Source organism: Dicentrarchus labrax, unplaced genomic scaffold (genome assembly GCF_905237075.1).
Source record: "Dicentrarchus labrax unplaced genomic scaffold, dlabrax2021, whole genome shotgun sequence".
Lineage (NCBI taxonomy): Eukaryota > Metazoa > Chordata > Actinopteri > Moronidae > Dicentrarchus > Dicentrarchus labrax.
In genome coordinates, this window is record NW_026136721.1 from 19,912,895 (window position 1) to 20,018,882 (window position 105,988).

Genomic DNA, 105,988 nt, shown 5'->3' on the forward strand with positions numbered 1-105,988 from the left:
GTGGTTTTTACACCTTCATAGTTTACCACTGACCCAAATAACATGGTGGAATTTTTGTGTGGGTTTTTTTATAATAACATTCTGAAAGAGAGTCACAGCTGAATCTGAGTTTACTTCCTGATCCATATAACTAACTATAACTTTCAAGCTTCAACCTGCCTGTTTTTTGATGACATTTTCCAAACTCTCTTCATATTATAAACCCGGCTACAAATCAATTTTTTTAAGGGCACATCAAAGCCAAACTGAAATAGTTGTGTCTTTAATTTGTTAAATTTAACATGTAGACATGGATGGAGCTTTAATATGACCCCACGTCAATGTGTTTTAAAGATTTAACCCCAAGTTAAACAGCTGACATAGTCCTACCAGGAGATGGCAGCAACAGTCAAATTAACTTTAACCTTTAAACAGACACTTTATTGTAACCCCTCACTGTGAGTTTATAAGGTGATCCAAGCAACATGTGAGCCTCAAAGTTTGGTTGTGTCCCATTTGTTCCCTCATCCTACATATATATAATCCTTCGTAAAAAATGTTATGCTACATTCTAATTTTAAAATAATTGTGTTTATTTTGACACATTCATATTTAACATATCCAGCACAAGATTCAGTTGCTGAATCTTGTGCTTGGATTATGTTTTTTTAATGCTGAATTCTAGTGTAGTACTGACCACTTGTCACATTCACCCATTCACCCATTCACACACGCACACACACACATTCATACTTGATAAGCAGTTGGCACCTTGAAACTGCTCCAGTAAACACACACACACACACACACACACACACACACACTGACGGCACAAGCTTTGGGGGCAATTTGGGGATCAGTATCTTGCCCAAGGACACTTTGACTGGACTGAGGGAACTGGGAATTGAACCAGAGACCCTCTGATTACTAGACGACCATGCTCTACCACCTGAGCCACAGCTGCTCCCAAGTTGTTGATGTGATGCTATTCAGTCCCTCCAGAAAAACGCGATTATGTGATCGCATAATTCAATGCATAATCAGCCAAAGTCCGCATTTTCATGCGGTGGCCGCATTTCTTCAAATACGCCGCACTTTTGCAAATTGCCGATTTCCGCGCAAAATATGCGGGGCTTGCATGGTTTCATAATCCCCGCATTTTCGTTGCAAAAAAGTCACATATATATTAGCAGAAAGTTGAAAAATGTTGCGTCTACTTCACACAAGAGCAGCCATTTTCCCCTGTTGCCATGGGAACGTTATGAGTGACGTAATTACGCGACGTGAGCGTCATCGAAAAGCTACAAACCTCGCGATGAAGCCACGATGAAGCCCGCAAATCAGTCTCATTTGCCAACAAAAATAATTATGAGTTATTTTAACAGAAGATGTCTGTTTTGTATAGCTTCCTCTGTAAAACAGGAAGCACACATTTTATTTTTTTTTATATTTTATTTATTCATTTTTACAGAAGTTGTAGCATATTCCTTTTGTAAACTACAGAACTTGTTTGACTCATCAATGTTTTGTAAGTTTGAGCCATGTGTTTATTAAGGTCTGAAATAAAACAAGATGAGAACTTAAATATTCCCAGCACTTTCTGTGATGTAGTATGCTTGCTTATCATAGGAAGTAATAAGAAATGACTCTTTACATTAAGGTAGTAGCCTAGTGAGAACAGGGTGTTGGGGGAATCACTTTTTCCCCCTCTTTTTCATCAAACTGCAGTTTTTGCAAGTTGCCGCAATTTTTGCAAGTTCCCGCAATTTCATCGCATAAAATTGCATAAATATGCCGCATATTTCATCGCATTTTTTAAGAAAACGTGCCGCATAATCAAGGATTTTTGCCCGCAACATTTTTCTGGAGGGACTGGCTATTACATCAAAACTGTAACAACTATTAATAATGAATGTAATGTAATACAACATACCATGCTTGTTCCACTGAAACTAAACAGACTTTTACTATGCCTGCTGCTAAACTCTTTACATCTTAATATCTGGAGGATCTGCCAATAATACACACACACACACACACACACACACACACACACACACACACACACACACACAAAGACATATTCACATGTCGTTATTGTATTGTTCTGAATATTATTTGCTTTATAAATGAATGTTATGTATATGAATGAACACTGTATAGGCCTATTAATGTATGCTGTTAATCCATTAAATGCTCCAGGTCCCTGCTGATGTGCATGCTGGCTCACTGGCAGTGCGGATTGCTTGGGTACCATCATTAGTGCTATTAGTTCCACCTGTGCTTTTCCTGCTATAACAAGTGAAATGGTCTGAGTCTAAGATCCTAATATTGCTGCAACATCCATGTTCCTTCCTCCAGAAGAGGGCAGCATCGGACAGTCATTTTACTGCAACTGACAGTAGACTATGTTTCTATCATACTGTCAATGGTTTTGGGGGGCGACAAGCAGTAAGTGCCACAGGTCTGACCTGAACCCCAGGTGAGCCACCAGAGCACCAGGGCAAGGTCAGGTGTGTATACTAAGAAAACAGGTTTCTCACATAAAGCAAAAGTAAATACTCCATGGCAGACTTCAACCATAACCTTAACATGTTACTAGCCACTGCATCCAATCACAGGTGTGCACATTTAGAATGATCACAAGGTTAACTTTGTTGTTGAACTGCATTGCAATGTGCATCAAGCATCAGAGCATCAGCACGTATATGCTGGTATGTCTGTATGAGCATACAATGAGACTGATTAGAGATGTATGCCAAAGGTATATGAAAGGTGATGATTAAGTTTCCATGACACAGCAAGTTGTCCATAACATAACGAGTGTATGTCTATAACATATACTGTCTGCTTAGCTGTAAGACGCTTTCCATCATTATTCGGTACTCAAGTCCACCCCCCACACCAGTCAGTCAATCTATCTATCAAAGTCGGTAGCTGACCTTTCTTCCATAACATCATGATACACATAAATTCAATTGAAGTTAAATATCCGTTGTTAACACTTTTTTAAATCCATGATAAACGCAAGATACATATATTTCATACATATATTTCATGAAACATATCAGAATAATGTGTTTATCTGATTAGACCACATATATTTTATGTCAGGCCGCACATATCCATTGCTGGGAATGAATAATAATAATAATAGCTTTTGTGTAAGGAGACCAACACTGGACGGATACTGTACAACCTAAATTGGGATCCGTGCGTAAAAGGCGTCCATCTGCGCGTAACCCCCCCCCTCGTGTGCTCACATCACGATTTCTTTTATCATGGTCGTGCGGTCTCGAGACTTTATCATCCCACTAAAGGGCACATCATCGAGCTCAGCGGATCGCACGGCACTTCTGCATCTCCTGCAGTCCTCAGAGTCATCACGCACTGGTGAGCGAGCTCCATAAGAACAAGTGCAGCGACGAAACCGACACAACAAAGTCAACTCCAGTTTTTTTAAACGTCCGGACCGCGTGAGACGGTCGCTTTCCTCTGAGGACCAAAGCGCTGCTTCTGTACCGAGGACTGAGAGAAGTGGACCAGCTTCAAACCCAGTATGAAGAAGACTCCAAATTCAGGTACAAATGTTTCAGAAAAGTATGCACTTAATATGGTGATAAAATAGATACTTTACCATTTTAACTTACTCAGTCAGATATCACAACAATAAGTGGAATAAGTAATATAAGTATGGATTATGCTTTAAAAAGTATGTGACCTATTGAAGTATGATCTATAAATCCTTCCGGTGTTTTTGCATGTCAAAGTCATATTACACAAGCTATATCTGAATATGACAAACAATTTATGTCACACAATATATTTTCAATATATTTCAGTATATAATGCCGTTATCCCACCAAATTGAAGAGGTTTTTGTCCCCTCTGAGTATTCTTTTAGTTTTAGGTTTAAAGAAGTTGGTTTGAAGTCTTCTAAGTCAATCAATAATCAAACTAGGATCACCACAAATAGTTACGATCAATCAAAACGGCAAACCCTTTTTCTTTTCTTGTTGTTTCAACTTCCAATAAATTTGATAAAAGTTCAAATATTCTATTCCTCCTTTTGCTTGGGACTCCATACAATCCACTCTCAGACCAATGTTAGTCCACGGACCACAGTTTGAGAACCATTGCATGGAAGACTCTTTCTTTTATAAAAAAAAACACTGCTGAATGTTCTCTTTAAACTTTATTTCTGTTTATCTTCAGTCTTTTTTTATTCATTTCCAACTTCTCAGACTCTTTCACTTTGCGTACGCCCTCCTCTGTTGCTTTGGGTGAGTTTGTGTCGTGGTTATGTGTACAGCACCCAGGGGAGCACCTTGGGGTCCCCTGGCTATTAAAGTCTGACGTGCATCATCATCTGTCCTTCCCAGCCTGACCTCATGTGCGGATGCACTGGCTCCTGCTGGCAGTGTTCTCTTCATTGGCTCATAAAGCTGCGCATGTGTTTGTGCTGGCTTTAACAAACATTTTAGACATTTTTGCTTGCTCGTGATGTCAGTGTACATTCTTTTGTGTATGCTGGCTCATGTTTGCATCTGCACTGTGCATTCTTGACACAATATAGTGTGTGAATGTGTGTATGTGTTATACAACACATGTCTGGCTTTTCTCCGGCCCCATCTGTGCGTTCGCCCTCTCTCAACATTTAGGAACACAGGATGGGCTCTGGGGAGAAAAATAAAGCACTCTAGATTAAACAGACTCAGAAATGTGGCACAATCTGATGCTGCAGAGACTTGTGTTGCAAACAGGACACACATTTAACACTGAGTTTGAAGAAAATGTGTCATGCTCATTATTTCGTTCATTCATGATATCTCCATGTGTTTTTAAGCCGTTGGAGAAATATCCAAGTTAAATCTTGATAAGCAAATTGCAAGTAGGTGGCAAGATTTGGGTTTTTTCTGAATGATGACCAATAACATGGCACGATACATTTTCAAAGTTGTGTCAACAATGTTTTTTACTTGATTCAATTCAATTCAATTCAATTTTATTTGTATAGCGCCAATTCATAACAGAAGTTATCTCAGGACACTTTTCAAATAGAGCAGGTCTAGACCGAACTCCTTGATGACTTCTCCCAGGTCAAAACCTGAGACTTGAATGCTTTTACCTTTAATTCACAAGTAAATTAAGTTTAAATCTCAAGCCTCTGTCTGTGCTATTACAGTACACATGGTCCACAGTGAATTTCTGTGACCGGACTGTACATTGTCAGAAAATCCAGATTATCAGTGTATTAACCAAGTGCATAGCAACTATCACAAACAGCAGTAGTCTGGAGCCTTGTGGAATCAGTGCTGAGGAATAGAAATGTGGGAAAGGTCATTAGAGGTTAGGGACTGGTCTGTTTAAGGAATCACTAACTGTCTCTGGAGATCCTCACCCCTGCACCTGCACCGACACAGCACTACTACACAAATGCCCTCTACTATTAGCTGTTGCGTTTTGCCAGAGGTGGATTGGTAGCTTAGTAGGTGGTCAGACTGCTCAGGAAGCTGGCAGTGTCCAGATGCAAGGTACTTTGCAGGAGGATTGGAAGAGCAAATCACTGTTTAGTGAGTATTTCAACCCTGAAGTCTTAATACGCTTTGATCATTAGGTTGACTGGTTCTCAGATCTTTAGGCAAAGACAAACCAGGAGACCGGGCATCCACACTCTGTCCTCCTCATCTTAAAGCTTGTAGAGGTTCCAGCAGTTTCTCCATGCAGCATCTTGACCAGAAGGTGTCAAATTATCTGTCAGGCTGGATGATTTCATAGCTGAACGGAGAGAGAACCCAATTAGCAGTTTCAAAAAGATGCTTTTAGTAGGGTGCCTTTTTAGTTCTTCTTTTCTTCTGAGTTTCTGAAGTTGTAGTTTCAGTAGGCTGTCTCATTGTGATAATGTCGGAGAAAGCAGATGTTTGAAATTGTTCAGATGTGTAATCAAGCAGCTATCATTTACTAAAATTGTCAGTACACAGAATTGCAGAACCTTGGTGTGAAATACTCTTTCATGTTGCTGTAACATATTTCATGTCCTCAATAACGGTGTCCAAAACCACATGCAATTACAACTTCAATGCTCTGTTTTTTATAAATGTTTTAAATCTCTTTTTGGGAAGAGCGAATTAGATCTATGTTTTCCCCAGTCGCTCTGGCAGCATTGTGTTGTCCCTTAGATCACTAGCAAAAGTATGTTGGCTCCCATTTAGGCAAGTCCAGTGAGACCCGGAGCTTGTTGAGCTTAATGAACTGGATGTACCCATGTTGTAATGTGACCCTGAATGAACAGAGAGATCAGCGGAGTAAATGCACTGTTTCTTTTTTCCTCCCCCGTTTTTTCTTTTCAATCTTCCTACGCATGAGAGATCCCAGTCAGCTGTGCTATATATTCTCATGGTTGGGTCATTTTTTTAAAAAACAGGCTCGTCCTCAGCTTGAATAAACTCATTTGTGTTGAACATTTGCTGGGGGCTGGATTTGTTGGACTTTTCATGTTTGATAGAAATTTTGATTAAAAACTCAGGGAAGTCTTGATATTCAATTGTGTGAATGGAATTGGCAGATGTGGTGCCAGTAAAGATGACTTTGGCTGTCGACATTTCATTAACAAACATCCTCACTCGAGTACTCTAGACTTAATATAGAACATACACTGACTACCACAATGCTGGATGTCTTGGGGAAACATTCTCATCTCTGACAATTTTACAAATAGATGACCTTAGTCACTAACTATTGCAATGACTCAACATCTCAATTCTGTGCACACTGGAGTGGGTGATGGCAAGGATTTAGCCTGCAGGATTAGCTGTAGTGGGTGACATGTGCAGACTAAATTTTGTTATGACACGTTGGACTAGGGATGGGATTTAGTCACTTTAATAACGCAGGTTCTATCTGCATCCAAACTCAAATGTCACTATAATCAATAAGGACTCTAGAAATCTAGAGGAAAATTTTAAAATATTTTTTTTCGAACTAAACTATACAAACTATTATATATTGATATAAATATGAGAAAGACAGAAACTTCCCACATTGGAGAAGTTTAGTGAGCACATTTTTGCCATTTATTCTTAATGAATTAAACTTGATAAGTCATTAATTGATCATTAAAATAGTAGTCAATCAATTTCTATCGCTGGAATAATTGTGTAATGGATTAAGCACTTAACTCACAAAGGTCATACACAGATTAGCATTGACATTCATTTGCTAGATTTAGTCTTTGTTATCCCAGAGAGAGATTTGTTTTCACAGCCAGCTCAACATAAAATTCAGTCCGTTGATGTACTGTGAAATTAAGCTTAGATGATTTTTGGGGACTGGCTACAGTGCCGTTGGGTCCACCTACTTTCTTAAAAATGCCATGACACTTTGAGGTGTAGCATCCATCATGTCATCCATCCTCCCACTACACCACACCAGTAGGTCCCATAGAGAACCAACAGATGAGGGGAGTCAATACAGCTCTTTATTTCACTCCAACAATGGCTCTTCAGTGACAGCTGAGCTAGATTCCCTTCAGTCTGAGTCATATATTGGCCCGGACTGCCACCACATTCACTACTAGTCCCTGTGATAATAAAGCTGTCTTTATTACTTTGCTATTCATCGGTGAGCATTAGTTTAATTCACTACCTAAGAGTCAAGCTGCCAAGCTCTCCGGTTCATATAATCCTTATCACATTAAAACCCTTGCCTGAAAGCCTCCATGAGTATTAAACTACCTTTATCAGTCTTCTATCCTAAGTGCCAAGTACAAAAGCTCACCATCTCAGTCCCCAAGGGCTGCCTCACATATCGGTTATTCAACAAAAGTTTCTCTCATCGAAAGAACTGAACTTTTTCCCCCTTATATAAACTTTCCCTCAGCTATTAGCCTAATCCTTTCCCTCCCACTGCAGGAAGTGACACGTGGGTTTTTCTTCTGTCTCTCATGGTTTTATCTCAATTCATCTTCACAGCTGTAATTCCTAACTGATTAAACTTAGCTTGGAGCTCGCTGACCCGCGCTTCAACAATGAATGTGTACATGCAGGAGACCTCTCTCCCTGCTGAATAGTCCTGTATAGCCTCGCGTTTGTGCACACACAAACGAAAGTATGACATCATCTGCCACGATGTCAGACTTTGGTTATAAATAGACATGGTAGATGGTGACGTTTCAGATTAACAAAGCCCCCCCTGTGAATAACATGAGGATGAAAAACGGGCCATGTCACTGCTGCTTATCGTGATGAGCAGCCAGTCAATCGTGAATGATTTTGCCGCATGTTCATTAAAGAAACACCTGATGTTACAAGCAGATGCCACGAGTAAAGCATGGGCTGATCATAATGAGAGCATCACTGTCACTTTGCATTTGTATGTTGAGATTATTTTATGTAGTCCAGGGAATGACATTAACATTTATATTTTCTGACTTATGTGTGCATGTGTGAAAGTGAAAAAAGCAAAAGAAATGGAGATTACCTTATCCCTATTAGTATTACAGTAAATCCGATGATGTTCACTAAAATCAAAACCACTCATACTTTTACAGAGATTTGAATTCTAGAGATCAGTTTACAGTGTTAATTCAGCCCTACCAAGATTTTTTTTTAAATTCTCATTAATCTAATTGGGAAATCAGAAAACTCAAATGCTAATGAGTTATACATGCCGATTGCGTAATGGCTCGGTGTAACACTCAGTCTCCTTGCATTTATTTGGGATGTGCTCCGTCGCCAAACTCCACATGAACAGAGATCTCTGCAGAGCTCATGTGTCAGGAGCCCGCTCTTTTTGTGTGTTTGTCTGCGTGCACGCCTATGAGTGTGTATAGAGTGTGTGTGTAGACTGTCTGGGTCCGAGTTGTGGATTTAGACATCAGGAGCTTGGCATGCTGATTACAGAGGTCTGAAGCCACAGGGAACCACAGGAACTCTCTTTTCGTTCTCCCTTCTCTTACTTTCTCCAGCATCATCCCTCCATCAGTTCAGGCTAATTTGCAGAGATGGAGGTGAAAGCAGCAGGCCTCGGGCTGATGTGACTGGGTTCTGTGCCTTATGATAATCAGCCAAATCACATAGCTTTGCTCCTCTCATCCATACTCTGTCTAAGCTTACCTTTACTCAATTACCTAATCTGCAGTGTGGAGTGTAATAGTACAAAGCACAATGAGGTATATTACACACTGTAGCAAACACTTGGCGCTGCTGACAGACAGTTATTGTTCCAGTTTAACTCATTTCATATGGATTTGTGAAGCCAGGCGTTTTTTATCCTTGCATCAGTGCCACTCAAAACCACAAATGGAGTTTTTGCAAAAATCCTGCAGAAAGGATGAAGGCTGCTGAGGCTTCCACAGTGGCTTCTACCCTATCTGCAATATCCACATAGTGTGCACTACTTATCAATTGCTACAACAGACCTCTTCTTTACTGCAAGGGATCTGGAACTTTGAGGATATCCCATTTTATGAAGCCTGCTGCCAGCTCCCTCTCACATCTAATGATTACCTTATGGTGAGGAGGAAATAGCCAGCAGTGTTACCACAGCCATGCTGGGACAGACAGACTGCACTACAAGCAGTTTTACAGCCTTTGACAGTCCAAATGACCTGAAAGTGGGATTCAAATTGTCAGAGAGCTGGAAGAGAGGAGCCTACATGAGTTATATATGTATATTATAAAGGGAGGGCTTTTTGGTGAGCTGGATTTGACTGGACATAATGTGTGAGCTTTTTTGCATATGTGTGCTCTGTGTGTGTCATGAGCAACAGGGTCATGTATTGGTTATTGTCATTATTTTTTCTGGTTCTTGCAGGCGATTGGTCGAGTGCATCTCAGGGCTGACTAGTCGTGCCAGTTGCTGAGTCAACATCAGTAATGACTTTGGCCATGAGATTTGTGCTTTGTTTTGACTACCAATTTTATGAACTGTGAAACATCTTCAGTGGTTGAGAATTTGTGATAGTCTGTTAGTAATTACGGAGGTCACTGTTTCTGTGTGGATTTTTCATTTTTCAGTGGATTATTCATAGTGCTGGAGGACATTTCGGTCCTGCCTCATTTTAGATGTTGTATTTTTAGCCATGCTGAAGGAATGGCGATATTGGTCTGTCGGTCCACCACTTTGGTCCAGACTATAATATCTGTAGGAGGGATTGCCATGAATTTTTCCAAAACTTTTCAGCAGGTCCGATTTTTGATTGACCTTCAAAACTGACATTCCCATCAGCTTCAGCTGATGGTGTTTATTACTAATTAGCAAATATTAGCATGCTAACTTGCTAAAATAAGGCGGTATTGTAAACATTATACCTACTAAACATTAGCATGTTAGCATTGTCATTAACATTTAGCTTAAAGCTGTGTTTAAGTAGTCCATGAATGTATTATAGGAACTGGATACAGTGCCACCTCTCAGCATTGCTTCCAATTGTCAAAGTAGCCACTTGCAATATGTGAAAAATAGCCCCTCTGGTCCCCATAGACCACCATTATAAATGAGACAACTGTTGACAGGACATCTCGAGCTGCAAACAAGGCCAAATATGCCTCTTTCTATTTTTATGACCCATGGTTTTATATTTGTAAAACTTTCCTTGGGCCGCGAAAAGCATTAAAAAAATGTGTGACTTCATCATAATGTCATCTAGTCTATGGGTCTTGTCCAATGGGATGAGTGGAACCTCGCAGTCAGGCCCAGTGGGAGAAACACTATATGTTCAGTGGGCAGCTTAGCCAGGAAGTAAACCCAGAAACTAGGAAATAAGAAATTGAATAGCCACCATTTTGGCATCCATCTCATCTCATCTTCATCCGCTTATCCAGGATCGGGTTGTGGGCGTAGCAAGTCCAGCAGAGGACCCCAAACTTCCCTTTCCCTGGCCACATCAGCAGTATCTACATATTTATTGCTATTTTATGATGTTTTTAAGATTTTACCAGAAACCAGATATATCCAGTGAGTACATGGGAATCTCCAAAGAGGGTCTCCTGGCATAGATTTATAAATTGCATATAAATGATATGTTTACAATTCTCAGACAATCACTCATACCTTTTATTGAATCCAGGCCCACTTTGTTCACTTAACCCAGCAGGTCAGCAGTTCTGAATCTGCACAGAAATACCATACTAGTGAATGACAAGCAGACTGAGCGATCTCAGTTAAACCTAATAACCTCAATACCCTGACCACCCTTCAGGACTGGCTAGCTTTTGTTACAACATGGATGTCTTTAAAATCTTATCTATCTCAACTCTTTTTTCTCTCGTTTTTCTTAGGCGGTCGCTCACTGTATAGGCCCCCTTGCACCCAACATTACGACTTCCACCAAGAATCTTGGTTATTTCTTTGACCAACAATTGACCATGTTCAGTCTTGTTTCTTTCAGCTGAGATATATACCCATATTATCAGCCAAAAACATCAGACTTTTAGTACATAACCTAATCTTTTCTCACTTTCTCACTCCTTCTACACTTTTCTTTACATTTTTCAGTCCTCTCTTGCCCTTCTTCAGTTAGTGCAGAATGTGGCAGCTAGGTTGTCAACTAACAGTAACTAACAATTAAATTGTATCAATCACAAACAAGGCCTTGCATGGCATATGAAGACTTATTGACCGCTTATTCCTGCTCCCGGCCACTCTGATCTTCTAACCAATACCTTCCATCTGTCCCACATACACATTTAAAATCTAGAGGCGACTGCTTTTTCAGCTGTAGCTCCTAAACTTTGGAATAGCCTTTCCCCATTCCATCAGATGTGCTGATGCTGTGATTTATTTTAAAGGATTGCTAAAAACTCACTTCTATAGGATAGCCTTTTTTTAAATAAACGCCCTGTTTGCCTTTATCTTTGTTTACATTGTATTATGCCTATGTGTCTGGAAGTGATTATTATTATTATTATTATTATGTATTTTTTTTCCTAAGATGCATTGCATGTTTGAATTTGCAATTCAATTTGCAATATAAAAAAGAAAAACACACTGAGTCATTCAGTATATATAAGTTTATATAAGTTATATAGTTTATAAGAACCACAGCAGACCAGCTCTCTCGTCCATTTCTCTTTTCTACACTCAGGTCAGATTCGCTAGGAATTCTTGGTGGGGCCATGTGGATGCCATCAAGCCAGGCTGAGAAGTCTGATTGGAAAATAGAAACACAGTCAGATCTTCTCATTCCCAGAGTGCTCTAATGATGTGTACTTACTGTCTTACAGTGTTTTGAATAACTGGGCTTAGTCTGGATGGTAAATTGTGTTTAGGAGGATTGCTTGTCAAAAATGAATTTGAAATGTAATCTCACAGCTGTTATTGTAGAAAAACACTGAGAACCATCATCATTGTAGCTCTTACAGATCACTCAGATGATAATTTTCAGATTTGCTCATAATTTGGTATTTCCCCTAATTAAGTAGAATAGCACTTAGAAAATGAAACGTGAAATCTTTTCCAAACAAGCGATGGGAGCTGTTTGTATTTATAAAAATATATTTCCTCATGGTTTGCATGAGAGCACAGGGTTTTAAATTTGGCTTGTGTAGATGAGTGATGTGAAGAGTTGTGTCGTTCCTGTACATGCCCCAGGTTGGTTGTGTAGGCTGAAACAGCAGCAGCAGCAGCAGCAGCAGCAGCAGCAGCAGGGGACACAAGTGAGGAGGACAGCTCCTCTTTCTCTCTCTCTCTCTCTCTCTCTGTGCTTGTGTGTGGGTATGATGGAGACGAGGCACAGGGAAGATCAGTGCCGCGTAGCACTCTGGTGAGGTCATCAGACTGTGGCTATCAGCACCACATCACACAGTTTTCTCTTTTTCGTTCTCTACCACCTCCTATTTGCAGACGTGATTCTTGGACCTCTTCTGTTATGACTGGAGAAAGGAGGTCTTTTGGAACTTGAGGGAATACAGAGAGTGTGCAGTGTGTGTGTATAGTTAAGCATGCTCTTTAAGAGTGTCACATATACATATGTTTGCATCTTAACTTTTTGTGTTTTGATAGGTGCATGTCTGTATACTTGAAGCCAGATTTTTAATAAGGAGTTATGAATGTAGAAACAGAGCTTTTGCATCTAGACCCCATAGCTATACAGAAGACTATGTTGAAGCTAATGTGCACTTCCTTTAAAAATGTAATACATCAGGGCTATGATGACAATAAGGACTGTGATTGGTCAGCTCGGGCTGCTTTTGTTTGTTAAAAGTAGGAGGCGGCACCAGAAAAAAAAAAAGACACACTTAAGGCACACGTATATAATTCCACATTAGTTTGTGTGTATAAGTATATCCCCCTCACATGTGTTTTTCACCCCTGAAGACACAAGCGGCTTCAGCTCCTCTTCCTCATCTCCTTCCTCACCTTCTCTCCTTTCTTCTTCCCCTTCATTTACCTCTTTCATTACTTTCCCTTGCTCGCTCCTCCTCTTCTCCTTTTATCTTTTATCTTCTCCCCACTGTTCTTTTTCCTTCATTGTGCATCGCTGCCCTGCAGGCATCCCTTTAGTGTTGGCTGCCATGCTGGTGAGGTTTTTGCTTGACTGTTATATAACTAAATTTAGCATGTTTGAGTCACGCGTTTGGCCATAGGTCGTGCTCTGAAGTGACGGCTTACATTAATGTGCACCCCAAGGCTCACCATCCACCCTTAGTCAATGTGTGATACACAGCTTTTTTTCTTTCTTTTTTTTTTGGATCTATGTGTGTGTGTGTGTGTGTGTGTGTGTGTGTGTGTTTGCCTCGCTTGAGTGAACGAGCGCACGTGCCCGTCTGTGCCTCATGACCATCTGCCTCATCGGGTGCAAATATAGGCTGTATGTTTGGTATATGTGTATGTATGTCAAAGAAAAAGAGAGACTGAGTGTATGTGTATGTGTGTGTGTGTGTGTGTGTGTGTGTGTGTGGGTGTATGTGTGTGTGAGAGAGAGTGTTGTGTGTTTACAGGGTGTACGGTCATGCGAGAGGAATCTGCTCGGATAACCCTTTACGTTTGTGTGTGTCTGGTTTTGAGTGGTTTTCAAGTGTTCATGCATTTGTGTGAGTTTGAGCGTGTGCTTGTTTGTGTGTGTGGTGGGAGGGTCAGGCTGTATCTTGCCAGCAGGTTGAGATGATGGAGAGGGAAGGTGGTGAAAGAGTGAGAGAGGCCCTCTCAGTCTTTGTCTGAATCGGTCTGTCTTTTTGGACCATAGAAAGCAAGTAAAGTTTTTGTGAAAAGTAGTCATTGAAAAAATGTTGGTACTTTGGGTGGGAAACAAATAAATAAAAAAAAAAATTGTTAGCAAGAAGCGTTATTTACACGTAGCAGCTGTAAGGTGATATGAGCATAATTCTCTTAGGTTTACTCACTGAATTGCAAACACAAAATAGTTGTAATAATAATATTTAACTGTATGAGCTACATTGAGGTGTATGTTCTAATTAAAAAATGTTTAAATAAATAAAATGAAAGGTCAGTGTCACTTTAAATAATGCTTCAGAGCACTGGAGCAAATGACCATCAAGGGACACATGGATGGTTTGTTTTCCCCCAAAGGGGGTGGTGTGATATTATTAGGAAAATTAATAATAATTAAGTAAATAAAATAATAAAATGTCACAGAATAAATACATGTGTTTTTATGTTGCTGGTAATAAACCTTGCCATACCACTTTGTAAGTATAATAAATTATATAAATTATATATAAGTAAGTATATAATAAATATAATAAATTGAATCTTGAATCTTGAATACCATTTTGTAAGTAGGTTCCCTATCCTCAATCCAAGTCATCAACATCATCCAAATTAATGGGTTTTTTTGGGGGTTTTTTTTTGTGTGTGTGTGTGTGTGTGTGTGTGTGTGTGTGTGTGCTTTGACTATGTGTTTGCATCCCATAAAAAAACAAAAAACAAAGGAAGAGAGGACAAACTTTACTATAACACATGTGTTCATGTGTCAGCTGGAACATCAGTTTGTGTATTATGCATATGAGAGTGAGTCAACAAATGCATAAGCACATGTGTGTTTTTCTGACCCTGACCCTGTGATTAACTGCAGCCTTTTAAGTCTGGAAAATGACCATGAGACAGCAAGAGCCAGCAGCCAAAAGAGACATGTCTCTTTTATTTTAAAACAACACTTTTGTCATAGCACCAACATTCTGCTTTCCATATGGATTCGGCCCCAAAAGGCTCATTTAGAATGTATCTGGTTTTGTTCTGATTTCTGGTTTAATTTATCACTTACACACATCAGAATCTAGGTTTTGGTCTGCACATGGTTATACTTCAGGTGCATTCTTGCACAAATGTAAAACAAGGCATCTGATTTTATTAAAGAAAAAAATAGAAAATATAGACAACAGACCATCACATGCAGAGGACTGACCAGACAAATGGAAAACACTCATGAGCAGTTTTGTTATCTCTCTTAGCCCATTAAAATAAATGACTATGAGGTGCCCTAACTCAAAGACTTCATAAATATATATTAATGTATACAAATGTAAATATAAACGGAACCATGATGGCAATTAACTTTACAATATGTAATTACACGTTTTTTAAATGGAATTACATCAATATAACTACATTTTGACCTGCACACTAAAATAGCAAAATGCCAACAAAAAACTTTAAATGGATATAGATAAATCACATATAAATACTGTTTTTACACTGATCTCTAGAATTAGTCACAGGGCCTTGCTGGGGCTAAATCTACTCACAGTGCAGTTACACTTGAATATCTCTAATCAGCCTCCTCTGCTCTGCTTCTCCTCACTTCTCTATTATGGATGTCAGAAAAGGCCCCAAGGACCGCAGGGGAGTGGGAGCTGTGTGTGTATGTCTTTGTGTGTATGTGTGTAAAGTGGCCCGGTATCACTCAAGATGCTCCACCCATCTACCATTTGTGTTCATATTATAAATATATATTGTAAAATGTTACAGAAGTAAGATTATTTCAGGATTTTTCCTCTTACAAGTTCTGAAACACACAAGCAGAAACAAACTATACATTACAATACAGAAATACTTAGAGTTCCCCTGAAGTACATGCATGTGGGTGTTTGTTTCAGGCCATATTTATACTTCCAGCTAAAGCAAGTGTTGTTGCCAAGTGTATGTCTAGAAGACATGGGTTGAGGGGGGATGTTCCCTGTAAGAAAAAGGAAGAGGAAGTGATCTGTTGAGCTGTGCCTTCTTCTTCTCTTCCTGACTCACAAAAAAAAGTTGGGTGTATGCATGTTGTATTTTATTGGGAGTTTGTCACCAAGACGACGGCTTGCTAAATGACCCCTTACCTTGTCGAGCTGCAAGCAAAGGAGCCAAATAATGACGTGTGTGTGTGCTTTTCCAGAAACGGCAGTGGTTTTTTGCCGCAGACATAAATTCCCACTGAATAATAATGCATTCAGACTGTGAGTAACACGATTTACAAGATATCAGGTGTCCAGTTATATGCTGAGGATGAGAGACACTCAGTTGATGCACAGAAGGTCAACAAGCTTTTTGGCGGCAATCTTGTAACACTGATTATAAGCTGGTTGTAAACAAGCCTCATTGAGGAGCACTTCATACATGAGGACCCTGGACTGAAGTTTCTTTAGACAAGCATTGTTGAGAGTACTTACAGTCCACTTAGAGCCCTTCATCAGTGGTTTGGATGATGGCTTTATGGTTTCTACATCCTGATAGTGCTATTAGAGTGGTGATGATGACATGTTAGGAGTGTGTGTTGTTGGTATAGTGCAGGATGTCCTAGTGGACTGCTGGAGTTTTTCTCTGTAATAAACGGACCAAGTTTATTTTCAGATTAGGACCTTTGGGTCAAAGGGCTACAGATCTGTTTCAAAGACACAATACAGCTTCAGTGTCAGGGCAGCATGTTTTTGTTCAAGGGAGAATAGAAAGAGAAAGAGATTTAGTATGAAGGGAATAATGGAAACCATTGGAGAAAAGGGATAAAAAATTAAAAAGTGTCAGCTTGTAAGTATCTGGGCTAAAAGCCTGCATCATATTGTGTGTGTGTGGGAGCCATGAGAGAGAAAGCAAAGAAAGCAAGAGAAAGAGAGAAAGAGGGACTCCATATGACTAGCACATGGCTGCGGACGTCTGCTCCGTTCACTTGTTATCCTGACAGACTGAAGACATTAAAATTTGGAGGAAGTAAGAGCAAGGGAGACAGAAGGGAGGAAAAGGAGGGAGGAGAGAGGGAGGGTTAAAAGAGGGGGACAGGGTGACTAAGTCAGGAGAAAGGGGAAGTCTTCATGAAGAAAAAAGGGAAGGGAAGGAGGGAGAGGAGAGAAAAAGGAGAGGTTACATGTGGCTATTTGAGGTAGCCGTTGAGTTATGGAGCGAGACAGAATAGCCGGTAAGTTGTGGCTTTTTCAAACTTATTTCAATACTTAAACACTCAGATGGTTTTTCTAAGGAGGGACTTTCTTCTCAGACGTTTCTTTGTTAGACTGCAAGGGAAGCAGCTTCTTAGCAGTGGCAGCAATCAGCTAGAAGCCACACTGGCTGTGATTGCTTTACTTTGGAGCAGTCGTTTAGAGTCCTCTGTCTGTCTGTGTGTCTGCATGTCAACTTTACCTCCCTGATTCGTTTCTCTTATATGTTGTCTTAGCCACGAACCGACTTTTCAGACATTAATTCTCTTATCCTCATCAAATGGACAGCCACAGCTAAGCTCACTGTGAAGTGTACACACTATTTCTGAATAGCTACCATATGCAGAGCAACAGAGTGTAAACCTTGCGTGATGGGCTGTCAAAGATGACCAGATTCATGAAACGTAATCTTCCAGTGCAAAGAGGCTGCTGTGCTGTAATTGGCAACATTGGGGTTGGATACTGACTTCCAGCTGACCCACATACACAACTGATATTCGACAATAAAGAGATGGAGTTAAACCTTCATGCCATCACCACATGATTTGGACTTTAAGCTTAAGAAGTTGTCAGATTAATTCTGACTGACACAGATGGTTAATTTTAAGTTACCGGGGAGTGGAAGCAGAGCTATTATCAGCTAATATGATTTGGTATTCGACAGACAGCAGACTCTTTTGAGGAATGTTTAGCATGTGTTAGAGTCTGTATACTGTCCTGCTTCTGTGGTGTTATAGCTCTGTCCTACTCAGTAGCTTCTGGCACGGTTACGTCTCAACAGATATCCTTCTTGTTTCCTTTAATCAATTATTCTTTATTGATGTTAATGTGTGGTTTGTTTAGCGCTAATGGAGATTCAGTGGAACTTCTGTTCAGACCCATATGTGTTCAGTCTGCACTGAGAGGATGAGACTAATCTAGCATCTTTGAGTGATTAAGGCTGGACATCAAGCTGAGCGACACTCTCCAAATTAGCCTTTAATTCGGCCGTTAATAAGGTGGCTGAGCTCAGCGAGCCGTATGATGCATACAGAACCACCAGGCACTCATTTATATTACCACTTGGTGGCAGTGTTGCAGTGTCATCTTGTCTTCTTTAGTGCAGCCACCATTTCCCTAAGTTCTGTGAAATGTTCCATGTGGATGATTCATATTTTGCAGACGGAGGATTTTTTTTTCTTGGGAGGTGGAGGAAATTAGTAAAGACTGACTCCAGTGGGGGCGAGGACCGTGTAGTGGAGAGCTGAGGTGGCGAAGCATTTCTTTTCCACCAAGAAAACGCCACTGTTAGGCATCACTTCCCTTCCTCTCAATTGAGGAAGTGCTGCATGGGCTGAGCTACTTCCTAGTTTTCAATTTGTGCTGTGTAGTTCTATTTGGACCTGTTGTCTTGACTACAGCCATTGCCCTCACCCCATCCACCCCTGATCCCTTCAGAGTTTGTTTTGATTTCAATTCAATTACATTTTATTTGTATAGCGCCAATTCATAACAGAAGTTATCTCAGGACACTTTTCAAATAGAGCGGGTCTAGACCGAACTCCTTATAACATTATTTACAGAGACAGTTCCCACCATGAGCAAGCACTGGACGACGGCGGCAAGGAAAAACGTCCGTCAGGTGGCAGTACATAGATGGCATTTTCAACCTCTCGATTGTGGGTGCATCTGCAGCACCTCCATCTTGACTCGGAGTGCCTCCTTCTTTCCTTTTCCAGAGCCTGATCAAGATAATATGTTCAATATGACATTTCATCTGCCATGACAATGCCGTATGGTTACCACATTGACTTGTTGTAATGGCTAATTGGTGACACACTGCCGTTAAAATACAACAAAGGAAAAGAAAAACAAAGGATTCAGTCTGGAAATGAAAGAAATAGTTGTGTCATGTTGTTTGATGTTCTGCCAATTAAACAGGAAGAAAATTGGTGTCCTGTCTGCTGAGATGACACTATAATTGCAGTATTTGTGTGGCATGTTTAGCATCAAACTGACATCCATAAAAGCACTGATTCAGTAGTTGGAGTTGAGGATTACAAGTGGGATAGTTACAACTGGCTTTGATAGTTTTTGACCTATTGGTACACTCCCTTAGGGAACAAGTAGATTAAAACCTGCTTGTATTTGTTAACATGAATGGGTCAAGGCAAGGGCTGTGATTCATTACAGTATGTACTCATAATGTTAAATGTTAATTTTAAATTGGCCTTCAATTTAACGGTATGTGAGCTTTAATGGTAGATGAGCTCACAGACTGTAACTTCAGTCTCTTTTTGAGTCTTTCCATCTTTTCACATGAGAATCTGCTGTATCCACCCAGATCCTTATATACCCTCACCCTAAAACACACACATGCCCAAAACCCCCACCCCTTCCACAAACACGCATGAACCCAGAGTTAGGAACTCAAGGACCCAGTTCACCATGTTCCATTAAAGAAGTCTACAGGATATCCTCTATGAGTGAACGCCTCGCAGTTCTCCTCCCACTACCCTCCCTGTATCACCTCATATTGTTTCTCAGATTAGTATTTAGTGATGATAAGTGAGGGAGCCATGAAAACAGCCAGCACGCACATGGAGTTCAGGAAACTGACTGAGAAGCCCCACCTTCAGTCCTCCTAAGGGAGGATTTTTGACAAGTGAAATAATTCAACATGATGGAAACACAGGTCAAGACAGGGGTGATATAACAGAGATTGATGTGAAAGCTCAGTTAGGAGTTAAGAGTGTTTACAAGCAGCTGTACTTGTGGTCATCAGGTGCAAAGAGGAAATCAGCTAGTGTCAAAATGTTAATAGAGGCATGCCATATGCAGTGAAGGACATGCAAAGTGTTACTTGTAATGCTAAAAATAAATTTCTCTCCATAATTATAGTTTTAAACTTCTGATAAATGCAATTTAACACATAACACATAACACATAACGCATACAATGCACTTGTTTACATAGCATCTAACATTAATTCATGATATGCCATTTATGCACAAAAAGTTCTCTAAATGTTGCAAAATGCTTTCATGCGCAAACTGCTGGCCTAAAGTCACAAAATCAAGCTCACCAGATTTGACGTGCATCTTTTAAATAATTACAATACTATATAATAATAAAACTACTACTATTACTACTACTAATAATAAAAATAATGATAATATTTTATTCAACATTTCATGGCACACATATAGTTTACTTACAAATTGCAGCACTTGACACTTACAATACATACATTTCATGTATACATTTCATATGTGTGAAGAGCTTTATCTGTCTTTTTTATCACCTCTCACATTCAGACAGACAGGAAACCAAATGTGCAAGCTCTAATCCTCACCTCTGTATGTGTGCAAGTTGTCTACTGATGAACTTTCATGTCATACTTGGGTGTTAGCTTGCACCAAGATATCACAGACTCCTTAGATCACTGTTATAAATGGCATTTGGGCTCAGTATAACAATTCCCTGCACAGTGAGTAACATCCAAGTCTTAAAACCACTGCAGTGATATTCCTGCCAGCATAAATTGTCCACACAGCTTTTAGGCCAATTTAAAAAGCCTACTGCGAAAGAGTCAAGGATAATAGTTTTTCCAAAGAACTGTCATATTAATAAAAACATGCGTATGGTATGTGAGTAGTGGCATAGATTGAATTGAGTTAAGGCAAGGCCTTATGTGCTGCAGATGCGTTCTCTCAATGAACTCTTTCTGCCTCCCTCAGTCTCACTGTTCTTTCTTGAAACTATCTATTGTTTGTATTGCCCCCCTTATTCTTTCCTTGGATTTGGGCAGCGGTTTCACTACACTGTTTAATTGCATGATATTTCTGCAGTAACAGCTTGTTATTTAGGCTCTGCTACAATAAGTGAATTTTTTCCACTGTAATTTTGTCAAATGTCCTGGACATGTAACGTGAGGTCAAACTGATCATCAAGGTGTCATTTAGTTAAACGCTGTAACCTCACACATTAGCTCAGATGGGAAAATGGAAGTAACCAACAAATATAGAGTTTGGTTTTGTACAACTTCCTGCCAATAAATGTTTGTGGCTATGCTGAATTCCTGTTTATCTTAAGCTGACCAAGCAACAAAGTCTAAAATTTGAGGTACATAGTAATGTCTCCTCTTATAAATGTCATCTAAATATACAAAATAAATACATTTACTTACTTGTGTATGTTAATTAAATATTAAATGAACACCTCTTGTTTTCTCATATTGTTTTCTTCCAATGGCCACAGATAATGTTTTGCATGTTAGGGATATGTACAACTATTAAAGTGGAACTGGATGCAATGTCTTAATAAGCTACATTCCAAAAAGATGAACTCATCATGAATCATGAAATCTGACAACCTTGCTGATGAAAACAGCAGTGTGTGTGTTTGTGAGGAGATTACACACATTCACACCCGAGATTGTTGTTATTAACAAGGTACAAAACAAGCACAAATGCGTCAGCCCCACAGAGATACAGTATGCTGAATGGCTTTAGTCAAGCAGATTTATCTTACAATGTGCAAAGGCCTCTGTGTTTACAGTGCTATTTCAGGGGGACCGAGACACACACAAACGCACCCACGTCCACAGTCAAGTAACCACACAAGCACATGCACAGGCACATATTCACATAATGTTACTCACAGTGCAAACACACACACGCACATACACACTCTTCTCCAGATGTTGTTTTGGAGCTTTCCCTCATTCTGTCGCTCCATGTTTAGACAAATACACATTGGCTGGGGGAGGTGTGTATTTCACACACCGTGTGTTTTGGTTTAATTGAGTACTACAGAGATTTGTGGCATAGGGTTTACAGTGCAGCCCTCTTGGGCCTGTATGGGCACTGAGGGGCCACACACTTTGTTATGTATAGTACAGTATATATATATATATATATATATATATATATACACACACACACACACACACACACACACACACACACAGTAGATAGGTCTACCATGTATGTACAGTCTATGAAAGTAAACCTATTTTAATGTACATACAAATACATTTATTTATTAAACATGCATGCACAAAGCAACAAACGATATAAATGCTCACACAGCTGTCAGGATGTATGATGCATATTATGTGCACTGTTACAAGATGGACTCAAAGCTTTATTGCACAACATATGACAAGAAGCATCTCAGGGGAGCTGATACTCTACCCAGTAAGGTTCCAGGATTGATGGATTTAGGATACAATAAATGCAAATACTCAGTTTACACACCATGGTGTGTGCCATACTCTGTTCTTTGTCCAGAGACACATTCGCAGGAGCTATATGAAATAACCAGACTGCGCCATAAACACACAGTGTTATTCTGTGTTACCGTCGACCTCTCAGGTGTTAGGGTTAGGGGCCACTGGGTGGCCTTGGCATCTTATTAGTGCTCCTTAGAATGGACCTTTTCATTCAAATGGGATTTCCCTTAATACTTATTTGCTATAAAATTACCACAAACAGGTGCTGTATCTTTTTACCTTGACCAAAAGTGAAACACTTCATGTGATTTGTGATATCTGATGTGTTTTTAGGTTTCCTTTGAGCGCTGATTGTGGACCAGCTTCTACATTCACTATAATGATCTTAACCATTACTGTGGAAATTGTACAACTGACCTAGAATCAGGGACAATTCATCACAAATCTCATTTGCAGTCACGTCTGGCTCCGGACAGGAAGCTGTGAAAAGCTGCTCACTCATGACCAATCAGTACTTACAGCGATAGCATCACTGTTTGCTTGTTTCTGTGGAACATTCATGGATAAGAGATACTGCAGCATATCCCACAGGGACACAGTGGATGTGGTTAAGTAAATGCAAGGCCAACTTTGATATTTCATCACTTTAGATTATTTTATCAACATCTTTTCAACAACGTTTTTCTGTCGCCGCCAAAGAACAGTCTCTAAATTGGCCACGGCGGCTTCAAGGACGAGAAATGTAACCATACCCAGCACATCAAAAGATGGCTTGTCGTCGGTGTCCCTCCCAAAAGAAGTGCAGCAGTGCTGGATTACCTGGTCAAATGTGTCCAACAAGCTCAAATTCCCAAATTCTTCCTGGTAATACAGTGTCACAGAGGGCGGGTTGGTACACGAATCACCCTCTGAGTGCCCAGAGGCGCCGTCGTATATCCCTAATGTCAACTTTCTCCAGGAAGCCTTTCAGGTTTTGCTGTCACAGGAAAGCAGCTTCTACAGAAGTGACTGCACTTTAATTAACATGCCAGCCAGTTTCTAGCGGTTGTTTACTCAAAACTGAAGCCTCAGACTCTCACTTAAATTGTCCCTCTCTGTAGCTGTGACAGAGTGCCATTCTGAGGGCCATTTGAAGAGCCACAGTTGTACCAAAGAATCTTATCTGATTGCAGGTTAACTTGGTTAAAGTGACTATGTGATGTGTCCTCCACTTTCACTGTCAGAGCTGCTTAGTGGCTAAATGAGGAAATCAGACCTGAGAGCCACTTTGGTTGAAAAAAAGGGGTCTCAGGGAATGACAGGGGCTATTGTCTACATGAAAGCTTGCGTATGCGTCTAGGAGTTTATGGGGGGCAGGGGAGACACACTCACACAGGACATGAGGTAGAAGGGGGAGTGTGTTGCTGGGAGGGGAGGAGAAGGGAGGAGGCTTGCCTTTTTGCTCTCTCTGACGTCTGAATGCAATGATATAGAGAAGTTAGTGGGAAGTCAGAGAAAATAAGTTGCTCCTTTCGAGTTGTGAGCTTGGACTTTTCTCATTGACCCTATTTTGGAATTTGTTCAGAGTTAACTGGGAGCTACTTGAGAGTAAGAAAGAAAAAGAAGTTGCCTGTAAAAATGTCTGATTCTGGAGTCAATCCACACTTGGAGGGAATTATTTCTGATTTTGAAGGTTTGTAATTTAGTTTTTCTGGTTTTCTTTCCCATATATAATGTTTATGTTGACAGTTTATGACAAGCAACAATATCTGTCAGAAGTATGCAGTTTGGAAATAGTATTGATATTGAACAATATATTTCCACTGGGCCTGAATAGTACATTATACAGCATGTTTAATGACTGTGTGTACTGTACGTGTGTGTCAGCTTGTTACTTGTTAAAAACAGGGTGGTGGGCATATGTTAGCCAAGTCCCTGTAGCCTATGATGTGTTATTGATTATACCCAAGTTACATCAATAATAGAAACAAACACAGCACTGACACCAGAACCGGAAAGCCGTCATCTGAAAGCACTAAGAGGGAGACAGTGGAAACCTCAGCACTAAGAGCTAACATCTGTCTAACCCCTCATACAACATCCACAACTGTGTCTCTCCATTGTTTGCTAAGCCAGTATGGAGCTGGCATTAATTCCCTTTGTCCTCCTCTTCCTTCCACACTTCTTTCCTGTTCCTCCTCCGGTCAGACTGGGTCCTTCCAGCTGGTCTTTGGCCTGATGCTCACTGTCAGATGTTGCAGGGAAAAGTATAACTCCTCAACATCCCTATCCCTATTACTGTACATTTAGACCCATATTCCTAGCAGTGTTTGAATAGTTCAGGTAGCACAACTTCTGTCCAATAACCTGGTTTACACATATTAATGTATTTGAATGTAGTTGAATGTTTGCCTATTCACCGAACTTGTCTGTTGCTGTCATCTCTGAATTTGTGACAGTATTCTTTAATTTGATTATGATAATCAGAAAAAGGTAATCAGATTAACAATTTTTATCACAGTTTCAATAGCTTCACTATTCTTCAGGTTACGAGCAAATTATTAAAACAGAACATAGAACTCTTTTTATAGTCTGCTTTCACTTCGTTTACATCATTAGAAAACCTGATTGATCTTATACTAAAATTATTTTACATGGCTGACTATTCCCAAATAGAGATATGGACTTGTCTCTCCAACTCTCTTCACTCCACACAATTACGCCTATCATGCTCTGTTTACAAATATGCAACACCGTGAAAAACTGTTGAAAGGTTTGTGCTCTTATTCTCGTCTGAACAATGATCGCATCTCACCTTTTTCTATGGTGGTTTAGCACGACTTTTGAATGTGGCAGTTTGGGGCAGCTATAAACACTTCAGTTGGACAACACTTCATATGAATAGTTTATATAGTTATATAGTTTGTTTCAAGCATTTATTGGTGCTTTTTGTAAACAGAAAACATGACATGGGCTTCATTTTTTATTTAAAGAATATATCTATAACATTAGATCATATACAGTGCTAATAGTAGCACTCAGTCAGTCAAGCATTCTCATATACTAGACTATAGACTATTTTGTGCAAATTACAGTTTAATAGGAAGTCTGTGTTAACCAGTTTATTCAGAGTGACATAAAAAGTTTATAAATGGAAATGGCAGTGATTAACCTCCAAAGGAAGTTAGAGTTACAACCAAGTTGCTCCCTGTACTTTTATAATGTATTGTCAATTTCTGTACCAACTTCAGTATTTACACACAGAAAGCACTTGCTGTATCCAGTACCCAATAGTGACCAATATAATCTACCCCACCATTATATTATACAGGTCAGTATGAACCATTATATAGTCTTTCCATCAAGGACAAAAACAGCTGTAGAGAGGTGCATGGCAAACACTTGACTGAGTAATTCCCCATTTTATCCCAGATCATTATGTTTTCCAGTACATTGCACTGCGCTGTATCTCACACTGAGGAGGAAACGGGCACAGAGAGGGAAATGCAATGTAATTGGTGAGCGCACTAAAGATGTTATAATGCCTCTTGGATGGACTCTTGTGTAGGACTTTTATGGAAGATGGACAATAGAAACCTCCATAACAACTACACACTGAAACAATATTATGATCTTCTAAAAGGTAGAAAATGTATCCGCTGAATCTAAATGTATGAGTCACAAGAGAATAAGCCCAGAATAAGCCCGTATTTGTATTGATTATCTGTTTAAAGGTGCCATGTTGTTGCTCTGGTGTGGCATGTGGATACAGAGAGGAAATGAACATTGAAATGTAGGGAGTGCATGTGTGTGGTACAATTTCTGAACCTGGCAGAGAGGCCAGTGTGTTATTAAGTTGGTTCGAGTGGGTCATGTCTGTAAATACAACACTTTCTTAACGGTTCTCAGTGGTCCTGTTCACTCTAAGAAGTATATTACACCATGGGTGGCAACAGTGTGTAAGGCAGTGCTTGGTGGACTGTTAGGCCAGTTATATAAAAATTTAATTTACTGTAGCTCTACTCCTTCTACCATCATCACACATAAATGTACACACACACACACACACACACACACACACACACACACACACACACACACACTCTATCTGCATCCAGAGGTTGAAGATCTGACAGCTCAGCACCATCATGTTCTCTACCCACTAATTTACTGGCAGATTCTGTATCATGTCTTCTTAATTTTTAAAAAATTTTTTTTTGCTGAAACATGTTTTTTATGTGTATGATTCATACAGTAAAAATGCTTGGTCTGTATCTTTCAATTTCTGCTTTGAGGTCACTGAGCTCTAATTAATCACATCTTTTCTGCATCAGTTCATTTTGCCAACCATTTTCTCTCCCCCACAAAACTTCCAGACTCTGTGTGTTAACAGGTGTTAAGTGGAATGTAGCCTCTGTCTTTACACCGTCACTGGTCACTGATGTAAATCAATCTGTTCATGAAGTGGACAGTGAACCACTGCTTGATCATAGGAACAGAACAAGGCTTAACCTGTCAAAGGTTGAAGCCTAAATAGCCTGAAGCTCAGCACCAGGCCATCTATTGAACAGCTGCCCGAATGACTGAGTGTGTGCTTTTCTGTGTGTGTCTGCACTCTAAAATCTTCAGTCAAGGATGAAATTGCCTCTTGGTTCTGATTAGGAATCAGATCCTCCTTTTAAAAACAAAAAGTTTACTTTTACAAAAGTAAGATTGCAAAGACCTGAACTAATTTTCACACGTTTTCCCTCTTTAGCGAACAATTCGAACACTTCCAGAATTGCTTTGTGCTGTACACAGGGTGTCGGCCAGACCAGGAGGGAACCACATAGTAAATCTGACACAGTGAGCTGCACTGCTGCTGGTCAGTGTCAGTAAACCCAATGCCATCAGTGGGCAGTAAGAGAAAGTGTGTGTTTGACAGTATAGCATTAAGGTTTTGTCTGACCAAGCAAAATACTGTAGTGTGAAATTCAATCGTTCGTTGTTTGGCCTTGTCTTGTCAGATAGGTTTTTCCTGGTTTGACCACATGGACTTGTATTCTGTGGCTACTGACGTCAGTTAAACTCCACTGTGCATAAAATGGTTTTGCATAACCAGTGTTTGATAGAGAGTAACTGTCTTGATCACTTGACTTATTGCCTGAGGCCAGAATTACAAGACGTTCAAGGCTGTGTAAAGTACAGTACATCCTTTATTAATTAAAATGTTTCTGTAGCGGGTTTTTTGTTTCTACTTTACTGCATAACTGCATTTTTATGTGTATAATTCTCCTTTAAACAGTTACAAATTAATGATATTGTTCCTGTGAGCTTATTTGTTTTTACAGACACAATGCAAAGTAGAGCAGGCAAGATCACAATACATGATCTGTACCTTTACATAAACAAAAGAAGGAATTAGACATTTATTTGAGAAAGACCTTTATTGCTATAAATTTTGCCTCTTTTTAATGTTCTTTTTTGGCCTTCTCTTGTTTGCTGTGGTACATGTGTTACATTTAGTGTTGCCGCTGTTTCCTGTTAATGCAAAGTCAACACTTAATACATCTGTTTCAGATTAAAAGCCTTCCAGCAGTTCAGGGGTTCTTCCCCCTTTCTGGGAGGCTTTTATTGTGATGCGCGTAGAGATTCATTATCAGCAGCTTAACCTCAATCATTAGAATTAATTAATCAATAAAGCAGTGTTTCTGTTATATACACAGTAACTCAGAGCAGAAGAGAGTATGACATGGTTATGTTGTTGTGTAATGTGTAATGTAGATTATGTTAAGTTGACAAGGTTTCCTGGCCTTTATTTTAGATTTTACTGATGTAATATAAATAAATTTGCACTCTCCTGGTTTTAATTAGCTGATCTGACTCCCAGATATTTGACTAAAATATATGTTTATGTACATCTCATCAAGATTCCTTAAGCTTTTCCCTCTCAAAAACGTCATATATTCTGAAGAATCATTCCTAAGATATTGTCATACTATAGAGATGTATGGTGTATTAGGTCAAGAATATTTGACTGTGGTAAAAGAGGTATTCAGGATCAGATCCTTAAAGTATTACGGTGGAAGTACTCCACTACATGTAAAAGTCTTGCATTCAAAACCTTACTTAAATAAAAGTATGTATTATCAGTTAAATGTACTTATATCAAATGTGTCAAAAGTAGGGTAGTGAAGTGAAGTACTCATTAGGGTCCCTCACAGTGTTGAACTATTATATATGATGTTTCATTTTATGCTGTATATGTTTAAGGTTGAGCTATGTGTTCGGTAGTTTAATCTACAGCAAAGCATCATCTTCTATAAGATCATGTTTGTAGTGTTGCTGTATAGTGAGAACTGTATATGTTCATAAAAACAACCCTGTCTCAACTTTGTGGCAATGCATATTTTAACTAATGCAAGTTCTTTTTTCAACATATAAATGTACATTTTAAACAACAGATTTGCACTTAATTACAGTACTTGAGTGAATGTACTTAGTTACATTCCACCATGGATACATTGTAACAAAATTCATGCAACAGAAGTGGGACGGTAGCATACCTAATCTTTGTTGACTGCTGTCAGTCCCCACTGCACAGTGTGCAACTTTGTCCTGACCTTTTGACCTCACCTTCACCCTCTCACCCTGCAACGTCTTTTCCTCTAGATCTTATTTTCCTCCTTTCCCTTCTGTCTAACTCTCTACTATCTCCTACCAGTGCATCTGGGCTGAGATGATACTAAATGTTTGTGTTCATTGGTTGGGATGTCCTTGAGAAAAAAAGTGATGACACTGATGATTAAGAGGCAGCTTAGCTAACACCTGGGGTGTATTAGGACAAATGACCATGAAGCAAAAGTAAGGATGCAGCTGCCTCCATCTTTGTTTTTGTTGCTCCAATAAGCCTGTGCTATATTATCTGTGCTGCATTATCTTCCCACATGAGAAAACCGTGAGATACTGAACACTGGGCAGTGATAGGTAGTGGAGGGACGTGGGGAGATGAGGCTCCTGGCTGCTGTTAATGAGGTTCCTCTGAGGTAGACTGGACCTCTCGTTTTCCAGCTCATAGTCTGGGAATGCTGTTTCACTGGGAACGATACTCCTTCATCCATCTGTCCCACACTCGTGCACACTCTTTTTAATGCTCTGTGATCCTATCCTGTACTTATGATATTCATGCAAAGAATATCCTGGATGGAAGTAAAAGACCTACTTCCCTTTTTTGCGTCAGCGTGATCCTTAAAAACATGAAGTTTATCGGAGTGATTCCCCAAATGGCTTTTTTCCATTCTTCATATTCCCTGACAACATTAAAGCATAGAAAGATTCAAATTCACTTCTGCTCTTAAATTATGTTCACTCGGCTGCACAGTCTCTAAATACAAACAAATGGCTCGAGAGGAAAGCACTCAAGTCCTCTGCTGTAGTCCCGTGCTCGAGGGCATATATAATCACAAAGCAGCCAGGAACAGAAATACTAATCTTAAGATCACTTGACAGGTCACTGGCAAAACAACGTCTCGGTTCATCTCTCTTATATTGACAAAACTTGTGAATATGAACCCAGATATTCCTCCCATGTTCACTTTTTATTTCTCACATTAACATCTCTTCCAAAATGTAACAAAAGTCTACAGCAAGTGTCAAGAGATGTTAGAGTGTGCACGGTTTCCTAAAGTGTTGGGGCTCCCAGAGGAGGTTAAAATGAGTGCCTCGCTCTCTACACAATACAGTCTTAAAAGCGTGCATCGCCTTCCTTATGAAATCTGCAGACCGATTTTGGCAGACCAATTCATTTTGGAGTTGAAAGTGGCCACAGCCTTGGACTCACTCTCAGCAGTTATAAAACACAAGACAGAGGAAAGCAGGGGTAAGAAGGACACAGTCCGCTGGCAATATGGGTTTGGACACCACTTACTTTATTGTGTATAGTTTTTTATGTGTGTATCTATCAAAGGATGGCTTTTAAAGCTTTTATGGGGCTTTACTGGATAATGAACTCTGCTCTCATCAGAACTTTAGCAGAGAAAATACATGATGGGAATGTGAGAAAATGACTGTGAAAGTGGGTATGAGTGGCTTGTTTTCTTGTGTTCTTGTGCTCATTAAGGGACATTGCATGCATTCCCCACATAATGTAGGTACTGTACAAATATCTGGAGTGGCTAAAGCTAAACAGCCTAAGCAACACTTATAAAAACCACTCTTCCATATTGCAAAAATGCCACAGATGAATGGTACCTGTGCTTTAAAGGGTGTACGGGGAGTTATGGAGATTTGTAACACACTCCCAGAAGTGAGTGCAGATCCATTTATTCCCATGGTGTACAAGAACATCCTTGGTGTGTTCGACTAAGCCGAAAAGAATAACACTTTGGCTCTGGCCTGAATTTTTGTCAGGGGGTAAATTGTATCAAATGTCAACCATGTTGGAATGAAACAGCTTATAGCAGTAAATTAGATTAGTGGTGCCGGCTGATGTGTGTGGGGAGAAGACTTTGATGTGATTGTGTTGAGCTCCGCATCCCCTAACAGAGTTTCAGCTTTACACAGAGTGCAATGGGGCTGGGGCATGGTCCCCTCCCTTGTGGGTGTAGTCGCTTAAAAATAAACATGTATACATTCCCGTAACACATACTTGCTTGTTTTTACAAGCACTTTGAACAAAACTATAGTTACATAAAGACACGTGCACACGCAGAAACACCACAAGCCACAAAGAGATCAAATAATCAGCACTGCCTTTTGGATTGTAGGAAACAGGAGATGTTCTTCAGGGGGTGCGTGAGCGGACTGGTCTAACTAGTGTGTCATTATGATACCAGCTCCTGGCCTTTGGCTTGGCACAGCAAATCCACGATGGGAGTCAAATTTAAGTTGACTTCGAGCCAGTGCACTCTTCCCAGGGGGTGATTTCATCCCTCAGTATCTTCATCTTGGACAGTGTAGCTATTTCCTCACGTCACAAACTAACCGAGGGGAAAGCTGTGCCTCCATCTCTGTGCTCATGTTGCTCATGAACAGGGAGACTTGGGACTTTTTTGCCTAAGTACTTGGCAGTGAACAATGCTTGGCTGATTGCGTACATTATAACATGTCGTGAAATGCTTCAAATGGCTCTGTGTAAAACCCTAGAATTTTATTTTCAAGTGTACCACACACATAGCATCCAAGAACGGACAAAAGAACGCACAAATCAGCTTCAACATGTTACACAGTATAGTGAAAAACCTGCTGCTGGTGATGAGGGATGTAATGAATTTAGATAGGTACGGCTTAATTGCTTGTGCATGCTGTTTCCTTTGTGTTGCCACCAAAATTGCTTCTACAGCTACCCCACCCTCAAACCTCAGGCGCTTTACTGCTTGGATAGTGCTCATAATGTGTTTTATTTTTTTAAACAAAAAAAAAAATCATGTTGTTAACTGTTCAGTTAATTGGTATGACCTTTTTGATGAATATTTTATGATATTGTTCCTACTTCCTATAAACAGCGATCTTGACCCATAAATGGTTTATAAGGGAAAGATGAGTTTGTTTCAGTTAAATGACAGAAACAACAATGTGCTTTCAATATATTGTGTTCACTTTTTACTGGTGGAAAGTAAGTACAATTTAGAGGTAGGCCTACTTGTACTTATTCACTTTAGTGTTTCCATATTATACTACTTTGTTAGTTGGAAATTTTCACTCTACTACATTTATGTGACAGCTGTAGTTACTTTTTAGATTAAGAGTTTACATAAATAGATTTGACAATGATTCTTCTGTTCTTTTGCCTATGTAGGATTTTGCACGAAGGACATTTATTTACTATTTACTACTTTGAACATTGTTGTATTGGTACTTTTACTTCTGTAAAGTATTTTAATATGTCTTCCACAACCTGTTTTACCTAGTCGTCCTACTACTTTTTTAAGTTGCAGCTATGTTTCGTCACAGCAACCATTAAGAATTTTTTTTTCATAATTTGATTTAGTGATTTTGTTTTTGATTAATCAATTCATGGCTTTTAAAATAAAATGTCAGAAAAATTGTAAAAAGTCAAAAATGAAATCTGTCCAAAACCCAAAGATATTCAGTTATATTTAATAATAATTTAAAGAATAATTTACAATTATATATATTTCTCTTATTATTATTTTATTTATATTATCTTATTCTTTTGCTAAAAATCATACCACTAGGCAAACTGGAACCAGAGTATGTTTGGTATTTCTCTTTTAAATATTGATGACATGATAAATGAATTACCAAAATAGTTGCTCATTGATTATCAAAGGTCAAATGATCCTATGACTGATGACTGTGTTTGTCTGCTTGCATGCAGCTCTGAAGAGGTCCTTTGAGGTGGAGGATGTTGACACTCACTCTTCCCCCGGCTCCCGTCGGACAACCAACACCCCTCACCGTAACGCCATGTCTCCCACCAGCATCTACTACCGTGACCTGGGCACTGCTGCCCAGGCCACCAACAACAACAACCTCAACTATACCCAACCCCGCTCCATCATGGGTGGAGGAGGCTCCAGGACCCCCGAGCCTGTGTCGCGCCGTTCCGAGCTTTCCATCGACATCTCCTCTACTTCCAGCAAGCAGGTGGACAACATCACCAGCCCCGGTTCCGCACGCTTTGCGACCAACAGCGCCCTGAAACGCCCTGAAGTCCTGGGCCACTCCAAGACCCCTGAGCTGAGCCACAAGAGGGAGGTCACTTTTGCCAAGACGCCCACTGATTCTCCAGTGATACGTCGCAATGAGGGCAACAATAACAACAACGGCACCAGCCGGAACCCTGAGCAGAATCACGCTCGCAAGTTTGAGCCTCCTAGTCCCGGAGATGTCCGCAAACCTGATATCAGCATCACCAAAGCTCCCCCAGAAAACAACGGCCACCACCCGGCAGTGCACCACCCACACCACCCCAACCCTCACCACAACACCATCGTCACCACCTTCCGCTGCTCCTCGCCTAATCATCCTGGACGAAAATCTCCCAACCCTGACAGTAAGTCTGAGTATTCAGTCCAACCTACTCATTTCAGTCATATCCTCACACTGCCACATCCTCTTCTCTCTATTACTGAAAACAAATCTAAAAATACAGTCTTAGAGAAACATAAAGGTGCCCTGTGGAGTTGTCTCAGTAAACAGACAAGTTATGTTTACATTCAGTGTTACTCACCAAAATACATTGTGTGTATCCTTGAGCTCTGAAATGAATGCATTTCCATTATCATAAAATATTTGAAAACCTGATTTTAAAGAGTATTTAAATCCAGCTTTATTTACATCCATGTTTACTAGCTGGCAGTGTTGTTCTTCCCTGCTTTTTCTGGTGCATTGCTATGTTTCTAGGTGCATTACTCGTGCATGTTGTCAGATAAACACAACAGAAAAAGAGAAACAGCTCCATAGTGCTACGAGAGGTTAAAAAAAGACTCCACAGGACAGCTTTAAAGTGGTGACATGTTCAGTTCCCAGTGATCTCTGGTCAATCATGTTAGCTAAAGATGGTGATAGTGACCTTCTAATGAACTTCAGTGTATTTTGTTGATGGTAATAGGTGATACAGAACACACTTCTGATCACCAAGTTAGTTATAAATGACTAAGTTATCTCATCTCATCTCATGGTGAAACGCATGTTGATGCAGTCTACTTTAGGATGAGTTTACAGATTAAAGTTACAATGTAGTGAGTAAAACATCCAAACAATGGTGCAAATCTCAGCAATAATGCTGTCTAATAATAGGTTGTCATACATTAACTATAATGGCCCATCGACTGACAATATTACTGGCTCCAAATAGAACTAGTGTGTTTTTATTTATAATGTGGGAACTATTGAATAACTGGGTCCTTAAGGCAGAATGCCAAGGCCAGATTTCCTCCAGATCTTTGTTGGTGATGTGGAAACAAAAACAAAGCATCTTTTTATTACAAACACACAAGAAACAAACTTACTACACTACAAATGTACTTTAACCAGTTACTGAAAATACATTATATGATGTATGTCTACTATATGGTTGTGTTTGGTATCCATGTTTGTAAGTGATTTATCTTTGTGTAGATACACAGGAAGGAATAGATGCAATATACAATAAAAAATAAAAATAGTGTGTGCTCGCTCTTCCATATATTCCTACATTGTAGCTTGGTTGTTTTGGGTGCTATTGGTTGTTGATGATAATGGATTAGTTTGTGTTTAACTGCTCAAATGTTTTAACTAAAAGCTTTGATTCTGCTGTTCATACATACATTCATTTGGATTTCATGTAGAAACCAAACATGTTTTTGGCTTGTGTTGTTAAACTGCAGTTAATTACTCTTTTAGTACAGCAGTGCTTTGGTGCCGGGCTTCAGTTCGCCAGCCTCTGTGATTTCTTCAGCACAGACTTACCAGTTTGGTGTAACGGTGTCATTAGTGGAAAAGAGATTAAAGTGAGTGTAATAGGCTATCTTAAACTCCAATAAAACCAAATTACATTTTCTTATGTGAGCAGGAAGGGACAACTTTTCAGTCTTGGCTGTAAGTATACGTTAACATTCAAGCCCCGCTGGGTAAAAAAATGTCACATTTTCCAGATTACATTTCATCTGGAGTCTGATTCATCAAGGCTTTTTCTCCTGACTTCATATCTTCCTGCTACTACTCCACTCGTAACTGACTGGACCAAGTATCAGGTCTCTCAATAAAAAAAATAGTCAGTAGCTGGAGTGGCTTGTTTGATTAGTCTGATGTCTGTCAGTAATATAAATAACCATGTCCTTGGAGGCTTTTCTGTCAGTAGAAGCAGCAGACTGAATGTCTGTATTTGTGGTAATACATGTCTGTTCTTAATGCAGTATTGGAGCCAGGGCGGTTATGTGATGAAAGCCTAACCTTGGCAGCCCCAGAACAGTAATAGTTAAATGGTAATTAGTGCTACAGTCGGAGTAAAACTATATGCAACAGAGAAGAATAGTGTTTAGCCCACAGGGTTATACAGCAACAGAATACAGTTGTATCTTTATATTTAGTTGTGTCATCTGAAATAAGTGGTACGATGAGCTGTTTGTTTGATTTCAGTTTTCAAATTGTAAGCTAAAGTGGTAAAGGTAAACCTGTCCTCAAGATACTGCATCCACAAACACACAACAATACATGTTTACTCTTAAATGCAACCCTACCTATCGTACACTGTACATCATTTAGAGCCATGTATGATGAATGTAAGTCCAATATTCTCTCTCTCTCTTAGCTCTCTGTTTTTTTCTCTACCAACTCCTGTGGGATATATCTTACGGAAGCGCATTGCATTTACTGGATAAAAGAAAAACTGACACCATATCTTGTGTCAATTTTTTTTATCCAGTGAATGCAATGCGCTTCCGTAATATCTGGCTCTTTAGCTACTAAATGCTTTAATCTGCTCACCAGCTAGTTGCTAACTGTGTCTGTCTGCTGTTTGGTGCTGAGCAGGTACTGTACTGGTGGTTTTTCTTATCTCCTCACAGCTGGTCTGCTGCAGCCAAAAAACACTATGACACTATGAGCATGGTGACAGTGAACCAAAACAGTAAAGTTGTGGACCGGATAGCTAAACAATGAGCTGAAACTTGCTATAAAGTGGAGTGGACTGGATAAATCAACCTCCCCATAATACTATTAACCACTTTGCCAAGTACTTCATACTAAGCTCTTGGTGAAATATAATAATGAGTGTGCTTCCCAGTTGATTTTTTAGGTCATTTGATGTTATGTATTCCTGGTTTATACTTTGTATTGGCTGTAAGATGAAATCCTGCACTTTGTCATTTGGCTGATGTTTTGCAGTCAATTTTCCCACAGTATATTTTCTTTGTGCAGTGTCTGTGTCTGTGTCTCTGTGCTCCACTGTATCATGCTGTACCCATAATGTTTCTGCTTCTTATGACTATAAATTTCTAGTCTGTGTCTGTGCTGAAGGTTTTACATGGCTCTCTCCTAGATTATGGGGGTGGTAGCCGCTTATTGGTCCACAGAGAGAGGCCCTAATAGGGGTCTAAATGAAGGGTGACCTGCCTAGAAGGCCCAGGGGCTCTGACTAGGCCCACCCTGTTCTGCTCGAACACATTATCAAGAAAGCCTGGGGAAAAAAACATCACAACCATACTTATAATATACTATGAGCCCATGCTGTCACACATTTTACTGCAATGCACCTGTAGCACTGAATACACATTGTTCTCTTGGTATGTGGGATAAAAAGTGGTTTGCACCAATAAAAGTGCTTTTAATCGATTTCTTTCAGTGACGTGAAAAATCTTATGCATAGAGCAGCTGTTGGCAACACTACAAGTAAAGATTATTCAGTGTTTTTTTTTTTTATTGTTTTTCCATACCGCTGTCAGCTGTGGGGTTTTTTTTGAGTCTATTAGATAAGCTGCTTTCCTGCCCATTCAGTTTTCCAGGAGGAAATGACATCACATATCATTTGTACACACACACACACACACACACACACACACACACACACACACACACACACACCAAAAGCACATAGAGTATCCTGTGCTTCCTTCCGTGTTCTGTCAGCGTGATTGTTTCCCCCCACTGTGTGCCCTCACTGCAGTGTGCTTCCTCTCTCAGGGGTCATGTGATCTAAGTCAGTCAGCTTCCCAGCAAATATCCCTCCGTACTTTGATCCAAGCATCACAGAGAGCGAGACACACTGGGGTGTTTATGCAAAAGGTCAGCATGAAAAGGGCTGTGGACACACATACACATACTGTACAGTGAACTGGATGTGTTGGAAGATCACTGATAAGTAAATACGTCATGTTTTGTGGCTTGACAACCTTGGTCGATAGAGGTTACACACAAACACAGACACACTGACACCACCTAACTAGAGCTGAAACAATTAGTTGATTAATCAATGATATACATGTATATATTTGCTGCTAAACTAAAAATCTTTGGTTTTGGGTTGACGGATACACCATTGTGAAAAAGATATGTATTAGATTTTCAATTCAATTCAGTAGATGTCTATAAGTTCCATTTTCCATTTGGTATAATGAAAATAGAAAAAATATTTCAGTCAGTTTAACTGCTTTAAAGCTTCAAGTGCTGGAAGAAGCAGGTACTGAATATATATGTATGTTATGAATTCAAATTGATGTGATAAGTGCATTGCTGTAGCTCATGCAAGGAAAATGACAAAGAAAAACCTGACCATCAGGTTCACTTCAGGCTAAAGAGACTAGACTCATTCTGATTGGCATCTGGTCTGCTCCTGCGTGTTCAGCCAGACAGGGAACCTTATCTTGACAGGCAGGCCTGCTGTTCATCAATCCATCAAACACTACAGAAAGAGCTCTATCTAACATCTCTAGACAGAAAAGCATAGACCACCTGGGGTCAAAAATAACACATTTCTTATCACCTTTCAGACCAGCTTTCAAATACGAGAAATTTTGTTTTACCTGCAGACTCTTTCTGAGCCACATTTGTTTTGTTCTTCAAATGCAGGAATTTTGTTGCTGAAGAACGGGGATTAGGGATCGATTACTGTTTGATTAATTGTTTTTTCTATAAAATGTGAAAAATGGCAATCATTTCCTGAAGCCTTAGGTGATATCATCAAATGTGTTGTTTTGTCTGACCAACAGTCAAAAACTTCGCGTTTGCTAACATATATAAAAAAGAAAAGCATGAAATGCTCACACTTGAGAAGCAGGAACCAATTAATGTTTGTTTGCTTTTAACACCAAAGAAGGACTTCTTCTCTTTTAATGAAAACTCTGGTGAGGTCATTAGATAGAGAGGTTGACCATAAATAGTGTAGGCTAGTTATCACTGGCATGATGGGACGGGTAGGTTATCATTGGGGTCACATCCAGTAACCTCATTTAGCAATTCCTTTACTGTCTTATTGTGATATGGGGAGGACAAAGACGTTCACAGCAGAGATGGATTTGTCTTTCCATCTCACCTTGAGTTTAAAGGAAATCGAAACTACAGTATAGATAAATAAGGGTGTTGCCAAGGAATCACTTCAAGTAGTGCCATTGTATCCTGTCTTCCTGTTGTGACAGTAAAGAACAAAAGAGATGTCCTAATTTCAACCTAGCAGATTCTGTATGCTGAAGTGGAATCTGTCCTTATATTGCCTAAATAAACACATTATCTTGTAGTACATTTGTTTCCCTAATTGAGGTGTAGTCATTATGGAAGAAAGAGCAAGTGAAACCATTTGTCTTTTATTTGGACTGACCTTCTGAAAGTGGGGAGGAGGGGCCAGTGGAGGGCCATGGATGATTTGTCTCTGCCTGTCCATAGGTCAGGAAAGGGCACAAACACAAACACACTTTCTTCATCTCAAAAAATTTTGTCTTACTTTTGTTGTCTCTCATTAGCACACACACACAAGCACGCACACACATACAGGGACCCTCAGGCGAAGGCATATCCGAGGTCAATCCTCTCCCAGTGTAATTACTCTGGACTGATCCCAGACCATTACTCAATGTGACCTGTCGGCTAATTACCCAGAAAAAAAGGAGAGAGGCAAAGAAAAGGAAAGAGATTTTGCCTACGTGCTTGTGATAGGGAACTGCTTGTGACTGAGAAGAACAGCATTATGTGGCTGCATGACTCTGAGGCTCTGCAGTGGTCATACCTGTTTAATTTAAAGCACTTTCTGTTATACCTGGAAAGTCATTTATTATTGGGGTTTTTTTAATCAACTTTCAGTGCAATCATATTCTGATGATAAGATCTTATCATGTTACCAAACTACAAATTTTGTTTTCCAAATAAATGATTCAGAGCAAGATGTTTCAGTCAAACCAAATGAGTTATTGAAGCAATTGTTTTACACATAAGAAGACGTCAGTGTCATGTAAAACATAACAGTCAAACTATTAATTGTTAGATCCCCATTAATGTTTTTTTGGCAGCTTTTTCTGTTCCATAAAAAAATTTGAGAAAGACAATTATAGCAGATGAGGTAATATTGACAGCCTAAGTCTATTAGTTCATTACCACAACCACATTTTTCTCATTACCACGACCACATTATTAGCTGGATGTAAACGTTTACTAACTTAATGCATGGTTCATCATAGTAAATATCAGAGATAAATACACTTTTCCAGGACCCTTTTTCAGTCTTTGCCTGAAGTTGATTACAATACAAAACAATGTTCTTACATTGAGGAACAGATTGTCGCTGACTGTCTTTGACTAAGCTGCCAAATAGTGTTCAGTTTTGCTCATTTGAGGTCTGTGAGCCTCCAGATTGTTACGTCTGTCTTTTCTGTTGAAACATATCCCACGGTGATAACAGTGAAAAGTGTCACTTCTAATTATTTTGAATGACTTTCTCTGTTGGGTTTGTTTCCTACACAAGCCACCAGGGGGCAGTGTGTGACAGGTGAAATCTGTTTAGACACTAAATGTTCTTGTAGGTGAAATAAAGCTGTTATTCCTCTGTTTTAAAGCCAGTTTCATTTACAAAGAAACGCTACATGAAACATGTTATCTTTAGTCGTGCTGTCCTTTCTGTCAGAGAACTGGAGCTTGATAAAGCTATCTCAATCAACTTCAGGGTCAGAAGCTCAGACCACACTGGTGTGTTGTTGCTGAAATCCATCCAACACACAGATGTCAGATGATTTTCCATTCATATTTTATGAAAGATTTTAAGACTAAAATATATCACAAGGATAGACACTCATTCAAAACAATGTCTTGCAGTTCTTTGAAGTGTGTGGACACTAAAAGAATTGGACATGAAAGGTTTTGCTTTTTTCATGAACATCTTACATTGGAGGAGGAGGGTGGAGAGAAATGGGAAAGGCACAGCCTTTCTGCCCCAGATAAATAGACTCAAAACAGACACACACACACACACACACACACACACACACACACACACACACACACACACACACACACACACACACACACACAGACAGAGTTCCCCTCTTCCCCAGATAAGGATTTCGGAAGTTAAAGTTTACATTGAGCATCTGGGGGAAGTCAAGGGTTAAAGAAGTTTCCCACCACTGCAGAAAGACCTTTGTCCTCTTTAGTCAAATTGCCAAATCCCACAACCACAGTAAACACAGCCCTCTTCATTCACTTTCTCCTGTTCCTTGTTGTGAAGCCAACACATTCACGCATTTTACCTTTACATATATGTAAAAGCACATACACACACACACACACACACACACACACACACACACACACACACAAACACACACAAACAAACCACCTTTATCAACTTTTTCCATCACCATGAGATAAAAGACAAATAGTAGGATATTGTCCATCAGAGCTTAATGAAGCAAACTAAGATAACGTTTGGTCTCAGTTGACAGTATCTTCATTTAACTGGTCATCTCCGGGTGAATCCTCCCTCCTGTTTATTCAGATATGAGACTCCACTGTGGTTCCTTTGTCCAGGATACTGATGGGAAAATCATGTCCCTTATCTTGGCCATGGAAATGAAGAAATGAAGCCAGAGTAATGTAGGGCCTTGAAATGGAAAGAAAATGCACATGCCGGCATGAGACATTTAGTATTTTTTCAGTGTCATCGGTCAAATATAGCTGACCTGGAAAAAAGAAGGATTAAATATGTTATGAAATACTTAATTTAACAGACCTGCAATGCAAATGTCTTATTAAAAAAACAGAATATAAAAACAATTATATGTATTTCTTTATGCATTCTTTTCTATTGTGAAGCTGATAAGGGGTCCTTGACGACAAATATGAGTTCTGACATGTTCACACAGTGAAATATGTGAATTTGGTCAGTCTGTCTTTCTGTCATCTGCAAACTGTCTATATTTACACCCAGAGTGGTTTCAATGAAGGGGAAAGGTTCATATAAGGTCAGCATTTTCTCCACATTCTCTGCTAATGATGTTTGGCCCACTTCTTGGCTGATAGAGGACATACTGGAAAAACAATAATTGTTTTGTGCATGTGTGTGTGGACAGGCAGATGGCCATTTGCGCCACAGTCCTGCCATCTGCTGAAATGAGTAGAAGATAGTAGATGAGGGGGATTCTTGTGCTTGAGTGTGTCTGTCTGTCTGAAGTGAGCATGTGTGGGAAATGAAAAATTAGAGGGTGCACCAGCTACCACTGATCAGATGATTGACTGTCCTATTCTGTGATTTTATAATCTGTAGATTCTGAAGCAATAAACACTTTGTTTTGATTGCAAACTTTTGCCATCTTAAAATAGTACTCCAAAGCAATGCACTCGTGTAACATTGCTGGACAATAGATGGACAGTTTTCATTATATCATCTTTGCATTTTATTCCATGCACTTCCATGTCAAAACCCAGCACATACATTACCCACAATGCAACTTGACCACAGGCAGTTCGAGTTTTGGGTGTGTTATGCTAGTCACAGCTAATCTCAAGCAGAGATGAGGAACGGGCTACAGAGGTCCGGTAAGCTCACTTCTTTCTTTCCAAAACCCCAGATAGTATTCATTTCCAAACTTGTAGTTTTCAGTCCCAACCCATGCTGGCTAAAGCAACACCACTTGAATTCATCAGATTTCACACAGGTCCCTCTGGAGCCACAAAATGCTTTATGCAACTTTTTCACATATGCAGTAGCAGTCCTCAAATTCTGTAAACAGACATTGATGTGTAAAATTGGTGGAGTTCCCCTTTGAGTACAAACCATGCACATTGGTCTGTACCAATTGAGTTAGTTAGATTTTCTTTACCAAGGACAATACAAATAGAGAACTTCATTTTGATCTTTAAAGCTGAAACGAAAAGTACTGGATAGTGGGTACTATGAAACCAGTCAAAACAGTTTCCCCTGTAGATTTTGTGATTTTACAAAGTATAAAATTCACTGTTTTATTAATTTCCATAAATAAAAAATAAGTCCTGAGACTACAAGATGCATGAGACTTAAAAACTTGTTTTGAAGTAACATAAATAGCATTTCACAATTGGACTCCTGCAGGACATGTTACCAAGGTACTGTAAAAACATCATGGTCCACTGGGCAGTGATGAAGTGACGCTAAAGTTTAGTTTCAGTGCCATTTACTCTGTTTCCAGGCTGTCAGCCCTGTATATGTGAAATTCAAATGTGCAAACTCTCATCTCTATTTCAGATGGGAAGATATGAGCACATATCAACGTATCAGCACAAATTAACATTGGGTAACAGTTCAATGCAGGCAGAAGGGAAGTAATGGTAATCCTCATTGCCTCTTTTTCACCTAAGTACCCTCACCTTTCACACCTCACAGATTCATGTTTTAGATAGCCGAGCGAGACTCATGCCGATGCGCTGCTCAGCCGACTGATTGGTCCCTGAGTTGGGAATGTACAGGCAGCTTTTATTGAATCATTAAGACTTTAAAAGCACTCAGCGCTGATCTTAGACAGGATCGCACGCCATAACGGAGGTTGGCTGCAATAATTCAAGCATTTCGTGAATATATTTGTAGCTTTGTGGTTTACGGGCAATTAGCTTCTTCAAAGAACACCATCATCTGTTGAGAAACTGAGAATGCAGAAGCTTTTGGTGAACTTTCACCTCCAGCTGCAACTCCATTTGATGGTGTGAAGTGCTTTGTGATGATACAGAGCAGACTACAAATATCAACAGCTCTAAGTAGAAGAGGAGGCAGATGGAGGGAGAATACTTGCAACTGAAGAATTTGGGGGAAGGGCAAGTTGTTCCTCGGATTAGTTACTCTGTTTTAAACACTGGCAAACTAAATTCAGTAATTGGTGGAGGACTGAGTTACTTCTTTACTGAGTTCTGCAGTCCTGGAAATTAAAAAAATATTATAGTTTATGATCACTAAAACCAGAAATTCTCCCTGTCTCTATCTGCTTCCATGTCTCTGCACGTGGAAGGTTTCTATTATAGATAATTAGCATCATAACTGGGATAGATGTTTCTGGAAGACATGCAGCGACCGCACAAAGAGTTTAATCACAGAGTTCCTTCCGTCTTCTCTTCGTTTTTGGAGTTGAGTCATCTCTGTCCCTCGCCCCCACAGATCCAGCGAGGGGCCAGGGATTCCCCAGAAGGCCGATCCCTTGGAGTGGCTGTGTTTATTGTTCATCAGGGAAGGCTTTGACTCCAGAACATCAGAAATAGAGAGTACATGTTGCGCGTACGAGCGCACTGGGAAGCGTGGTTAGTTAGTTTAGCTCTTGCTCGTCTACAGGATAGGAAAGAATTTAACAGCAGCTGCCATAAAGACAAAAGCTTAGAGGCTGGGAAACTGTCAGAGGCTTTCTTGTCGTATCAGATTTTTTTTTCTCTCTTGTTAAATCCTACTGGAAGCCAGAGAGGGAAGAGACAGAAAAGGGCTGGCAAAGGAGATGTCTTCTAGTTGCAGTGAGATATACAACAACCATGAGATGGAACCCCTTTGTGAGTATCTGTTTGGTTGTCTTTTCTATCTGTGAGGGAACTTGACTGTTTTCGACTCTGCAGAGGCAAGAGGCACCACTGGTTTCGATTAAGGCCAATCAAGCCGAGGCATGATGTATCCTCTTCAGATGGGGATGTTGGTGGTTGAAGATTTCTTTCTTTTTATTTCATTGTTGTTTGTTTCAAATCTGCTTACTAGACGCTATTACATACTTCCTATTAAAATTCTTTTTTTCCTCTTGAGTTGAAGAAAGTTCTCGCCTGATTGTTTGTTTGATTGCTGTGGTTTGATTTTAATGAAACAATGCTTTTATGGTAGTTGAAAGTGGTAAAGGCTACTCCTTTTCTCCGTCTTTCTAAGTCCTTGATGCAGTACTAAGCAGTACAGCTGGGAAAAGTTAGCTGGCTTAAAACAGACCAAAAGACACCGTAAGGCAAACACTTCCTCATAAACAAATGCTCAGACCACAAAGTCTGACCTGTTTATCTTCTTTGTGGTGGTCAAAATCAAACAAACAGCACAGAGATTTTAGCATGTTAGTGCAGTAAAAAGTTGATGAAAAAGCAAACACAGGCCTAAGTTATTATAACCTTGAGGTAAAATGTGCGAGATGGGGTCTGAGGAATAGACCTGGAGGAGTTGTGTATATATACACAGATGAATCCATCTTTACTGTTAATGTATGTTCAGTGTTTTCAGCCAGAGGCAGGAGGTTGAGTGTTGGAGGCCACTTTTAGGCTGTTGAGATAAACTATTCTCACTCATCACACACATGCTGTCTCCATTTGCACCACAGGGGAGCAGAGCAGCCACAGCAAAAAAACACAACAGGAAGAGTCCAACAGACCCAGCTGTCTCCCCAGTAGATATCCAGGCCAAGCCAGATGTTCTTCGTCTTTCTCCATCTCCCCCTTACTGATTATTCTTCCAACCACCCCCACCGCCTCCTCTACCGACCCCCTTCATCTCTGTCTCTCTGTGCCTCCTCTTTCCCGTACTGCCTCCTTCTTCTGCCTTCAGCTCTCCCTCTCTCTCAGGGAGGCTGTGTCACTAAGTCACTCGGCCTGCTGAGTCATGGAGGTGCCTCTTTGAATCGGCTCCATATGTGCTCTGCCCTGATTTGGTGGCCTTCGGCAATTAGCCCTGACCTCCGGGCCAATCACAGAGCTCCCCAATGGGACTCATGGCATGCCAGTCATCACCGCATGTTAGTCTTCGGTTACTTCTCCAGCCCACATGTTACGACCAAATGTTTGAGCTGAAACGGCCACTGTGTTTCAAAAGAAAAAATAATGAAACGCAACTAAAATCACTTAATTTCAGCTTTGCAGAGCAGCATGATTTCACTGCAAAAAAGTTTGACTCGACCAACCTTTTGTAATTAAAACATGGAAATTTCGATGCAATATCTCACTGGTACAGAGATTTTTTTTGGGGGGGTGGGGGGATTTGTTAGTGAAGAAGTGCCTGTTCTATTATTAATATGCATAATGTAAACAGGCAGGGGAAATTGCATGAATACACACAAATACACATATTGCGTGTCTCCTGCCTTACACAGTTAATCACTCTATCTAATTGAATTTATTTGCCATAAAGTTTCTGCTCTAACCCGCTTTTCAGGCTCTCATGGCAACTAATAAAATAACACTCCTAACATACGGCAGACCTCGTCTTTGATCTCTGCTTCCCACAAGAGGAAATGGCAACTTCAGGCACTGGTGGGTCATGGGTTTCATTGAAAACATTGTTTATTGTTTAGTAAGAGATGTATGGAAAATGTTTTCTTTGCTGAAAAGAGATATACAGCAGCAATGTGTCAGAATGTTTATCCATAAAGGCTGTTTTTCAGGCTTGTGGGACAGAAAAAAAAAAAATTCTTCCACACTGGATATGTCAGATTTAGACTCCTGAGCTCAGGAAAAAAATATTTGTGGAGAGAAAGTCCATTGCAAGACTTATTTGAATTTATACAGTGATAGTGATAGTAAGTCATACAAATAACCTAAGAGCAGTGACAGTTGAACCATGGATGCCTATTGCTGTTTATACACAAGAGAAATTATTATTTATTATTATAAAGTCCTATAGGACCTATAAGACATGTAAATGGTAACTGACAACAATAATGAATATGTTCCAACAATGTGCAGCACACATTACTTGATATGAACAGACTGATACTTGCAGTCATGCTTCCGTACATTTATATTCACAACATAACCACACCTGTGAGATTCAGCTCCAGTTTTGACAGGAAGGAAGCATTTTCTGCTGAATGTTATGAAAACCTCTCTCAGGCCTGCAGCCTGTTTGCCGACGGAAAGAAAGTTGACCCATATCAACCAAGGAATAAATTAATCACTCCATTCAGTAAAGATCAAATCAATTTTATAACCAAAATGTTTCTTTCATCACAAAACTATTCTTAGACTATTCTTTTCACATGTTGACTAGCTACATGAGTATTTTGCAGCCAGCGGGTTGGCTGTGATAAATGTGAATCTCTCTGTTGTGGGTGAGCTGGGACGCAGGAAACGCAGCAGAGCAGTACATATTTCCAAAGAACATTTGGGTTTTGGAACCACTTTCATCTGTTTTGCAGCCAATATTGACTTCAGTGCAACTTGATTCTCTCAAGTTGTTGGTACATGAGTTTATTTCAGATTACTGTAAGCTGAGTGGTAGCAGGTCACCAAGGCAAAATAAAAATAGAGAAAGCACAACTGCTTATAGTCGGGAATTCTTCTCTCTAAAAAGGAATAGTGTGACATCTTGGGAAATATGCTAATATCATTATAAACTGCTAGCCGGGGTCTCTCCAAAGGAGAACCTTTCATCAACATGAGGTTGCCAGGCAACTAATGGAGACTCCAGGAAGTTACTACAATCGGCCAAGAACTACTCCAACATATAACCCCCTGTAAAACCACAAAGCCTAACAAGCCTAATTTCAATTGCATTTGCTACCAGGTACACCCCCTCAATGTAGACAGTATTCTTAGCTGATCGTCATAGTGACGCCACTGTGATATCATCTTCTGACTCAACACAAACAGGAGGATGCAGTTGGTCCTGTGTCATGCAAGTGACGATTGATGATGTTTCTGTTTGACCAATCAGTGGTCTCTAGTGTTTTAACTCCACCTTTTAGCAGCAGCTTGTTTGGAACCACAATTGAGGTAAAACCAAGAAAAGTACCAGTTACCAGGTAGCCTACTATGCACAACTTTTGCTAGTGGAAAACAACAAAGAATGGTTTCAAGTGAGTTGAGTCAAGCCAAGCTGTACCATGCAGTGGAAATGAAGCATTTGTGAGCTTTAGAGGTGCTCAGATGTTTTTTTTTAAACTAGTAGCTGTTTCCCCCTGCTTACAGTCTTTATGATAAGTTAATCGCTTGCTGGCTCTAGCTTCACATGTTGCGCACAGATAAGAGGGTCGTATCAATCTTCTGATCTAACTCTCAGCAACAAAAACACATTATCATATTTCTAAAAATGTCAAACTATAACTTCAAAGATGTTTTTTGCTTTTTCTAAACGTAAAAATGTTCTGTTTTAGTCATGGCTTTAGTCACGAGTCAGCCACAGTTTTGAAGGATGGAGACTGGTGTGTGTGTGTGTGTGTGTGTGTGTGTGTGTGTGTTTGGCAGAGAGAAACAGAGAGAGCCCTGGAGGATTGGAGGAGGGAGATGACCAAATGTTTTCAGCACACACACACACACACACACACAATTCAATACCCTCTTAAGTGAAACAAAGCTGTGGGAGAGAGCAGATGGACACACACGAGGACAGGGAAGTAAGAAGGATATTGCCTCTTGTCTTGTGCAAACACACAGGCACACACTTTCCCCTCCCCACACATGCTGACAAAATAATGAAAATAAATGTTCCTGTATTTTGCCATTAATTCACTCTCCCACTGTCTTTTATTTTGATTAAACTGCACACACACACACACACACACACACACACACACACACACAGCCTTTTCTCCAGTGGGTTTACTTAATCGCACGTGGTTTGAGATAGCCTGCTACATCCACAATGTTCTCCATTCACTTTCTCTGAATGAGGGGTGTGGCTGCCCAAATGCCTTCCCAGCCACTTGGGATGGCGGTCACATGACTGAGCTGTGGGCGTGGCCTGGGGAGAAGCAGCAACAGTCAAGCCTCACCAGCTGGAGCTGTGATTGAGAGAGGAAGAGAGTGAGAAAGGAAGAGAGAGAAGAGAAGGAGAGGAAAGGGTTGGGTGAGTTTGATTTTTGTGTTTGCCGTGTGCTTTTTCTGTCGTGTGAGGAGAGCTACAAAGTATTTTGGAAAAAGGAGATAAAGGGGGAGGAAAGATGGAGGGAGAGAGACACAGAAGGGGGAGTAGAGATGCATTGTTGCTCTGAGGCTGTTGGTGTCAAAGTTAGTTTGCCAGGTGTCTCGTGGGTGTTAAAGAAAATTAAGTTTTGAGGCTGAGAGAGGGAGAGTGTATTTATGCCAGGAGATATGTAGAAAACCCCTAATTCAGCATGCAGGAATTGTACTTTCACATATCTTTTATTTTCTCTCTCTATCCTTTCCCATTGTTCAGCCATTGGGGAGAGTTTGGAGGGTGAGCACTACCACTCCACCCCCTGCCCCCTCCTCACACAGTGTCCTCCTCCTCTCCTTTTATTTCTCCCTTTCCCTCCCCTATTGTGTAGTCAGCTACGGAGCATGCATGGATAATCAATCTGCCATAATGGGACAGAGTGTTGACCAATCAGGATAGCCTCTATTACTCTTTAAAGCCTCAGGTCTCCAGTTCTCTCTCTGGTCATGTTTTCTCCTTTAGCCTCAGCTCTTGTCACATCAGACAGAGTTTCCAGCCTGACTTTGATCCAGTGCAGTGGATTAGCCAGGCACTGATGGAGCCAAGCTGTTTTGACGTGATTTAATTTTGACAATCCCTTGTGTCCGCTCTCCCGAGAGTTTGTTGTCAAGTTCAAGGAGAGTTGAAGAGTCAAACAGGTCATATTTTATTTTCAGTTTGAGATTTGCTCGTCCTCAGGGAATAGTAAGAAGTCCCCTCGTCCAAACTCTTGTCAGTTGCTTCTGGTTGGATGGAAATTAGGTTGTGGTTAGTCACTTAGCTGTAATTTTGTGCCCTGGAGGCCAGCAAAACTTTTGAGATATCAGCTATCCACCATATTTTCAGTGCATCACATGAAATACTTTTACCCAGTTTGCAGGAGGATGGCTGAATAGTTGCTTTGTTGGATGCTGCACCCAGAAATCCCAGTCAAGTCTTTGCTAGTATAAAGTATTAATAAAAAAGACTGCAACTAGAGCTTTCCTCTCCATTTGCAATCTAGCCATGTAGAAGTATTATACTGAAGATACTGTAGATATCCTTGCTTTGCACCTACCAACCACAAGTGATACATTTGACCTTGCCCATTGAGACTTCTGCATGAATACAGTGCATGTGAGTGCTAGCCTCAAGTCACTGTCACAGCATCACAATACTAACAGGGCGTTATTGAATTAAGAAATTAATTTGGATTCATTTTCCCACAGTAGTCAGCCTGCAGTGTCAGTGTGCTGGAGCTTAGCGAATTCCTAATGCTGCCTCATATCTGATTTACATAAAGCATTATTACAATGTGCCTCGCAATAGGCGCTGGTTAAAGCCACTCAGCCATTGTTTGCTTGTTGCTAATCACATTAGCTTGCTGATAATAAGTAATTCAATCAACCACAGATAAACACTTCATTTAGATTGTTTGGAGCCAACGGCATGAAATAAATTCACACAGAAGTCTTTTTTTCTTTCTGTGATTAAACACCTGATATCATTATCAGTCCTTTCAGACATCATTTCCAAGAAACCTTGGATGCCAAAAAGTATTTTTATGCTTCAGAGCAAAGACTTCAAACCTGAGTCTTAAAAGGGAAATCCAGCCCTGTATAGAATGAACCTGTTGTTCCCATCATGTTGGACAGTGCAGTACACTTTTGGCTTGTTTTAGACCAAAGAATTTGCCCTGAAGGCAGCAGAGCTGAGAGGAGTGAACATGTTTTACAGTAAACAACCAGACTGTTTGTCTGAAAATATTCTTTCCCACATTACAGTATATCTTCATTGTCCTCTAACTGTGTCCATGTGTATAGACTCTTGTGTGATCCTGTCTTCATTTAAAGTCAGCAAGTGAACAATATATTTCTTGCTCATCAGCACTTTGAAGTAGGAAATGATAAACTTGCAGTCGTTTTGTAAAGTACATTAGTTAGACAAAAGGCAATGAACACATCTTGTACCTTGTATCATTATAGCTGCCCACAGCGGGAGGATGTTTTCTGTTCACATGTTCTACATGTATGTCACCGACTGGAAGAAGTCAGACATGTCATGTCTTGTAAGAGGTGACAAGTTGTGGGCCTGCCAACACTGGAGGGGTAGTGGTCTGTGGTGGTCTGTGGTGGTCTGTGGTGGTCTGTGGTGCTCTCATCTACAGCGCTGTAGCAATATTATGCCTCAGGGTATTATGGGTCACCCGTCACAGCCTTTTGGATTTTGGGATGATAATAATTGGAATCTACAGAATTTGGTCTCTGGCTAGCACAGATCCCACAGAGTTATCTACATTAGAATCAATATCCAACATGCACTTTTGAACTAAAATGAATTGTAACTACAGATGTCCCTCTCTGAATCAAGGGTCTAATGATAGAGGGATAATTTGTCGTATTGTATAACATAATAATCCTTTGATTTTTCACAAAGAAGTTTATAAATGTAGCTATCTTGGACCAAAAGCAGCACATTCTTGATACAACCATTTGGTACACTCCATTCTAATTATCTTTTTAATTACTTGGTTTAATACACTTTGTAGTGAAAACTGACAAAGAGATCTAATTAACTTATTATTAACCTATTGGTGCAACTCAGAAAAAAAGAACCATCTTCAAGTGCAGAAGTTTAGATCTTAACAGTGCAATGGTTCTCATTTCCTCTCATTAAGCGCAATGCATAATCCAGCACTGAGAAACCAGCTGGCCACGTTCCCACTTCATACTTGGTGGTTGTGATTTACTGCAGCATGGGCTCTGTTTGTCCTTTACCCTATACCAGTTCCTACTGCAGCTGTGGATGGGTCTGCGGCTGGACCCTCCTTGTTCCCCTTCCATGTTTCTCAGAAATGTTTGGGCTGTGGTCAGATAGCCTACAGTATACTGAGAGCTGCCCAGAACAGCAGGCTCTTACAGTTGTACTAAGCACCACAATGACCGCCCTGCTGTGTTGGGCTTTGCTGTCTCATTTTCTCAGTCTCTGCTTACAGCTATTGATCCAAACTTTGCTCACTCATGTTGTCGTTTTTAGTCAGTCGTTGTTATTGTAGCATTTATCTCACATCTCATCTCTCTCCCCGGTCATGGCCTTTACCTCAATGACCCTCCCTCTACAGCTCTTTCCCTTCCATCTCTTCTCACATATTCAATGTTTTTAAGGTGTTTTGGGACAGGTCATTATCTACACTACCAGAAGTTTCCATGTGGAGAGCTGTATTTCAACACCAAGCCACACCATCTGCTTTGCTCCACGTCAGGCCAGGGGTCGCATTCCCAGTGGGCCGGCCCAAGTGACAAGGCCGAAAGATGAAGTGGGCCAGTAGCATTCTTCAGACCTTTTCTGAAGTGCCGATGTCTGTTTCTGTCAGCTGTAGCCGTCATCAGCCTCACTGAACCTCATCGTCTTACACGGCAGGGAGTCGTTATAAGGTAGAAACACATCAGGATTTTTCACTGCCACGTTCCTTTGGTTTCACACGACGGATGAGGGATTGAGTGAGAGGGATTTCCTCTTGGATGTAGATGACAGCCCAGTGAGAACCTCCTCTGTCCTCCCAGCTCCCTTCTGTCGACCTCACTCAGTCAGTACTTACTGTAAACACGCCATCATGTTATCTCCCCCAAACAGAATGCAGTGTAGCATTAAGCATAAAAACATGCATACTCTTGACATTGAAGTCACCACAGCAGGAAAAAACTGGCAAATGCTTTCATTTAGTTTTATTTATTATTTATTCATTTTTCGAGTTTTAAGAGAGATTTTTTTGAAACACTTTGGAATTATGGTTGGCCCAATATCAGACCATAAGGGTATTGACAAAACAATATTAACACCTCTTGGAAGGAGACTTTTTAAGCCTGTAAGACTTTAAGCACTGCCAGAAAAGTATCATATCCTTCTTGTCAGTTTAAACTTGTGGCTGCTGTTCCTGTTTGGCCTATGCTGTCATTATTTTGACTGTCGTCCCTGATGTGAATACATCATGACATGCGTACCAAAAGGCAATTGCTATGTCTCAAGATACTGCAGTTGACAATGCTGCTAATTGGCCTCCAACCCAACATGGACCACCTGGGTTGAAGTGTATGTTGTTATGATCCAGTTCAAGTTTTTTTCCACTGCTTCCCCAAATGTAGTCTAAGTTTAAAATTAGGGCTTTTTTTGTTAATGTTGTTCAGCCTTCACATAATGTTAACCTATAAATGATCAAGTGACTTACTGACAGGACATAGAGGAGTTTATTTTCTACCCGGCTATACTTCACATGGCTGATGTCTTATTTTTGAATAGAGCTATTTCTGTGAAACATATACTTTTAGCTTTTACCATCTAAACCTTTATCTCTGCAGAATACAACAGATTACACTTGCACTGAACACAAATGCACTGTGGGTTTAAAACAGCTTTGCTTAACAGATTGTGTCACAGTTGGGGGTAATTCACTGTTGTCTCATACTGCATTCCACTAAACGTATTAATGCCATTACTCATTATGAGAAAAATAAGCAATTAAAATTGGACTGGAAATGGAAGTGGTATGATTAAATTGAGATTGAAATAAGTGGTGATCTGTGTTAATGTGCTTGTGTCCCAAGATAACACAGCATATTTCTCATTTGAGACACTCATTCTTTACCTGACCATGCTCTTAAAACTACTCCATAAAATTTTTAGATGACTTGCATATGTTAATCCTGTATTCATGTGACACTCTTATGACTGTCAGTCAACTCTTGTGCTGGCTTCTCGTTTCTGGACCCTCCATCCAGCTCAGCATAAAACTTAATGATCTTTTCCTCTTTAGAGGGGGCCACCAAAGGGCCAGTGGAAATGTCATCTCCGGTTTAAAAAAAGAGAGAGAAAAAAGAGGAAAAATAGAGGACATTAACAGAGATACACGCTTACCCAGAGACACTCAGGAAAGGGAAGTATGCAACTGAACTGCAGCAGGGCAGATATTAAGGGGGTTTCGCCTCATGGGAACCATGTTTTAAGAAACATAAAAAAAAATAACAGAGCTCTCAAAAAGCAGACAGTGTTTAAGAGCTGTCAGTAACTGTGTGTAAGTGGAAGAACAGACATGATACCTTCTTTTCCCAATGGACTGACTGGACAGCTTTTGAACATATGCTTAGACAGACTGAAGGCAGGGAGAGGAAGACAATCAACTACCTTGTTCACTAGGAAAATATGTACACGACATTATTTAAGTAAAATAGAAAGTTAGAAAAAGTTAGAAAAATATCAATAATCTAGATTTGGGTGTCCCACAGAGCAGGTTAATCAAAATCAGAATCACTTTTCTTGGCCAAGTTTACAAGGAATTTGACTCCAGTTTTATGTTGCTCTTAATGTACAAACACAGAGTAACAGCATAAATAAACAGAACAACAAGCTCATCAAAATAATAACTAATATGTATAGTTATACATATATATTATATATAAACAAACAAAAAACAATAGGATTTTAAGACAGTAGACAATGGTGCAGAGTGCAAAGGATGCTGCAATAAATATTTTACATGCAGGTTTCTTTATGTACACAGGGTAGGTGGATTAATAGTAAACTGCCTTACTTCAAAAATTAAGTTTCACAGTTTGTATGTACAGACGCTGTGAGTCACCTTCCATAGAGTACACAGTTAAAAGTTCAAACTAAAAACGGTGCTAAGATGGCAGGAGTGTGGTGTGCTTACAGTAAGCAGCAGCAACAATGAGATGAGCAGTGTAACAGTTCTTTGAATAATATAACAATATGGATAAAGTGTACAACAAATATAATCTTAAATATTATAATTATTTCTCATTTCCTTGCAACTGCATCGTAGAATAGTATGCATGCACATTAAAACTGTATTTAAAATTGGTGTGATGAAATGTTTGAAACCAGAACTGATAAGAAATTATGGTCAACTATAAAATCCTCCCACACAGACCAGTTCCGTATGTAGAGCGTCAGTCATCAACCACACCATTTAAACAGTTTGGCTCATCTGAAATAATTACATGTTGTGCATGTCATGAACCATTTTTTGATTTCGGTTAGTCTCTGTCCTTCTCCCCGTGTTTTCTTCTCCTTCCTGCAGGATATTTACCATGCCAATATTACCAGGGCTGAAGTTAAACAATATCATACAAAACAACTCTTCTTTTTCATATAATTTAAAGCAGGGCTGAAAAATGGTGATGTGATGCTTGTGGATCGAAGGAAACTGGATTTCTTTGGTTTTTTCGGAGGGTCTTCAAGAAGACAATGAAGGCTTTGTTTCTGGAATTGGCACATTTCACTCAGTGAATATTAAATGTAGGGTTGGATGTGATGTGCCTGATGGGATTTTAATGAAGGGCTTGAGAGGGGAGTGTTGAGTTATGTGTGAGTCTGAAGTGGGAATGGGATTCTATGTTAGAAACTTGTATCTGATGGAACGGGAACACTTTGTGTTAGTTTTCCAGGCGGGTTAGATTACAGGTCAGTTTCAGGAAGGAACAAAGTGGTTTGATGCTTCAGGATTGTGGTTACTGATATCTGTCAGCTAAATGTTTACATGTTGCATACTTTTTGAAATATTAACATGATGTATTACTTTTTTGTGAAGGTTGAGGCCAGTGAAAAATGCTGCCTGAAAGCAGTTTTGTGTTTTCTGGTCTCTACTGAGCTATGCTGGCATTCAGGATTAACAAAAATACATTTTTGCTCTAATGTTTTTCAAGAAATCTGAGTGCTTTCACTTCAAGTCTGTATACCATTTATCATTGTTACTGGCTGTGTGCATTGGGGGTTTCGGTGGTCCTGCCCAAAATAATTTAACAGTTACAACTGAGAGACTTTTGTTTTGTCACAGGTCTTTCAGAAGCCTTTCAACACACTGATGCAGTAGTAACAGTAATGACTTATTTTACCTTACTATGTACTGGTACTGTACAATACATAGGACTTCATAGTTGAGTATTGCACTTCCATAAAGTTAGGAGACTTGCGAGAGACAAATTTGAAAAATAGCTGTCAAAATTGATGGAACAGAGGCTGAAATATCTTTACTTTAAGTTCCTAGTGTACATCATGATCCAAAAACACTGGATCCTACAATTCCCATAATGCAGCTTGGTTGCATTTTTTATTATATCCTCCCAACCTGGTAAATGTCCAGGTCTTTCAAACCCCTTGCCTCACTAAAAAAGTTAAAGTGATGTCTCCAAAATAACCTCCAGATAACCCTGATGATATCATCATGGTTATATTCTCAGACTTGACTAAACTCCCTCCAGAGCCACAGAAAATGTCATACAAATGTTTTCACAAGATGAGTAGTACTCCTCGTGACGAATAAACTCACATTCATGTGTAAAATTGGTGGAGTACCCCTTTAAGCTGCAAACTCTTCTGGTGTGGCTATAAATGCTGTGGTTTTGTCTGTTGTGAAGCGCTCAGTAACAAACAGGAAACCAGATGACTACCATAATACTGACAAAACGCATGACAGAAACTCATTTTTTAAAAAGCAATGTGCAGTATGTGTGAAATGCACAGCAAGAACAAAAAGCACAATTTCATCTTCAGAAATGTAAGAATACATATCTAAATGCCAATAATACAACTTGAAGCAGCCCCGACTCAACTATAAGTGCCCTTATTGGAAGATAAGGACTATTCATCTCTTTGATGGGATCTATCCATTCATGCAAAGAAAAAGCCTGAACTCATCTCCATTCATTAAACAAAGCTCCCCTAATCGTGAAGTGCCGCTTTTGCATGTCACGAGGCACAACCTCTCCTCCGATGTAATGTATTTATTGGAAGAGATCTTCACATACAACATCTGTTTGCAGTTTAATAAAACTGTTTTCAGTTGGAGACTTCATATTAATGAAGGGAGGTTAGAGCAATCCAAATATTTTTATATGTTTTCTCATTGATGGGTCAGTTTAGGTTCATCAATGCACCTGTTTGGTCCTCTACACAGGTCCATTTCCCAAATTTTTTATTTGAACGAACTGTGCACCCTACTGGCTCACTGTGGCTTTTTTTGGCTTCAGTTAAATAAAACACTGCTCCTCAAAGGAATTTTATTCCAGATTTATTCTCACATGTCTGATACATTGTTCTATTTTGATGCATCCGTTGGGTCTGTCTCATTTGAGAACAGTTTGGATTCAACGGCTGAGGCCACTGAGTTGTGATCTGAGTCATACCAGAAGTCTCTGCTCATTTGTAATGAGTTACTCATCCAGAAAAGGTTATTAACGCTTTCTTTGTGGAGCATCAAAGGCAGGTCTGACTCATGCAGAGATGCTTTAGAGGCTGTTGTGGATAGAAATGGCAGAACTGTCACTCTGTCAAATAAATAGTTATGTAAAAAAGCAATGAAAGGCGATTGCTAATGGCAAACTTATCCTTAGCCCTGAGAATGAATGTATATCATTAGGAAGCAGTACTGATGGAAATGAAAAGGCACAGTTGGGGTATAAGAAAGAGAAGTGACTATCACAGCAGAAGGGTGGTTCACAGCCTGGGTAACATTTTTTACAGTCCTGGCGCTGCCGTTTTGTTCTTCCTTTTTCCGATGCATGTGTCTCGCCAGTTCTTCTTACTACGCCTGTGTGTTTGAGTGTGACTGTCTATTCTTAGAGAGTAGCCATGTAAGCCAGCAGATGGCCCAGGGATGGCATGGTCATGGTGCCCAGGAGGCAGTTCAGTTGCAGACTTAGAGTATGTCATTAGAGCTAATCTGTATTCTGTCACTCAAGAGGCTACTGATGCAACTGGCCTTAATAAAACAGAGTTCAGTTCAGGGTTAGCCAAATGACGCTTTGTGACACTATGCTAACATTTACAAACATATCTCATAGGCTAAAGATAAATTGATCCAAATACCTCAGGATTATTGTATCACTTCCAAGATGCTGCATTTCTGTGTCAGCAATTCAGCACTAGATCTGCTCCAGCCCACCGTGAGGTGGTATTAACAGAAGGTTCACATTACAGCATGGATTGAACTGTACTATGAATGTCAGGGTTGCTTTTTTTTACTAATAAAACGAATGTCCTAGCATAAAGGGAAATTGTCTCTTTGTTGTTGTCGAAATGATTGTGCCAAAACCAAAACCTACTGATACTGATAATTTGCTGCCTGATAATGTGCACAGAAGGATGGATGGCTCTTATTTTCCCAAGATTTAAGCAATGGATTTATTGAGTTTTAGCCAAGCATCACAAAATATCACAGAACAGTTCATCATTAAACCATTACTGTTAACTTGAAAATTGAACACTGGAAAGACCAATACTATAGAGACTGCTGCTGTGGTACCCTTTCTCATGGAGATATGCCACGAAATTCAGCTGACTCATGAATACCCCCATGACCTTGCATTTGTAAGGTGTCTAAGGTGTGCAAATGTATAGGAGGGAGAGATTGTGTAGTAAATAAGTGCACGTGTTTGATGTGTGAAGTAGAAAATCATGCAGATTCAATCACATGGTCTAATTAAGAGGTGCTAACAAAATCTTTTAAGACATACCATCAAGTCCTAGTTTTGCCCTTAAATTAAAAGCACCTGCAGTGCTACAAGGGGTGCAAAGTGGTTATTAGCAACACCTTTCCCAGGACAAAGTCACAGAGAGCCAAAGGAGGGCTTTTTTTTTCTTGTGGAAAGTCTGTATTTCATAGTTATAGTAAAAACGGGAAAATTGATAGTCTTAGCGAGATCACATGTCGTTTACAACCTCCCACTGTCTCCCACCTCTCATGGTTTCTAGGCCAGGAAGGAAAAACTGAGCAGGAATGATATAAGAAAATCTTCCCCTGTTATTTATGTGTCATTTGTATCACCAACAGGCACAATGTTGTAAACATGCAGGCTGACACTGTGTCATGTCAGACAAGTCATAAGCACAAAGGTGTCTATGTCCTTCAGAAAAAAGCTTACAAAACTGTTATTTGAGAAAAATAATAGATCCAAAACAGCCCAATCATATCCAATGTACCTGTTTGCATGCAGGCTGGATAGTCGGAATGGCTGTCTACATTAAGCTTCAGGTAGTGTCTGTGGTTTATAGTGTCTGTGACTGCAAACCTCACACAAAAAATACCACAGGTTTCTGTCATATCACAGGAAATGGTGTCTCCTCCTACATGAAGAAGCGTGTGAGTCTCTGCTGCTGCAAGCACATACTAGCACATTTGGCAGAGCTGAGCAGTGTTTTAGTTTGCTTGTTTCAGAGGTGTCTTGGCACACAGTCTTTGTCTTCTAGCAACCGATCCTCCTCGAAGTAAGGTAAGCCGTGATTTGTAGTTGGCAGAGCTCTCTCCCAACAATGTCTATTCATTTTGTCTTCCTAAGTCTTTGAGGATTCTGAAATTCACTTCTAATCTGCAGCTGTACTCCTTTACTTTGGTTACAACTTCCACATCATTTATTTCTGAGTGTCAGAATTTCTCTTGTGGGTTGTGCTGCTAACATGAGGTTGTTGCTAGTCAGAATTTATGCAACATTAAGGAGCAGATGTGTGCCTGTTGTCATATGATTTATTGGTTAGTTTTACAGTTGAGTGTATGTGCTTGAGTAAGGACCACTGGGAAAACAAGAATTCTTTATCGAACGGTTAGGGGAAAGTTTATCTTGTTAATTGATGTGTGTGCATGCACATCTGCACCACTCCCTATTGGGTTTTTGGCAGATAGTTTAAATGGCAGATTATCACCTTTCAGTATTGTCTTATATAGAGGTCGGTGCTCATATATTTGAATTTAAAGTCTGGCATATCCTGTTTCACACAGGAAGTGAACTGCTCAGATCAGTATCTTCTGCAGGCTTCACACTGAACTGGGTGTAATCTGCAGTTAATATGATTTCACTTGCATTTGCGTTACCTCCATTTTGATTACCAAAAAAGTCATGCTTTATGCTTGTATATTGAACCTGAAATCATAACATGGAGATCATGAAGACACAAATTAACATATATTTTTATTTCATTGCTCTTTCTCTTTTATCTGCATCCCTCAGGGTCAGAGGTCAATCTGAGCCACAGCAACATGTCAGAGTCCGCTAAGCCCCACCATCCTACCCCACAAGGTAAGGGGGAGAAGACCCATGGCAGCGACTTCAGTTACGTTGGCATCGATGCCATCCTGGAGCAGATGAGGAGGAAGGCCATGAAGCAAGGCTTCGAGCTCAACATCATGGTTGTAGGTGAGTCTGACATAGACGTCACACATTTAATTCAACATTTATTAAAAACAGTTCAAAAGTTTCATTTTTAATCTGCAACTAAGAAGAAGAAAGCCCTGAAAAACACCCAGAACAACAGCTACATGGACAGGACTTTTGCTGTTGAGTTCTTGCTCTCTCAATCTGGAAAAAAGATAAAATATCATGTCCCTTCAGAAAGTATTCATTCCCATTGACTTTTCCTGCTTTTGCCGTGTTATTTTGTTTTGTTAACCCTAACCTTGTCTCCTACAAATGATGGTCATATGTGGCTAATTTGCAACAGCAATTGAGTGCCAATGCCAGGAGCAGTGTCACAATAGCACAGTGGGAAGTAAGTGTTGATGTCACGATGGACGGGGCACAAACTTAACCATAAAAACAATCTTCCCCTCACCTTAACCAAGTGCTTTTACATACCTGAACTTAACCATGGCTTAATTATGCTTTGGTTGGGGACAAATTAAACAGTAAAAAGTTAAAAACATGTGTTGCTAATGCTAAATTATTGCATATAAAAAGATATATTTTATGAATAAAGGTTGGTCAAGGCCATCCAGCCTGACCTTGAGCTTGACATTGAGCTTGATTATGCCTTCAAGTTAGATTTGGATAAAACAAAAGAAAAAATAATCTAAACTGACACAGATGTATCCGAGAGGACTTGAGGCTGTAATGGCTTCCAAATGTACAGTTATTGACTTAGTACTGAATTGAGCAAAAAAAAGATCAGATGGTAACAATTTAAAGGTCCAGTGTGTACCATTCAAGAGGAGGTATTGGCATAAATGGAACATAATATTAATAGGTATATTTTCATTAGTGTACAATCAACTGGAAAAGACTCGCTGTGTTTTTGTTACCTTAGAGTGAACGGTTTTTAGTCCATGGAGGCTGCCATAATGAATCGCCATGTTTCTACAGTAGCTCAGAATGGACAAACCAAACTCTGGCTCTAGATAGGGCCTTTTGCAGCTGCCATAGTTTATCTCACACGCTTGGAACGGGAGGGTGAGGCATTGCAATCTGCAAAATCACTGCTAGATGCTACTAAATCCTACACACTAGTCCTTTGAAACATTACATTTTCTTACTGAAGGTGATCCAGTATGCATCAAGCCAAAATACATAATAGTACAGACTCAGTGTACATTTATTCTCGTTGTCTTATGAAACAGGAATTTCTGACCTGAAAAATACCTTTTTATTGTTTTTTCTTTATTACGTTTTTCATGAACCCTCTCCTTGGCTGTCCTTTGATGTCCTTCTACTTCAGTTATTCTGTTAAGAGTCAGCCAGCATGGTTCCATCCTCAAAAAGCTTCTTCTTTTTTTTGTGTCCATGATGTAACTAACAAAACACACACACACACACACACACACACACACACACACACACACACACACACACACACACACACACACACATATTTGAGTGGATAAAAGGAGGCTGTCAGGCTGAGAGAGTGGCATAATGATGGCAATTACACTGACAAGCTGAAGCTCACTCTTCCTTAGGGGACAGCTACACACCGCCAGTTTGGTGCCACCATCAAATCTATGTACACTTACAGGCACATACACAATTATCCATGAATGCGCCTGTGTACATGCATGCAGGCAGGCACATATCAAACAGAAATAAACCTTTTCACATGTTATCTTCAGAGAAAGAAATGTCCAAATGGGCTTTTATCACACATTGAAATACAGTTTAGCCAACAATAATATGTTTAAAAGACATTTTAAGTGTTTATGTTTAGGTAATATTGGGATAATGCTAGTCTGATTTCAGGCCCTGCTCCCTGCGGTAGTGTTTTGTGCACACAGCTAGAAAGCATGTCAGCACGCCCCCAAGGAGACGTACCATACTATGACAAACATGTATTTATTGCATATGGACTGATACTGTTCACCAGGAGAGCCATGTTGATTTATAGAGGTTGGGGAATGCAGTGGAAGTGTGTAAGGAGTTTTAGTGAGAAAGTGGCAATATGATTCAGTGAATGTTTGTGTGAATAAACAAAGTAACTCAGTGAAACAACTCTTTCTAACAACACATTTCTACATAACACAGACATGTATCCACTTGTAGTGCTCTGACACCTCAAGGATAAATGAAACTTGTGTTGTGTGATGATAAAACCCTTGTTGTGAAATAATACTCTCACACTGCACGCTGGAGTAGAATACAATAAAATCTTACAATTGGTAAGAACAATGATGAGTTAAAACCTGCATGGAGTGATTTTTGATTGCTAGAGGGGATTTTCATATAAAGTGCTATAGCAGTGTGTCAAGTTCTTTTGGGTAATGTGTTGCCTCATTGGAGTCCTCTTTCTCACTGTAAGGCCAGTATTGACCTGCCTTTTGGCGTGGTCTGTAAAAATCCTGAGAAAAATGTGTTAATCCCTTTGGTTCATTAGATGTTCGACTCTCTTCCTCACTCTTCACACACTGGGTTTCATGAAATTGCAGAGGTGTGCAGTATTGTGTTCTTGCAGAATGAGGTCAGGTACCTGATTTTCACTGTAGGTTTGTTGAGCTTCCTTTGTCTGAACTCTGTTCGATTTCTAGCTGCTGATGTACTGAGTTACAAGAAAAAAAGATAATAATGTAGCATATAAATGAGCAGTAAAAACAATAGCATCTTTTGTGATTCTAATAAAGTTTCCGTTTGGCTAACAGAGTTGTCACTTGGATGACAAGTGAGGACGTGAAAGGTTAGAGCAGCTGCGGTCTTGGCCCTGTCCAGTGTGGTCTCCTCTATGAGATGCATTTACCTAATCCCTGCCCTTAGCCAGCTGACCTTTGATTCCCACCACGCAGAGAGGGCAGCAAAAATGTCTCTGTGTGTGTGTGTGTGTTTGAGAAAGAGAGTGTGGGTGAGCGCGTGTGTGTGTGTGTGGGTGGTGTGTGTGTGTGTGTGTGTGTGTGTGTGTGTGTGTGTGGAGAGTGAGAGTGAGAGAGAGTGGTGGAAAAGGCCACCCTGTGTGTCACAGAGGGCCTGGTGGCTTGGCAACGCTCCACACGCCACAGTAATGCCCAGAGGGTGGGAGAGAAATATGAAGGGAAATGGACCAGTTTCAGGATTGTGTGTGCATACGTATGTGTGAAGAATTATTCAACCACAAAGAAAAACATCTTTGAACATATATTTCAAAACAAACTAAAAAATCAAATGACAATTTTGTCTTTTTCTATCCATCTGTGTTCTAGTTGTGTAGTAGACATAAGCACAAAATATGTGTTTTCCAAGGACTAAACAAACAAGAATCATATTCTTTCCTTATTCAGTTAAAAATAGTTAAGTTAGTTCTTAATGGTCTCTTTTGTTGGGAATAAAAGGAATAAAGGATTAAACAAATAGTCCTGAGGTGCCTTACCAACTCTCTCCACCTTATTGAATTCATGTTTGTTTTACTGTATATCCAAAATACATGTACAACCATGCACAGTAGAAATACACTGTAGACACCACTCAAGGGAATTCATCCCCTGGTGAGTGTGTGTAAAAAAAATAAATAAATAAATAAAAACAAAAAGGTTTTTGAATGTTTGTCCACGATTGTAGACATTTTTGTGCGTGTGTGTGGTCTATAGAGTACATCTGTCCTCTTGGCCTCCCCTGCTTGCCTGTCTGACCCTGCAGCTGTCCCGCTATTGTCACAGTCTGTTAACACACACATGCACATACACACACATTCACTATACAATCCATACATTAGGGCTGATGTCACTGGCATATTCAGTCTTCTTCAGTTTCTGGTGGACAAAAAAGCCTAAAAGAAACTTCTATGATTTAGCTGAATGAGGCTCCCGTCTTCAACAAGTTTGCCTTTGTGACTTTCTAGAGTTAAAACCATGAGTGAATGTGTTCCCAGTTTCTCTAACTGACTGTGTGCGTCTGTGCTTTCCTCATCAGGGCAAAGTGGCCTGGGGAAGTCCACTCTGATGAACACCCTGTTCAAATCCAAGGTGAGCCGTAAGTCAGTGCAGCCCAACCCAGAGGAGAGGATCCCCAAGACCATCGAGATCAAGTCCATCAGTCACGGTTGGCCAATGTTCACGTTTAGTAACCTACAGCTGAATAATAATAATAATGTGTTTTCTGTTGTTCTGTCATACTACTGATTTGTTGCCTTCTGTGTGTGTCCATAAGAAATACTAATTAAATATATTTTCTTTGTCTAGATATTGAGGAGAAAGGTGTGAGGATGAAGCTGACAGTAATTGACACTCCAGGCTTTGGGGATCAGATCAACAATGAAAACTGGTGAGCTGAGGTTATTTTATCTGAAGGCATCAGTAGCTGTTTGTGAAGTCATTTCCGCCCTTTCGTATTATGCATTTACTTATTACTTATCAAAGCTCAGTGTTTTATCAAAACAACTAGCTTGAAATGGTGTGTGTGCGTGTGTCTGTGTGTGTCTGTAAAAAAATCATGCCACTGAAATTCATAATAATAATTTTTTTAGGATTAGCAGCTCTTTAAGAAAATTATTGTAGCTACTCTGTGATTGTAAATTGCCGCAATGTAAAGAATGAAATTACAAAAGTACATAATTAAAATGAGTAAATTAACAAAAATAAAATTTTTTGCTTTACAAACATGTTTTATGCAACCGAGAGGGAAGCTGCATTGGATAGCATAACTGATGATATGTTATAATTATTATTATATATGACAGTCCAATGACAGAACACAACTCTTCATGAAACCAGAGAACCACATTATTTTGCAATATAATTCTTCAGCACGAATAACTAAGCTATTTTCCTTTGTCAGCTGGCAGCCCATAATGAAGTTTATCAATGACCAGTATGAAGCCTACCTGCAGGAGGAAATAAACATCAACAGAAAGAAGAGGATCCCGGACTCTAGGGTGCACTGCTGCATATACTTCATACCTCCCACAGGCCACTGGTAAGATCACATATTAAAGAGTCGCACACCCTTGTGAAGTGCTCCACTTTTTGTTCCGAAGTTTTTGCCACAGCTGCAGAGATGAATCAGGCCTTCTGGGAATCTCCCCTGACCCATTGTCTGTCCACAGCTCTTTAACCACGTCCTTCTCCAGCTTTTCTTTTTCATCTCCCTCTCTAGTGACCACATGTGGAACTCATTCTCTCCTGAGAGACACTTAAGTATCACTTGAAGAGTCAGATTTCACAAAGACATTGGACTCTACAGTTCTCATAGTAGGGGGAGGTCAAGAGACAGGGAAACGATTGTCAGGATGTAGAAAGTGCCTTATCTTAAGAAGGAGGAATTCTAGTTGTTGTTTGATGCATACATATATTATACATGCAGTATTATTCAGAAGTGTTTTTATGCTGAATTTAATTTTAAAAAGTGCTGCATCAGACGTCTAGAGTAATTATTAAGTCAGTGCCTTCATTGTTCATCTGGATTAAAGTGTTTCACAGATTTTACATTCAGGGTAGAGTCCAACAGTACTAGACAGTAGTCAGAGACTAAACAGTAAAAACAGATTGTCTTCTGTGTAAATTATGCTAATAGACCAAAGTTGCGGAGATTGCAACAATAATGTTGCTGTAATTTGGCACGAGATTTGTCCGATTAAATTAATTGAAAAGAGGCTCTGGAGAAATAAAACCGATCATGACCAAAGTGTCCTCACAGTGTCTTGGCAGAGCGCATGTGTCTTTTTAAACAACCAGGTGGCGGATGTTTACTTCATTTAAATGGCATAATACAAACCACATTTCTCCATCTGCTTTGTCAGTGATTAGGGTCTTATTTTCCCTCCAAGTGGTGATTTGTTTTAGTTTAACAGCAATGAGTGGTATGTCCTCGTGTGCACCGAGAGTCGAGGAGGGCGTATAGCTACATATGCAGACGCACAGTAAGGCTAAATGCACACACATGAATCTTGACATGAATGCTGTATTGTACACATGCAGTCAAAAGCACACAAAACACCCATGTGCACCAACTGTAAACACTCATTCACTAACCATCTGAATGCATATCTCTGTGACGGCTCCATCCACTGCTGCTTCATATTTCTGCGCACCAGTAACTCAACAGTTGTCCACTTAAATGCTCCCTCTATGAGTGGGGGATAAGATGTGTGTGTGTCTGTGTGTGCCACTGTTTGAAAGATTCCCTCATCATCTGTTCTTGTCGCCACACCTGCTGCTTCAGAGAATGTGTCTTTGTGTGTATCCATGCTCGTGTAAAGCAGAGTGGGTAGTGGACTCAAGTGGGCAGTGGACATGCTAACATTTGTTTAACTACTCTTATTTGGATGGCCTGAATGTTTTTATGTATCACATTGCTTACAGTTGCTCAGTTCAATAACACCTAAACTGCTCTCCTTTCTCTCTTTCATTGTGAATCCGTGTTGCTTCCCTCTCTCAGCTCCTATATCCTCAAACGTTGTCGCTAATCAGGCTATATTCAAAGTGTCACAACATTCACACACACATAAATATCCCAGACTCTTTACTGAAACATGTTCATGAATACATGAAAATACACACTCATTCTGAAAGCGAAGATGCAAACATCTGTCAGGAAGTGGTCTCTTCCTTACAGAGAGTTGTAGCCAGCAGAAAGAAGGAGACATCTGTCAGGGCAACTGTTGTGACCTGGCATAGAGATGATTATTAAACAACACACTTGTATGTGTGCATATGTTAAGATAAGGATACTTAGAAATAGGCAAGATATAGTACATATTTGCAATCGAATTTTGTACGTCCCAAAAATGAGTTTGAGCCTTAGATTTGAGCTTGGTTCATGAGGGGAAGAAAGTGCTGGAACAAATCTAAAAACTCTAAAATGATTCTCTATTATTCTCTTTTTGCTTATTTTCCTTTTCTCGTTTCACACAGTAACACCAGTTTAAGTTTTAAATTAGGGTCTGTTACCAATTACACAGACACAGTGCCAAAAGCCTCTGGACGCCTCTGCCATGTGACCACAGTCCAAGAATGACAGGCAGGAAAATGACAGAACATCCCTGGTAGCTCACATAGGCCTCGATCATTGGAGATATGCTAGGTTTTTTCCCCGATTGTCTCTTTGTCTGAAACGTTTTAAACAGCAGTTTGTATTTATCTAATGTAATTTGCATGTCAGCAATTTGCTTTTAAGTTGCTTCTGTGGTTTCAGATAGATGAACTGTGCTCAGCCAAACAGAACACAGCCTTGGCATCGACAGCCATTTCCAATAATGGCAGAGTCAACCGCACTGTTTTCCCTCTGGGCAGTCTTGTTTGTTACCTCATTTAACATGTTTCCCTGCGAAAAAGAAGGCTGCACGTTGACTCTCATCAACTCTGAGCTAGTTTCTGATCTCTTATAGAAAAGAAAGACGGAAGGGAGAGCTATCTGCACTGTGGTTGGCTGGTTTCTCCACTTCTCATTTGACTGCAGAGCTTATCGTATATAAGCATGACTGCTTTTTTCCCCCCAATGACACAAAAAGGAGAATTTGTACATGCAAGCAAGCATATAGGTGGACATGTGTGCATGCATGCATACATACATATTTTACTCCATACAGCATATGTTTGTGTGCATAGATACATGTGCGCACATGGAGGGTGCATGTTTGCTCAGTCGTGCATATAATGCAGTTCACATGCCAATTTTTATGTACATAGATAGTCTATGTATGCAGTTTACATTATTTATATTTGATTAAATATTAACGAGAGATCGTCAACTCTATATGACACATGCCAGTTGTTAGCTCAGTATGACAATTAAAAACTTAGTGCTTTCTATCTCTGGTTGAGTGCATTGCTTATTTTCTCTCTCTTTCTCACTTTTTGTAACACATCCCGTGTTTCATCCTATGTTCATGGTGACATGCTTGTCAGTCATTGAGGAGAGGCAGCAAGGCCTCTCCTGCAGCTGACCCTGGGTCTTTGAACCAGGCTGGCCTGACTTGACTGGGGCTAATTGGAGGGCAGAACAGACAGCATGAGGGAGTCTATCTAGAGGAGCAACTGGAGGCAAAGATGAGACAGAACAACATGGAGGGCGGAGAGAAATGGGAAACATACAGGAACAGTGTTGAATAGTATAAGCGCTAATCAGAGCCTCACTAGGCACAACTGTTGCAAGGCTGTTACAGCAGTGAATGCGGAGAATATCCTTTTGTCCATATTTTGCTTTGAGTTAAGCAAAAGCAGAACATTAAGGACAAATTGAAACACAACTGCATTAGATTCACTGTTTTATGCATTAACCTTGGGAAAGAATGTGCTAGGTTCTTCTACAGTTTACTGAAATCACACCTAGGAGAATGTAACAGGAGAATTGTTTCAGTGAGTGTAGGAAAGAAACGGCAGCATATGTTAATGCAGTATGAATATTAACATGGAAACCAGGGTGGACTGAATGTAATGTAATAGACCATGATTGCCATCTAGTGGTTACTCTGTATCATTACATTCATATTAAAGGAATTAAGATGCTGTAACTTAATGGCATGAAAGACACATTCTTTGTGTCACAGATCTGTCACTCAGAAATAAACAGATAAAAGGTTTACATACCGGTATCTGTATGAGATGAAAAGGTGCACAAATCTGCAGTGTTGTGAGTTGTTTTCCGTTTTTTACATCCTGGCTTGTCCTGTAACCCGAGACACATTAATGCAAACAACAAACGCATTTAATTACAGACATTTCCGCATGAAATGATGTTGTACTGTGTCGTCTCTTTCTTCCTCCAGTCTGAGGCCTCTGGATGTGGAGTTCATGAGGCGTCTCAGCAAGGTGGTCAACATCGTCCCTGTCATCGCCAAGGCTGACACGCTCACCCTGGAGGAGAGGGACTACTTTAAACAGACGGTGAGAGGAGTGTGTTGGAGTGTATTTGTGGATGTGTGGATGTTCGCTTGTGACATCAATATATATTTGGTTACATTTTCCTTGCACCACACCTGCAAAAGCCTGTAGCAGGTCTTTAGAGCAAGCTTAAAATAAATGGATGAGTGCATCAGTAGGTCAAACAGTCGGCGGATTCCCCCCACAAACACACGTCTATGCATATCCACAACCACAGGTCGGTAACATATGAAGAGCTGCCAGGCACCACAAACAAAAGCCATCTGGGCAAAAACCCCACGTTGTACCCATCCTGGGAAATACTGTATCATCTCTATATTTGTAACACGTCGAAAGTCATGCTCAGTCCAGAAGGAACCATTTAAGAACTATTTATTTGAAGCATTTATCTACTGAGCAGCGTTCCTCAGCTCTTAAGTCTGGCTCTTTTTTAGATGGGGATCCTCTGCCCAGTTGCCAGCTGAGCAGGCAGGCCCTTCATTACCAGTGAATTACTGGGTGATCGTACAAGTCAGCCAAGTTCAGAGAGGTCTCCATCGCGTGGTAAATTAAAAAAACATGACCAGAATTAAAGGAGCTAGAAAGCACCATTTTAGCTAACAGTGAATATTCATCATTTTATACAAATAATCCAAGTTAATTTCCCTATTTTTGATTGTGAAAGTTAAAGCTCTCTACAATGTACAGTTAGCTCATCTTTTAGTGCTCGTTTTTTTTTTTTTTTTTTTAGCTACACAAACAGCTGGCTGGTCCACCACTTAGTTCCAAACTAAAATAGCTGAATGATTATTGCATGGAGCAGCACAAACCTTTTTACAGACATTCATGGTTCCCAGGCGACTTTTTCTCCTCTAGCACCACCATGAGGTTCACATTTTTGGTTTCTGGTGAAATGTCCCGACAGCTGTTAGATGGAATTTAGAAATTTGGTGCAGATATTCAAAATGGCCAGATGATGCATCCTAATGGCTTAAGTGATCCCCTGACCTTTCATCTTTGGTCCAATACTTGCAAAACGAATGATATTCCCATAAGCCTCAGCTGTATTTTGTGATCAGTGATAACTGGCAAATGTTAGCATGCTAACATACGAGATTAAGATGGTGAACGGTATGCATTATATCTCCTTACTTGTTAACTGTTTATTTAGCATTTAGCTCAAAATCCCAGCTGTGTCTAAGTACAGCCTCACAGAGCAGCAAATGGACAGGGTCTTCTTCCAATATGTCCATAACTGTACAATTATAAATCACAAGAGCTGGAACACTAAACAAAACTACACAAAACCTACATTTAAAAGGCATATTTTGTCAGTTGTTGTTCCTCTCAGGGCTTATTTTGCTTTTGGTATGTTTCAGTAGCCTTATTCATAGCCAACTAAAATACAATGAAACTCCTCAGGCTGATACTACCCCACTGTAACATCACAGCCATCACCTTCTTATCATTGCTTTCCCTGCTACAACAGATTCTTGCTCCACCTGGCTTGAGTCTTAAGCGGTCATCCCATGCATCCCATTCCTCGGTGTGTTTCTGTTGGATAATTCTCAATCCACAGGAGGCAGACGGCCACCTGCCTTCCTCCATCATTCCCTTTATCTCTCCATCCCTCCTTCCAAGACTACAGACGTCCCTAACAGCTTTATTCATTTTAGAGAAGCACGATGGGTGTCTTGGCTACCGTTTTCCCCTTGATGCCTGTAACACTGTCCAATAAGAACAAAGCAGGGATTGGACCAGACCCTGGCAGAGAATGGGAGCCACCAGGCTTGTAGCTGGATTGTTTTCGTTGGCCGCACATGCTCTGTATGACCCTGAAGATTATTGACTAAAAGGCTCTCATGCCAAATGTATTTCTTTTTCCATTTTCCCTACAGCAACTTGACATGCAAACAGAGTAAGAGGGGTTTTTCTATTAAATGTTCAGCCTCAGTGTGTCCAGCTGTGAGTGTCTTCGTATTCCTCTAACCAACAGTTGATGTGGCTTTTTTGTAGAATTTCTTTTGGTTTGCATCTTATAATGTAAGCCTGAGAACGCTTCCAAGGATAAACAATGAAATGTTTGATCAAGGACCAAGTGGAAATTGTCAGAGTAGTAATTGTGGGAATGAACAGTCATTCATTAAAAGGACATTGCTTCCAGAAGCTTGTCTGTCTATTTTTCTGTGTCAGTGCCTGAGTTTCAATCATTATAAAGACATAGAGAGAATAGGGGTGTTCATTTTATAAGCCATATCTCTGTCTGGATGTATTTTTTTTGTAAGAGCGGTTAACCTCTATATTAACCCCTCCATCTCAAAGATATTAGGAACCATTTAGTGTCAACACCAGCCAGTATTGAACCAAGTGTTTATTTAAGTCCTCTAGTGGGTCAGAGCAGCTTCTATTCAAGTCTCAGGCCCAAACTTAAATACCTGTATGTAAACAGGATTCAGTCCAAGCATCACGTATGTTTGCGTGTCGTGGTGACTGATTGACTTCAGTGTTGGCTGCAGGGCTGGGATTCTGAGGTGATGGATGAAGGGTTTGGGCTTGATTGATTGTTTTTGTTTTCCATTCAGACTTCCTTTTTTCAGTGTCTGTTTTCAGGTCTCATTTTGGAAACCTTTGACTATGTCTATGATTCAGCAACTGTGAGAAAAGTCTCTGAATTGTGATTACCAACGCATAAAGGACTACTTTAGAGTGGTCAGTTATACATTAATAAACTGAATTAGTTGGTCAGTTACATATAATTTAACTTTGTGTGCTGTTACTATGTATATTTAGCCATTTTCAAGTAAAGTGTCTGAGTGTCATTGTGTTTAACCTTGTGCAGATTAGGGAAGAACTGCGAGCCAACGGAATCGATGTTTACCCTCAGAAAGAGTTTGACGAGGATGCAGAGGACAGGCTGATCAATGACAAAATCAGGGTGAGTCTACAGTGTTGGGTTCAGGTTTCAACAGCCAAAGTAGGGCGTATCTTTCCTTGGCTTCAACATTGAACATAACAATCACAAATGTGTTTTTTTCAGGTTTAAATTCAAGTCTTTGTTAGATGTAATTTCTTCCCTTTGTGTCCTGTTCTTTTCTGTTTTTATTTGGGAAATCTTAAAAGCCACAATTGTCGAATACAGCATCTTGTTCTAGCAAAGGTAAACAACCAAAGCATGACCTGAAAACCAAATCACTGGTAACATTTAAATTACTTTGTGCATTTGTGTTTGCATGTGTGTACCCAACAGGAGATGATCCCTTTTGCTGTTGTGGGCAGTGACCAAGAGTACCAAGTGAACGGCAAGAGGATTCTGGGAAGGAAAACAAAATGGGGCACCATAGAGGGTAATACACATCAATCCCAAGACACACACACATACTTACATAAAATTGCACAGCTTGTTACTTGTTCTGCCAAACAGACAATAGAAAATGATTCACCAGGCAGAATAATGTATGTTCCCTGATGGTCTAAACACAGTTAAGCCATGTTCACACTTAGCTGCCATTGCCAGTATCCCTTAAAACTGAAATCCAAAAATTTTACATATATATAAAAACGATCAGCCATAACATTATAACCACCTGGGCACGCTGGTCATCATAATGTTATGCAGCCCCATAACGCAACAAACTGATACACTGTGTGTTCTGACACCTTTCTATCAGAACCAGCATTAATTGTTTCAGCAGTTTGAGCTACAGTAGCTCGTCTGTTGGATCGGACCACACGTGCCACCCTTCACTCCCCACGTGCATAAGTGAGCCTTGGCTGCCCATGACTCTGTCTCCGGTTTACCACTTTTCCTTCCCTGGACCACTTTGATAGGTACTGACCACTGCAGACTGGGAACACCCCATAAGAGCTGCAGGTTTGGAGATGCTCTGACCCAGTCGTCTAACCATCGCAATGTGGCCCTTGTCAAAGTCGCTCAAATCCTCATGCTGCCCATTTTTCCTCCTTCTAACACATCAGCTTTGAGGACAAAATGTTCACTTGCTGCCTGATATATCCCACCCACTGGTGCCATGATAACAAGATAATCAGTGTTATTCATTTTACCTGTCAGTGCTCAGAATCTTATGGCTGATCGGTGTATATATATTACAGATTGGCCTAATAATGTATAGTATAATGTCCATCTGCACGGTGGAGTTTGGTCAAACACTTAAACGGCTCATTTACTGTACTCACACCTGTGCAATTTACAGTGCCAACTTTATCATTCTAATGAATAATATAATCACATGCACACTACCTGAACAGTTGATGGCATTCACACACCGTACCAAAGAACAGACAGATTCTTACATTTTCAACATGTGGAAAGTTACAGACTGCAGCTTTAAAATCTGGCCAGCTGGTTTTACCGTCTGTTGTTTGACTACCAGGCGTTTGTTTACATACGTCTCTCTGAGTCAGTAACTAGGGAGATGTATGAGACAGGAGGAAGAGATTTACAAGGACTTTCTGTGTCCGCTGGGACAACAGACAACAAATATGAAACACACACACACACACACACACATTTGCACGCATTAACTTTGATACAGTTTACGTTTGTTGGCCTGTGCTGCATGAACATACTGCCAAGGAGAGGTTCTTAGCACGTGAATGTCCTCACCTAACCCATTGGAGAGGGAGGGAGAGGGAGAGGGAGAGGGGGGGAGAGAGAGAGAGAGAGAGAGGGAGAGAGAGAGAGAGAGAGAGAGGGGGGAGAGAGAGAGAGAGAGAGAGAGAGAGAGAGAGAGAGAGAGAGAGAGAGAGAGAGAGAGAGAAAAAAAAATCTGTCTGGACGAGGAGTGAAAGTATGACTGGAGGACAATAAGACAGCTGAAGGAGGCCTGTACAAGGGACTATCCATGTTAAACACTGTCTCCTTCACAAGATGCACTTAAGCACTCTTCTGCATACTGAGCACTAGTTTATTGGAAATGCTATAAATGCATTGCAAAATATAAAACACTTAATAAAGACTATTTTAATCTGTAAATTATCCAGACTGTAAAATCTAGAAAGTTGCTTGTCTATTTCTTGCAATTCAGCATGGTTGGGAGCCAACAACTGTTCACTAGGAATATGACCTTGAAAAGATCATCCACGTAGCTCGAGGTAGCTCAAGGATTGTTCAGCTCTTTATGAGATTGTTGCTAAGTAACTAAATGCATTAACTCAAGTGCTGTAGTTAAGAACAATTTTGAGGTATTTGTTCTTTTTAATTGATCAAAGATAAGAGGCAAAAAGACTACAAATGTGTATAGTAGAGCTTTGTTTTTTGTTCCTACCCCATCAAACATCATATTTGTGTATAATGAATTCCTGAATATAGCAATCGTTATATCTTCATTACCTTAAATGAGCTGTTTATATCTACAGGTCCTCTCCTACGGAGGTCGCTATGTTGAGCCACCATGTTTCTACAGTAGCGGACAAATACTGGCTCTAGATAGGGCTTTTGCATTTTTCGCGAGGTTTGTGGCCAACGTAGTTTCTCCTACATGCTTGGAAGACTGAGCTGTATTGAGTTGGTTGCAATCTGCAACTTCACCACAAGATGCCACTATATCTTACACCCTGGTCTTTTTAAGTAAGGTTTAATGAGTGATTCCTCCACCACTGCTTAAAAATCATTAAAAAACTACAGTGGATCACAGGACTCCAGTGTGAGCAGGAAGCACTGGGATATCAGTCTATTCAAGATTTAAAGGATTATAAACATGATAAAACATTCAACTGTTTGCTCTAGGGATTTTTATTATTTCACTAATAATGAAGGATAACAGTGTTTTAGTTCAAGCTGAAACAGGACAGTTGTACTCTGTAAAAAGATGACATTTCCAAGGAAGTACCATGAGCCCTTTTAGTGTTAAGAATTCAAAGGTGACTACTACTCTGTCAACAAGCATTATAAAGTTAACTCCACAAAATGGCAGGGTGAGAGAGGTAAAGTACACGGACTGTGGGACAAACGCTGTCTTGTCCGGCTAGAGGAACAATGGCTCCATTCTTGTAAAGCCAAGCGGTGGGAGAGAGGGAACAAGGAAAAGGAGGAGAGAGGAAGCTGCTGGGCAGCTGAACTTGTCTGCACCAACTTCATAATTTAGGCCTCAGAGAAGAAGCCAGAAGTCAAGTCTCCATATAGCTATCACAAGTGGAGAAGAAACTGTTTATTTTCAGGAGTTGAGGGGACAATTAGAGACGGAGGAGAACGAATAAGTACTGCATATAGGGATTTCTCCATGAGCAGAGAGTGGAGATACCAGCAGTGCAGTCACAAGTTAGTAACGTGTTCCCTCGACGCCACTAATCAGCGCTCACAGACCCAGCAGTTATTCCACTCTCTTCCTTTCAAAGAGAATTTAATTTCCTGCCCCTGGATTTCAAAGCTTTACATAAATAGCACCCTGCTTTTTTTCATTTATATTCTTGACATAATCTATAATTCAAACACGTGTTAGCCCTAACTGGAGGCACCAGCAGCTTGTCACTGGGAGTTTGTTAAAACGTCTCACTTAAAGTTCTCCAATATAGAGGAGAGCCTAGATGTATTAAATTACTCTAAAGTGGAGGAGTGTGTTATCTTGGCTTAAGAAAATTGCTACAGATGTCATGTTAGAAGATGCCCTTCAGTTGACTTGTGAACAACACTGCCCCTTTGTGGTCCTTTAAGTAATGTCAACTGAGCTGGAATAGCAGGGATTTTGATTGATATATATTTAATTAGTTATTTAATTGCTTTAAATTATTTCATCTTTTGGGCATCTTCCCAAGTCATAATTTATCTTGACTGCAGCATGAAATCTTAACAGACAGAATATTTTTTTTGTCTGTCTGAAGTTACGCAATTCTTCTAATGTTTCCTCTTTCTCTCTCTCTCTCTCTCTCTGCAGTGGAGAATATTGCACACTGTGAGTTTGCTTACCTGCGAGACCTCCTCATCAGGTGAGCTTCTATCACACTTTAGAGTTCTTTTGATGGAATCATTCACTTTATTGTGTTGAGAAATTAATTAGAAACAGCACTGAGACTTGAGGCTTCACTTCCCGACTGAAATAAATACTAATTCAATTATTTAAATGGGTTGCTTCCCTGGATAATGTTACAATAGACATGCCTACAAAGATTATCCATTGAATGTTAACATGCAAATTTCTTCATAGTAGAGGAGTCTTAATCTGTGGCTGATTTATAGGCTTAAACAGTTTTTTTCTGGTATCTCCATTCACACTTTGTGCATACAAGAGCAACCTTTTCAGCTAGAAATCACACTTAATATCTAGTGGATATCTGAATTTATTGTTAATGATCTATCAAAACCAATAATATTGATATATAGAGTAACATCACTATTTCATGAACTAATATAGGACTTTCCTCAGTCTTGTGTTGCTACGGCTATGTTAAAATGGCAATTATTTTACATTTTACACAACATCATTAATTTATTGTATTTAGCTCTATTACATGCTTGAAGAGTGTATGATAACTTTTTCTTGCAAATGAGGCATTCCAGTGGGACAGCTATTCATAAAAAGCTGCAGGCCAATTAGCCAAGTGTAGTTAAAATGTACTGTAGACGTAATAAAATAAAATGAACAAATCATTCAGCATCCTTGGCCTGTGCCATGACGCCCACTTTGGGAACCACCGGGCTAAAACATATAAAATAATACAAGGACACGTATTTGATTTATAGGCATGTACTGTTAAGTGCTACAGGCAATACTGCTAACACCGTCGTCTTTCTCTTTCAGGACACACATGCAGAACATCAAAGACATCACAGGCAGCATCCACTATGAGACGTATCGTGTCCGCCGTTTAAATGAATCCAACGCCCATTTCAGCACACACCCATCTGACCATCCTGATGTTCAGCCAAAGGCCAATGGTCAGCCTGAGGAGCAGCCCAGCGCCCTGCAGGCCAACGGGGTGGCTGCTCAGCTCGAAGCCCTGTCCCACGAGATGTAGAGAATCCTGTGAGGAGCCAAATCGCCAATTTATGATATCAGGACACAGCCAGGCACCAAACATACACTCGCACATGTATTCTGTTTACATAAGCCCACAAACACACACTCATGCTGTGAAGGCCAGTTTTGTTACCTAGAAGGACTTTTTCTTGCCAAAAAACTACCTAACCGCAGCTTTTAATTTATCAGGAAAGTACAAGACACAGGATGCAAAGTAAATTTCCATATTTTCCATCATTATTTTTTTTTTATCGTTGCAACTCTGAGAAAAATCCTGTCTTCCCTCCAGATCCAAATACTGTACAGAACTCCTCTTGGTTTTTTTTTCATCTGACTGAGCGCCCAATGCAATCTACATTCAGGATTGTTTACAACAAACCATGAAAGTCGTCAGGTAGAAACAAAAGTAAATCTATATGTCTCATTATTGAGCTTTGAGCTGCCAGGTTTATTTTTAGAGCGTACACTGACTGTCAGGACTGTAGTGGAGCGCAGTAGCCATATAACTAAGATGTAAGTAAATCACCAGTGAAACAATGTGCGAGATTTTGATCAGAATCAACCACAGTGATGGAAAACACGTGCCCATGAGAAAAAGCCTATTGCATACAGAATACCTTTGCAAGATCTTGGGTTGACAAGAGGTTTAACTATGCAGTCCTGTCCAGATGAGGAGAAATATCATAATTCAAAATGAAGTACTGCATATCAGATGATACTAGAATAGCTCTAAACTAGGAATTACTGTTAGTGCCACTGGCCTGGTCTGCTTTGTGTTGTGGTGTATAGTTTTGTATAGATACTAGGGTTAAGTAGGGTAGATTTGGTTTATAGTGTTACGGAGAAAGTAAAGATATTGTTGACACCTCCACACTGCAAAATAATAAAAAAAGAAAGAAAGCAGAAGCAGTGTGGAGCAGCTTTTTGAAAAATAAGTCCTCTTGTCATTTTTCCATTGTGTTATGTTTTTAAAACCCCTTTTAGCCAAACCACCCTGTCTCTCTCATATAATGCCAATGTTGTGTAATACAGTCATACCTTGCATTTTACATCGCTCATTTATTATTGTATTTTTATTGCTGTTGTTCATCTTCTAATATTATTGTATAAGATGGGAGGAATCTGTGCAACTGTTGTCCCATGCAGCTGTTTTGTCCATTTTTTTCGTAAACCAAATAAAAGTCAAAATTTCTGTTCTAAAGAGAAGCACATACAGTATATAGAGTTGATTTATGAATAGGTATTTATGTGTATGTTTAGTGTAATCAGTTTAATTAAACGTTCATTCCAGCTGTTGGCTTCCAGAGGTTTGTCGTAGGTCTTTAACAGTGATCTTCTAGCTGTAGACAGTGTTTGATTTTTGTTGCCTGCATTCATACAGTATGTTGTACCATGTTGGCGAGGTTGCACTATAACTAAGCACCAAAGGAAATGTGGTGGTCTATATTGTGCATTGATTATTAATAATCACGACTGATCCTAGCAATAGATAACAGAACAGTTATAGTCACATTGCAATCTTAAAGCATTTTGTCAGAGGGGAATGTTTTACTGCCACTGAGAGCAAGAATTTATGCCAAGAAACATTAAATAGCACCCATACAGTAACATGATGCAACTGATATTTTTTAATAGTTGTGGGAAAATTCGTGCATTCATAGGCACTGGATATTTTTATAGAGGCTACATCGAAATTGAAACCATTTCCTAAATCAGAAGCATAGTTTCTGCCATTTTAAGTCACAATAAAAATATTTTACACAACATACATACATACAGAAGATATCATTTAAAAAACCAAGAGAACTATTGTCTTTTATCCAGAGAAAGTTATTTGGTTACACTTTGTTTACTGTTGTATAGTTCTTGTGTAATTTGTTATGGTATCATAGATTAAGGTTTTATCTTTGATATGCTATCTCGAAGAATAAAGATTGATATTTTTATTGTTTAAAGTTGATTGTCTTGATTGTCAAAAACTTAGAAACTTAATTCACTCCCTGTGAAGTGAGCTGCTTAGTGTAAATTTCAGTGTTAAACCCTTATGTCAATATTTAATCACTTAGTAACTAAGCTTAAAATTTACAACATTATTTAATTAGTTCAGAACCTTTTTAGTGGATCCTGTTTTAAATATTAATCTTGTCGATTTCACCTCAGATCTGATTGATGGGGCCAAATCTTTTCCATCAACATTTAATCAATTTGAAACATATTTAGATGCTTTGACTGTTTACGGAGGTATCATCCCTCTAATTAAGAAATAAGCCACTAAACACATTGCTTACTGCAGTAAATTATGTGTTTCTTCTTTAAGCTCTTTTACTTGCTTTTCATTTCAACAAGAAAACAATAAGAAATTGCCATTGTGAGAAAAATAAAGTAGCCCTTTCTCTGAAAGACATTCAGCTATGTTCCTTTTGATTGAAAAATAGGTGGATGAAAAGATTACACCATATGTTAGAGGCTATAATTGCTTTGCATTTGTCAACAACTTATTCTTCGACAATTTCGATATAATGACACCTGCACCTTAACTATAGGAATAAAGAAGCAAATTTTTCTTGAGCTCAGTTCATAGTAGTTTGCATTCACATAAACATGCAGCATACCTCATTCACAATACAAACCCAGCTGAGAGGAAATGTGAATTTGTAGCTTTGCAGTGGCATCACACCATGCTCACACAGCACTGGTTTAATAGGGCTTCTCATTTACACCTCCTGTCACACTCTTTGTCAACTACCCTGCTGATCGTAATGTGTTGACAGTGTTGTTTGTCGAAGGTCATTGTCACCCTTTCACACATTGGAGCTCCTGCTGTGGCTTTTCATGCCATCTCTGTTTTGGACTCATTGGTTTGAAACTCCTCTGTGCTGAGGATGACACCGTCAGGGTGACAAATGACAAATGTGAAGGTGAAAGACAATGGAAGTTCCAGGAAAATCAGTATCTATTGAACACTCACCTAACGTTGACACTTCATCTAAACAGTTTCCCAGCTAGCCATCCTGAAGCATGAAGGTGAGTGATAATGACAACTGTGACACTGCTATGACAGCGCCTGGTGCACTGGCTGGCACAGGTACTAGACTAATTTGGTGGTGCATATGAACTGACATCTGTACTTTCTCACTGGTACAGCATATTTTCATCTCATTCAATGACTTTTTCCCAATGGAAATCCATGTAATGGTGCAATAAATGAGACATTGAAAGGTGCTACCAAGATTTAAACCTGAGAAATTCTGTAGGCTAAGCTTTATAGTTACTGTGAGCATAACCAAGAATTTTTTGCTAAAGTCTACACAGCATTTTACATTGTATGACACTAGGACAGATTTGTTCAGAAACCAGACGGATTATCTTATGGCACAGAGAGAGACTGTCTGAGCCAAACAGCTTTCAGAGCTTCTTCTCGAAATGGCAGATTGTGGAAAAACTGAAATAACTGTGGGAAAAAAAATATTTCCAACATGCGTAACCTCCTCAGAAAAGACAAATAGAAAACCTTTGATCAAAGACACAAAGATTGTGTTTGACTTGAAAGAAATGTGGTCTAAATTTTGACAGGCACTAACAATATTCCTGTAGATGCTATGAACTCGTCTGCACTCTCCATTGGTTTATGCATATGAATGATAACTTGGCAATGCGACTGACCTTTTGGAAGAGTTTGTCCTTTATTCAGCCAGTACTGTCTGCACATGGTCTTCATCTTGGTTGTTCAAATGCTGGGTAAAAGCAAAACATATACACACTCACACAACATCATGTTTGCCATTAACACCTCTCTACAACAGTTCCAACAAACACACATCATAACCTTCATGAAGGTACAATGTATTGCAAGGCTGTTTTATTACACTGCATTAGTTTTAACTAGGTATATATAGGTTAATAAATGTATGTATGTATGAATGTATATGTCACAGCTGAGACATTAGCAAAAATCGAGTGAGGAATAGACGCATTGAAGGCCATTGCAACCTCCAGTGGAAAACTAACCACACAAACAAAGCACAGTATAGACAGGGAAAGTATTAAAACCTTGCTTATGAAATTAGGAAAACAAATTCTGAATACAACAGTACTCCTCTTTACTAAATAAATATAAATGTTACAATTCTCATCCATCACTACAGGTTCTGAAAACTTTTATTTTGAAAAGTTGTATGACGTAGCTGCAGCATCCTGCAGAGGCCAGCCCTTCTGTGCTTGTTGAAATCCATGAGTGCTAAAATGGCTAGGTTCAATCAAGTGCAGACTCTTCCAGTAGGTAATACTCTCCCACTCTCTTTCACGTTTGCTTTTCTTGTCATTTTAGCACCCGGTTGACTGGTGAAGTAGCAACAGTACTCCCAAAAAAGTCAGTTTGCCATTATGTGGAACTTTTCAGACACAAGAGAAATGCAGGCTTAATAAAACAAAGGTGGGTGTGAATGAGCTACAGTCTTTGGGTTTTTGTGCAGTATTTTCATTACATAATCCAGACCAAATAAGTGCTGAATTGCAGACTGAGGAGCAGAGAAATGAACCACTGAGTTGACACTTTCTCTGAAATTGTTATGCTGAAATATTTCTGCTTTTTGCAAACGAGTAAACTACAGTATGAACAAATGTGTCGCTAATGTGAATACTTTGAGATGAGAGAGAATGCGTGTGCTATAAAAATGTGTTACTAAAACGGTCATTGGCATTTAAACTATATTACTCTCAATCTTCAAAATGTTTGATTCTTTATTGTAGCTACTAGCCAGCTACCTAATAGGCCAGCTAACTGCTAGAAAGGTAGGTTAGCTAGCATCCCAGCATATTTAGCAATTAGCAGCTAAATATAGTCTATTATGTGAACTCATATCTTTGTCCAGATTCCCGAGACCATCGCATTTACAGGATTCAGGAGGAACTTTTAAATGTCTTTATTATGTGATAACTGTCCATATGAAGTGCACAACTGAGGACATGAGCTGGGCTGCTGCTACTTGCTGCTTCAGTTTCCCATTTCAAGAGGTTTTTTGTCTTATGCACAGTAAGAGACACACTGGTTTATACCATACAATGAAAATCTTCCTTTGCCCGACTCCCTTTACACAACAGTGCGATAATTAGACAAATACACAAAACAAATAGAAAAATATAATAATAATAACATGATAAAATATAACTTAAAGTGCAGAAATGTGTACAGTAAACCTGAGTTGGAAATTAAAATTAAAAAAAGAAACCTGAGTTGAATAAGGTGCTCTGTGCCCCAGCTAATGTCCAGAATTATCAAGTATTCTCATCTTTTATCAAGTGGTTTGTTGAGCTCCTTAAAACCTGGTGTCCGTAGTCCAGTCATTCAACCATCCATTCATTTAGCGCACCAGGGAACTAAAACTCAGCATGCATTCGATGGTAGACCAAAATGACTTCAGTTCTACCCATCTGAACAACTGCTCAGCAGTTCAGACGAGTTTTGACTCATCAGCAGCAGCTCTCCTCAAAGCGCCTTAAATTCTAACAAACATGTCGACAGAAGTCACAAGAACAAAGGAAACTTCCCCTGGGAAGCTTAAAACATGTTTTGCAGTATTCTCCAGTATTAGCAGATGCAAGTACATGCAACACGTTGTGGCACGCTGTGAAACAATGGGAGGTTTGAATGAATTATCCACTCATCAACACCCAGCTACATGCCATAACTTTGCGTTGTATCGGCTCAAGCAAGTTAGATCTGATGAGCTTTTAAATTTGACAGCATTATGAAATGTGTTTCATCACTTTCTCTCGTGGTGGTGAGCGGTCTGTCTGCAGGTGGCTGGCTGGGCTCTGTGATGATGTGTCTGCTGGATTGACAGCGTTGGTGGAGCAGTTAGAGATTGGCAAGGTATGAGTGTATGTTTTTTTTTTTCATAATTCACAGGAGTTATAGCTCTTTCAATGGGATGAAAAAAATGTAAAGGATGAAATGCAACTCTGTACTGATTAATACTCAGGAAGGAAAGGGTGACTCGCCACTTCCCTCCACCTCAGTGCTGTTTTAGAAATAAAGAAATCCATGGCAAATCTAACAGCAGTAACATTATGTGTCTCAGCTGAATCATATTGTCTAATATATCTCTGCACTTCACCCACCACCATATTGCTCCATGGCGGCATGTTACCAGTGTCTTCTGGCAGGAAAAAAGTGATTCATGTTGCATGTAGAAATAATGCCAACACGCCATTCTGCCTTTTCCACCATTGTAATCTAACAGTGTCTTAGTCTGTAATGGCTGTTCATCAGATACAAAATACATGCTACAGTTCTGTCGATTTGTGCATTCAATTTATACCAAAATGCAAAAAGAAAAGATCAGAACCAGATATTAAGAGAGGAAAGAGAGAGAAGAAAAGAACCCCGCCGTGTTGAAAAACACAGCTTTCCTTGTTCTTTCACTGGCTCTGTCGTTACCAGGCAGAGTTCTTCCACCTAAACAGCCAATGAGCCACCGGGCCAGCCAGACTGCCAGCAAGCCAACCAGATAGGCTTCCAGTCAGCCAGTTCACCATCTGGCTGCAAAGCCCATCGAGTGAGCCAACGCCTGTCTGTGCTGGTCTAGCACCAGTGGCTAGTTGTCTTGCTTCTCTCAGTCTCAAACACACAAACACATACACACACACACACACACACACACACACACACACACACACACACGCACATATCTTTCGTCAGCCTCAGTCTCCTTTAGAGCTACTTAGACACACACAGAACAGGAGAGAAGTCTGTTATATCTTGCCTATTCCTCAGTCCTCAGCTGCGAGAACAACCCAAAACAAAAGATCGCTACCCGTTCCCAGCTCACACACCCCCTGCCTTGCTGAACAGCGCCTCCAAAGTAATCGACGCAAGGTAATTTGTTGGTAATTAATCGCCGTTTGTTAATGGCTTTGCATTTATTAAAACTGTGCATGCTGACGATTGTATATCATCTTGTTCTCCCTAGGATAATGAGCACCTTTAAAATCGTATTTACATGAATACAAATACGTGTACACACAGATGCACACAGACCACTAGTATTCTCTAATCCTCTGCCCGATTTACCCTTGAGCCCTGCCAACTCTCAACACTCTCCTGGACACGAAGCATGGCGCCCCTGTTTGTTGTTGATGTATGCTAATGTGCCACATCCATCTGTTCGTTTGCTTAATTTGGATTTTGCTTGTTTCTAGCCATGTTCCCGCCCCTCCTACTCCACCATCCCTTCCCCTTGCCCCCATCCACACCTCCTGCATCTCCTGTTCCTCCTCCTCCGCCTCCTCTCCATCTCCTTCCTGCTGCTGCGACATCAGGGCACTCGTCTGCGTGGATGGCAGCCAGCTCTTGTGCAGTCAGGGTGGGGCGAGGAGGGTCCGCCACCCCTTCCTGTCCGTATGCAAATTGGCCTTGTTTTGATTAAAAGACAGCTGCATATTTCATTAAAGTCACCAGTGGAGGTGGGACAGGGGAAGGCACACCTCTCCAGGGAGGCGAAGGTTGTTTAGTTGAAGTGAATGTTGTGGGAGCTGCTGTTTAGTGCTGTTGAGGGGAACAAATAGCAAAGACAAAAGGGCTGCCCAGGGACTGCTTTGGGGCTTAATGGAGCTGACTGACTGGCATATCAGTTAAAGCTCACACTGATGCAGAGTGTGAGTGAATGTGCGTTGCATGATAACAGGAGCAATTGACAATGAAATATAGACCCCCATCAGCCTTCAAGGTGCTTTGGCATGGCAAGGCAGTTGTATTGCTACCCACCGCTGCCAACCCCTGTTCCAGTGTAATAAAATGAGAAATGGTTCCTCATGTGGTCATCTTTTACTCCCATGGCAGATAGGCTGTTCCCTTGTGGGGGGCCCAATACATTTTCACCTCTTCAGTGAAATAAGATGTTTGTCTCAAAGTTTACACCTTGAACAGTTGTATTCTAGCTGGCTGAGCGATGGTACCGTTGTTCTGTCTTGTTTTTTAGTATGAATTTGTGAATATTTTTTTCTTTTTCCCACCCTGTTCTCTTTTTTTCTTTTGCTGGTTGAGGGCGACAGTGGCCCAACCAGAGGTGGACGAGGGTGATGTATAGGTGGGTGGGCACACTATAAGGTCAGAGGGTGGGAATAGTAAGGATGGGGGAGGATCTCCTGGCATCGAGCCAACTCCAGTGGAATTCAAAGACATGGGGAGGGTTGGTGGTGGTTGCTCTGCATAATCAATCAGAAACAATAGAGGAAGAGAGCAAGTGGTTCTGCCTTTCTTGACAGGGCTGATTGTATTTATGCAGGGATGGAAGCGAGGGGGGGAAACCATTAAAAAGGATTGGGTAGTAAGATGTGGGCAGGTGCAGGGAGTTCTGTAATGGGTGGCCCCCACTGCAAAGCCAAGGACATATACCCAGGAGGAACTGATTGAATGCCATGCCAATAAAAGGAGGCAGTTTCATGCACCATTGACCGAGTTGGCATCCTCACAGTCACACTGGGATGAAACCCCCTTCGAGGTCATGATAATGTGAATCGCATTTTGTTCCTCGGTGGGTTGTACTGCTCTTAGAAAGAATTAAACAACACCCTCAAACCTGATTTTTTTCTGTTTCTATTGTGGTTTTTGGCATGTATCTGATGTATTGCATGTCAATACAAGGAGAAGATCAGATTGAGTGTTTGTTTGGGCAGAAATGAACAGATCAAATTCTGAGCCACAATAGGTGGGGAAAGTAATCAGATTTGAGCCTGCAGTGCGCATACAGCCAGAGAGATTGTCCTTTTATTTTCTCTGTAGGTAGAGAAGCATGTCCTGGAGCGGACTAATAGAATGCTTGTCTTGTATCTTCTCAGCCATGAACTTTTTATCTGTCACAATTACATTCAGTCTGGTGTGCCTCGCAGCCAAATACAGTATATTAGCTAAAGTAAAGCAGTCAAATGCTTATGTTGAACTCGGCAGAGACGTGCATTCATATTCTTCTAAAGTAGTTACACTCTCTGTAAAAAGTGCCGAGTTAGCTATCGTGTTTATATCATAAGTTTCTCGAAACCAATAAAGAAACGTCGGACCAAAATGCAGTTTTTCTTGGCAGTCGCTTTGGAATGAAAAACATGATTTTCCAAATACTGTGTGCAATTCTCATTTCGACAGTTTATTTTCTCCCAACGGTATATGCATTTCCTGATTGTTTCACATAGAAATCAAAGTACAAATGTATTCAACTGACACGGATCCATAGAGTTAGTCATGGTGGTCAAAATGGATTACACAGCTTTTATATTGAACTGTATTCATCTGTAAATATTTGAGCCAACTTTCAAATGTATTTCACTAACCTGTTGGTGACATAAAAAGAACTGATAACCTTTGAATCTTTAACTTCAATTAGTAACATGTTTACCCTTTAAAATGTAGAGCAACTTGCGTTTCAGTTTACAGATGCAATTCCACAGCTGTAATTTCTCAAACACATGCACAGAAAATGTTTTATGTGCCTGAACCTGACAGACATCGGAGAGGAACAGCAGCCCTCTTATACGGTACAATGACAAGACAATGTGAAAGTATATCATATGTGTGATGTGCTTGTTTAAAGGTAGGAGGGGGACACAGAGGAATAGACAGAGACAACATGCTGCCTGTGAGGACATCACACGTAGAGGGACAGTTAGGCCAAATATCAGACAAAATGCTGTGACCAGATGGAGAGGAGTGTTTAAATCACCACTGAGGTGTTGCAGACCATGTACATTTGTTTTTCATTTATTTTTTTTCACATGCTGTTACATATAAGGTATGTATTGTGAATGAATACAGGGGAACATAACAGAAAGGTGAACACTGACAGTGAGAACAGATAGTTGAAGTTGCTGTTATTATGCCTTATTATAAATGTAGTCTCAATAAGAGATTACATCACAAAATACTTTTTTGACAAATCATTAAATAAAGGTTGGTAGTAGATGGGTACAGATGCTGTGCAAAATCGGTGCTGCTGATGCTGCACCACTGCCTCCTGCTGTTTGTCCACAGCAGTAACATTTCAAGCCCGCACCAGCATGTGCAAAAAAAAGCTAATTTCCACCGTCAGTCCCTGACATTAATGCATATACTGATCCACGAGCCCCTTAGAGCCCTCTCCACTCCATCCACTCGTCCTCTGCCCGCTGCTCACTCATGTTATCAATTCACTGTTTTCTCAAGGAAAATATAAGTTAAGCTCACCTTATTTACATTTATATGATCAGATTTGCTTCCTTATGGAAGGTATGCAAATTTGCCCTTTTCTCGAGTCTTAGCCACTGAGTGTGTAGATTTGTTGCAAGGGGTGGAGAGAGAAAAAATAATAACATTGCCCTCCAGGAGGAAAGAGACCCAAGTTAGGATTTCTGGACCTCATGAATTTTGTAATGATCAATTTTGTTCACCGTACCACCTCCAAGACTTATCAGGACATTTTGAGCTAGGGATATATAACATGAGATTGATTTACACACGGAATGTCTTTCTTTCTTTTTTTCTTTGTATATACCTTTGGTTGCTGCCCCTGCAGTGCTCAGTGTATCATTTTTCATTTTCTTCATCTGATGGCCTCTAAATTCCACTATCAGTTTGTGTGTTTGTGAGATGTGGGTAGGTGGTTCTGCAGGCACCGGTCACATCTTAAATCCTCTGTGTGCTGGAGCAGAGGGGGGAATGAAAGGCAAATCTGAGGGCTGGCTGGATGAATGCAGTCAGCTTGAGTTTATTTGAAAAAAAAAAAAACCCTATCTTGTTTGTGTGTATGTGTACGTGTGAGTGAGAGAGAGAGACAGCAAATGTGTCTGTAGGTGAGTGCTTTACCCGAGTGAAACTCCTGAACCCATTGTGAATCGAATGGCTGGGCATTGCACTGCTTTGGTGCGTGTGTTTGTGTGTCTGTGTGTGTGTGTGTGTGTGTGTGTGTGTGTGTGTGTGTGTGTGTGTGTGTGTGTGTGTCCAGTGGACGCCGGAGAGGGAATAGCACTCGAGCAAATTGCTTTCTGCCAGCATATTGCCAGCGCCAGTCTTTATTCCTCAGGATGGGGAGGCACGTCTCAGATGATTACAGCCCCCAATTCAGGCTCACACTGCTGGCCTGCCCCGCTCAACCCATGGCCCTGCTTTACAATACACTCCTCTATACCATGCTATACTCTGCTTTGATGAAATGCTGATGTGGAATATTTAACTGACACTCCAACCGAAACCTAATAATATAATCAGGTAATAAGAAATTAATTTTCTCCCTGGCTGCACTTTGACTGGGCTGTTGATACAGGGCAGAGGAAGAGAAATCATGAGGCAAATGTTGGTGAGGGAATGTGGTAGGTAGCCAGGCCTCTCTCTCCCTCTCCCTTTCTCTCACTGTGCATCAACATTTCTCATGACACACTCCGGTGATTCGATAGCCACCCACCCACGCAACCATTCACACGCCCCGTGCTCCCGTGCACATACAAATTTGCAGAGACCCACACAATAACAAGAATGCCTCCCTCTCTACGCCACTGAACTGTAAATGACCAAAGCAAGGAGACCACTCTTGACACCCACACACACACACACACAAGGCACTACAAATGCACATAAACACGCACACACATGCTGTCGCTGTCAGTGAAGGAACTTGATGTCCCCTGCAGGCTTACATTGTGAGTGGCAGCGCTGGCACTGGCCTGCAGCAGCTACAGATGTGTGTATGGATGATAGTTCATGTTAGAAGCATCTTGCCATACTTGTGAGCAACTAAATGTAATCTGGTTTGTTTTTGTCCTCTGTCATCTCACTCTGGCCTACTCTTTCTATCTCCTTCTTATCTCTCTGCATGCATCTTTCTTTTCTCTCTCTCTCTCTTTCTCAGTCTCAGTGCCTGTCCTTATGTAGTTAATTAGGAGTCAGGAGTCCATCGGTGTCAGTCCTCTGGTGTTTTATTGTTCCCCCCCTATACCCAATGGGGAGACATCAATAACCTACCCCAACAACACACACACACACACACACACACACACACACACACACACACACACACACACACACACACACACACACTTACTACGTGCCAGAGTTTCCACAGCCCTGCCTGCTCCTGCCTGGCATAGCCATCCATCTCTCTGTGCAACAACCCCCCCACCTCCTCCTCAACCCACCACCCACCCGACCGCTGCTCTCTCCTCCTCTTCCATCACACCCCTCCTCCCCATCCCTTCCCCTCCTCTCCATCCCCTGCCATCGCCTCTCTACCTGAGAGCATTTGTCATCCCGTCGCTCTGTGAGCCGCGGCCAACCCGATGAAAATAGACACAGGAGAAAAAAATGGAGAAAAACTCAGCGGCAATATGCAAAAATGCAAAAAGGTAGATGCGGGTTGCCCTGGCAACGGCTCAGAGGTTATTTTCAAGCGCTGATGGAAATCAATGTCATGTGCCAGGCAGGCAGGCACCTCCGTCCTCAGGAAAATTAGAAAAAGAGGGGGGTAGGGGTTGAGGGAGGAGGAGGAGGAGGAGGAGGAGGGAGGACTAGAAGGACAAAGAAAAATGCAGAGGAACAGAAATCAGGTTTTCCTCCTCTCTGAACCTTAAGGAGCATGCCGCCATATCATCTGGGCACCGCTGCGGGTCATTGTCACTTTCTTTTGCTTTTTGTTTCTGCCTTTTTCATTCATCGTAAATTGTGCCATTCCTCACACTCACATTTCCTCTCATTTGTTTATGTACAAAAAGGAAAAAACAAACTCTCTGGCTGTAAGAGCAGCATATCAAAAAGGTAAATAAGGGTGCTGGAGAGGAAGAGGAGGGGGAGCGGTGGTGCAGAGGGAGGGTTTGCGTGTGTTTGTGTTTGAATTGGCCCAACAACTGACTAATCTGTTCTGTGATACCAACCAACAGTGTCACAGCAATGTCATTTGGGAGAAGGCATTCCAATATGCTAACACGTAGCACTGTGCCAGGATTAGCTGTGAAGGGCAGCTCCAAATCAGGGATAACCTGGTTCCTGATCGCTGTCCACATGTCTGATTTTTAAGTGAAAATAATAAATGATGATTCTCTCTCTCTCTCCTGCAAGAAGCTGAAGGGTGCTCAAGTAAAGAGATGGTACAGGGATACATTCATGAAACTTCAAAAATGATTTACTTTTGGATTTTGGAAATGTTTCTTATGCCCTCGAACATCTTGAGTGAATCCTTGTCGCACTATAGAGTGCAGCTCATGATCTGCTGACCATGTTCACAAATTCCAGTGGCAAATGGGCTGCACTGACAGGTGGAACATTGTGATCAGTTAAGAATAACGTGTTCTCAGCTTGTAATATACTAGGCTAATTTTAACAGATAATGTTGACTTCTTACTTGTTATTTAACCAGATGGTCCCAGTCTGGAGGCCATACTAGGTGTTCTTATCATAAGTGACAGCTGCAAATACAGGTGTGAAACACAAAGAGGATGCACTGAATTGGTTGCTCAAGCCTCAATTAGAGGTAGTCACAGTATATCTACATTCAGTCAGTATACATAAGGCATAACAAACTGACAAATATTATTGGATTAAGTTGATCTATCTATTCTAAGGTGTGGACTGCAGTCACTCTCAATGGGATCACACTGTAATGTTTAAATGTGGAAGTTACTCATGGTGTAGTCATTTGGCCTGCTAATGAGCAGACTAGTGTTGCTTTGTGGAGTAAACAGGCCTGTATTTGCACTTCAGCCTTATGTTGCCATTTTAGGTGTTGCACAGCTGTACCCAGTATATAATTGCCTTTCAGCTTACCAGCATTAATGCTGCAAAGATTTCTGAAAACTTGGGGTGGAGCAACTGTAGAGCTTGCATTTGGACAGCAGTAAATTTTTTTTATCACTTAGCATACAGTGAAAGATATATTGAATTAATTCCCTTAGGTTGGAATCAATAACCCATAAACTATAATTTATAGTACAAACTGCTGCAACCACCACAGGCCACCTCTGACAAGTCTTGTATCACCGTGGCAGGCTGCTGTGGAATAGATGGGCCATGCATGCCAGGCCAATAGGTTCTCCCCTTCATTTGCATACCTAACATGGCATTCACACTCCAGTTGACACATTTGCAACCCGCCACTTATCCCATTACCGGCAGTCCCCGGTCGCAGCATTGTTTGCTGTGTCGGCACTCTTTCTTGCTGGCTGGCCAGCTCATTTCCCACCATGTTGTGTGTTGAGGCACTCACAGGTTGTTTGGATGCAGCTGAACTCAACACAATTGTGCTCACAGGCAACATGTGCACAGACCCACATGCCAGGACACATTCTTGCAAACATAGAGTGTGTGCACAGACAGACACACATCAAATTATCTGAAGTATATGCCAGTTTATACCTGTTGAAGCATGAACAAAGAAAAGAAATCTATTAAAAAAGGAAAGTAAAATGCACAATTTCTCAAGTTAGCTGTGTTTTGTCTTGCTTGAATATGCTTGTTTCCATATCTGTTTAAATCATGTTATACTTTGACTACACTATAGGGTTTGTACCAGTACAGTCTATGTTTGGAACATTCACACATGATGTATGAATTTGCAAAATTTTCTTTCTATTTACCTTTTTCACTAAATACTCCTTGAATTTGTGATGTTCATTTTAGCACCAACACAAAAGGCTCATCACTTAAAAAATTTAACACTAGTCCATATAATTCTTATTTCAGGATAATTTGAGGCATATGAACAATAAAGCTGATTGGCTCACATTATGTCCCTAAACGCATACATACAGACTATATCTCCCAAGCCATCCTCTCTGTAAGTATTCTGAGTTGCTAATATTGGAATAATAATTTGTCATTAATTATTTCATTTTTGTTGGCGAATTTGCTCTGGATGTTTAATTTGAGTCTTAAATAAACTCCCTAGACCCGTCAGCCATTTTGCCTCTCCCTCCTTTCCTTTCTCCCTCCCTTTTTCCTTCTTTATTTTGTCTCTTTTGGGAGGGCAGCATTACAGTAGAAGACTGATTCCCACAGGCAACAAAAAAGAAACACTTATTAGTGTTCAAGGATGAGCTACCTTGTTCACCTTCGACACCGCTGCAGGATATAGTCTGTTCCTGTCTCAGAGCCACAGTGGTATTGCCTTTTCACTGACAGGGAGAGTTACAGTATGTTGGTCTGCAGTGAGCCTTTCAGGGTTTCATGTTTTTACAGCAGGGGGTCCTGGTATCTTTCACAGAAGACTTACATGACATTTCTGTTTAGTTCTTTTATCAAATGGCTGTGTAAACCCGCTTACACCAAGACTCTGAACTCAATGAACTTAAAATCACTGAGCACATTCTCCATGCTGGAGGACTGCGGCTGAATGCTGGATGTCACCCATGGATTTTCTGATAAGATCATTTTCCACCCTTCACATCTATTTTTGATGTGCTGTGTTGGTGGCGTACTGAATGAATATTCATGAATGCACAGAAAGCCTATATGTATCATAGTGATTTCCACCCGTGTCGTCAAGCTATGCAAATTACATCCCCACATCTCCATACAGCCATGCAGCCCCCTCTTTCTCCTTAATTAATGATGCTGAGAAAATGTTTTTTCTTGCAAGGAAAATTAGCTCCTTCAAGACAGAATTGGTGCAGTTATTAATGGTACGTGATAATTCTGAACTTGTTTTGACTTGATGACTTAAGGATATACATATTCTCCATCAGATGCTCTCATGTCTTTATATGATTGGGATGGGAATTTACTGCAAATCTTGCCCTGTAGGGGGATATAAATCCAAAAGAAATCGAATTTACCCCATTTGTAGAACTACTGTTGTAACATAACACATTTAACTTAAAACTATTCATGGTCATTTCTAACAGCAAATACATTTGATATGGACATGTTTTATCGGTAATAAGAAAACATTTTTAATAAGCATTGTATCTGCCAAGGTGCAAAATGTTCATAGTACATGTTTCATTTGTTTTTCCCTACAATAGCTGCTCTTTTAATATAATCAATCCCGATTAATATTTTTTGGGACCATTTACAGGACTTGGGATAAAAATCCCAATCTTGGCTTTCATCCTGGCTTCTTCTCGTCTAAAAAAATTTCTATGGGAAACAGAGCTGAATATACACCCGGTAAATACGTCTGTGCTGAAAATTTACTACCACAATATTCATATTTTATTTATGGACAGTGCTAGCTCATAAATCTTCGGTATGTTATTATGGTCATTTTCTATTTTTCTATTACAATAATAATATAATAATAATTATATTAGTGTGACTAACATACCAAACTGTATCAAGTGTGTTAATGAAGAAAGCTATGTCTTTTATATCAGATTATTTTACATTTGTATGGTGATGCTTAAGTGGCGTTTTTCAGTGAGCTACATCTAAAACCTACAAAGACCCCCCACCGTGCACTATTATAAGATAAAACATACCTGACAGTGGGCAGATTTGCTGTATTACAAGCCATGCGTTAAACTCATCATCTATGGCCAATGTGAACGACGAATCCCGTCTTCATGTTCAGAGATAAAAAGGAAGATGAGGAGAGGCGGGATAACTGGCGAGGAAGAGAATAAAGGGCAGAAGTGAGGATAAGCGGTGAAGCTGACATTATGGTCAAGTGCTGATCTGGCATCACATTTCCCTTTTAAATCCATCTATATGCATATGCTGACAAGCACGCACATTAAAGTCTTTAACTATGTGTGTAGCTGCACGCCCACATGCTCTGCTAGGAGACCTGCCAGAGAGAGGTTAAGTCACACATAGACAAAAAGCAGATGGATGAAACCAAATGATTAAAGGAGAATATCGCAAATTATTTAAGTGTGTGCTTATGCATGTGTGTGCGTGCATGTGCCACACAGAGAGAGTATAGGAGAGGAGAGAGAGGCAGATTCTATTCAGGATGGAGGTAGTAGCTCACTGACAGACTGCACTGCCATGCTCAGCCAGTTCATTGCTGTCATTCCTTACATCCTTTGACATTTTCAATTATGTCTTTCACACATGGCTGGGCGCTTGTTTTTTTTCTCTCTCTACGCTCTCCTCATCACCCACGTGTTCTCTCGCTCTCCCTCCTTGCTATTCTATTCCTCCACCTTCATTCCATTTCCTTTTTTAAGTGGGCGCTCCCTCCTTGCTTTGTGTTTTGGCCGTTTTCATATGTGGGGGTCAGGTAGCCCAGGGATCCTATTACTTCCCCATTCTGTGGCGGATGGAGTGAGCAGGGGACAGTGGGCTGACCGAAGGATAGGGCAACCGAGGAGTGAAAAGGATGCTGTCAGATGTGTCAAGGAGTCCTGTTCAATTTATTGGTTGATCCTGAGGGGGACCTCACATATTGTGTTTTTGGATGGCTACATCCTTATCACCATCTACCTGACAATAATGAAGAGGACATTTATATTTGGTAGTGATATCTGTGTGCCATTTGGCCATTGTTCCTGTTATTGGTGGTAACGCTGATATTTTCAGCATGTGCGTACAACTTTCTTCAGTATTAGACAATGGACTTTTGAGGTACAGTTATAGGGTAATTATTTAAAGCTGCTGTAAACACTATATGTAGATTAACAATAGATCAGATGATTATGTATAATGTGAAAGGAGTTAACTGTCAGCTAGTTGTTTTGGTTTACCAGCCCCCAACTATACCGTTTTGTTTCAAACAAACAAACCAACCCTACAGCAGGCACCAAACAGCAGACAGACACAGTAGCTGGTGAACATAATGGAGCATTTAATCGCTAAAGAGCCAGATATTTCCCTCAAAACTCAAAACAGACTAAAAGGAAAGCGAAGATTGGTTTTAAAGTACTGCCAGGTGGCCAGAAATGACTCTAAATGAATGATAATGTTAATGATGATGTCCTTATACATCTGTAAATAAGATGCAAGTTCACAATATCAACTGAAAAGTTGACGATATGTGTTCAGAGCTTGTTTCAGCTGCACCCAAATGGCAAAAAAATCAGCAACTGAAGGTCTTAGTACTGTACTGGGGTACAATTTTGAAATATTTATTTTTAACTTGAGTATTTCTTTTCTGCTACTTCTGCTTCACTATATTTCAAAGGCAAATAATGTACTCTACTTTTTTACTTCACATTTGTCTGACACCTACCGTATAACTACTAGTTAATATACAGATTAAGATTTACATACAAAATATATGCTCACCTTCCAAAATATGAATTAAACTACCCAAAGGTACATAAACACTGGAAACATCTGAATGCATAATGAATCTTATAGACATGGAGATAGGATCATTGTAACTTAAACTTAAAACAGGAATTATATAAAATGTAACCATATCAGTTACTATAAGCAAACAGTAGAATCACACTGTAAACACTCAAATACTGATTGATGGATTGCCTCTGTGATCTGACTAATTGATTGAGTCATAATGAGGACATAATGTTTTTCTCCACTGAAAGCATCAGAGGAAACTCAGCATCCATAATGCATGTTCCATATTAAGGAGAGCAGGGATCATTTTCCTACTAGACCAACTGATGGATTTACTGATTGATTGATTAGCTGACTGACTAATTGATTGGTTTTGTAATGAGGGGATAACACATTTTTCTCCATTAAGGCAAACCAGGGGGGATTCCCCTTGCTGGCAGCCATGATGTAATGCGTAGGTTCTAATGACCTCAGCATAATCACCACCATTATGAAACAGGCACTCAGCTCTCAAAACCACTTCATCATCAGAGTGTTGCCTACTCATGCCTACAGCCATCGCTCATTCACTCCTCTTCCACAAAGTCAGCCAAACAGATAACCAACGCTGATGCCAGGTCTGCAGCCAAATCACAGCAGATACTTAGCAGGCTGCCAACGAAGCTTTGTTTGGATGAAAAAAGAGAGAAAGATAGTATGTGAGGTAGTGGACTTTTGGTGTTGCCAAACTGGCGACCCTGGCTGTACTCACTTTCACCAGGGGGCAGTCAAGGAGGCGAGAGGCCAGATTGCTATTTTTCCAGGCTAATCATAGAAGCTGGTTGCCAGGTCCCCCCCCTCCTGCTGACTCTTAACCCTGACCTTTCAGCAGGAGATCCCCCTCTTGGCAAGAGGGAGGTAGGAAAGCGAGAGAAAAAAATGGGGGAAGTCAGTTGCACGAGCTGAACAAGAGAAATGGGGGAGTCGTGGTCAAGGGCTGATTAATGAGCCTCTAATTTAATCAGCAATTCCCATCTCGCCAGGGCCTCTCCACGTGGCTCTGTAGCAGCTTATTATTTTTAACAAGTCTGTGATCTCCCCCTTTTCCTTTGCTCTTTTTCTTCCTTTACTGTCTTTCTCAGTTCCCCTTTTATACCAAGCTCTTATCTGTGTCATAGTGAATAGAGGGGCAATGATTAATGGAGATTTAAGACCTATGAAGGATGTCTAATCTCTCTCTCTCTCTCTCTCTCTCTCTCTCTCTCTCTCTCTCTCTCTCTCTCTCTCTCTTCCTTCCTCCGTCTCCCTCCTTTTCTTGCTCCTTAAACACATCTGACTGCTGTAGGGTGAGTCTCCGACTGGGCAGCTGCTGTTATGTAGCCAATTACATTGATAAATGCTCAAATATAGCGCATGACACTAGATTATATATTATAATATGTACTGTATAGGATTAGAAGTGAGATGAGAATGAAAGTGTGTGTGTGTGTGTGTGTGTGTGTGTGTGTGTGTGTGTGTGTGTGTGTGTGTGTGTGTGTGTGTTCCACATACTTACAAATAGGAATGTGTTACTTTCTGTGTGTTACTTTGCCACAAATTACCAATGTCAGATTTGAGCATCTTAAAAGTTGGATCCTAAAAGTTGTGCATGCATACATGAGATTGGGATATTATCATAACCAATGGAAATGGTGACCAAAACTACAAAAATAAGATCCAAAATAATAAATTGAATTCTTTAAAACAAGTTTATGTAACCTATGTCAGTGTGATAAAGCAGCTGAATGAATCAGCCACCGTTAATGGTCATACCAGACCAAGTAACGGAGCTACAAATCTCTGAAGTACTGAATTTAACAGTTTAACAGGGAAAGTACTGTAGGTTTGTGACATGTTGCAAAAAATGTGAAGAAAAGGTCTGCAAACTGCAACTGTAGCCCTAGACTGACAGCAAACACAGTCAGTGTCTTCTGTGAAAAAAAACCCCTCACACTCAATCTGTCTTCCTTTTAAACAAATAGTCGCTCTTCATACTATAGTTGCCCTCGCTCTCATTTTGGCTGGATAAAACAGCACACACAGCACCTTTTTCAAATGCAGAAGCAATTCATTTATTTCTAGATAATTAGAAATGATGGCAGGTAAAAAAAAATGAGAGAATAAGAAGTGATGGAATAAGAAAGGCTTTGTAGTGAGTCAGAATGGAGATGAGAGGACCTCTTTAATTCTACCTCTGATTACTAAGTGCCTCCGTCCATTATCTTTGCACAGTGAATAGCAGAATACCATAAAGGTAAAATGTGACTCATCCATCCCCACCGGTTATCACTGTCAATGGCTTATGGGAGCTGCCCCCCCCACACACCACACACACACACACACACACACACCCACCCCCATCCATCCACACACAGATTGACACAGCGCCTATTTAACATAGCTCTTCAGAAAGTGCTTTTAGATTGTGTATCAGTCTGTGTGTGTGCAGGACATGTTTTTACATGCAAGCCCACGTTTTACACCAAAATGTCCATGGATATATGTTTTCAAGACAGACTTTTGTGTATGTATGAGTGTTTTTTGTATGCATGAAAATGTGTCTTTTATAAGAGAGTGTGTAAGTCAGGTCATTTCATGTGTGTCTTCTCTCAATCTGAGACAAGGGGAGGAGTATGTAGGTCCCCTTTCCGATCCTCTGCCATGGTGCTCTGAGAGGTATTGCCTCCCTTATTGCTGTTGAAAAGCCCCATCAGTGCCAGGCGCGCTGATTTATGTCCCTGAACCCCTCCACCTCCAGCTCCTTTCCATTAGGCTTTACAATATTCCCCCCATTGTTCAGCTCCCAGCGTTATCGGCCCTGCCCAGGCCTGTCAGCCAGACCTGCCCCACACACAATCGCACAAGGAGCATTGAGAGGAGGGGGGGGGGGCTCTAGATCGAAGAGGTGGGGTACAACAGATAGGAGAGGTGGAGGAGGAAGAGGGGAGAGAGATTGCTGGGATGATGAGGGAGATCGAGAAGTGGCAGGCCGAGATGGGTGGGGGGAGGAATAGAGGGGATGCGTTGAGAGGAGGAAAAGGCAGATGAGGTAGACGGCAGCATGTTGAAGGAAGTGTAGAAATAGGAGATGTCCATCTAAACCTTGGTTTTAATGTTCCTGAAAGGGTGGAGGTGGTGGTGGTTAAGGGACGAGGGAGGGAGATACAGGTTGGGCAAAATGTGAAAGGTTGACTATAATAATGATGGGTGAATATGCCATTTGGTTGCATTACTTTGGGACGTTCTGTTGGTGCATGTCCATTAAGATATAGATTTTATTGCCTCCGAATGGGTTGGGGTTGCTGTGTATTCAGCGCAGTGTTGGCGAGATAAGGTGATGGCAATGGTGCTTGTGAGTGAAGCTTTTGATAGGGACCCCGCTCTGTCAATTTGAGTCGGCTTTATTGCCTTGAAGAAAGGTTGGATGAAGCAGTAGCACGTTGATGCATTTGGTTAAATGTAGGTGCCTTTCAGACTTGAGGTTCACAATATAGTGCAGGCAGATGCAACGGAGTCGTTAAGTGCGGTACAATGAGCGCTTGAAAGGCAGCCTTGAGAAAGGTCGAGAGGGGCCACACGAGCAGAATGTGAATGAGGGAGGACTATTTAAAGAGATTCAAGATCGATGCTTGTCTTGATGATGTGCAGGCAAAGACACAGCACATAAAGGTTGTTTGTGAGTGTGAAGCATTAAAAGTTTCAGCTGCTTAACAGGAAATGTGCTGGTTGTTTTAGCTCAAAAACAACATGAGGTAACTTTTCTGTGGCAGCACTCAAACTTGTATTTCTTTTACTGTTAATAACTGTAATTCAGGGCAATGTCACCATAAATCCGAAATGTATTCTTTTTCCCCCATCTTCTGTAAATGGATGCCACCTTGACTTACATCCCCCCTATTCTAATTGACAATTCTGAGGACAATTGCTCACAAATGGCAAAATTTTCCTATTTGTTTCAGTGCTGCATATGTCTACCCAGACAATGACATGGTAAATTTAAAATGAATTGCAAATTGCCCTCATTGTATATGCAGGGGCCTCTCCTCCCGGCTCGATCCTGTAAAAGATCTCTCTGACATATACCTTTAAGGAGAGGAAGATGAGAAACCGTGGATTAAAAGAAGAAGAGGAAGCAGAGAGGATGGGTAGGGAGGGTGGCAGATAAGCTTGCTTGCTTTCAACTCTGTGGAGGATAGGGGAGAAGAAGTTTTAATATCTCTAAATCAGCGGCTCGATATTGAAAGTGTCATCTAATTGAAAATGATTTAGGACACCGGGCCCGCCTGGCAATCATATATAAATTCACTCCTGACACCAGCTCCAAAGTCTCTCTATTTCTGCTTTATGAGTCATTTGCATGGTGGGGGCCTTGGAGAGCATAAACCATGCAAATGATATGGAGCGCTGCACAAGGTGATGTATCCCCACCCCACACCCTCCCTCTCCTCCATCTCTCCATCTCTCTCTCGTTCTCCCTCTTAGCCTCAGGAGAAATGCTTTCTGCTTTGCTGCTGCCTTTGTCCAGAAAGTCATTTATTTCTCTTGTTGTTCGCTCGCTTGCTATTTTACAGCTTGCTGCATAGGTTAGGGGGGAAAAGCTGGCTGCCACCCAATTCAGCTGAATAACTGTCATCTCCCATTTGCGAGTCCATGTTGTACGTGGAAGTCATTTCCTTATTTTGTGAAAAGACAGATAGAGATACCCACAATAGAAATCCCTATAGTACATAACAATAAATATACCTGTGCTTTAATGTGACACTGAGAGCCTTGGAGAACATCTTTGCACTCCAGACTGTAATATGAAGTAATACCTGTACTTTCTATGGCCTGAGACTGACTGAAACATTTTGTTTTTATCTTTCAATGAGCTTTCGTCTCCTTAGCAAAGCTGTCATTAAGAGTGTTTGAGACTGCTTTCATGCCACCAAACACACACTTGTTAGGCAGAATCAACATGAAGTACAGCACAAAATCACAAGTCTTGAAACAGCGTTAGACAAAACAGCTCGCAACCTGCAAGCTGAAAAGAAAGGACCAATCTTTTCCATTGAACGATTTCCAGAGCAATTCTTTACCTGACTGCCCATCTCTCATCTCAGATGGATATAAAGAGCAGGGAGTGAGAGTTCAGAAGGGCCGACTGTACATGCTTACCCTTTATGGCTCCTATAAAACTTTTATGACTTGAAAATCTTCCATTTCTCTCTCTGGAGAGAAACACCGAAATGAAAGGATGAGGGGGAAATAGACACAGATGGAAGGCAACAAAATGAGCATCTCTGTTGCACATGTTCTCCTGTAAATACACAAATTTGTAGACAAACTCCCCTTTTTGGTCTTTTCTGCCTCTTGTCCCACCAAAGCAGCTGTTTCTAAGGTGTAAATAAACTGGCATGAGGGAATATCCGTGTGCACATTATCATCTAACACTGTGTGGCCTTTCGTTGTAGAAACGGGGCTAAGTTATCCCACAGGGTGCAATTTGTGTGTAAACATGTGTGCCCTCGTTTTTCCCCCCGGATCTGTGGTTTTGGTCCATTTACCAAGAAGTGCAGGGCTACTCTGTAATCCTTTGTGTGCATCTGTGCATATGGTTCATGTTTTGTGTGTGAATTTTACATGAAAGTGTCTGTGTATTTTTCTGTTTTTAGCTCCCAAACATGAGCGTCCATGCACGCATCATAATTTGGCGGTGAGGGCTAACATACACGTACTGGTTTGTTTATGTGATTTTGTTTGTGCCTATATGCATTAGTAGGTATATGCAAATTTTAGAGGTAGGACTGCATGTGTGTGTGCGTTCAGGAGCTGGTGAGTGAATGACTGCAGCAGTCTCAAGTGTTGCCCAGGGAGCTCCTGCGTGCAGTGGCAGTCTTGTTTGTCTTCCACTGCTGCTCAAACAATGGCTCCCCATGGGCCCGCTCTCCGCCTAATTGAGAGACTACAGAGAGAGAGAGAGAGAGAGAGAGAGAAGTGATAGGGCCACGCTTACACCAGCTCAATTACACACACATTCACTAACACACTCACCACTTCCACCGCACACACAAGTAAACACCAACACACACTTGCAGCCGTATGAAGAAATATAAAGCATTACAGACTGGTAATGGAGCCACTGTACATGCCCTATTATGTGCATCAACACACACTGGGTACCACATACACCAATCACGTTTGATGAAGAGACAGCTGCACTTAATCTAGCAGCGCTAAGAAGTCTCAGCGCAGCGCAAGGGTAAACCAAATAGTCGATACAGTGTTCTGTTGTGTCTGTGAGGCCTTGAAATGTCTCTGACACTCTCCTGCAGGAAGACACTATACCCTCATATAACAGATTGCATGGATGGTTACAAGATCCTGCGATTCACTGCATCATGAGCAAATCATGGTTGCACCAGAATTGCATCAGAACATCAAAATCCACTGTAATGAATTATGAATCTGGTATAGGCAGGATTGTAATATTCCAGAACATATATATATATATATATATATATATATAGATCACCAACACAAATATAAACCAAATGGTCAAATGAATGATTTGTGATTCATGTTATTCAAATTTTTATACAAGTAATAGTCTTGTGCAATATAGATGCCCATTCCAAATATAGGCAGGTTGAGTTCAGTGATAAAAACCTAGGCTATTAATTGAAGTTTTCTGGTATATCTGTATATTTTTCATGTTTTTTTGTGTATACATGGATATATAAAATCCTCATGTAGTATGAATACGTTATGTGACCTCTTAATGGGGGTAAATGAAAACGACTTGACCTATGTGGAAAAACGTGGGAATTTTTATTTTCCTGTTGATATCATCCCACAATGCATTGCACAAAGAAAATGGGGGTGCTGCCTCATTTGGAAAACATTTAGACACATTGGTGGTAAGGCAGTTCTCTAAAGAAGCAAAACCAAAAATAAGTATTGAATCTTTACAAAAAAAAAGAATTTTTGTTTATGAAGTTTAATCGGCAGTGGCATTGACCAGTCACAGGCTGAATGATGTTCCTTGCCACAAGTCTCACTGTGTATAATTTCCAGCTGGTATAAAACAATATTGTTTTTTTTTGTACACCACCCAGAAAAACACTATGCTATGTACACATACTGTATACAGTTAGAACGCAGGAAAAAAAAAACATAATAACGGTTTGTGTACGTTGTGAATCATACATGTTTTGGTTTTTTTCTCAGACACACACACAGTTTGAAGTCAATGGCCCAACATTTCTCCTGCTTCTCTTTCAGCACACCAAGACCATTAGGAGAGAGAGAGAGAGAGAGAGAGAGAGAGAGAGAGAGAGAGAGAGTGTGTGTGTGTGTTTGTGAGCTCCTTGGGCCCATTAGAGTGGTAGTGCAGGGCAACTACCAGGAGAAAAGACTGCAGAAACAAGTGGATTAGGACTTTCTAACGAGGACAGGCAATACCTCTTGATGGATGACAGCCTTCGTACTGCTTTGCCGTGCTTATAGGACGTGTGTGCTGAGGGGGGCTTCAGTGTACATGTGCATGTTAGTGTGTGTCATTAAGTTTGTGTGTGTATGGCTGTGTATTCTGGTTTGAATGTGCATGTCTGTGTGCCATTACTGTCTGTGTCAACATTTGTGTATCCACTCACAGAAGGAAACTGTGAAAGTGATGTCCTTGAATTTTACATCCCCATAACAAGGTTTCTTCCTTCTATTTTTCTTTTTGTGTCAACCCCCCCAAGTAGCATAAAAGACCAGTTCACAGATGTCAATATAAATATTTGCCTCGCACTGACGCTTCAAGTCTATTGAAAAAAAAAAAACCCACAGGATATTGTTATACAGGGCGTCTGTGTTCGTCCAGTATCGCTGACCTATTCACTTGGTAGTACAATAGAGGAATAACCGAGGAGGCATGGAAGTGTCGGCTGCTTGTGTAGTCAATGGGGCCCTTTTACAAGCTATTTAAGAGGATAAAAAGCATGTCCTTTTCAGCACGACACCGGTGTCAGTGTGTTTCAAAGGCGCTCCAGGGCCATTTAGGAGCAGTGGCAGCGCCGCCTGCTTTGATTAAAGCGCTACAGTGCAGAAAGGAGAGAGGCAACACTCTGCTAAGTGAATATGGAAATGACCCCCGCCATCCTCTTTTGCTCCCACGCCAACCTCTCCAAATGCACAGAGTGGCATGATAGAGATGACTATGTCCTGTTTCTGTTTATGTGTCTGCGTCAGAGCATTAAAGGAAGTGTGTCTGTGCGTTTCTAGTTAAGATATAGCACACAAGGGAGGTGTGTGTGTGTAAGTTGCAGAGGAAGGGGGAGCAGGAGGGTAGAGGGAGAGAGCATGATGACATGATGGGCCCAGAGGAGCGGTTGCGACCGGCTCAAGTGGCCTGGATTTGATTAATTAATATGCTTCCAATGACAGCAGCCCATGGCCAGTACCTCAGCTCTCCTCTCCTCCTGGTGGAGCTACCAGCATTACACAAGACTAATAAAACTAATACTGAAAATACATGCTCACATAAATTATCTCTGACTCTCTCTTTTACTCTCTATAAATATTTAGTTTAGGGCAATATATTCACACATAGACAGCATTGGCCTCATATACACATTCAACCCTAACCTGTACTATGAAATAGTAATAAATTACAGTGAAAGAAACGGTCCCTTTATCTATCTCTGCAATAAATGCAAAAGCATACCCATACACACCTACATACTGATCCTCATTCATAACACAGATCACATATTCTAGCATGGCTGTGTCCTGTACTGTAGGTTAGCTCATTTGCATGTGTGCTCTGTTACGTGCCATTGGCCCTCAAATGGATGTGTCCCACCGTAGAAGATTCCAGTAATTAACCCAACACAACATAGTTGTCATCCAGTAATTGACCTAATTGTTTGGCTTGTCAGCTCCCGTTCTACGTATTAAGCATTAAATATGCTGGGTGTCATTAATCAAAGGATTATCATGTATCCTGGGGAGTGCAAATGCATTGTGCCTTGCAGTGTGAGATGTTATAGAGTGTCCGCAAGGTGTTGTATAACCCTACCTTTCTCCTTATATTTTAATCGCCATAACATTTTTACAGGCTTTGAGCCTTTAATAGCTTCTGAAATTCCTTATTTTATAGCCCCACAACACTCCATCAAATTATCCACAGGGTTTACAGTGTGCCGTCTTTGCCAGGTAAAGTGGGGCTCTTTTGAAAATTGTGTAAATTGAATTTTGTTTAGCTCGGGTAAATCGCAAATCAAAATCTGTTATTTGCAACACCATCATCCCATTACTGTAAAGCTCACCACTCTAGCCTTAATGTACTATCTCTGAGTGCCAACATCAGCTTACCTGCCCTTTTCTATAGGCCCTTATGGAGGTGTGCACGTGTGTATGTTTCTCTGTGTGTTTGTATATGTGCAAGCAGGCAGATGGCTCAGGTCCAATTCACAGCTGATTCACAGCTAAGGTTTATGTATTTAGAGGCAGATTGCCTTCAGGTTGCTGTAAAAGGCGTTGAGCTGCCACTTTTATTGGATTTTTAAAGTGAGGAGATTACATCCAGTATATGTCTAATGGTTCCCCACGCACTGCTTATTCAGTTTCAGCTCTCTCCTCTGGTCAGGTTTTTGTATTGTCTAGAGCAAACGAGGAGGGGTGTGCTCACTTATACTCTATGCACACACCCAGTGCATTAATAACAATAACAATAAAAAGGTAATCAAATCTGTAAAAACAATATGTACTTAATGTTGGCCCAGGATCCTCCGCTAAAAGCCCACCTCATCAAACTGCAAATTAGTCTCGGCCGTAACTTTATTATGGCCTGGCCCACAGACGGGCAGCCATAAATAATTCAACTGCAGTGTCTCTGGAAGCGCTGAGATTTAATTCTACTGAATGGAAAGTGTGCGTGTATAAATGTCTGCGTGTGTATGTGCACTTGCTTAGATGCGTGCATGCCTGCAAGGTTTTGTTTGAGCTAGTGTGTACGTATTTGTGAAATTAGACAACCCCTCCTCCATACAAAAACACACACGCCACCAATACCGCCCTTCTCTTTTCCTCTGTTCTCCCATTGGCAGGCTGCTGGCTTTAGCCTCCCATTGCAGAACATTCCCCACCAGGTAGCACCATGGCAACATGCTCAGCCTCATCCATTAGCCAGCCAGCGCCCCAACCCTCCCAGCCACAACCACCTAGAGAGAGAGGCACACACATGGAGAAAGGGAGTATGGCGCAAATCGATGAAGAAAGAAACAAACAGGAGAAGAGACAGAGAAAGAAAAAATAGGAAGGCATCGGGGAGCAAATAGTTGAGAGTTAGAGTAGCAGAGGGTGAAACTCTTAAAACATTTTAAAACAGACTTCAGGTTACATTAACAACCAAACAGTTTTGACACCTTATGAATGATCATTGTAATTTTGTTCATCATCATTATCATATATTGTAATATTTATGAAATTGCGGTAACAACACTAATAAAGAAGTCCAGTGGGTCATTCAACAAAAGTTTTAAAGGACCAGAGTGTAGGGTTTAGTGACATCTGCAGATTTCAATACCATCGCCTCACCTGTTCCAATCTTGTTCCAAGCAACTATTCATTCGATTCACAAGACGTCACTGTAGCTTTGTGCCGCCATCTTTAAGACCGACTCGGGCCGATCACGCCATAGTCAGTATCGTTCTCCACACTGTTTTTTTTAGTTTTTTTACCAGTTGCACATTTTGATTTGTTATTTGTTATCATGTAGGGCAGCTAATTAAACATGATGCCTGGAATGCAATAGAATGTGTTACGTTTTTATGTGTCGGATGGTGGGGGTACGCGAGCCGAGTCAGCATGTGCGGGAAAAAAAGTTTGGGAACCGCTGCTCTAGCAGAAAGCTGAAGTGCTCACTAGTAGCACTGACATCAACAATGATCAGAGTAATCCACCACAAACTGTTCCTATAAAGTCACAATCGCCTCGTTTCCCTTCCCTTCATATTCTGTCAATGAGTATAAACCATGGACTGTATAAAATAGGTTCAATCACATCTGACATTAAAGAACATTATCCAGATTAATGACAGCTAGCTGTGAGCTAAGTGACACTAAGATGAGTGGTAGCTTTCCAGCTGTAAGCCACTTAGCTACAGTGTTGGGAGTAACGGCGTTTAAGTATAACGGCATTACTAGCGGCGTTATTTTTTCATTAACGGAGTAATCTAATTAATTACTTTTCCCATCGTTGCAATGCCGTTACTGTTACTGAGAATGTAAAGTGGCGCGTTACTTGCGTTACTACGCTGGTTGAATGAAGCGCAGCGGTGTCAGGCTTTCTGACAGCCACACATTTGCTGCCGGGAGAGAGCAGGGTGGTGATGATGACACTGTTGCAAATGCGATGATGATTGGCTGGGTGGGCGGATGCCCTGCTCATGCTGTCTCACTGCACGCTCTAACTACTACTATAAACACAAGACAGAGACAATGGCGATGAGCGAGCCAGCGAAATTCAAAGGTAGC

At 40.5% G+C, this 105,988-nt stretch overlaps 1 protein-coding gene across 7 annotated transcripts; it reads left to right on the forward strand.

The window, feature by feature from the left end:
• The first annotated feature begins 3,345 nt into the window (after positions 1-3,345).
• Positions 3,346-78,228, forward strand: LOC127354340 (septin-9). 7 transcript variants are annotated; one of them, XM_051384213.1, is made up of 11 exons: positions 3,346-3,560; positions 32,861-33,538; positions 59,287-59,472; positions 63,415-63,543; positions 63,684-63,765; positions 64,279-64,416; positions 68,207-68,324; positions 71,140-71,235; positions 71,548-71,644; positions 75,191-75,242; positions 76,055-78,228. In XM_051384213.1, exons 1-11 carry the CDS (start codon positions 3,539-3,541, stop codon positions 76,269-76,271), a joined length of 1,815 nt encoding a protein of 604 aa, XP_051240173.1. In that variant the 5' UTR covers positions 3,346-3,538; the 3' UTR covers positions 76,272-78,228. The 7 variants fall into 7 exon arrangements, with proteins under 7 accessions (XP_051240173.1, XP_051240172.1, XP_051240171.1 ...); XM_051384212.1 differs by lacking the exon at positions 3,346-3,560 and adding an exon at positions 17,195-17,329; XM_051384211.1 differs by lacking the exon at positions 3,346-3,560 and adding an exon at positions 24,085-24,235.
• Positions 78,229-105,988: the final 27,760 nt, after the last annotated feature.

Coding starts and splice junctions, on each gene's coding strand:
- LOC127354340 (XM_051384211.1), top strand. CDS start 24,181: ATGTCTGATTCTGGAGTCAATCCACACTTGGAGGGAATTATTTCTGAT. Junction 33,539..59,286: donor AAAATCTCCCAACCCTGACA/GTAAGTCTGAGT, acceptor TGCATCCCTCAG/GGTCAGAGGTCAATCTGAGC. Junction 59,473..63,414: donor GCTCAACATCATGGTTGTAG/GTGAGTCTGACA, acceptor TTTCCTCATCAG/GGCAAAGTGGCCTGGGGAAG.